At 38.8% G+C, this 105287-nt stretch overlaps 2 protein-coding genes across 9 annotated transcripts; both read right to left on the minus strand.

The window, feature by feature from the left end:
* Window positions 1-2578: 2578 nt before the first annotated feature.
* Window positions 2579-16295, minus strand: rcc1 (regulator of chromosome condensation 1). Of its 3 annotated transcripts, none has more exons than XM_052147294.1 (10): window positions 16155-16295; window positions 15249-15355; window positions 10671-10858; window positions 10266-10445; window positions 9825-9921; window positions 9614-9736; window positions 9320-9466; window positions 4759-4878; window positions 4327-4479; window positions 2579-3271 (listed from the first exon to the last, which is right to left on the minus strand). In XM_052147294.1, exons 2-10 carry the CDS (start codon window positions 15322-15324, stop codon window positions 3096-3098), a joined length of 1260 nt encoding a protein of 419 aa, XP_052003254.1. In that variant the 5' UTR covers window positions 15325-15355; window positions 16155-16295; the 3' UTR covers window positions 2579-3095. The 3 variants fall into 3 exon arrangements, with proteins under 3 accessions (XP_052003254.1, XP_052003258.1, XP_052003255.1); XM_052147298.1 differs by having other exon boundaries at window positions 15249-15331; window positions 16155-16255; XM_052147295.1 differs by having other exon boundaries at window positions 15249-15349; window positions 16155-16225.
* A 5754-nt stretch (window positions 16296-22049) lies between these two features.
* Window positions 22050-88650, minus strand: LOC127658372 (phosphatase and actin regulator 4B-like). 6 transcript variants are annotated; one of them, XM_052147635.1, is made up of 16 exons: window positions 88532-88650; window positions 71675-71788; window positions 71350-71394; window positions 41611-41781; window positions 40910-40990; window positions 37358-37810; window positions 33765-34154; window positions 30002-30139; window positions 28178-28688; window positions 26948-27228; window positions 25951-26131; window positions 24880-24935; window positions 24399-24460; window positions 24064-24201; window positions 23723-23799; window positions 22050-23605 (listed from the first exon to the last, which is right to left on the minus strand). In XM_052147635.1, the coding sequence occupies exons 3-16, from the start codon at window positions 71360-71362 to the stop codon at window positions 23590-23592; spliced, it is 2568 nt and encodes an 855-aa protein (XP_052003595.1). In that variant the 5' UTR covers window positions 71363-71394; window positions 71675-71788; window positions 88532-88650; the 3' UTR covers window positions 22050-23589. The 6 variants fall into 6 exon arrangements, with proteins under 6 accessions (XP_052003595.1, XP_052003594.1, XP_052003596.1 ...); XM_052147634.1 differs by lacking the exon at window positions 88532-88650 and adding an exon at window positions 87363-87813; XM_052147636.1 differs by lacking the exon at window positions 88532-88650 and adding an exon at window positions 84239-84353.
* Between the last annotated feature and the right edge of the window lie 16637 nt (window positions 88651-105287).

The following is a 105287-nucleotide window of genomic DNA, read 5'->3' on the forward strand; positions in this document are numbered from 1 at the left end:
TGACCAGGGTATTGAAAATAACTTTTTAATCTTCATTTCTGTATTCATGTCTCCCTTTTATTTTTTGGAATCAGATTCATGTAGTGTTTATCATAGATAAGTGATGTATTGTAAAAGTTGGCATAGTGTTCATTATAATGGGGCATAGGTTTTGCAACTCTGTACTCAATACACACTTCTCATGAGTACTTTTAGATGAGCTACTCTTACTTTAGTTTTTAGGTCAGCTACTTTTACTCTACTCAAACAAATTTTTTGGGTAACAGTAACTTCTACTTGAGTATGATTTTTCAGTACTCTTTCCACCCCTGGGATTTCATATTTAAAATACAAGTAACTATTCCAGAACACTTACAATTTAAATAATTGGTAATTAGAATGGTTACATTCAAAAAATACTTTGATTACTGAAGAGATTACATTTTATTGTCATTTGTTTCATTTAATATTTAGTCCTTTCAGATGGAAAACATTTATACATATAAATGATGAGAACCAAAGTGCTTTTGAACAGCAGTGAAACGCTTATGATTTGTTAGTCACACGAGCAGACAGAGAAGTTTGGAGCACAAGAAATAGAAATAAACCTTGTGTAAATTGATAGCTTTACGCCAAGCTAAAATGCTATTTTTAGCCATTTTACATGCAGGTACGATCTTATTTTTAATCAAGAAAATTCACATTGGATCATAATTTCCTTTGAGTAAGACCTTTGATATTAGGGCAAAAATCTCATTCTTGATAATTATATTGGTTTCCTGTAAAAATAGACTCAAATTGATCACTTAGATTAATCTTGTTTTAAAAACACTGCATATGATATTTAGGTTAAGAGAATGTATTTTGAACATGTGTATTTTGTCTTGCTGTACTGGCAAAGTTTTGAGTAATCTAATGGAATGTTACAAATTACAGCATGTAAAATGTATTCTCCCAACACTGTTCAGAAGGAACCCTTTTATAGTGCTTCACTGCTTCACCTTTGCTTTAAGAAAAGATTGTTCGCAATGAAATGCCATGCCGGCTTCCACAGGTATTTTTATGGGGGATCCTATATTAATCTCTTTCGAAATATTAAATAAATCTATTTTTGGCTACTCCACACTGATGCAGGGTCATTGGCTGAAAACTTGATTTTCAGCTTATCAGAATAGCTTCTTTTAGCCACTCTGATTTCCTTATTTTACATTTGGCAGACGCTTTTATACAAAGCGACTTACAGTGCACTTATTACAGGGACAATCCCCCCGGTGATGACCTGGAGTTAAGTGCCTTGCTCAAGGATCTGTGGGGATCGAATCAGCGACCTTCTGGGTGATAAACAGTTATGTGCTTTAGACCACTACGCCACCACCACCCCATGTGTGTTCAGTGTGTTCCTGGCCTTATTATACAATACTTTATCACCACCCCTGTAAGTATCGTCTTTTGCTCTGCTTTACAGAAAAGAGCAGTCTGTCTGGACATTCTGCTAAAAGGTCTATTAGGAAATCTAAAAAAAAAAAAATCATACAGGCATTTAACTACCCATTTGGTAAAACTCACTTTTGTCTGGATAGTAAGCACTTATTACCACTCGATGGATGAGCAATACAAATAAATTCTTGCATTGAGGAAACAAAAGGGAAAAACCATGTATTAAACCAAAACATTTCAAGGACCGAAAAAAACAAGACACTTTTTTGCAGAACGCAACTGAAAATGTAACTGACAACTGAAATTCCCTTTGTTTTGATTCTGAAGAAAACTGCTGAAATCACATTTCTTTGGCTTATTGTACATTATAAGTTACATAACGAAGACCTTTTTAAAAACTACAATTACTACATAATGATTATTCAACATGCAAGGAAAAATAGAGGTAAAAGTTGAAGAAAAAGTTTCTCAGATGTTTCCAAGTCTTATTGTTATTTATGAAGCATTAACATATTTAATGCTGCTGGCTTTTGATAAACCAATTTAACAATTATTAAATCTTTTAAATACACTTTTTTTGTCCAAAAGTTCCCATGCAGTGTGTGCACGGGTGAATGCAGGAGGGAGATTTATGCTACCAACTGATTTTAGATGGCCGGATGCACATTTAAGATATTTTGGGTATGTATTTAACAATAAAAAATATATTTATTGTTAAGATGTCATTTTTATATAGGCTACTGTATTGCAATTTCTATGCTGATAATTCCACCACATGGGGTGAAATTTGTTTTGGGTAAGACAGGTCCCTTATTTAGAGCTTGTTTTCCCCAAAACAAGACACGTTTCTCTGGCGAGATCTGGCAACACTGCAAAAGAACATCATTAACCATCCTTTAATTAAACTGTAACTGGTTACCAATTGGAACAAAGGCTGCAGAACACCGAAACAGGAAGAGAAAAAAAAAATGAAAAGAAAAACATTTTGTTTTTAGTCCCGGATTAGAAACTGTAACAAAGCCACCAAAAAAATAATAATTTCAATTTAACCATACACGAGTTAAGATTCAAATTTTTATTAATTGTCCACAGGCCCAGCGAAGCATGAATACAATAGTGCCATTTAAGATTTTAGGAAAACAGACCCCCCAAAGATTGTGATTATACCTGCTCTTGTAACCTTTTATTGCTCAGACCAAAGTGTGGAATCAAGAAAAAAAGAAAAAAAAAAAACTCTGGGACTTTTCTAAAATACTTTAAATTGTTTTTAGTTCATACATGCATACAAATCACTCACAACAGGCAGTCTCCAAGGAAGTGTTCTAAAGATTTGTTAAAAAAAAAAAAAAAGAAAAGAAAATAAAAGCAAAGGGAAAAATATAAAGTCCATTAAAAAAAAAAAAAAAAGAAAAGTCTCTTTTGATCATGATCTGCCAGACCATATCCAGTGAATGTTTGCATTTCCCATAAAGTGGGATAAAAGGTTTAATTAGATTATATTTATACTACACTCTCCAAAACCGATCATCTCCCCTGAATAGCTGGCTTAGCTCAGCACAGGAAGTATTACCAACTTGTTCTGAACTGGTTTGACTCCACTGTTCTTGATCAAGCTATAGGTTAAAAATACCACTGATACAGTAGTTTGGCTCAGCTTTCTTTAGTCAAGGAGATAAAGATCAGCTCTCCTGCTTGTCTTTGACCAGCAGGACTGTGTGCTGCCCTCCACTGGACACTGAAAGAACTACACGATTCTCCAGCTGCTTGCCGTTCATCTCCACAGGGCTCCATTCATCGTCCTCCTCTCCTGTACCCAGCTGCAGGTTGGTGCCCATGCCCCAGGCGTACACAGAGCCTGACAGACAGATACCAATGTTAGAATGGACTCCGTTATTGCTGACAAGTAACTATTAAATATTCGCTGTCCACATGTAAAATTTCCTCAAAGGCTTCAGTAAATAATTTCTGGAATATCCTGGCTGCACTTTTCCAAAAAGGCTCGTTTTCAAACACGTTTCCCCAAACACACCATCTGCCATGGTCAGCAAGCAGATAGTCCTGCCCCAAATGCTATTTGTTGATACCTGGATGCTTAAACAGAACAATATTTGAATAGCCACAGAGGAATAAACAGCCTACAAATGGCTTACTTAACATTGCCACTGCATATGAAGTCGGGATAAGAGAAACAATTAACCACAAAAAATAAAAATGATTTCAGAAATCCACGGAACAAAGTCCCATTGCCATTTCTTTCCAAAATAAAGCATTTGCCTGGACAAGTTACTCAAAATAACTGTTAATTGTTAGTTACATTCAAGCAGAACCCTATAAATACACTGGTCCTCTTGTAATATTTTGCAATTAAATGTAATTAGTGGGTCAAGATGAATGTGATTTTAAACATTAAACAGACTGCATGTTGCATTTGCTATTAAAAACCAATATGACAAATCAAACAAGCCGAAAGTATCAGAAAACATCAACACACTGTTTAAAAAGAACAAAACTCAAAACTTCCAGCCTGACCACACAGTCACTGGCCTTGAGAAGGACTCCAATACCTTTTAATAATATATTAAACTGAATCTAAGAATTTAAGAGGGAAGTGGCCATAAGCCTGACATCTCATGTCAGATTAAACATCAACTTGAAAATGGACACGGATCTCATTTTTTGGAACACTTAAATTTAGATTAGTTATTTTCCCCATTCACGTTGTTTTTGTGGAAGACCAGTAGAATATTAATTCTAAGTAATAAGAAAAATTATAACCGAATAAAAATATTGGAATTGTCATAACCCCAATGATATATAAACTTGATGTACTAGCAAACTTTTCATGTCGACGTATAAAAAATTTAAAAAAAGCACTGGTGACTCCTGGACAGGTCGTATATGCTTTTGTACCTTGTTTGGTGACAGCGAAGCTTACAGAGGCACCACAGGCGACCACTTGAGCGTCACCGATACCAGGGACTAGTGAGGGCTCACTCTTCTCTACAGCATCTTTCCCCAGGCCCAATCGACCGTACTCGGCCCGTCCAAGACTGTATACTTGTCCTTTGGATAGAAGATCTCATTTGATTGTTCTGAACTGGTTTGACAATTTATTTTTTCTCCAGAGCGATTAGCCAATGAATCATTTAGACAGATTTGTGAACCGTTGAGTACCTCATTGACTAGAATGGATTTGAAAGATGCACTGACAAATCTGACAACACCATGGCTGAGAGCATGAGCTAGATATTGCTCTTGTGTAGAGTAGAGAAAAACAGATTCACAATATAAATTGATTTAACTTATGCCAACTGCGCAGTGTTTCTTATTCAATTTCATTACCTTCAGAATTCAGACACAGGGTGTGGTGCTGACCCCCAGAGAAACCCACCCAGGAGGTGGTGGAGTTCTTGAAAGAGGTGAGCTTGACAGGAATAAAGCAGATGTTTGTGCTTTGGGTACCTGCAATAAAGAGAAAGAACAGATTATGAAAAAGATGACAAGATGGGAACCATCTCAAGGAATAGTTAGCAATGTTTAAGCAAAAAGCACATTCATTCTCATCAGAAAAAAACTAACAACAAATGCACAGTTCAAATAATAAGAACTTGCCATTTACCTTTCACTACAAGATCACAAACAAATTAACCTTTAAAAAGTAGTTGGCTACATTTGTGCTGATCAGGTGCAGGGAATAATATATAAGAGCAGAATGTCTTGAAAAATATGACGGTTGCAATAAAAACTCTATAACGGGCAAGGTAAGCTGTACTTATTTCTATCCCTAGCCTAGCTCAGGGACATATAGCAAGGATAATATCAAACATGTTTAGTGTATAATATAATAAAATAAGCATGCATAAAAAATAAAAAAAAATTACTTCAACTGCAAAAAGAGAGAAAATTGTGTCATCAGAATTTTCCTCTAGCTAATCATTCGAAGAGGGGAGGTGACGTCACTCCAATGCGATTCTGACGGCTGCGGCTCAGGTGGTAGAGCGGATCGGCGAATCGCAGGGTTGGTGGTTCGATTCCTGGCCCACACGACTCCACATGCCAAAGTGTCTTTGGGCAAGACACTGAACCCCAAGTTGCTCCCAATGGCAGGCTAGCGCCTTGAATGGCAGCTCTGCCGTCATTGGTGTGTGAATGGTCACCATGTAAAGCACTTTGAATACAGTTAAGGTTAAAAAGGTGCTATATATATATATATATATATATATATATATATATATATATATATATATACACACATAGACCGTTTACAAATCACAGGTAATTGAACATAACTATTATTTTTGGTTGATACTTTGCTTGAGTATTTTCTGCCAGCTCTAGGAAACAATGTGTTGTCAAGCTGACTCGATACATGTATTAACGGACAACGATAATGGCTATCATTGTCCGTTAACACATGTATCGAGTCAGCTGAATCTAGTCAAATCAAATCACTTTGTCACACTACCATGTACACAAGTGCAACAGTAGGTGAAATTCTTGTGTGCAGTTCCGAGCAACATAGCAGTCATGACAGTGACATACCAATTACAGTAAACAACATACTTGCACAACACAATTTAGTCTTTAGTTTAGGCGTTATTTAAGACTTCCTTGTTTGTAGGTTATTGGGTGCATATACTAAAAAACAAAAAGCAAGGCTGGGTTGGTGTGGATGTTTGATGCATGTTGTTACTAGCTGTACCAATGTAGTTGCGAGTTCAGAACACAACTTGATCCTCTTTACCATGTTGCTGAATCTGCAGTTATGTACCGATCCTACATTGGCATCGTTGGCACTGCAACATGTAGTTTCTTTTTCCACAATACTGTAGCAAAATCAGAAACAAGTGACCAAACACCATTTAGATTTTTGACATAATAAAAAAAATGTCCAATTGTATCAAATCTAAAAGGTGTGCATTATTGCTGACACCTACATGCACACTTTGGAGTTGGGTGTATGACTGAAGTCATTTGCTTCAAATGTTATTGAAGTTGTATACTCTATGTCAGGGGTCGGCAACCTTTTTGACATGGAGTGCCATCATTTTTTCCCCCACTAGTTAATGGCTGTGCACTCCGCATGCCAATGCAGTCACATGAACCATAGGTTGCCGACCCCTTCTCTGTTATGGAAATGTATGCTCCAATTTTACCTGTATCTTTAGAGACGGTCCCTAAATTTGCGACTGTGAATAAATAAGGTTCAACATCAAGCCAACTTTATTGCATTATTTATTGAGGTGGGGACGCATGGTAACTTGATTCTGATATCGCTGCAGTATCGTGGAAAAAGAAACTACATGTTGCAGTGCCAACAATGCCAATGTAGGATCGGTACATAACTGCAGATTCAGCAACATGGTAAAGAGGATCAAGTTGTGTTCTGAACTCGCAACTACATTGGTACAGCTTGTAAAAACATGCAAACATCCACACCACACCAACCTAGCCTTGTTTTTGTTTTTTTAGATATGCAGCCAATAACCTATAAACAACTTGATACATGAGTTAACTGACAATGATAATGGCCTTCTTGGACAACACATTGTTTCCTAGAGCTGGCAGAAAATACTCAAAACAGAGACAAGCAGCGTATTAACCACAAATAGTTATATTCAATTACCTGTGATTGTCCAGGATTTGACAGCTGATGGTTTTCCATCATCTACCATCGTGCGATTGAGCAGCAGCTGTCGGAGCTGCATTGGAGTGTCGTCACCTCCCCTCTTCGAATGATTGGCTAGAGGAGCTGCTGATCAAGAACTAGTGGACCAATGGTGACAAAATGCCCCCTGATTACATGAAACTCCACTCAAAAGTTTTGGAAACCCAAGCACATAACATGGAAACAAAAGCAAAGAAAAATACAGCGCAAGCGCACAAATAATTTAAATGAGCGAAATTGTCAGCAGAGTTCTTTATTTTTTTTTTAAATCTGCGCTTTTTTGATACGTGACTGCAATACTTTTGATGGGATTTTGATCCTATACATGATCACGATACAACTGCGATTCTTTATTTTCGTTGTATTGCGACTCAAATGTGATATCTTGCAATACTATACACCGTTTTTCCCCCATTCTTATATTTCTTCAGAGAACTGTTTACCAAATGCATTGTTAAATTAATATTAAAGTGACCAAATTAATTTGAATGTGAACCATTTATTTATAAACTGGAAATATAAGACATGAGGGTCAGTATTGTTACAGTGTTGACCTGGAATGGATTCTTTCTCTTGTTAATTTTAGTTGTGATAGGATAACAAAACTATTTAAATGCTGTAATTGGAATATATTATTGTTAAATGTAATAATAGTTTTATTCCACTTTAAGGCTTTTATTTTTGCGGAACACTGCAGGAAGAACTTCGAGTTTCTGTCTGTAGGCTAGTTCAGTATTTTTATGCTTCTCAAAAGGTGAAATGCGCAAAGCAAACTATCAAGCATCTACAGTACTGTGCAAAAGTTATTATTAAATTATTTGTCATTATGTTTGCATTTATCACTTAATGTCATAAGTTCGGTAAACATAAAAAAACGAAATCAAAATTTGTTGTGGCCACCTTTGCCTTAAACCGCACCAATTCCCCAAGGTACACCTGGACAGTTTTTCTTGGTTGTTAGCAGACAGGACGTTCCAAGCATCTTGGATAATTCGCCACAGTTTTTCTATCCATTTAGGCTGTCTGAATTGCTTGACTCTTTGTGGAGGCCATGACATCAGTTGCAGCGCTCCCTGTTCTTCTATTCTTTTCCATTTGCAAACGTAATGTTTGGGAGTCCAACTTTAATATGTCAATAGGAAATATAAATGTTAAAGATATAAATAACCATCTTAAGACAAATGCTTTTTTGAACATCTTATGTGCCTTTGCACAGAACTATACATCTGAGATGGAGTTCAGTGGAGCACTCACATATTGTGAATCAGGACCCATGTGCGCGCCATAATGTGTGTGCATCTCAACAGAGCAGCTAAAGTGCACTGCACTTGCAGACTGCATTTACTCAAACGCATCCTCCAGCGATTCACAAAATTATTGTATAGCTTCAAGAGACTTTCACCATGATGCACGAGTCATATGGACTACTTTAATGTCATATTGGAGCTTGACAGAAACAACTATGACACGAAATAAAACAATATTGGAGCCCAGAAAAACACTACTAATGCTCTAATATCCAAGAGAGCAATCACTTCACTTATGGATGTGAACTTTAATATTCCACAAAACACCTTTTCTGGATCTTTGAGACATATTTACACATGAAAATGACACCCCCAAATTTTGCCAAACTGTCGATTTTGAACAGTTTGAAATTTTCCATGTTGTGGGAGAGGTCAAAGGAGTCCAGTTCTCCAAGCGGTGAAGCATAATAACTGTGCCATCTAATGGACGTGTGCAATTGTGAATATAGATTTTGGTGTGTGAATATTGTGAGGAAAAATTTTGCAATACTTTAAACATAATTCCCACCCCAACTTTATATTTGATGCACTCATTCAAATAAATTATATTTTAGCCTTGTAAAAATTATAAATTCTATCAATAGTCATGAAATTGCATAGACAATAATGATATGAACACTGGCAGTTCAACAAGTGTCTCAGAAGTATTTTGGTAAAGTGCAGTTAAACAAGGGAGTCACTGCAAGGTTTCTTTACAGCATCAGTGACATGTAATAATTAAACAACTGACTGTAAAGACCAGAAAGGATATTCATTCATGATATTTCCAAATTCTATACATTGTCCAATACCTAGTAAACTCCCAATATTTACTCTTAAAACCATGAACGTTTCTATTTGCATTCCAAGAAAGTCAAACCGGTCTTGAATACATAAATGACAACTTTCATATACAATTCCTTCAATATTCAGGAGCAAGTGACCTTACCAAGTTGATGGTAATTGGACAGGCCAAAGCCATAAACGTGACCCTCTTTTGACACAGCAAATGTGAAGTATGCTCCACAAAAGACATCAGTGAAGACTACCTTCCCCCGTGGCTTCATGATAACCACCTGCGGCTCCAGTAGCCTCCCTGGAGGGGGAGAGGTGAAAAATGACCACTTAGAGAAAATTAATAAATCTGGTGACTGGAAAAGGAGAGGCTCAGATTCAAAGTTACGTACAGTGCATTTATTCTCTAAAGCTTAAGTAGTGACACTTCAAATCAACAAATACATACTCAATCCTTTCCTGCCTCCACGGTTAGCAAAGTGCTCAGCCACCCTTCCCAGCTGCCCTTGTTCTCCACATCCGGAAGTGTAAAGCTCTCCATTCACAGTCAGCATCACCAAGTGATCATTTCCTTTAGAATGAATCCATAATATTCTAGTAAATATAATTACACATCTACTTCCAAAACCGCATGCACAGTGTGAATTCCTTTGACCCACCTGATGCTATTTTAATCACGGGCTTGTCTAAGGGAACTTTGACAGGCAACGTGCATTTTTTCATGGGCTCCAGGAGTCCTATGACACCATTATTATCCTGGAATAGATCAGAGGTACAATCAAACAGGCACAACATTTCTGCTCCACTACAAGCAACACAGATCCTTCAAACAGTCATGTGATCCGCAAAAAAAAAAAAAAAAAAAAAAAAAATTGGGGGATAGCGAATTTATCTTTTTTAATCCAAATAAACATGTCTTACTTGAATGAAGTACTGACAGTGAGAATCAGGAGACTTCGTCTTGTGCGTTCAACAAGTTTATGAGTGAAGTTGTTCCAATGGTTTTACACTAATTCACTGGGTTCATATTTTTTGGTCGGAAAAACCCCACCGGATAAACCCAGAAGAATCACATCCCTGTTCAAAGTTAGCACACTCACTCTAAAAGAGCCACAGATGTAGACAGTTCCATCCTCTGTGAGGGCAGCAGTGTGGCTGTCTCCTGCAGAAACCTGAACCACCTTCTCTCCAAGGTCTACCTTGGCCGGAACCATCTCTGTGCCCTCTTCTGATGTGTCGCGACCCAAAGCGCCCTCATCATTACAGCCAAATGTATATACCTACATAGGGATGAAAATATTTAGCACATATTTCACAACACTAATAATGGGGCTATGGAGGTAACTAAGTCCAAAAAAAAAATGAGAACACTGCACAATAATTTCGGTTCTTTGATGTTAAACCAAATATGGATATGACACTATAACATTGAGGAATTTCACTTTTGATTCTCATCTTCAGAATGATAGTATTATTATTGTTATTATTGTTTGTACTAAACTTACATTCCCTGTATCACTGAGGCAGACTGTGTGCATGCCCCCTGCCACAGCCTGCACAATGCCATCAGGAAGAGTCACCAGGGCCGGTTTCTTCCTCTCAAGCACATCCTCTCCCAGGCCGAGCTGTCCAACGTCACCCTGCCCGAGAACAAGCACCAGGCCCTTCTCCTGGCCATGACTACTGTGGGAAACTAAACAACAAAAACCACATGCACAAATGGGTTCCAAGATATACATAAACCATATTTACACTGCAAAGGTGGTACAGAAGCAGCATCTAAAGTGGCATTTAGGTGCATTTATACAGACCATTTAATGCTGTTCAGAGCAGGCATAAATATATTTACACAGCAATAACAACGTTGAGATTAATGTTTTAAATAAAACTATAAAAACAGAATCATGAAACTAATACAGATATGAAGATATACTTTTAATTATTGAACTAAATTATTAAATGAGCTTTATCATAACAACAACATCTGCTCTGATGCTGAATTTCATTTACACAATTTAAGCAGCATCAAAACTGCCTTTCATACTTGACTGAGATGGGTCAAAGCAGGCTTAATTTAGATTGGCTTTTGTGTCTTTACACAGAACTTTGAACAGGCTTTGTTCAGACATGATAGGTTTGGGTGAGAAACAGATCAATATTTAAGTAATTTATCAAATTCTCCCTGCCCGATATACACAAATAATGTGAATCACCAAAAACCGTAGAAATTATGAAAAAGGACATAATCTGATTCTGTTTCTCACCCACACCAATCATGTCGCTTTAGAAGACATGGATTTAACCACCAGACATCGGAGTACTTATGTTGCCCATGTGTGGATTTTGGAGCTTCAATTTTGGCACCCATTCACTTGCATTGAATAGATCTACAGGGCTGAGATATTCTTCTAAAAATCTTTGTGTTCAGCAGATGAAAAAAAGGCATACACATCTGGGATGGAATGAGGGCGAGTAAATGAGAATTTTCATTTGAGCAAACTAACAATTTAACAACTATAGAAAGAAATTTGCAAAAACAAATTCTGCATTGTTTGACAAGTTCTTATTTGTTTGCAGAAGATCCTTAATACAAAGAAGAAAATTGTTATTCACACTCACAATATAAACGTGCAGGACTTCTTCGGAACACAAAAGATGTTAGGCAGAATGTTAGCCTCAAGCATCATTTACTTGTATTACATAGAAATGCAATGGCAGTGAATGGTGACTGAGACCAACATCTGCTATTGTGTTCCACAGAAGAAAGCCATAGATATTTGGAATAAGATGGAGGGATGTAAATGACAGAAGTTCTAAAATACTTGGAGACAAGCCCCGTTTTTTAAATTTCCACAATTGAGGTTACGTTCTGAATTACCCTTCTCTTTTTGAATGCAACAACTTGCAGATTTTGTGCCATAATAGAATATCCTACACCATGTTCTCACTTCTGTTTGGTAAACAGATGTAAAACTTTTGTAATTATTTTGTGCCTGTGTTTGCAAGGAATAGTCTTCTGTATTGTCATAAAATGTGAGGTCTTGTAATTCAAAATAAAAAGTTAATACCTTTTAATGTTTGTGTCCTTTTTAATTTTAACATTTGCTGTCTAATGTACAAAATTCTTAACCTTGCTCCACCACCCTTGAAAGAATTTGTGTCATTGCGCTTAGAAAACCAAAGACAAACTAGAGTCTCTTTAGGAGGAGATTGTGAAGTGCAATACAGAGCCACAGACTTTGGTCATTCAGCTTTCTCTATAAGAGCAGTCAATATTTGGAATACGTTACCAACTAACATAAGACAATGCCCTACTCTTGCTAAATTTAGGTTACATCTGGAAAAGACTGCAAGATCATGCAGATTTACACTCTACAATATCAGGAAAATAAGACCTTTCCTCTCTGAACATGCCACACAAATGCTTGTTCAGTCACTTGTCATAACTAGACTGGACTACTGTAACTCATTGCAGGCCTCCCTGCATGTGCAATTAGACCTCTGCAAATGATCCTGAATGCAGCAGCACGTCTGGTCTTTAATGAACCCAAGAGAGCACGTTACACCACTCTTTGTCTCTCTCTCCACTGGCTGCCGGTTGATGCACGTATTAAATTCAAGGCTCTGATGCTGGCATACAAAACAGTCTCTGGGTCTGCTCCAGCATACCTAAAATCAATTATGCAGATCTACACTCCCGCCAGAAGCCTGCGGTAGGCTAAGGAACGTCGCCATGTTGTACCAACACAAAGAGGCACCAAAAGACTTTCCCGGACTCGGTTTCATCATACCACGTTGGTGGAATTACCTTCCCAACTCCATCTGTGAAGCTGACTCCATGAGCACTTAACCGGTCACTTAACTTTAAGTTGCACTTAAATCTGTTTTGATTACTATTCTGATGCTAGTGAAACTGTGTAGTTTGGCACTTTTCGTACAAATGTCTCCTTATGTTTTCCTCTTTTGTAAGTCGCTTTGGATAAAAGTGTCTGCCAAATCAATAAATGTAAATATGGTTAAAGACAAGCCAAATTTATGAACATTGAATAATTTGTAATCATAATTTAGCAATTTTAATTTAGTAGCTCATGTATTTAACCATGTAATGCTATGTATTATTTAGAGATGCACCGATTGCAATTGTCTTGGCCAATTTCGATTTCTTGCAAGTGTGACTTGCCGATACCGATTTTTTCCGATTCTCTTTCCAAGAACTATTATTGACCACATATACAAACAAAATCTACCTTTCTTCAATGCTAAATTTTATTTTCATAATAAATGATTAAACATTACAATTTCCCCCAAACTGCACTAAGTTACAGGATCTTCTCTCACTTAAACTCCTCTCAAAATAAAGTGCTCTGTGACTAGAAAGAGGTAGAAATAACAATTAACTGCAAATGAGTTGCTTTATATAACAGATGTCACTATTTTTATAAATGGACCTTTTTCTCTTTATTACTCGTCTAACAAAACAATTCCAAAGATCTGAAAAACTGAAGTGTCCAATTCGCTCAACTTACGTTAGATGTACAAATCTCAGTTGTAAAACTGAGCACTGCTTCGGGAACGGCTTGCATACCCGTCAACACTCCCGTTTTTCCCGGGAGTCTCCCGTTTTGTTATTTCTCCCAAAAAAAATCCCGTAATTTGTATGGCCCAAACCATGTTATATGAATAATCAAATCAATATATTATTCCAAGGTGATCCAGTTGCCAGATCTTGAATGAAACGCATCCTACTCACAATCGACACAAACACATTACAAACCATTTATGACCACAATCTGGCAACCTACAACCCATTTGCACTGTTGATATCTGCGCAGGCAGTAGACGCGGGATGTTAAATCAAGCATCACTGGTAGAGGGGAGAAGACTCAGCTGGTGCTCCGGTGAAAAAAACAATATACATGTACATTTAACAACAGCTGGATGGAAGAATTGAATTTCATATCCCAAAGCCATATCGTCAATGCCCATGCATTTTGCAATGTGTTGCACTGATTTTAATATCGGACACGGTGGGAAAAATTACGTTAAATCACAACGGCACAATTTGTATGCATTTAGCCTGCCTCTGCCATCCAGCACCCCCCTTCCCCTCTCACAGATTTGTGTACCCAAATGTTGACAGATAACAGGCTGCATGTGTTACATGACACGAGATTAAACAACTCGGGCAACACGACGTCGGAAAGTACCTCTTACTCTGTATCGAGGAAATTTATCAGATTTCTGATACCTCTGTCCTCAACTATGGAGAACAGCTGGTCATCCAGAGCCATGAATTCCATAATTTTCCTCGTAATTGCTTTGGTATTTTCGTTGCTCATACAAAGGAATGATAGGAGAGGCTGCCGACTTGTGACTGTCTCTGAGCTCTGGCTAGCTTTAGCCACTTTCACTTTTTAGCTTCTTTTTTCAAATGGACATTTTCAGCTGGGTGATGGTGCTTTAAATGTCTAATTAGGTTTGTTGATCTGAAAGTTATTGTGGTGGTTCCCCCACATTTCGAACTTTATGTATTAGATCTCCCACGCCAATGACATGTTTACATGCGGCTGTGACGTTATTGCCTGCGCCACTGGCAACAAAACGGACCGGCTTGGAATCGGTAAGACGTGAGGCTGACCGGCCGGTTACCGGTCCGGGCAGAGCATGCGGAAAATAGGCTAATTCCGGTCCCTGGCCGGTCAATCGGTGCATCTCTATTATTATTGTTATTAGTAATGCATTTTTAATTTGGGGTGTTATGGTTTTGTCTGTTGTCTATTGACTAATGTTTTAATGATGCCATTTGTAATTTATCTTTCTGCCAAGAGACTACAAATGAAATTTAGCTCTGTAACTAATTCTGGGGCAGTCATCGACTGTCCATTGTCCCGGTCAAATAAACTTACTGCCAAACATACTAAAGCACATAATACATGTATAAGAATTTACTTTGGGGTGATCTAACCCTAAAGCTGTAAAGCTCACTTTAATTGCTTCAATACCAGACATATTAAATAGGCCAAAAATACATTTCATAAGCTAAATACATCAGGATATGCAAGTTTGACACCACAATGGCTTACCTTTTAGTTTTTTCACAACCGTTGAGTCCTCAATTGCTGTAATGGTTTGTCTCTTTACAGCTTTTTTCGCTGGCATGGTGACGCTAAATTATTGGAAAAACCTAAATCTGATAAGAATGAGATGAATGAAGCTTCTTGTTCACAATTGCACATTAATCTTGTCTATATACACACACACACACACTTGCAAGGACGTTCAGGCCTTTACTATAAAATTTGAACTAAAATAATTTATAGAATAAAATTATTCAAACCTCTATGAAACAAACAAAAAAAAAAACGTTAGGCCCAGTGGGAAAAAAAAATATTTCCAATGCATTTTCACACTTTTAAAATTGAGGACGAGGAGAATGTTTTGGATAGCTGAATCGTTTCAAAACCTATTGAGCTTATTACGCCGACAGAATATTTGGGCATTGTGCAGTTAGAACGCGCCTGTTTATGTAGGCCACACACTTGGCTTTGACACAGCCGCTGTTTTCTAGTGCGGACTTTTTCAATCTTTGACTGACAGCAGCAAATGTTTGATGGCGGTTTATCGCCCAAGCATGGCATTAAAACGAACATATGTATTGCACACCTTTGGACGTCTTTTAAAAGCACGGAATGAATGAAAGCATGGCCGCCGACTCCAAGCTCAAAGTGAGAAACCGCTAAAAAGTTTAAACAGATGTCGACATGGAGATAAAGGCTACATCCTTTTACCCCATAGCATTTACGACGTATTATTTCAGAAACAACAGATATCGGGTCGCATATTATCAACGACACTCTTAATGAAATATCAAAGCAAACAGTTGAATGAAGAAAACAAGCAATTCACGCTTGGTCTGCGATAGCAAAATGTTCTATGTTTGCATAACATTCATTCGTGTGCTTTTTAAATAATTATATTTAATTTCTTACCGTCAGTAAGAGCGTGACTATTGCCCAGTTTCAAAGCTTCTGAGAGGTTTGTGAACGTCAGTGAGTTGTCCTGAAGGAAGTGTAACGCACGCGCGTGTCGCCACTGCTGCTCTACTTCATGCGTTCTTCTTCTGTTGTTTATTAACCAGCTTATGGTGCATTACCGCCACCTACTGAACTGAGGTATATATAATTAAATGCAGATATACAGGTGAAACTCGAAAAATTAGAATATCGTGCAAAAGTTCATTAATTTCAGTAATTCAACTTAAAAGGTGAAACTAATATATTATATAGACTCATTACAAGCAAAGTAAGATATTTCAAGCCTTTATTTGATATAATTTTGATGATTATGGCTTACAGCTTATGAAAACCCCAAATTCAGAATCTCAGAAAATTAGAATATTACATGAAATCAATAAAAAATAAGGATTTTAAATACAGAAATGTCGGCCCTCTGAAAAGTATAATCATGCATATGTACTCAGTACTTGGTTTGGGCCCCTTCTGCATTAATTACTGCCTCAATGCGGTGTGGCATGGATGCTATCAGCCTGTGGCACTGCTGAGGTGTTATGGAAGACCAAGATGCTTCAATAGCGGCCTTCAGCTCTTCTGCATTGTTTGGTCTCATGTCTCTCATCTTTCTCTTTGCAATGCCCCATAGATTCTCTATGGGGTTCAGGTCAGGCGAGTTTGCTGGCCAATCAAGCACAGTAATACCATGGTCATTGAACCAGGTTTTGGTACTTTTGGCAGTGTGGGCAGGTGCCAAGTCCTGCTGGAAAATGAAGTCAGCATCTCCATAAAGCTTGTCTGCTGAAGGAAGCATGAAGTGCTCTAAAATGTCCCGGTAGACGGCTGCGTTGACTCTGGACTTAATAAAGCACAGTGGACCAACACCAGCCGATGACATGGCTCCCCAAACCAACACAGACTGTGGAAACTTCACACTGGACTTCAAGCATCTTGGATTGTGTGGCTCTCCATTCTTCCTCCAGACTCTGGGACCTTGGTTTCCAAATGAGATGCAAAATTTGCTCTCATCAGAAAAGAGGACTTTGGACCACTGAGCAACAGACCAGTTCTTTTTTTCTTTAGCCCAGGTAAGACGTTTGACATTTGAAGCCCATGTCCAGGACCCGTCTGTGTGTGGTGGCTCTTGATGCAGTAACTCCAGCCTCAGTCCACTCCTTGTGAAGCTCCCCAACACATTTGAATGGCCTTTTCCTGACAATCCTCTCCAGGCTACGGTCATCCCTGCTGCTTGTGCACCTTTTTCTTCCACACTTTTCCCTTCCACTTAACTTTCTATTAATGTGCTTTGATACAGCACTTTGAGAACATCCAACTTCTTTTGCAATTACCTTTTGAGGCTTTCCCTCCTTGTGGAGGGTGTCAATGATGGTTTTCTGCACAACTGTCAGGTCAGCAGTCTTCCCCATGATTGTGAATTCATTTCAAATTATTGTTATTACTGATTCTTCCCGCTTTCCAAATCCAGTTTAATTGCTATTGATTCCTACATACATTTCTTTGTATTCTGTATAGTAAATGACTCCCTCCTCCTTGTCCCACAGGTTTTGCCATGATTTAATTAGTGCCTTCCTTATGATTGTCTTTGCCTCTGCTTTACTGATGTTTATATAAATCTCCACAATATTACATTTTAATGAGTTCTTATCTAATACCTCATTCCCATCCATTCCAACATGTGCTGGGACCCAGAGAAATGAGATACTAGTTCCTTGATTTTGCAACTTAGCCATTGCAATATTTCTAGAACAAGATCTTGTCTGCATTCAGATTGTCCAGAAGGTATACTTTTTAAGGCTGCCAGGGAATCTGAGCATATTACTCCTTTCTCAGTTCGTACATCCTCCACACCTGTTGCTCTTATTTAATGACTATCTCATGTTGCGGTTGCAAATATTGCAGCCAGATTTCTCAGATTCTGGATCCTTTGAACCATCTGTATATAGTTGCGTCATATTTGTGTATTTTTGCTTAATGTATAGACTAACACGTTCTTCTATTGAAACACAAATCTGTTTCTTTACCTCCTCTAATAATTGAAAGTCAGTTAATGGCATTACAAACATCCATGGTGGTACTATGGACAGCGGGACTTTATGTTTTATTAACTAGACTCATTGATTGTGCTATTCCCTTTGCTGTCCAATACTCCTGATGTTCCCTCTCTTTTGCTCCCAACATTCTGCAAACACAGACTTAGTTGGGTGTATATCCTTATGTCCTCTAAGGGAGACACTGTGCACCATTTTGAGTTGTTTATGTCTTTCCTCTAAAGGCATTTCTCCCTTATATCAGCTATAGGGGAAGTTCTAAGTGCCCCGCAACATAATCTTAAGGCCTGTGTCTGTATCACCTTTATTTTCTTAAGCATTGATTTGCAGGAACCATATGCCATGCATACATAATCGATCCAATAATGGCAAAATAGATGTTCCTGAGTGAGCTATGACTTGCACCCCATTCACATCCCACCAAGCTTCTCATTACATTCAAAGCCTTCTTGCTCTTAGTCAGCACCTTTTCTATGTGAACACTGAACGTCAATTTTGAATCCAGCCAAACTCCAAGAAATGTTTACCACTGCTAATTGCTCCAGAGGCTGACTGTAAAGTGTTAGGTTAACCTTAATATTAAATTTTTTTGTAAAACACATTACTTTTGTTATAGCTATTGACATATTGAAACCCCATTTCTGAGCGGACTCCTCAACACTATCAATTGCTACCTAATTACCTATGTTTCTTTTGTTCTAATAATTGCTCTTTTAAGTTAAAATAATGAAAAATTCACATCTAGAGAACTTTCATTTGTGTCACATTTCTTCAATATGTCCGGATTTTTTTTTCTTAAATTCTGAATTTTGTTTTTTGCCTCATCAGTCAAATTATTGCTGCTGTGTATTTCAGCAAATGTTTTAACTAACATTTTTGAAAAGGCCATTTCATCTCTATTTCTTAGTACAGTTATTTCAAAAATTATTCTGATCATATACCAAATATCTTAAATCTGTGTTTCCCCTCCAATATTATTACGGAACTCTTTTTTTTTTTTGTGCTTTTGTTGCTTTTCCTATTATCTCTATCACTGTTTTATGAATGACGCTCCTTATTCTTGAGTAATGTTCTTCAACTTCATCCTCCTGATCATCTTACTCAATTAATCTATTGCCACATATATTACTGAATGTTTCTCAATCTACCTCCATCAGTTTCAATCTTCCTATATTCCTTTGTTCTGTTTTTTTAACCTTAATTCCAATTATATACCTTATAATTGGTTGCTACCTATGGTCGTTTGCTTCATGGCTTTCCACACACTCAGACTCGCCATATTTTCTGATATAATTGTAAGATCAATCATTGTTTCTTGACCACTCACAATATTTAGGCTTGTGCCAGTACTATCGTTAATACAAACCAGTCCTTTTCATCCAATATTTCCTCAATTATTTTATCATTATATTCTGTACTGTACTTTCAATCCCCCATAATGTATTAATCATAAAGTAAAATCACCACACCAAACTATTTAATTTTTATTTTATTTTATAGCCGCATATCCATGTAATACTAAATCAAGATGTGGTCTTAACCATGTTTCTTGTACACAAATAACATTTGGCTTTTGTTGTAAAACATCAATTATGTTTTTTTTATTCTTGCCCATTCGCAATGAGACTCCTCGCATTCCACTGTATTATTTCCATCCCTATTACAAAATCTCCCCATTGGTTGCTTGTGTTCCTGTAGGTCCAACATTAAGTGCTTCCTTAATTGATTCTACTGTTACCTCTTTGATTTCCAAGTATTTTCCTGCTACTCTGACAATCATTTTAATTCTTTCAGTTCAGCTTGATGTTTGTGCTGCACAATTGACCACTTCCGCCATAAAGGTTACAAATTTCACTGTTCACCACTAGTGAATCTTTATACACTTTGCACTCATACTTTTCTTTTTTCCTATCCTTACTGTGGTTATATACCGATTTCCTGGACTGGGTTGTTTTTAACTCTCAGCTTCAGCATAAGATATATCTTCCTTCATTTTGATATTCTGTACTTTTATTGCTCTTTTCCTTTCCATACAACCCCCATAGGCAGCGCTATGCTCTTCCCAACAGTTGAAGCACTTCAATTTTGCCACCTCCCCACATTCACCATGTTGATGACTCTCTCCACATTTCCAACACCTTTGCTTACCTGAAAACACTGCAGCTACATGTCCATATCTTAGGTATATACATACAAGCTGTCTTTTTTTTATCCCACTTCTTGCATATTGTAGTCTTTTAATTTTGTCAGCCTTAGCTTCAGTTACATTCTTCTTAAATTCGTCTTCTGATGTTTCTGTTGGTACTCCATATATAACACCTTTCACCCCTTTCCTCTCTTTCCATCCTGAACATTTCACTGATATCCCCGCCAATGTTTCACAATGCCACTTCTTTCTATTATCTTTACAGAAAACCATCATATTTCCATCATACAACATTTTGACATTTCATATTTCCCTTTTTGTTTTTCAGTGCTTCATTTAATTTCAACAAATTCCTTGAAACAGGCACCTCAAATTTTATATATATATATATTGGCGGCCAAAAGTTTGGAATAATGTACAGATTTAGATTTGGCACAAGGACATTGGTACTTTAATTCACCAAAGTGGCATTCAACTGATCATAATTTATAGTAAGGACATTAATAATGTGAAAAATGACTATTACAATTAGATTTTTTTTCCAGAACTTCTTAAACTACTACAAGTGCAGCAATGACAGCTTTGCAGATCCTTGGCATTCTAGCTGTTAGTTTGTCCTGATGCTCAGTGTGACATTTGTGCTGTTTTGGAAACATTTATTATTTGGTCTTCTGGAGAATTGTAGAGACAAGCAGGCAGATTTCTGTAATACATTTTATTGGCAAAATTCCATGTTCAGAAATTAAATTTTTCCAATAAAACCCGTTTTACATCATTCAAGAAAAAATAGAACTTTATATTGACTCAATCCGATTTTCTATTAAGCAAAAAGCAGTTAAAACTTTATGTAAATCTACATTAAGCCCCCCTAGTGGGCATATATTAGTTACATTTATGTTGTATTTTCTTGTGTACTCTAATTATTGTAATATATATAATTATTGTTTTTTTAAACAGCTCAGTGTCCAACTTTCATGTGTTTCACTGGATAAGCGTTAATAAGGGCACAGCGCCACCTATTGTATTGGCGGCTGAAGTAAATATCCCTCCCGGATTATTTTTATTACTAAATAAAATGTCCAACAGACTGCTTTGAAAAGGTATCCTTACAACAGTGTTAAATATTGATTTTACCATCTGATTTCTGGAAATCAACAGCAGTTCGCTAGATATCGAGTCAGTATACAGACGTCCCATTCATCATCTTCATCCTGGCCTATATTATCAGTTGAGCCATAAATGGAGAAAATAGAGTAATTCTAATATATTCTATATGTCTTTCTTTTAAGATTTACTATTTGCATTATTATTTTTACATTAGTTTACATTATTTTTACATTTCTCATATGTGTTACATATGAGAAATCCAGGGGAAATTTCCTCATAATGTGCTGGGAAGACTTTGATTTATTTATAAATTTGTAAAGGAATCTTAATATTTTTACACTTTTTTTTTTTTAAATGATCATTTATGCCTTTTTGCTGGTTAACTGTTGTCAGTGTTGATAAAAGTATTCTGCTCTTCAGAAAAGTTGACAAATCATAACGCTGAACACCTTTATTCCAGTTACCCAACAAATTGTGCACAGATTATTTAATCCCAGAGTTTTATGATCCCATTGATAATGTGAAAACAATGCGAGTGAGACAAGACAGACGTTATTGGTAAGCATTTTAATTTAGATTTAGAGGTGTTTACATCTAAACAAAAAAATAATAATAATAATAATTACTGTCAATTCCTAAATATTCACATATAATTAAAAAGCAAGATACAACACTACATTAAAACAGAACGGGTACATTCTGCCCCCATTTGTGTAGTGTTGAATAATACACAAATAATTTTGTGCTTAAAAAAATAGTAACCTATATAAGTTTCAATATATTTAAAATATTTTTCCAAATAAAAGGAAGACAAGATATACACAAACAGTCAAGTTCATCTGCAGAATGGATCTGTACAGCAGAGCAATAGCTATTCATTATTCTACTGACCAAAAACAATGCATGGTAAAATAAAAGCAAAATCGACGAGTTCCTGCCGCAATATCTCCCTGTCAAAAACACTTCATGAAAACTTGATTTTTAGAGCTGCATCAGTGCGTGCCCTGACTTTCTTCATTCTCCTTGAAAATGGATCATAAATAACCAGAAAATCTTTATTTTATTTAGAAATGATATATTTTGTAAACAAGATTTGGACACTATTTTTCTATCTGAAATATCTGGACCTCACTTTTACTTTAGAGAGAACAAATATCTTGACTTAAAAAAAAAAAAGGCATTAAAAAAATCAGAAAATGCGGTTTTGCTGTAGATCAATAACGTGATAAGAAATGTTTACAACCTATTAAGAAATACAATTAATCCTATCTTCTTTTCTATAATAAATGAATGCTCAAACAGTGAGACCCAATATGTGGGGAAGAATATGATAAAGTTTTGAATTAAAGATGGCCAAAATAACGAGAGAGAGAGAAAAAAAAAAATCTTGAGCCTTACAGTTTCTAACATTTTCAACGTTCCAAAAAATCAGACTAAGTACAGCAGCCTATACAAACATAGACAAACACACAAATGAACCTCCAGGCTCAGGCCTTATCTTGCAGTTCTTCAGTCCACACCTCTGCCCTGCTATACTCAGTAACTAACTCTTACTGTAGAATTACTGTTTTTATTATTGTCACATTATTATTACTATTATTTTTTTAACTTTGCTACACTTCCCTGAAAGGAAATAAAGTTTGTCATATGCAGTAAAAGCAGAAAAAAGGCCATTCAGAGAGAAAAGTGGCATATCTGTGAATGAGATCAGTTTTTGAGGAGTGTCTATAGCGATGCTTGCCACTGGCACAAGTAACACTCCACACATCCTCTATAATAAGTCCTTCATCACCTCTCTGTCTTGGCACATGGGTCCCCTAAAGTCCAGGAGAAATACTGCATCTGTCCCCCAAAGGTCACCTCTCACACACTGAGAGGTTGTCAGTGGGTGGAGGACTGAGGAACGGTCCATATTTTTGTTCGTTTTTTATTTTTAATGCTCCAGGTGTACCTGTGCATTGGAAGAAGTACATTCATTACTATTAAAAGCAGTTTGTAGGGGAGCTCGGACACCCTGAGTCTCCTCAACAGAAAAATTGCTTCTCCATATCCACCGGCCTTTAAGTGCTTCATTTTCAGGTAAAAGATGATGTTAAGGACGATGGAATCTATGAACAATTATAGAAGAAAAGACCACATAAAAACACAAATTAATGGATAGATGCTTTGCAACATAAAAATAAATTTCAGAAAAAGCCGTTCTTTTTTGCTAGTAACAAATATACCTTGTGTAAATTCGGCTCTCCTCATGCACTTCCATCTCAGAGCTCTTAAACTCATTGAGCTCTTTACGAATAGCAGCCTAAATAAACAGTGTATAGTTGTTTAAGGGGATAACCGATGAAATGGAAATCAGAAAGTGATGAGTAAAATATTAAATGCAAGGCAATCAATAGTAAAGTGTGTTTTAAGACAATAATCTCCAGTGATTTAGATACAATATATAAAGATGTCTCTAAACAGAGACAAGCTGCTTTAGCATATTTATCATGTGGCATTTATATTTCTATTCTTTTAAGTAATGCAGATGTTAATAAGATGCATGAGAGAAAGAGCCTTGTTTCACCTTGTCTGCAGGAGTGAGTTTGGTCCATGGCTTGTCAGCACGGCGGTCATAGTCCTGGGCACATGTGACTTCCACATACTCGTGGAAACGTAAAATTTTTCTGGCCTGTAGTTCGGCCACTGTAGGCCGTTCGCTCAACTGAAGAGGGGAAAAAAGCAGATTTTTTTTTTTCTCTGAAAAACTCTTACTCAACATGCCACATTAGGTCTAACCTCAAAAGGCAATTAGAATAAATGCAAGATTGTTACCATTTAATTGTAATTTCTTGTTAAAATGACATGTATATATTATAGTATATTGCAGTTTCATCACAATGTAAGCATACTGAAGCACACCTTTCTGGTAAGTCTGCGCTTGATCTCCCTGACCTCTGCTTGTCTGTCTGCTTCATTTTTGGCTGCAAGGAAATGAGACCCACCATCAACCCAACATTACTACTATTAATTACATTCCACATGGTTTATTCACATAAAAATTAACAGAACAATGAGGACATTATACAGTATACACATTACAATATATTATATCAAAGGCTATAAAACAAATTAATTATATTAATACTAAAGTGAAAGATAAAAATGGGCTACAAAATAATTTTGATTTATTTCCAGTTGATTTACTGTCTAAAGGAAGGGCAGTTTACTTAGTGCAGTTAAGAATACCACAAGCTACACCTTGTTTATTGAAGAGTAAAACAAGAAAATTGTTCACTCAATTTACTAAAAAGTAAATAGAGCACAGTTCAATCTTTCAGTGAACCCTGTAGGAATGAATCAATTAAAAAATTAATACAAATAAAAAAAAGAGGCTATTTACGCTGGAGTATGTTTCTCTGTTTCAATTCCTCAGCAGTAGGTCTCTGGCTCAATCGTCTACAGACAAAAAATAAATAAAATTATCCTCATATTCTTAATATTTTGCACAAAATATAAAATACATTTTTGTAAATAAGTATAACATTGAAATTAAAGGAATATTCCAGATTCAATACAAGCTAAGCTCAATCGACAGCATTTGTGGCATAATGTTGATTACAACAACAAAAAAAAAACTTATCTTGACTTGGTATTCCTCTTTAAAAAAAATAAAAAATCAAGGTTGCATTGAGGCACTTATAATGGAAGTGAATGGGGCCTATTTTTAGAGGGTTTAAAAAAGGCAGAAATGGGAAGCTTATAATTTTATAAAAGCACTTGCATAAAACTCATATATTATTTTAGCTGTAAAGGTGTTAAAATCCTAATTTTTACAGTCATTTTAGGGTTTGTTGACATTACATCATCATGGTAACAGTTGTAAAATTGCCTATAACTTTACACAGAAAAGGTTTATAAATGATTTTATCATACTAATACTGTATACATATACTGTTTGTCTTGTGGCTATACTTTTGAAAGAGTATTTTAACGTTAAAAATTTGGCCCCTCATTCACTTCCATTTTAAGTGCCTCATTGTAACTCAGATTTGTGACTTTTTTTTTTTTTTACAGAAAAGGAGGAACGAGTCAAAATTCATATTTGTGGTAATCAACATTATGCCACAAATGCTGTCGACTTTTATGCCACAATTGTATTGAACCCTGAATGCTAATTTTCATATTTAACATATTTATATTCAGAGTTTTCCCAATGTACTATTCTATTACTTTTTATATTTTGTACAATATATAAAATACATTTATGTAAAGAAGTATAAAACATAAATTTAGACATTTAAAATGTTTAACCATAATTTAAAGTTTTTACAGTGTACTTATTTCTCATATTTTCTATATTTTCACAATATATAAAACACACTGATACAGTATAAACAAGCATACAACTCAAATTCCGTGTTAGTGTAATAACAACATGCATCTATGAGGGACTGTGTTAGAGGGCCATTACCGCGTGAGTGCGGTACCAATCTGTGCGCGGATGGCCTCCCACTGCTCCTTGCTCTGCCACGACAGACCCGTGTGCTCCACTTTGGCCTGCCTCTCGGGAGCCTGTCTGTCTGGGGCAGAGGGCCGACTGCTTAGTTTCAGCGCCAATGTGTCCTTCCTCTTCACCCTGCTGGCCAGAGCATCTGCAGCAAGCGAGCGAGCGAGCACACACACACACACACACACACACACACACACACACACACACACACACACACACACACACACACACACACACGCAATCAGAAACTCTGGCTCTCTTTTATATAGACAGATGTCCTACTAAAATATGATGAAATTAACACAGGCAGCAGAAGGCCAATTCTAAGCATACAGTACATACAGTACATATCCAACATAAAAATGAAATATATTATGCTAACTGAGAATGTTAGTAACAGTTGAAGGGGCCGTTCACTTCTGTTCTGTGTTATAAATTGTTTATGTACAGTAAAGATGCACTAAACAGAGACAGCTTTGTTCATTGCAACCCGTCCCGCCAATATTTCAACATCTTGAGGAATGAGAGCTCTGTTTGAGCCGAGACAAGCTAACAACAGTTTAACTTTTTAAAATAGAGTATACTTTATAAAGCTAGCATGCTTGAGTGTTGTAGACCTAACAATTCGAGATGCATCAAACAATTAATCCATTTACAAAAAAAGACAAAATCCTGGTCAAAGTGAAACAATCACAACAAATCAGAAATGTTTTTATTTTATCAATAGCAAAATATGAACATACAGCTATGTGTAGGATGTCACTGTTGACAGGCCTAGCCAGAGCAATGCGACAGAAATATTAACCAAGCAACTGACCAAATGTCGTGTAGCTCATTGAGGGCACAGCTGGTTACGACACATGAACATGGAAGAGGTAGATTTTACCATTCAAGAAACGGTGTAAAATAGTTTATTGTTTTGTATGGACTTTTAGAGCAGAAACAGCAATTCACATACTTGGTGGACTGTCATCTTCATCGTCTTCATCCGATTCATCATCTTTGTAGAGCACAGGCCCATCTGAGTCACTCTCCTCTGGCTGATGATCTTCCTCATCCTCCTCTTCCTCACTGCTGTCATTTCCTTCAGGTATGACGCTGACGCTCAGATCCCCCACAAGGCACCTGCGGCTACGAGGCTCGAGCTCTGGCTGGGAATATGGGAATGGGAGGTGATCAGGAGGTGGCTCTTCTTCATCGTCATCCTCCTCGTCTTCATCAGAGTAGTCATCCTCATCCCTGAGCAGATAAAGATTTTAAAGAATTGTGAATAAGAACATTTTTAGAAAAGTCGAAAGGGTTAATATATATGTACAGGGCTTGTGTCACACCTGAAACCCCAATGTACATTTGAACTATACTAGTGTTCTCACTTTTTATTAACGTTTGGTGAAAGTGTCCAATAACAGGGGGGTTACTGAGATAAAGTGAGCTCTATTCAGCCGGACATGTGATCTCAAAACGGTGGTCCATATTAAAGGAATATTCCGGCATAGCTCTGGTCTCCGTGAATACAATCACAGGTAACTTAGCTGCATTAGCCATGGAATCAGCTAACATTCAGAAAGGCAATTTGCAAACATTCACAAAATATAAAGTGCGATACTTAAATCTTCAGGATGTGATTTGTGCCCTCATGTTTTGGGGCACATTTCCTTCAAAAACAAAACTTGTATACTGCGTCTTCAATGGCTCTGATGCCGGGAGTACATGAAGACTCTTATGTTCACTTTTACAGCCAACAACAAAACACTTATGACACTTACGAAGCTGAGACATTATTCTTCTCACTGTATCTGCTCCAGCATGGAAAAACATGGCGGACTGTGGGATCACTCAGGGGAGGATCTATGATAATAGGGTGGAGTCCATCACCAGTCGTGGGTGAGGCCTGCTCTATCGTGACGTCACGCTTTTTTTTAAAGAAACGGTGGGACAAGTCTAAAGTAATTTTTGTGGTAATCAATATTATGCCATAAAAGCTGTCAATTAAGCTTCACTTGTATTGAACCTGGAATATTCCTTTAAGGCAGCCTAGCTCCATGTGAAATATAAAGTACATAATTTTAAATACATTTTTCAAAAGTACTCTTCACTTCTTTGTGTAAAACTTTTTAATCAGGAAAAATTATTGTGTTCATCTTTAATAAGTAAAGAGAGCAGGACACTGTGCCCAGATTACACTCACAGTTTGAGAGGCTGGATGGTGACTGGCAGTGGGCGGCCACCTTGGTATTCGGGCGGTGTCTCGAACAGCAGCGAGTGGGCGCGCTGGGAGCTGTCGGGGTGTGGGAGGGGGGGTCCAGGGCTACTCAGAGCCCTCTGGATCATGATGTGTAAGGGAACGGGTGCTTGACGGGCAGACGGTTCCTTTGGCGGGCTTGGAGGGTCAAAGTGGACAGGCAGTGGCTGGGGCAGGGGGTAAGGGTAGGAGTGTTGGTGGAGGAGATGATGGGTGTGGGCCCGTGGAGGGGATGAGGGGATATGAGTTGGGAGAGGTGGGGATGGGGGAGGCGGGGGCAGCTGGTAGCCCCCGGGAATGTTGGCCCTCATATCCTCCGACAGCATGGAGGGAAGAGAGGATATGGTTAGTGGGGAGTCCTCCATGTTGCGTTTGGTGACGGGTGTGGTCCTCTTTGGGGGCATGGGTGGTGATGGCTTGGCCGGTACTAGACTGGTGCCTCCTTGTGTGAGTTCAGCTGTAGATGATGACACAAAAATGACACAAATATAATCTGATATACCGGACCACCATAATATAAGGTGAATACCAGTATAAACTCTGAACAAATTTCATGCTCAGAATTAATACAGCCCTCAAAGTTCATAATTTTTTATCAGTAATATTATTAAAATCAAAAGATTTTGAATCTCACAAATTCTTATAGAACCATACACACTCTAAGCAAGCATGAAGTGACATGTTTCTTGACAAAAAGCCAAGTGATCAATGAAATACATTTCTAAATCAATGCATTCATAAACTCATGTCACATGACGTCAAATGATTTATTGCACAGAAAACGGCCATAACCATATTGCAAGTATAATCAAGTTCAGCGGCAAAACATTATTAATGCAAAAGAAGCACAAATTAAAGGGATAGTTTTCTGGACATAGTCATACAAGATTAGAACGACACAAGGGTGACTAAATGGTAACTCTTGTGTTCCACAAACGAAAGTCTTACATGTTTAGAATGAGAAAATGACAGAATTTTCATTTTTGGGTGAACTATTTTTTAAGATAAACACTCTTCATGCACATTCCCTATTGTGCCATCTTTGGATAAAACCGTACTGGCAGTGACACTTCAAAACAAATGCATGAATTTTGCCCTAATACCAAGCAACGCTAGAGGCTTTCCGCATGAGGTGAAGTAGATTGGATTCATTCCCTCTTCTCTAATCTAACAGCTGCTTGTGGAGCAACTTATGCCTGGAGTAGCTTTCACAGAACATCTGGTAGTTTTGCTACACCTGCTTTGGTATGATGAGGCATTTCCTGCAGTGGTGGCTCAGACCAGCTAAACGCCATAGTGGATACGCTAGCTGTTTAAACACTTGTTAAAGGGACAGTTGACCTAAAAATTTAAACTCAGAATTCTGCTCATTTACTCACCCTCTAGTTATATTACAGTAAACCCGTATGACTTTCTTCCATCCGTGGGAAGCACATGGTAACTCTTGTGTTCCATAAACAAAAGTCTTACAGGTTTAGAATGAGAAAATGACAGATTTTTCATTTTTAAGGGAACTATCTCTTTGTGTGAGTCAATGTGCTGTGCATTCAAGGCAACTTCAATGCCAGAAAAATGCAGTTTAGAAAGAGCGCACCTGTGAGAAAGAAAGTGTTAAAAAGCAAAGTTAGGGGGCACTCAGGGTGCTGGATGTTAGTTCCAATCTCATGCTGTGCTGGGGGTGTGAAAGATGAGGCTAGCACACACAAACAGCAGACGAAGGACGCAAAAGACTGCTGCAGCTTTGGTGACAGGCATGGCCTCGATGTTTACCTGTGTGCATGCCTCCTGCCCATCGGCAGAGGTAGACAGGCAGGGACAGGTAGACGTCATAGTCACCCTCACCCTCACGCTTCCAGCAGGACCAGTAGAGAGGGAAATCACTGCCGTCACCCCCGTGAAGGGTGGAGGCTGGCAGTGGACAGAAACACACAGTCCCAGTGTGTGAACCAACAACACCAATGCCTTTACAAAAGCAGGGATGACTACACGACTGTAAATGTTTCACAGGTATGCACAAATAATGGATTCATAAATTGATATGTGAGATTAAAGGAATGCTTCACCCAAAAATGAAAATTCTTATACCTTTCCAGATGTATGACTTCTGCAGAACAAAAAGATATTTAGAAGAATAGGTCCATACAATGGAAGTGAAAGGTGACCAAAACTTTAAAGCTCCAAGAAGCACACAAAGGCAGCATAAAAGTAATCCATAGGACTCCAGTGGTTTAATCCATGTCTTCTGAAGCGTTCCAATCGGTCTTGGGTGAGAACAGACCAAACTCCTTTTTCACTATAAATCTTAATATCAGCAGTCTCTTTGGTGATCATGTTTTCAAGCTCGATTACACTTCCTAGCGCCTTTTAGTGCTCTGTGCATGCAAAAAGCACTAGGAATAATCTAGGATTGTAATCAAGCTTAAAATCACAATTGTGCCTAAAGAGTGCAATAGCAAGATGTACTGTGAAAAAGGAGTTATAATTTGGTCTGTTCTAACCCAAAATCGATTAGATCGCTTCAGGTGAAATGGATTAAACCACTGGAGTGGATTACATTTATGCTGCCTATATGTAATTTTTGGTTGTCGTTTACTTAAATTGTATATGGATCTAGAGAGTGGAGATATTCTTCTAAAAATCAACATTTGTGTTCTGCAGAAGAAAGAAAGTCATACCCATCTGGGATGGCATGAGGGTGAGTAAATGATGAGAGAATTTTCATTTATGGAAGAACATTTCCAAGAAATAAGTAGCCAAAGCCTTAAGGCTTGTTTGAAGCCAAATGCCTTGCCTTGAATGTAGACAAGAGTAGGCCGCTGCAGTCAGGGGAGGAGTAAAAAAAATAAAAATAAAAGAGCAGCTAATTCCCACTTCTTGTAACAGACCTACATGAGGAAAGGCATTTATTGCATTCTATGTTGCCAATGAAATGGATGCATTTGAAATACTGCTATATGTATATAATGAACAAGTAATGCCATGATAATATACTTTTTAATAATATATTATTCAATTATCAATTTATAAATCCTACTATTCAATCAGATTTTATCATAATCCATCAGTACATCATTCTTATTTCCACTGCAAAGCAATCCTGTCTCTAATACATTAACATGGACTCTTGACTAGAGAAATAACATTTGTAACAACTTAAAGGGATAGTTCACCCAAAGAAGGAAATTCACTCATCATTCACTCACCTTCATGTAGTTCCAACATTTGTTCTTCTGTGGATCACAAGAGGAGACATAAGGCAGAATGCAAAGTGCCTTATATCTCCTTTTGTGTTCCACAGAAGAACAAGTCACATGGATTTGGAACTAAATGAGGGAGATTAAATGATGACTGTTCAACTATCCCTTTAATTAGGTTGTTTGGAGTTGGTAAGGGGGCTTTAAGATCATTAAACCTTAAAGAACGTTAATCTATGAATGTCATAGACCATAAAGACAAACCCATTTTAAAATGCTGTAGTTATGTAAACACTAATAACAACTCAGTCACCAAGAAATGGTTTTCTACAATATCACCTCCTATAATGCAACAGAGCTATGGGTGGCTTCTCAACATCAGGATCAAAATCCAATTTTGAAAGAGCATACTTTACAGAGGCCCAACATCCAATACAACAACACACAAATGAGATGCACAGCTCTGCCTTTCAGAAGCAGTGACTGACATGCTCACTGACTGCTTTCCAAATAAACAGCAGGGGGCAGTGTAGGTAATCAATGCTTGCCTCAGTGAATGGAGAAATGTTGTCGTTTAAGACACAATGATGACACGCTACTTAATATAGCATAAACTGAAAAAGCAACATTGAAAGCATATATTTAATTCAAAATATATTAAACAGGTCATGATATTCCATAACTCAGGTCAAGCACAGATAAAACTATTTGTTCATAACGGATATTGTCTTGAGTGGAAAGGAGCACTTCTCAAATAAATAAACAAGTAAAAGCTCCAAAAGCACATAAAGACAGCATTAAAGTAATCCATATGTCTCCAGTGGTTAAATATGTGTCTTCAGAAGTGATATGATAGGTGTGGTTGAGAAACAGATCAATTTTTAAGTTATTTTGCACTAATCTCAACTTTCACATTCTTCTTCTTTTGTTTTATTTGATTCACAGCCTTTATGCATATCGCCACCTACTGGGTAGGGAGGAGAATTTATAAATAAAGATGCAAATATTGATCTGTTTCTCACCCACACCTATCATATCACTTCTGAAGATATAGATTTAACAACTGGAGTCATTTGGATTTCTTTCATGCTGCTTTTGGTGCTTTTGGTCACCATTCACTTGCATTGTGAAGACCTACAGAGCGGAGATATTCTTCTAAAAATCTTTGTTTGTGTTCAGCAAAAGAAAGAAGGTCATACACATCTGGAATGGCATGAAGGTGAGTAAACTATGGAGAGAATTAAAATTTTTAGGTGAACTATCCCTTTAAGAAGAAAGTTAGCCTCAGTCAACATTCACTTTTATTGTATGTAAGAAAAAAAAGACGCAATGAAAATGAATGGTGACTGAGGCTAACATGTCCTTTTGTGTTCCACAGAAAAAAGGTATACAGGTTTGGAACAACATAAGAGTGAGAAAATGATGATGGCATTTACATTTTTAAGTGAACTAACCCTTTAAAGTAAAACGATAAATGTGGCTTTTATTTCCTAGTATTAATCTGTAACAAATGTAAAATCACAGCACCTGTAAGCAGAGAAAAGCATGTATTATCTTTCACAAATCTAATAAACACACTCGAGTTCTTATGAAGTATGACAACCATGTTAATTTCATTACTTTCATCAGACTGTGTCCTCTAACAACCGTGTGATTAGTAGAGTCAGAAAATGAGTATGTATTTGTAATCAAACACCAAATCTAATTTCTTCTTAGACACCGAATTTCGAAACATGTCACACATTAGATAAAAAAAAAAAAACGACAGTGGGGTTTTTTTTTATGGGTTGTTAACTCTTAAAATGTAATTGAGCCTTTTTTTAAACATCAAGGTTTTAATTTACAATTTATATGAATATGTTCGAGAAAGGGACAATTTCAGGTGATGTCACCATCTCATTTTGTTTTTTTTAAATTAGATTTTAAATCAACTTTTGCCTTTTTTAAATAGTTCTGCGATGTGACAAATACATTTTTAAATGCACAAATGACATTACAAATTACAAAACTACATTCCATGTAGACTCTCAATGAATGAGGACATAAAATTCATGCATAATTACTATAAAATGATTAGGAAAATTAGGCTTAAAATAGTTTTAGATGGAGTATGGCATCTCGCACCGTAGGACATCTTCCCAAAAATATTTCAAGTAAATGACCCATATGTATATGAGATGCTCTTGTGTGAATGCCTGAGACCTTTAAAGAAGAGTTATTAATCATGAAGACTCTATTTAGGAGCTTGCATAAGGAGGAGGATGAATTGCTTCTAGTAATTCTAGTGACTTTAATAGGGGTCATATTGTATAGTGTCTGACATGTTTGTGACCACTCACCCAACAAGGCAGGGTTACTGCTACGGTTGATTGGCTTGGGTGGAGGGAGTGGGGGCTGTTTAGTTGGGCCAGTGCCCATAGAGGATGGTCCTGAGTAAGTGGTGAGGGGCCCGCCGCTGGACACCTGCGTGTTGGCGCCAGCTGAGGACACACTTCGTAGGGTTTTTCCGGCCGTGCAGACAGCTGAGGAGGAGTTGGAGGCAGCAGAGGAAGAGGAGAAAGCAGCTGCAGGGTTGTGAACAGGGGTGCGCGGCAAACTGTCAGCACCGGGTTCTGGGGTAGAGGTCATTAGCCATTTTGGAGGCATGATGGACTGTTTGGGAGGCAGAGGCTCTCGAAGAGTGTCTCTCAGAACCTCTGAGTTGGGAACGTATTGATTGCTGTCAGACTCTGTAAGGGGGAAAAACTCAGTTAACTGAAAAATTAATTCAAATATCCATTTTATTTGTTCTCCATATTGACTCAAGCTGATGTGAAAATTGGCTCATTCACACCAAGCACAACACATTTTGTCAACCTCTGAGAACATTTGCATTCCTAAAGACCTAAACAAAAGCAAATTGCACTCCAGTCAAACACTCAATCTAATGCAATATATAACCCATCTGACAATTTTAGGTTAGTTGATCCAAAAATACAAATTCTCTCATCATTTACTCACACTCATGCCATCCCAGATGTTTATGACTTTCTTTCTTCAACAGATCACAAATTAAGATTTTTAGAAAAATATCTCAACTGTGTTCATACAATGCAAGTGAATAGTGATCAGACCTTTGTTGCTCAAAAATCACTTAGCGGAAACGTAAAAATAATCCATAAGTTTTTTAATCAATATCTTCAAAAGCAATATAATAGGTGTGTCCGAGAAACAGAACAATATTTGAGTCCTTTTTTTACTCTAAATCTCCACTTTAACTCTCACTTTTAGATGTGCAAGTGAAACTAAACAGGCATCACATGTGACTTTCAGATGTAAAAGTAAAAAAAAGGACTTCAATTTTGATATTTTTCCTCACACACCCCTATTAGACACTTCTGAAGAAATGATTTAAACACTGGAGTTATATGGACTACATCTATGTTCATTTGATTTTTGGAGCTTGGATTTCTGATCACCATTCACTTTCATTATATGGACCTACAGAGCAGAGATTTACATTTATTCATTTGGCAGACGCTTTTATCCAAGGCGAATTACAAAAGAGGAAAACATAAGCGAATCATCTTAAGGAGTGAGTGGTACGAAAAGTGCCATATTACAAAGTTTCACTATCATCAGAATAGTATACAAAACAGATTTAAGTGCAACAAGAAATGTAAATAAATTTTTTTTTTTTTAGTGACAGGTTAAGTGCTTTTGGAAAAGATGTGTTTTTAGCCGTTTTTTTAAGATAGAGAGTGAGTTAGCTTCCTGGATTGAGTTGGGAAGGTCATTCCACCAACGTGGTATGATGAAACTGAAAGTCCGGGAAAGTGTTTTGGTGCCTCTTTGTTTTGGTACGACAAGGCGACGTTCATTAGCCGACCGCAGGCTTCTGGTGGGAACGTAGCTCTGCATAAATGTTTTTAGGTATGCTGGAGCAGACCCAGTGACTGTTTTGTATGCCAGCATTAGGGCCTTGAATTTAGTACGTAGAGATATACTTATAAAAATCTTTGTTTGTGTTCTGTTGAAGAAAGAAAGTCATACACATCTGGGTGAGTAAATGAGAGAATTTTCATTTTTGGGTGAACTATTCCTTTTAGTCTCACACATCTGCAGGTTTTTCTTTATCTGATCCTCAGCTGGACTGAGAAAAGAAAACAGTGACACGGATGCCATAATTACCTCGCCCCCCTCCCCCCCATTGCTTTCATCTCCCATGATTCCTCAAAGCTGATGTTTCAAGTTGTAGGTTTAGGAGATATTCTAATCAAAGAGCAGATAGAAAAGAGGATCTAAGAAATATAGTCTCTAAATACATGTTGGCTTTACCTTGACTTTGAACATTTCAGGGCAAAAATGTTATGGCGTCTGAAAAATCTAAATAAACCCGTCTTATGAGTCCTAAAATAAGAGGCACAGATTTGTCTTTAAAGGAAGTTTTTGGGACTAAATTATAATTTGTTCACTTTGAGAAGGACTGAGGTGACAGTGCTTTATTAATTAGGAAAGAACAGGAGAATTCAGCTTAACAGTACTCCTTTCCTAAATAAGAATCTTAGCTGGAGCAAGACCAGAGGGAACACAGACACTTCTCCAGCTGGCCCGACATAAGAGGAAGAGGTGGCGGAAGAATGGAGAACAGAAGAGAGGAAGTAAGAGAGGGAACAAGAGAAATGGCATTCCGCTACTAAAAAGCACTTCAATACAAAAACCCCCCAAATGATATCATAATTTTACAAATTTCAGTATCTGACCTAGACAACAATGTGCTGATGTTCAGCACAGTTCTACAGTTCAGGTAAGGCAGTGTGACATGAAGCATAAATGTTAACGTGTTGATCCACGTGATTCATATAATACGAGTTTTAGCATTTTAGAAATTTTGCATTGTAACAGCGACATTCTGAAATGTATCTATAAATCAAATCCAGATAGGATTTTTAACAACAGTCATTTGACTATGTATAGTGGAAATTAGTTATCACTGAAGCTTAACATATATAAAATATCATACTGTTGTACAAACATTAATAATAAGACCATCAGACGACAGCAAAAAGATCTATTACGTAAGTAAGTGTGGGGAAAACTCTGGGTTCAATACAATTTAAGCTTAATCAACAGCATTTGCGGCATAATGTCAAATACCACATACAAATATTATTTGAGGGTTTGAAGGCAGAAACGTGAAGCTTAGAATTTTATAAAAGCTCTTACATTTCTAACAGTATTTGAGCTGTAAAGTTGTTTAAATCGTCGTTTAATGGGATTACAGGTTTTACATCATGGCAACAAAGTTGTAAAATTGGATTTAGCTTTAAACAAAAAAAAAGGTTAGCAAGCGTTTTTATCACACTAAAATCATGTTTATATTGCACATTGTTTACTTCTTGTGGCTATACTTAAAAAAACAAAAAACTGTATTTTAACGTTAACACATTGGCCCCTATTCACTTCCATTATAAGTGCCTCACTGTACCCCAGATTTTTGGTAAAAAAAAGAAAATAAAAAAAAAAGAATCAATTCGAAATTGATTTATGTGGTAATCAGCATTATGCCACAAATGCTGTCAATTGCGCTTAACTTGTACTGAACCCGGGACACTCTTTAATTTTTGCAGTTTTGATGAAGGTTGAAAAATATTAAATGTGCGTCTTAAATATAACACATTCCACACATGTTGGGGCCATTTACACCGAACATGTTTTTTGTCTGCGTCGTTTTTCTATGTAAACATGCAATAGACGGACATCTTCGACTGTTGCGCAGTCTTGAACTGTCAGCATCTCCTGCAGGAGCGCTGTGTTTTTTTCAATGCCATGCCAAATTGAAAAGATCTTTAATTTAAAAAATGTGTCTTGAGAAACGTACGTTCTGTTATTTCGTTGCAAAGGTACCATACCAAACCTAATATTTTTGTATAACTCCAACCCAAAAACACACCTCGTCTTCCCCTTTCCACCTCGACGGATGAGTGGCGGGGGAGCGTGGGCTTCCAGTCTGGCTCAGGGCGAGTCCTACGCCCATCCTCAGATGGTGCTTTATTGAGCCCAGGCCTCTTGTCCACATCAACATGTGGTCTTCCTCCACGTCTGCCATCATCGCCTTGCCAGGCCATATTCGATTTCCAGTCCTCTGTCCCAGGAGCCCAGCCACTTCTCCTGCCTTCATCCTGGCTGGGGGCCCGGAGGCCCAGTGCCCCGTGCTGATCCCCATTGGAGGGGACATGAACTCTGCGGTCGTCGAGCTGTGGTAGCCAGACAGGGTTGACCCTGAATTCTGATTCGGAGGGTGAGTAAACCTGCTCCAGCCCCAGACCAACTCCACTGCCTCCTACAGGTAGTGTATGACCATTCTTCACATAATGTGTCTTATGACCATGGGCCTCTCCTGCTTCTGGAGAAAAAAATAATCATAACTAAAAGACATAAGTAAGCCATTTCTACATTGATTTCTATAAGAGGTGTAAATATTCGGGGACATTCAAAACGTTGCTCTGTTTGTTTGAGTAGCCGGATATAGCAACCCAGGCTAAACCAATAGCATGAGAGTAGCGCGAGACTACCTTTTTTGAACAATGGAAAATGGGTGGAGTGTTTGAGGAAACCTTTTTGAAAACATTATTCATTATTATTTTAAACTAATTATATTTTATTTACACACACTTCACATTTGAGTACATTTTCAATTGTACCAATATTTGTTTTTCTGACAGACAAAGCCTGGCAAAATTCAAAATGATAAGCATTTTTATTACTAACAGAGATATGGTTTGCAGATTAATTTTAAATCAGATCAGAAGGAGAAACATGGTTTGCTTCAAAAGTTCCTCATGAGCCTGTATCTTTGATAAAGCACAGGCTGTCTCTACTGTCATCTCTCAGAGGTTACAGGAACAGCTCCTAAATAAATAGGCCTCCAAAGCAGCCAGATCACAGCGCATGACTTTCAAAGCTTTTTGCTACAGGCTACAATTTGCTCCACTTTCCTTGTCTCAAAAAAACTGCAAGTCATTTCCCTCCCAAAATATGAGTCAAAAAAGGGCAACAAATTTAAATTTCCACTCTTCATCTGCCTCCGAATTTGTCTCAGTACCACAGACTGTGGTTACATTAAAGGGAGCGGTGATGAAATACAGGCATGCTGAGGTGTCTGTCTTTCTCTGTCGTGAGATCTAATGTGCAGCTGAAACTACCATATAGAACATGTTTCAAAATAGCTCTGAGGTGCAGAACAATCACGATTCAGTAGTAATGGATGCCTTACATATGTAAAAGGAGGATATTATAGCAAATATTTATTTTTCCAACAGAGGCCCCAAATATACTCCATTGGCACATCCAGTACCATCAAAGACAATGAGAGGAATGTAAGAAATACAGTGGGACTAGTGATGGGTGATATGAAAATATATTTAAATCAATTTCAGACTATTGGCAACATTATATCACTCTATAGTCATGTATCGAGTGGCCAAAACGAGTCATTTATTTTTCAAAAGCATTTGCACATATTTAAATCAAATTGTATCATTTTTGCAGCTTAACAAGGACATTTCACTATTTTGATTTGATATTGATTGTCTGGTCCTACAAGGAAGGATTACAAAATTAGTGTAATGCTTTGGAACTTAAAGGGATTGTTCACCCAAAACTGAAAATTCTCTCATCATTTACTTACCCTCATGCCATTCCAGATGTGTATGACTTTCTTTCTTCAGCAGAACACAAACTAAGATTTTTAGAGGAAGATCTCAGCTCTGTAGGTCCATACAATGCAAGTGAATGGTGATCAGACCTTTGTAGCTCCAAAAATAACAAAGGAAACATAGAAGTAATCCATAAGACTCTTGAGGTTAAATATATATCTTCAGGAGAAATATAATAGGTATGGGTGAGAAACAGATACAAATTTAATATATTCAGGTTCAGTACAATTTAAGCTCAATCGACAGAATTTGTTGTATAATGTTGAATACCAAAAAAAATATTTTTTAGACTTGTCCCTCCTTTTCTTAAAAAAAAGAAGAAGAAGAAGAAAAAAAAAAGGGTTACAATGAGGCACTTACAATGGAAGTGAAAGGGGGCCAATTTTTGGGAGAGTTTGTGAGAAAAATGTGAAGCTTATAATTTTATAAAAGCTCTTACATTAATTATTCTGTTAAAACAGCTTAACTTTGAAGTTTTTTTAAATAATATTTTTTTTGTCATTTTAACATTTTAGGGATTGTTGATATTAAATCATCATGGCAACAAAGTTGTAAAATTGGCTACAACTTTACAAAGAAAACATTTTTTTGAGTTTATCACACTAAAATCATGTTTACACACATATTGTTTATGTCTTGTGGCTATACTTTTAAAAAAGTGAGTATTTTAATATTCAAAAATTGGCCCCTCATTCACTTCCATTGTGACCCAGACCCTTTTTTTTTAAAGCCCCAAATGCTGTTAAGCGTAACTTGTATTGAACCCAGAATAAGTCCTTTTTTACTCTAAATCTCCACTTATACATCTGAAAGTCACAAGTGGAGACCTAGGGTAAAAAAGGACTTAAATATTATTCCGTTTCTCACCCACACCTATTCTATTGATTCCGAAGATGTGGATTTAAAGTAATTTGGATTACTTTTATGCCTCAGTTATGTGATTTTTTAAGCTATTTCAAAAATCACATAACTGTGACTGCATAACTGTATATAGAACAGAGCTATTTTTTTCCTCCCATTTTCTCCATTAATTTGGAATGCCCAATTCCCAATGCACTCTAAATCCTCCTGATGGCATAGTGACAATCAGGGTGATGGAGGACGAATCTCAGTTGCCTCCGCGTCTGAGACAGTCAATCCACGCATGTTATCATGTGGCTTGTTGAGCGCGTTACTGCAGAGACATAGCATATGTGGAGGCTTCACGCCATCCATCCACGCACAACTCGCGACGTGCCCCACAGAGAGCGAACCACATTATAGTGGCCATGAGGAGATTACCCCATGTGACTCTACCCTCCCTAGCAACTGGGCCAATTTGGTTGCTTAGGAGACCTGGCTGGAGTCACTCAGCACACCCTGGGATTCGAATTTGCGAACTCCACGGGTGGTAGTCATCGTCTTTACTCCCTGAGCTACCAGGCCCCCAGAGCAGCGATATTTTCATAAAAATCTTTGTTTGTGTTCTGCTGATGAAAGAAAGTCAGACACATCTGGGATGCTTGAGGGTGATTAAATGATAAGAGAATTTTCATTTTTGGGTGAACTATTCCCTTAATGTCAAAAAAAGAGTGCAATCAAATCATGATGTTATTCTAAATGTTGCTTCATTTTATATTGCCAGAAATTCATTGTTATTATATTGTGTTTATTCACTATATCGCATAGCCCTGTGGGACCACTCTGAAATTAGAGGAGCAAATCCCAGCCTGACACACATATATTTATACGTACACATGTTCTTTTCAGAAATTAGCACGCACACCCCCCCACACACACTCTCCTACCATTCTCAGGAAGCTCCTTGAGCACTCCCTGCTCAATCAGTTCCTGCCTGGGTCTTCTCATCGACATCTTTCTTTCCAAAACTGTGGAAGAAACAAAAACACAGTTTATAAAAGAGAAACTCAAGACTACACACTGGTACCTACGACATACTGATTTTGAAGCAAAAAATGTAAAGGAATAGTTCACCCAAAAATGTAAATTCTGTCAATTGTATGCTGTTATTTTACATTAAAGCAGAAAAGGAAAATTTGGAACCATTTACCACAAAAGTTTATGATCATATATGTCATCCTCATGATATATTCAAGTCTTTTGAAGTCATACAACAAGTTTTGTGTGAATAAAAGACCAAAATTTAAGTTGTTATCCTTCACAATTCTCCCTTTTGTGTTTCACAGAAAAAATAACAGTGTATAGGTTTGGAACAACATGAGGGGGAGTAAATTTATGACAGAACTTGTCTGAACTATCCCTTCAATACATCTTCTGCAAAGGACTTAGATGATGAATGCCTTCAGAGTTTATGGATTTAGGGTACTGGATATTGTTTATATACCACTAACAAATATCAAGCAACCCTAAATCAACATTCCCATGAGCAAAGGAAAGTCAACAAACATTAACAAACATGAAAAATTGTGAAGGAAAGGCTACAACAAGACTAATATTTTCCTTCACACAAGAGAATAGAACAAAGAACCTTCTGAAGTTTCCTTAAACTTCTCGCTGCTTTTCTTCTTCCTCCACTTCCAGGGTTTGAAGATTTTCCCCAGGGTAGAGAACTTGCCCTTACGCTTGGGGGGAGGGGTGCCATCCCCTGCCATGCCCCCTTCACTCCCTGTGGTGCTCTGCTGATTGTCCCCTTCATCATCTGGAGGAGAGACAGACAATTAGACTCCTGGCTGTCCAGTCAATAGAAAGATATACAGCAGGGCAGATCAATGGCTCAGACAAGCCTGGGGTCAGATGATTTACATCAGTGTTTCTTAAGTGGTGGGTTGCGACCCAAGTCTGTTCTGATAGGGTCACGAACACAAGAAAAAAAAAAAAAAAAGAATCTAAAAGCAAATAATACAATTCAGCTGGAAATAAATGCATGCATAGACAGGATAGCAAAGTAAATAAGTTTATCAAAGTTTAAAGGGAGTATAACAGGCTTCCCATATCTTGACGTTGAAGTTGACGTCAAAGAACAATTATCCAATCAAACTATACAGCATTTTGCAGATGCCATGCTAGGACAGGTTGCATGACTTGTAAAAGTACACCGATAGTTGCTTTTTGTAACTATTGGTTATCTGCAAAAATCTAGGTTGATTGTTGCAGATAGTTGTTCCTCTGCCTCGATCACTTCAGTGTCAGTGTATGACTTTAAAAAGATATGTGTGTTCACTTTGTACAATGTATAATTTCAGTACTCTGTTGGGTCACATCTTAATGTCCAATGTAAAAAAGTCCTGGAGCAAGCTGAGAACCACAGGTTTACATAATTCTAATTTTATGTTTTGTGTAGAGAGTTTACATAAGCACATTATATAAAATGTGTCAGAATAGGGAACATTATAATATTGTGCCATCATATGTTAATGAAATGTGCACAATAATACAACATACTGTCGCAGATATGTTCAAAGAGCAGCTGTGTACTTCTGGCATGTGCACTGGCATGGATCCATGGGCGCCATCACGCAAAAACTATTTGACACCACAACCCTTCTCCAACCACAATATCAAAACATAGTAAACTGCTGAGCCTCATAAGATTCAGTGTTGTTTTAAACCCCAACTCAGAGTGTTCTCTGGCAGCTTTCGTGAGAAGGCCAGCGGATCCCCAGAATGGACCTCAATCAGATCTCAGCATGCTGAGCTGGCTTGAGGCCACTGCTGCCCCATGTGACACACTCACATTCCACTGAGGTTAAGCACTGCCAAGAGACTCACAATCTCACATCTTTGGCCCACTCAAGTGGGTGCTGAACGTGGCTTTGAACTTTCTAGTTGACTAAGCCGGGCCTCACTGATGATGAAGCTGGGTGTCCTATTTGATACTTGGTTCAGTTAGCAAAAGGAAAAGTAATGAACCTGTAATGATGGATATTGATTCCACAATAAAGGATTGTGACTAGTAATAGATAGATATCTCACGAAGGTTGATTAAGCGGCTGATATTTAGCCATTATTTATCAGTTATAAAACTGTTGACAACCTTGACAATGGATAATATAATATTTTTTGGTGAATTCTGTGTAAGTAGTGTACAGAATAAGTGCCTTTAATGGAAATATTTTGGGTTGAATATGCTAACATGTATAATGTTTAAGAGATATGGCTTTTAACATGGAAACTGTGAGATTGTAATATTAACATTATTTCCAGTTCTGCATGATTTCCTAGTAGGATTCCAAGTCCATTACTGATAATCGTATTTTCTTTGGCAACCGACAGAATTTTGTTTTGTATTTGCTGGTCTCATTTACTATCATTAAATTGTATAACATATACAATTTAAAGACAGAAAATGACATTAGGGTGTACTCACACATCATAGGGTTGCACGATTGTAAGAAAAATCATATTTGTCAATTATACCAACTGCTATCGTAGCTGAAATTAATTTTGAGTAAAATCATTTTATATTAAAATACTTCTTATGTATGGTGTATCTGCATGCCACACATCCAAAACAATCTGAGAACAGTGTTCAGAATAACTTGTTTTTTTTTTTTCTGTTTTATGCATTGGTAAATGAAGACTAATGAATGAAGGCCTAAACGGTCAAATTCACATTGGTCCTTTTAGTAGCATGAAAAACAAAACTGCTCTTCAAATTTTGAATAAATTAGGCAATGAAATCTGTGATGCTCAATCTCTGCTAAAGATAAAGCTTTAAATAGAATATAATGTTTTGGCATAATGGGAGTATACCTACAAAGAATTCCTTAATTGACACTTTTCAAGATTAGTTAATTGTGGCAATTATAATTGGAATCTTTATTATTTTTTTCAATGAATTGTGCTAGGGCTGCACGATATGAAGTAAAAATGTGATATGCGATAAGTGGTTGGATAATGCAATATTCGATACGATGGATGTGTGGAACATCGGAATCCCCACCACTCAAACAAACAAATAAATAAAAGTTTATTGGAACAAAAAAAATTACAGTCTATCCCAGTGATCATAAACATAGTTGTCTTTTGTTCCAAATTGCATATAGACTCACAGCGTACAGTATACAGTTTTACAATTAGCTATGTAGCAGATATTAAAATAAATATTTTATAATTTGTATTTTTTCTGTAAAAAGCATATGAATATAAAGTAAATTTCACCATATTGTGTGACATCCTAAAATAGTCGGTGTTGTGAAAAATTTTATTTTATTTTTAACCTGTAATTCATGTTCGTATTTATTTCCTAATTAGTTAATTCAATGTGGGTCTTCTATTTTGAAAAATGTTGGACAGAAGTGTTTGCTGTAGATATTCACATTGATTTAGCATACCTGCTCTCAGTCTTCTGAGAGGAATGATTAACGGTAGCTGCCCATTCAAACAGAGCGGGGCACCGCGCATGCTCTCTCTCTGAAGCCCTGGAGCACACATGGGATTGGCGCATATGCACACTGCATGCACACACACCAAGTGACAATCGCGCATCCAGGTCTATTCTCTGCCATCTGTGTCACCTTGAACGTTACCTTTTAACATATAAAAATCACTCCATTATCGCAAACCCTTGCTTTGTAAGCCCTTGTGATTTGTAATATTTTGATAAATTCGATATATCGTGCGGCCCAAAATTGTCCAGCCCAAACAGATCATCATTATATTAGCTGTTAGAAATCACCATTGGACATTGAAAAACCCATTTCAGATGACTGCTAGTTATGACCCTGAAACTTACTGTATATGTGGGCCAAGTCTACTCACAAACCATCTTTTCCAAATCAGTAGCTTTCAAACACCTCTACAACACATAAGATGCCATATGATGGTCGGCCCCTAGAGATGAAAGTAAAGCAAAAGGCTATCTTCATAATGTCAAATTTAGCTTTTAAACAGTGACTTATTTGACATCAAGTTTTAGTGCAGCTCTGTCTTTTTCTTGGTGAAACACTAATGCTAGGTTTACTTTATCCCACCCAGTTTTGCTGATTTACATGAACAGTGGCAGGCATATAACATAGTCAAGTAAACACAGGATGTCCTGTGAGACCTGCGCTGGTGGCAAATGATAACAAAAAACAGTGATGTGCAAAATCAAATGGGCAACACCTAAAACAAATGTATGTCAGTGGCAGAGCACTCACACACTCAGCAGAGGGGGGACAAAACAGGCAAGAAAAAAGATTTAGTATTGACAAAGTTCAGAAGATGAAAGACACTAAGGTCCAGTGTATGGATTGATTAGTCTACCTGGACTCCAGCTGACATGGCAACTTGTGTGGAAGCAACAAGCCATAGAAGTGTTCACTTGCTGTCTTGCTTTGTGTCCCCAGTCAAGGAGAGAATAAGTGAACCTGGACGGAAAACAAAGCCCGATTCCCACAGTGCAAAATTACTGAACACCCAACCATATAACCGACAGATCTTGAGTCTGAGGGACAGGCTGTATCACAACTCAAAGCTGTGAAAACTCCGAGTTCCTTGAGCACTTGGTAAGTGTCTCCTAGTGACACATTTAGAGTCCATCAGGAAAAATAACGCTCACATAGAGAGCTGAGAAACACCAGCAGTCGACTAGACATCCATGACCCTGAAAGTACTCTTTAGAGAAGTCCTAGATTCTCACTCATTGACACGTCCACTGCCACAAACAAGATATTGCACAGATATTGTCCAGCTGTCTTAAACTTGAGCATGAGCGTGAGTCATGATATTAGCCCTTCATGGATTAGGCATCACTAACAGCTCAGAGATAAGTGAAGTAGAAGGAAACAGATCCAGAAGACAGCGATCCAAATGATACGATGTGAAGCTAAAGATGTCACTTAGAGTGCAGGGAGGGAGTTGTATCTGAAGAGCAATCCATGTTGAGGCTGTGAATTAATGGCAGGGAGAGAATCTGATTGCTTCGGAAAACAGAGTGGGGGCGAGGCCTGGGAAACAGAAGGAGGAAATGGCACTCCACCCTTATCCTGAAACAGGGAGGGAGTGGGGGGAAGAGAGTAAGAGGTAAAGAGAACAGAGAGGACCCCCTCCCGTTGTCTATTGAAGTCAGTAGGTTTACATGCAGTTATTGTCATGCTAAAGTCTTCTGTCTGTCTAAGTATGCATGACACAATGCGCAAGTATTTGGAGATAGGACATCAGCTGAGGAAATGTTATAGACTTGTTGCATGACATATCGCTGGCCAATGTGGTAAATACATGGTGGACGAAGTTAGGCTAAAATTACATTATCTAGGTCTGTTCCGCCTTCTGGTAAAATCTGGTATGATTTCAGTCAGCCTAAACTGACAAATATTTTCAGATGTTTGACTGAAACTGAACATTAAAGTGCATGTAAATGTACTGAATAAGTGTAAAGAGGAAACCGGACTATAGAAGACATCAGTAAAACACGCAATTACCGATATGTCGTCTGATCCGAGTCAGTTTAGCTAGACAGATAAACAGATACGAATGCTAATAGACCAAATAAAGCTAAAGCTGGACCTATTCTTTCTATAGAAAGATCTCAATGCTTTAAAAAGCCACTCAACTCTTCCTCGAAAGGATGTGGCAACAACTACTTACACCATAATGAGTTCGGCCTACCCTGTATTCAGCAAGTGATTTGAAGGGCCCTCTCAGCTACATTACCTAACCAGACTGAAACTATCAAGCTCCTAAGCAAAATGTTGAGAACTCAAAACCATTTTATAAAGCCTCCCCACATCACATACTTCTAAACAGAATCCAATTGTCTTCCAAAGAGAGATGAATTCAACAATTTCCTCTGTGGGATAGGCAACCACAGTAATTTCAAAGCATTTTTACCACACACAGTAAAGGAGAAAGTCATCATCTGTGAAACAGACGGAGGTGGCTTATAGTACCATATTAATGTGTCATATGGCTTTAAAGAAGCGTACATGACAGATCCCTTCTTTGGCACACGTAGAACCACATATGTACATGTGAACAGAGTATTCTGCATATGTATGCATGAATCTTTGCTCATGCTATAGTGAATACATTTGCAGTATATGGATGCATGTATATGCAACAACAGAGCCAGTGGGGTAGGATGTACTATATCCATTGCAGATGAGAGGGTAGCCAGTTGTGTTGTAGGAAATAAGGCAGGCTGCAGCCTGGAGCAGCTTGTTCCATTATGTAACAGTCTGTCTCCACTGGGAGAATCCTTTAGGAGCCTAAATCAATGCTCTGCCAATACACAACACCACCTCATGCATTGCTGGATAGGTACAAATAACTACAGGCTCTCATCCAAGATGACCTTGTTTGGCAGGCTTCTTTACGCTGCACTCAAAAAATCCAAGAAAAAATCCTATTAAGTAAAAAAACATTAGGACTGCAGTTGTTTGAGGTTGACCTCGAATTGGGCGCATTGTTGAAAGGGTTTAAAGTTTCCGATGCTTCCAGCGAATTTACATTTTGCCTCCAGGAGAATCCACTGTAAACGAATACAGGATCTGCAGAGGCAACAGTGAGCAGGGCCCATTGAGGGAACAAAGAAGCCTGTATTGTGACATGAACCCTAGCCATGCCATTTGGCTGAGGATCTGTACAAACTTGATTGCTTCCTCTGTGCAGTAACTGAATGTCAGCTGTGCTTCGTCTCCTTGTCTTCAATCACTGTCTGTGGTGTCTCACACCCTGTATTTGAGGGAATCAGTGCAGAGATCATGGTGATTCAGACTTGAGGCGTTTCTTCATAATAATAATAATGTTCGAAGGTTGTTGATATTGGGGAAGAATCACAGTATGGTGGGGCAGCTGGAAATGTACAGCAAGATCAATGTCTTTTGACACAAGGTCAACAGGGCAGCTTTAATCTAATCCTTTTCTGGATGTAGAAGCATGTCTTAGAGGATCAATCTAAACTACGTGGAGGAAGAGTTTGGGTTTAAACCTTGTTTCCAAAGTCGATGTTTATATTCTGAAATACAAAAACTCCACAAGCACAAATCATATATAATAAAGGATTTCTGTCCTTATCTGACTTCTGTTTGTTGTCCTCGGTGTTGCTATACAGCAAGTCAGCCAGATGATACAGGCCTATCAGCTGAGCAATGATTCAACAACCCAAAAAAGGCCATATTTGGAAAGTTACTGGTTTAAGTAATTCCTTATTCAAAGAGGTTTACAGTACACGTGTGCCGAACAGGCCAGATTTTGTTGCATGTGTGTAAACAGCAAAAACATTATCTTTTTATCTTTTTTCTCTAATGAGATCATATTTTTTCACAGCTGTTTTGAGCCACTTATTAAATACGGTTTTAAATAAGATATACTGTGTATCCAATATCTGGACTTCTGTCCAAACTCGTATCCGATTCTCCTAGTAATTCTGACATTAAAATCGGCTGAAACAGATTTGTATTTTAATCTGTGCATGTATAACAATTAGGGAGTGTAACGGTTTATCGTGGCACGATTGATCATGGTTCAGAAATGTGACTACTCAGTGTGCATTGTGGAGATGGGACAGGTTTTAAAAATTATATATATTTTTTTATTATTTCAGCGTCTGATCCATCCAATACGCGCAACGTCCTAACGCCCGTTTCACACATACTCTGTTTGCAGTGCGTATTTTTTTTCCGTACCCATGTTAACAGGTTAGAGCTTTTACACTGCACGCGGATGCAGTCCGTCGATCCGTTCCAGTTGCGGAGCGTATACAGCAGTGCAGCGATGGTTTACGGACGAGTCTATTTTTGCTGTGCTGCACCGCACTGAATTAAAGTGGCAGCACATTGTTCACATTAAAATAGACATAGATTGTCAAGAAACTGTAATAATTTCATCATATAAGCATAATTACAGTTAATGTGTTCTACAGTTACTAAATTACAGGGTCAAGAAAGTATGATTATAGTCCCAAAAGTTGCAAAATGCCATCATATATGATTTTTTTATCCTAAAAAAAAAAGAGAGTGTGAACGCAAATGCGTCTCCTTCTTCTTCTTAGCAACAGATATAGCATGATAGCTTTTCTTCAACTCGAACTACATGTAAAACAAAGAATCACAATGATTCAAATTAATTTTCATACTGTTTCAATGCCTTAAACAATGTCAAAGTTAACGTTTGGAATTAAAATCAAACTTCCTTACACATTATTGATTTTGTGGCACACAGAAACTGCAGATCAGTAGCGCACTGCAAACGCAGCATATGTGAAAGCACTATAGCGCGTGCTGCTCCTGTACCGTATATGCACCGCAAACGCACTGCACACGGAGTATGTGTGAAACGGGCGTAAGCCTACGTAACGTGGGCATACAAATGGAAATAACTTCAATGCACAGAAGTAGCTTTAAAATATGCACACTACATTGAAATATAAAATTGCACACTCGCAGCCACAAGTGTTGTACGATGATACTGCTGAAACTGTGGAAACTGAAACCAGGAGCGGGAGCGAGATGCACCTTTTCAGCTTCGAGGGATCGAATGTCCATTTGAATTTCAAGAGTCATCTGCTCTAACTGTGCGAGAGAAAATTACAAGTTTACAGAGGATTAATGAAAGTGCCATATTTCTATTATATAATGCTGAATAATATGTATAATAATTAGGGCTGTCGATTTAACGCATTAATTCAGTGCAATTAATTTGACAAGAAATAATGCGTTAAAATAATTAATGCAATTAATCGCATGCCCCCGGACCATAATAGGGAAAATTTCTGAGAAATGCAAGCTTGTGGTATCACCTATTTACTCCAGAGGGCAGTAAGTTAAATTTCAGCTATATGAGCAACAGACAGTTTATACAGTGAAGAAAACAACATTCAGCTGACGCACAACACAAACATGCGTTACGTTCTTGCGTTCAAAACACTTGAAGGTGCGCAAATGCGAACTAAGGGTTCTCAAGATGTCTTTAAAGACTGAGTATTAAACTATATTTAACTTGACACAGTGAACAAAACATTTTATGTTTATGACGCAACACACCCGAGACGTCTGATGTAGGTGTAAATTGAAGGGCCTTTAAACAAGCCCTCATAATAAATCTACAACTGATTGACAAATTCACTTGTGAAATGGATTGCTGTGAACTGTGTGCCAATGACTGGCTTATGATCAGTAATATGGTAGTAAACAATACATTGTATTCTAAAGCCACTTTTTGTATTGTCTTATCAATGATTAACTCTTCTTCTACAGGAATGTAATGCATTGTAATTATCTGAATATTTTTATTTATATATATATATATATATATATATATATATATATATATATATATATATATATATATATATATATATATATATATATATATATATATATATATATATAATTTGTAAATATTTAAAGATGACTCTGTATAATTATATATTGATATTAATATGTATAATCTTTATATATTTAATTATTGTTATATGAGGGGCTTTCTCATTAAATATTGTATATGCGATTAATTCAATTAAAAATTGTAATCGATTGACAGCCCTAATAATAATGCTATGAGGGAATATAATCCTAATGTCAAATGTCATGTCTGATTTGATTTCATCAGTAAATTATGTATTTAACTAGATAAGCATGCAATTCTATTAAATATGTTTTTTATATACTTAGATGCAATCAGAGACATGAGAAAAATGCTATTTTAAATATATGTAGTCAGTTGCAGTGTGTCAGCAGCATATTATGTATCAAAACATACAGTAATTACTTATTTTTAGCAAGCATCATTATCAAGATTTCCATTTGGTGCCACCACTGGCCTATTTTTTGTCTTCTGTACATCTCTGAAGGATAATTTTGCACTTTTAAGAACAGTACTTTTCCTTTCCTTTAAAATGAAGCTAACTGTTTTGCATATGTCTCAAGTAAAAATAATAATAAAACATTTCAATCTTAACTTTACTTGACTCAGGCTTAGTTTAAAGAATTGTGAACCGAACAGAATTGTGAGATGAGTGAATCTTTACACCCCTAATAACAATGTTATTCTGGAGATATAAGTGATTCAAGCAACTGTGAAATGTCAAGCATGCATTTGCAGCGAGACATTTCAAACTTCAAAAAGGAATTAGCATAAATCAATATACAAATAGGTGAAAGCCTTGTAAGTCTATCAGACAGTTTTATGATACGCTCAAGGCACATATTTTACCATAATGAGGAGGATATCATCAGTAATTATTAATTTAAATGTAGTGTAGGGCAGAATTGTAGTAAAAGAACGAGCATACAAGGCAAGAGCGAGCCTCTAGTATTTTCAGAAGAGAATAGCAGTAAAAGAGTCTGTTTTAGGTAATCCTAGGGCTGGGGAAATTAACATGTTAATTTCTGCGATTATATTTAGATTAACGTGAAAAAATGTAAATTAATGCATTGTGTGTTTTTTTACTTCCTGAAACTTCACGCAAAAGGAGAATGGTGTCTCGTGTTGTTCATGGCAGGCTACTCAGCCTTACAGGCTCTCATTGGGGGGGTGGTGGGGGGGTTTGAGAATCTGCTGCCTGCCAGGAACAACCCAGGCACATTTGTACAATGGGAGAAATTTCACTACTGTTTTCCCCCACATTCTGTTGCTAACATTGCTATATATAAATTTTCAAGAGGCACACGCTCGACTCAACTGCACATCCTATCACAAAAAATTATTGTGTGGAGCAGTTCATGCTTATTTATTATGCCCAATGCATGTCCCAGCATAATAAACACGAGCGGATTTACTGTATGGAGACTTCACCCGCATGTGGTGAACCAGGAGTATGAGAGAAACGGCAAGCTGCCGTATCTCTTCGCATCACCCAAAAACGCTCACTCACTTTGATCTGTACCAGTGTCAAAAGCAAAACCGCGTGAGTGAAACCCGTGCGTGCGTGATAGAGACTGAGAAGGAAATTAGTTTTGAGATTTTAAACTTTTGCAAATTAAATTTCAGCATTCAATGTGTTTTATATGTGTTTTTTATATGAAACTTATGTACACTTTAGTTTCTCTTGCCAATACATTTTGAATTTAATCTGCCCATTTGATCCTATTATAAAAAAAAAAGTCCACTGGAAAACGGCACAAGATTTTGCCCATATTGTACCGTAATTAAAACATGTCCACTGATTTTATGCCATATACTTGTATCAATGACTAAAACCTGAAAAAAATTGTCTAATTAACTCTAATTCTAAATCAGTGTTTAAATAAGTAAAACAAAAGATTTCTAACCAATTTCTTGCAAGTTCTTTGAGAAAAAGTAAATCCATATATTTATAATATTTATTATTTTTTAATGTTTGTTGTAATGTACTGTATCATGGACCAAAATTTACGATTAATCAAAGGAAACAGTATGACTAATTAGTTATTTTCTTATAATCGATTCACAGCCCTAGTTTATTCATAACCACGTGTAATGGAATATTCTGAATAGATTTAAACTCTATGGAGCATTTAAACTTCTTTTTGGAATAAAGATAATTAATTACCATTATCAGTGATGACAGACAGTTGGCACAGTTGTAAAATCATCAATTAATAGTGCTCAGGTTTGTGAATGAATGCTTGAATGGTAATTCTTCATGGGAAGTCGTCTTCTCTTTTGAGGAATTCATTCTAGGCAATTTCTGTGATATTTTGAGGTTGAAACTTCTAAGAACAGTCGCATGTAAAATAATGGCATGTTTGTTGCCTCTCACAATAGTGACTTATTAGGACTACTACTAGAACAACTCAGTAAATACAGTCGGTTATGTCTTTAGTGAATGTAAACATGCGGGACAAATAAAAATGGATTATGGTCAAAAGATGGGATCTGTGCATTAAGCCTTGCAGTGTAAACTTATTTCAAGGACAACCACTATTTTTAGTTCCTCTTCATTATTTTGCTCTAAAAATCTTGTGAGGAGGATATGTTCTTAAGTTGAGGGACCAACCTACTCATACTACTGCTTTTGTGCTTTTGGTTAATGGTACATAATGGATGAAAAAGTAAAATGGAATCGGACCCACTATTGCGTGGAGTATTTAATCTGCAATTTGATGAAGACTTGATTCATGACTTTCCTTTAAAAAAAAATAGGATTACAGACTGCTAAAACTGAAAGGCTAGACTACTTGATTTGTTTAGAATTAATTGGTTTTAGCACTAGAGGAGACAGATGGACATGATTTCATTTTTCTAAACCATTAATTTCGATATTTCACCATACACTGCCTGAACAACTAGACGTATGAGCACTATTAATTGATGATTTTACAACTGTGAATCAAGCCTTCTCAAGATGGCGCCGAGTATGGCTGCTGCGTTGCGAGCTCCGTTACAACACTGCGGTTTATTGTTTGTTTTGTTTACAGTTCTTTGTTTTTTTGTCTTGGATGTTGTCTGCCTTATTGTTTACGACAGACAAACGCTTTTGGACATTAGTTCTACAATCACACATCGAAAACCGGACTTCAAATTCCTTAATGCCGACCCGCTGTTTACAAACACGCCGGCGGAGCCCTTTGTCTGTGCTGCTCGGCCGCTGAAACGCAGAAGGAAAAGAGGAAAACGAGCCGGCGTTCTCATCAGAGTAAGGCGTCGTGCAAATCGACCCCGCTACCCAGTATACTACTGGCAAATGTTCAGTCTCTGGACAACAAACTCTGCGAGCTGAGAGCGGATCTCTTTCCAACGAGAGCGAGGGACTGCTGCGTTATGTGCCTTACAGAAACCTGGCTGTCTCACGGAGATTCCAGACTCGGCCATCGAAATCACAGGCTTTTCCGTGCACCGAGTGGACAGAGCTGAAAGACCTCTCTGGTAAAAGCAGAGGTGGTGGTGTATGTTTTATGATCAACAAATCATGGTGTGATCAGAGGAACGTACATTTCATCAAGTCTTTTGCTCTCCTGATCTGGAATATCTCATGCTTCTGTGTCGACCATTCTGGCTGTCGAGGGAATTCACAGCGGTTATCATCACAGCTGTGTACATCCCCCGCAAGCCGACACAGACCGGGCACTCAGGGAACTGTATGGGTGTATAAGTGAGCAGGAAACCGCAGCACCCTGAGGCTGCGTTCATTGTTGCCGGGGACTTTAACAAAGCCAACTTCAAAGCAATCGCCCCAAAATACCACCAACACATAAAGTTCAACACACGAGGGGACCGGGTTTTGGATCATTGTTACTCTCCCTTCCGGAAGGCTACAAATCCTCCCCGCCCCCATTTGGCAAATCGGACCATTCTTCCGTTCTGCTTCTGCCCGCTTACAGGCAGAAACTGAAACAGGAAGCACCCACCCTCAGAACGATCCAGTGCTGGTCGGACCAATCAGACTCTGTGCTACAAGACTGTTTTGATCACGCGGACTGGGAGATGTTCGGTCCGCCTCTGATGATGACATCGAGGTTTACGCTGACAGCGTAACGTGTTTCATCAGGAAGTGCGTAGAGGACGTTGTTCCGACCAAAACTATACGGATATACCCCAACCAGAAACCATGGGTTAACGGCGATGTTACGCGGCACTCACTGCGCGGACCTCCGCTTTAATTCTCCTAACACGGAGGAGCGTAAACAAGCCAGTTATGCCCTCCGTAACACTATCAGTGCAGCTAAGCGCCAGTACAGGCACAAACTTGAAAGTCAGTTCAACACCACTGACTCCAGAAGTATGTGGCAGGGAATTAACACAATCACGGACTACAAGCGGAATAAAGTCTCCGCCATGAACACCGCTGCATCTCTCCGGACGAACTTAATACATTTTATGCTCGTTTTGAGGACAGTAACACCGCCCTCGCGGAGAGTGCACTCGCGACTGACGCTACAGAGGTTGATTCACTCTCCGTCTCTGTTGTGGATGTAACCCGATCATTCCGACGGGTGAACATCCGTAAAGCCGCGGGTCCAGACGGCATTCCGGGCCGCGTCATCAGAGCGTGCGCGAATCAACTGGCTGGTGTTTTTACGGACATTTTCAATCTGTCCCTCTCCCTGTCTGTAGTCCCCACATGCTTCAAAACATCAACCATTGTGCCTGTACCGAAGCAAGCTATAATCACATGCTTAAATGACTGGCGTCCTGTTGCTCTGACCCCCATCATCAGCAAATGCTTCGAGAGGTTAATCAGAGATCACATCTGCTCTGTTCTGCCCCCTCTTTGGACCCATTGCAGTTTGCCTACCGCAACAACCGCTCCACTGATGATGCCATTGCATCTACAATACACACTGCTCTCTCCCACCTGGAAAAAAGGAACACATATGTGAGAATGCTGTTTGTAGACTACAGCTCAGCATTCAACACCATAGTGCCCTCCAAGCTTGATGAGAAACTCCGGGCTCTGGGCTTAAACAGCTCGCTGTGCAGCTGGATCCTGGATTTCCTGTCAGGCAGACGTCAGGTGGTTAGAATGGGCAGCAACACCTCCTCATCACTGACCCTCAACACTGGAGCCCCGCAGGGCTGTGTTCTCAGCCCACTCCTGTATTCCCTGTACACACATGACTGTGTGGCAACACATAGCTCCAATGCCATCATTAAGTTTGCTGACGATACGACGGTGGTAGGTCTGATCACTGACAATGATGAAAGAGCCTACAGAGAGGAGGTGCACACTCTGACACGCTGGTGTCAGGAGCACAACCTCTCCCTCAACGTCAGTAAAACCAAGGAGCTTGTTGTGGACTTCAGGAAGAAAGATGGAGAACACAGCCCCATCACCATCAATGGAGCACCGGTGGAGAGAGTCAGCAGCTTCAAGTTCCTCGGTGTCCACATTACTGAGGAACTCACATGGTCCGTCCACACTGAGGCCGTTGTGAAGAAGGCTCACCAGCGCCTCTTCTTCCTGAGACGGCTGAGGAAGTTTGGAATGAACCACCACATCCTCACACGGTTCTACACCAGCACTGTAGAGAGCATCCTGACTGGCTGCATCACCGCCTGGTATGGCAATAGCACCGCGCACAACTGCAAAGCCCTGCAAAGGGTGGTGCGAACTGCCAGGAACATCATCGAGGTGAGCTTCCCTCCCTCCAGGACATATACACCAGGCGGTGTGTGAAAAAAGCTCGGAGGATCATCAGAGACTCCAGTCACCCAAGTCATGGGCTGTTCTCACTGCTACCATCAGGCAGGCGGTATCGCAGCATCAGGACCCGCACCAGCCGACTACATGATAGCTTTTTCCCCAAGCAATCAGACTGTTGAACTCTTGATCTATCAGGATCAATAATTAGCACTGCACTTTATTCAGCTATAATCTCACACTGGACTGTCAACATATTCTCCTCAATACAACTGCTATATATATATATATATACACATATATATTTCATATACTCCCACTTATTGTATTGTATATTCTGTTCTATATTCTGCATTGTATATAATTATTGTGTTGTGTAAGTATGTGTACATCTGATTTGTAAATTGTTTTGTGTAAGTATGTGTACATTTGATATGTAAATTGTTTTGTGTAAGTATGTTGTTTATTGTAATTGGTATATGTCTCGTCACTGTCATGACTGCTATGTTGCTCGGAACTGCACACAAGAATTTCACCTACTGTTGCACTTGTGTACATGGTAGTGTGACAATAAAGTGATTTGATTTGATTTGATTTGTATGGAATAGCACTAGATTTTTCCATGGTCATGGTGGAACCACCTCAAGGACAAGAAGACACTTCAGAATTCTCATCTTCTCACTGTAACATTCCATTCATTCCTAAGTAAAAGCTAGGACAAATTTTTTTGAGAATGCTGAAAAATGTGGGTATAGATCTCAATTCAAAGATTTTGCCCTTCTCGATGTCTGTTTCCCATCCACTCACAGTTAATACCCACTGCTGAGTCATAACCAGTTCCTGCTGCGTTTGAAGTCAAGCCAAGGCAATGCTTGCAAAGCTTGTGTGCTCGACTCACCCAAGTGTGAGCAGGCGTTTTGAGGTGCAGTCTCTAAAGGAAAGGTCTGTCCCATGCTCCAGCCCCCTAAGGGCCTCAAAGTCAGCAGCTCTGCCCAGGTGCACCCCAACAACAGCTCAGCTTGCTCAACTCAGGCCTTCTCTGGTCTGCACCCCTTTCTTGTCACCCAGCATCGACAACATGCTTCCTTCTCACCTTCCTAACAAATGTTCTTCACTCTTCCGTTTCTTCCTTGAGTGGATCTCATGCCAACTGCCCTTCTTTCCTTCCAGTGTCCTCTACTCCTCCTTCTGCAACTCTCCAACCCCCTCTCACTCCCACACGGGACCCTCCCCTCCATCCCACCTTCGCTCACTTCGCTTAATAAATGAGCTTGCAAAGCAGATCAGTGCAGACACTGACAAATGCCTATCATTCCTTAAAGAAGGGGTCTAAGTGCAAAGTGTGTGCGTGCTTGCGTATTTGTTCAAATGAAGTGCAAAGAAAAAAGGCTAGGGATTAAAGGGAAGTTCTTCCAAGGGAGAGATGGTATCAACTGGATAGGCATTTGACTTTGTAGTTATGGAGAATTCAAAAGGAAGTGAAACTGACATCTGACTGATCATCAGAAAACATGATGATGGTGCATATTTCTTCTAAGATATGTGAAGCCTTCCTGACATTACAAAGAGCACATAACATAACTAACTTCAACTATATTTCACTCTTTTAGATTTGTACTCTCGATTAAAGAGGTAAATATATAGTTGACAGTAAAAACATTTTTTTCCATGTATTTCCACTCTCTTTAACTTGGAGATTGAATCCGATAAAATATGCACAACCCTCAATTGATCTAGACTTCTGCCCTCTGCAGGGAGCAGAGAGTACTTACAAATCTTCATCCACAGGAATTTCAAGAATGCAATTTTATCCAACAGAGTACATTAGCAGAGAACTGGAATGTGAAAGTGTGTAGCAATGTAACTTGACTTCAGCCGACCACATTCAATCCCATTTTCTAATGTCCAAGACCACTTTTCATTCAGCTGTAAATGTATATAATAGAGCAATCATATCCCAAACCCCAGAATTTTAGACACAGGGCACGTCTATGTGGTTCAGGTGGCAAACAGTATACACAAAAGTAACACTAGAGTAAATAATCTGTCCTTTGATAATGATTTGGGGCGAAATATAAAGGAAAATGTGCAAGTTGCACTCCGTGGCATGGCAGAAATTTGAGCAGCCTCCGGAGTCATAGCTGAGTGCTGCTGATAGATGCCGAGCGTCGGCTGCAGTGTCCGTAACTTCATTGAAAACAGTTGCTTCGGATTTTAAAATGTGCCATGTCATCAGCAAGATGCGTCCGGTGTACGACCCCCTTAAAGCCAACGCCACATTAGCAGACTCCGAACAACTCGATTTTGGCCGAGAGTCTCCCACTTGCCGACTGTGATCTCGCTCTCTTCAGTCAGAGGTAATACACACATGCCATTACAAAAAGGTGAAGAGGTGACAAACATACCAGCTCTCTGATTCCCTGTCATGTGGAGCTCGCCAAAATAACAATAAGGAGTACTGCGTGAGCATAAATAATTGTAATTGAGTGTAAGAGTGATTTAGGGTGTTTTTAGAAATGTAGTGTGCATGACTTGTTCTGGAACAGGGGCCAAAATAGTTACAATGTTGGATTTTCTTCATGGTTTGGTTCGTTTTCACAAGGCTGTCAAATTAAAATTCGAATTTCGAATATTCGTCGAATTTTTAAACAAAAAAAATGCACATTCGAATGCAAAAACCATGCATTCGAATTTTAGGTGTGTCAGGATGCATGTGAGATATGATGATGACGTAGCTGACACGGTTTGTTTTTGTTAGCCTATCCAGTTCAACCCAAGATGTGGCACGGCGACGTTGATACACTGAGTTTTTAATATGCTCTATTAAGTTAAAAATCACGTCTAGACAACTGTATACTGTTAAATTTTAGCTCAGTTTAGCTTAGTTGTAGCAAGAATGTATGTAATATGTCTAAATGGCTCCTATGGATGGAATTCCATGGAGCACAGTTGGCAAAGTCCCTTTAAGTAAAGTCAGATCACTCGACAGCCATGTTCACAATGCCACAAAGCAGCTATTTTCTATGGTACAGCTTGAATGAGGAAAGACTGAAATCACCAAAACAGTACGTTTAGATTACAATTAAAAGACAAAGGCTACTTCAAATCAGCAGTAAAATCTGACAATATTATACTGTAAATTGTGTTTCTTTAGCTCAGATCACAGGGGAAAAAAATATATATTTTCAGGCTGGTCCAGCTAATGCTCATGCATGTCCTAGAGTAAACTGACAGGCGATGTATTTATCAAAAGGTGACTGGTTCTTTTAACTGTCATAGAGCCGCCATAGTCAGCATTATGATAGCTCTCATTCAGAAGTGGCTGTGCGTGTTGTCTGCCCATGTGCTGACCATTGACTGTACAAAAAGAGTGTCACAATGCAGTTGTAGCGTGCATGCGTCGAACGATTTCCTATTCGTTCGCGTTCAGAAAAGTATACTATAAGGCAACGCAGTCGACCAGGCACTAGGTAATCCGGAAAATGCAAAAACTAAGTATACCAGGACCTTAAGAAGTCTTTACAAACCTGCTGGTAATGCATTCATAAGCCCTAAAGCCCAAAGTATAGTTTGGTCAGACGCGAAACACTGTACAGGTCGCATGACGCAAATCTCGCCATCAGCAAAGTGCTGAACATGTGCACTGAACGCGTGCAGCCCCATTTTCCGGAACGCATGTCTATGAACGCACAGAATGCACACGTGGTTGGAATTATTTGCACGAATTAGTAGATCCACAAGGTTGCAAAACTCACATTTGACCTGTTGCTGTCACAAAGAAATGCTAGAAGACAGCGTAATCGGCAGTAAATAACACAGATATGCACGTCAAGAGCGTATAACTCAAGTCTCAAGCCATATTTATGGGTCTAAAAACTCCTTAAGAGAATATGTCTGCCATCTCATAGCAGTTGTAGCATGCATGCACCAACCGCCTGTTTATGCATGCACCGTCAAATGGAGTATTCTTTGACAGGCTTGCGTTCAACTGTACACAGACAGTATACTTTGGGTTTAACCCAATACATATTCCCGAACTTCATTTTGGCTACACATATGACCATAAAACAAAGTCTCCCAAGCTGATTCACCTTTAATTCAATGTCTGTTCACAGTTCTTGCCACACCTTGGGAAGAGATTCAAGTCAAGAGATGTCAAGTATGCATTATGGCACAACAATTGTAAGCTGCTAATATATATTTTTTAATCAATGTTAGACTCATTAAAGTCTGCTCCACTTTTATAAGACCCACAAACATTTTAGGAAAATTCATATCAGCCTCAATGCTCTCTCATCCAACATTCATCAGAAGATTATTCAGTTGTTCTCATGCCAAGCACATTCAATAATTAACAGACTGTAAGTATTAGTCTTCAGGAAGAAAAATCAAAACAACCATCACTTAAACTGTCATTTAAACAGAAACACAAGCACAAAACATGTCCAGCCTGATTTGAGGTTTAGAGATAGGAACGCTATGTAAATTAGGGGATTAAAATAGAATTTGCTTATGCTGCAGTAACCTTAGGCTTTGAACTATTTAGAATAAAAAACAGTGAAAGGTTTGAGGCTTCGATGAAGCAACGCAAAGCCAAAGACAAACAGTCCTTTCTTTCTGTGGCTATGAAATCCCCAAACCATGCAATACTAATGTTGTATTAGGGGCCCCAGATACAGAGAGTGAGAGAGAGGGAGGGAGAGAGGGAGTGAGAGAGAGAGAGAGACTGGAACGAACGATGACATATAAAACATTGCTTTTCATTTCTCTTGAATCTTTGCCACATCTTATTTATGGAGACAGTGAAGAGATTAGGCATAGAGAGATAATGAGAGGAAACCATGGGGAAAGAGGGCGAATAGATTGGAACATGATAAGGGGCAGACTCAATGCCATGTTTTCCAAATGAATATGATACGTATAGCCAAGTATATCGGAGCACATGCGCTAACCGCTAGACCATGGTTCAGATGTGTTACATGCTTAAAAAAAAATATTTAAATTATAAGGTCAAAATTGGTATCGAGAAGCATTACATTTGACTAGTACAGGCACTGACTACTGAAATTTTGGTATCGTAACAACCCTATTACATACATAAATGTTTTAAGCAATGCGTAAGAAACATCACAATTGTATTTAAGGAAATAGAGATACACCGATACCAACTTTTAAAGACCACTACAAGTACCAACTACCTAGTTTTAGGTATCAGCCAATACCAAGCACCGATACAATTAGTTTTGTGTTTGTACACGTTTGCCATTCTATTTGTATTTGATATCTTGATAAGGTATGTTAAAGGGGGTCATGATATGAGGAATTACATTTTTCTTACTCTTTTGACATTTAAGAGGTCATTGTACTATTAGAACATTTCAGAACTGAAAACTTCTTCCTGAATAGAAAAATAGCCTTTACTTAAACCAGGCTGTTGAAACAGTTCGTTTGATATTTGTGAAACATGTACTGTCATAAGGACCAAAAACATCAGCATATGACTGCCGCTTCAGCACGACATCAATGCCTATTTTTCGTCATTGAACCCTTGGCCTTGCCCACTAGTGCTCAGACAGTCACACTCACACAGGTGAAGAGGAGAAAGGGCCTGTCATGGGAGATTCATCCAAACGGGACTTACATGTGACACCTTCATCTGGATTTGAATATTTTCTACATAAACCTGCATTAGATGAACAGCTTTGACCTTTATCATTAATCTCGCACCACTTTTAAAAGATGCGATGTCAAGTTAGACTGTAAAATGGAGACCCACATCCTGTTTCATCTTGCTGTTGTGCTGTTTTGAAGGCATCATGGACCGTTTTTGCACCCATCTGTGCTATTTGTAGTCGTTAGTCTTTTGTAGACATACACTACATGGGTCTTTAATTGTTTCAATACATTTCCGGTGATGTGTGCCATATTTTAAGAGCAATACAAGCACAAATTTTAAAAACACATCTCATTCTGCTGCTGCCAATGACTGTGCAAACAAACACAGAAGATATGAGATGTGAAGACCAGCGTCTCTACTTTGACCTGTTGAAGCATCAAATGTCACCATGGACTGTATTACGTTTGCATATTCAGAACATTTCAGCGTGCATTGTTTGTGTTCACGGCTTATATCAGCATGGATTCCTTGTGAACCAGTCCCGATATGATTCAAGCTTTGCAACTGTTATTGAAGGATGGGGCAGTCACCATTACTCACCAAAACCCTGAGTAATCAAAAGTAATCATGACTGTTTCATAGTTGCTGTGATTTAGGGAACATTTTTATACATTCAAAATAAAATGTGTTGTGTGTACGTTATGTGTTAACCCTGAAATGTAGTTCTCTTACGAGAAGTTCTCTCGTATTGCGTAAGCTAGCTTACGCTATGGGAAAGATTCATCTTTTCTGAGATATTGAAGCCAAAAAATTATCCTTAATTTTGTATCATTTGTCAACGCAGTGCAGCAACTGCAGACCTTGAGCGGGCTAGCTAGCGAGCTCATTGGTTGCTCTGCGGCAACTGCTGCAGCCTATAGACGAACTTGGGCGAACTCGCGTCCAATGAGAGGCGTCCGTGCTTACTGCATCAAAGCCCGCCAAAATGGACGTGGCTAGAGCGCATATAAGCGTAGTTCGTAGGCTGGAACCCTGATTTTCATCTCTTCAGCGAAGCTCTTCGCATCTTTGAACTGGAAGCCGCGTCGCCGTTCGAGGGGCATCTAGCAAGCGTGGACAGCGCTCGAAGAAGCCGGCCATCTCCGCCACCTTCAGCCATCCTGCGAGCTACGCCATCCGGCGACGTATCCTTTTTTAGAGCAAGCTAGTTCTTAACGAACTTCACAAAAGAGTAACGAGCGTCTTTTTTAAGATGCCTCACACCACTTGCGCTTCATGCCGCGCCCCTCTCAGCGCCGGAGACCGCCACATCATCTGCACGGAGAAACGCGCCTTTCTCGGCCAGGATCCGTTCCCACGTCTCCACCCCTCTCGCTTCGGTGGACGGCGCCACCGAGAAGGGCTACTCCTCCATCCCCCCGGTCGAGGATTTGGTAGCAGCACACCTTTGCCCGCCCTCCGCGAGATGCCGGTCTAAGCCAGTGCTCCCGTCTAAGGCCTGCAGAGCGACTTCCGCCTATGTTGGCCGCGCCTATTCCGCCGCCGGCCAAGCCGCATCTGCTCTGCACTCCATGGCCGTCTTACAGATCCTCCAAGTGGACCTTCTTCGGGAGTGGGATGAGAAAGGCAGGCACCCAGAGGCTGTTACAGATCTAAGAAGCGCGACGGACCTCGCCCTTCGTGCCACCAAAGCTGCAGCCCAAGCTCTAGGGAAGTGCATGGCCTTGCTGACTGTGACCGAGAGACACCTGTGGCTAACGCTAGCCGACATGGGAGAAGCAGAGCGCTCCACGTTCCTCAACGCACCGCTCTCTCCGACCGGTCTCTTCGGCTCCGCGGTGAGTGGCATTGTTGACCGCTTTTCAGAAGTCCAGAAAGCCACCCAAGCCATGAACCTCTTCCTGCCGCGTCGCGCTAGCTCCTCTGCAGGCTGCCCACGTGACCAGCCTCCTGCACAAGCCTCTTCACAGCGCCCAGCTCAACAAAGTCAGACTTCTCAGCGTCGACAGGGCGGCGGTTGCGCTGAAACCTGAGCAACCGAAGTCCTCCTAGCCTTGTTGAAAAAACGACGTCTCAGTCCCGCCGCGGCCGGACCACCGTCAAAGCTTCGCCCCCTGTCAGTCCCCCTCTCTCAGGCTACTACAGTGGTGGATTCAGCAGCCAACAAGCCGGTGATACTGCCCGCTTGCCTGCACTCAAACGCCGTTTTCACGGCGACCCAAAGAAATCTTGTAAAGAGCAAACATGCCTTATGTGTAGAAAATGTGCCCACAATCCAGTGTTCACCCCTACACACAAGCATTACACTTCCCGTGTCCCTATCAGAGCCCACTCACATAAAGCGGACACAGCCCGCTCGAGTGTTAGAGTCAATAAACGCGCTCACGAATCCGTGCGTGCGCCCATTCTCTGGCCGCTCTGTCACACGGCCAGCAAACACTTCTCTGTATGTAAGTCCCGTGCCCGTGACTATGCTCGCGCATCACTTAACAGATGTGACTCTTTCCCCATTCACCTCAATCGGGAAGTCACTCACAGAACAGCCTGTCCCTGCTGTCTGCGAGCAGTCATGCATAAGCACAGTAAGCGCCACACATTCTGTTCAGCGGCTGTGTGTAGCAATCAGGGCGATTTGGCCATTCACCCTCTAGCGCTACGCTTCAAAGCGTGGGAAGCTATCCCAGGGATATCCAAATGGGTGTTAAGCTCAATAAAACAGGGCTATTTGCTACAGTTCGATCGCCGCCCTCCCGCTTCAGAGCTGCTCGAAACTATTGTGAACACGGAAGCAGCCTGCATGCTTCGCTCAGAAATAGCAAACCTTCTGTGCAAAAGGGCCATAGAGAAAGTGCCGCCTTGAGCTGAGCGAGTCTGGGTTTTACAGCCGTAATTTTCTTGTTCCCAAGAAAGACGGCGGCCTCACACCAATATTAGATCTCAAGGGTTTGAACAAGGTGCTTGCAAAAGACCGCTCAAAATGCTTACAATCAGGAAACTCCTCGCGCATACGCGCCAGGGGACTGGTTTATCTCTCTCGATCTGAAAGATGCCTACTTTCAGATTCAGATAAATCCCGTCACAGGCCATTCTTGAGATTCGCCTCGACTGCCAGGTTTATCAATACACCGTCCTTCCGTTCGGCCTGTCTTTAGCACCCGTACTTTCACGAGCGCATGGATGCGGTGCTCGCACCCCTGCGGAGTCAGGGCTTGCGAATTCTGAACTATTTGGACGACTGGCTGATTATGGCACAGTCACATACGGAGCTTCTGTCTCACAGAACAGTTCTCCTCAGCCATCTGAACAGTTTGGGTCTTGCAGTCAATTGGACCAAGAGCTCACTACAGCCCAGTCAGGCAATTTCCTTCCTTGGAACAGAACTAGACTCCGTGGCAATGACGGCTCAGCTTATCTACACAGCGCGCCGTGTTCAGCGACTAGCCGCGTCCTTTCAGATGAACAGCCTCACGCCTCTGAAAAAATTTCAGAGAGTGCTAGGTTACATGGCCTCAGCCGCAGCAGTACTTCAGCTAGGTTTACTGCGCATGCGCCGCTTCAGCATTGGCTAAACACCCGCGTCTCGCCGGGCTTGGGCCACAGGCCGCCAGCCGATCAAGGTGACTCAGACCTGTATTTCAGCTCTGCAGCCCTGGACAGTGGCCGAATGGTATCAGCGGGGAGTGACGATGGGAGCTGTATCTCGCCGAAAAGTCATCTCGACAGACACGTCCAACACGGGTTGGGGCGCGGTCTGCGAGGGCTCTCCGGTTTTTGGCCTATGGTCAGTTCAGGAAAAGCTCCTTCACATAAATTGTCTGGAAATGATAGCGGTCGAGTGCAGCGCCATGCGCTTCTCCCGGTCATTCAGGGTCACCACGTCCTGGTCCATTCGGACAACAGATCTGTGGTATCCTACCTAAACCGTCAGGGCGGTGTCAGATCCAGGAACCTCTTCCATCTGACGAAACGCATACTGAGTTGGTCCCAGTGCCACCTGCGCTCGCTGAGGGCGATGCACGTGCCAGGCCACCTGAACGACGGCCCAGACAGACGCGTCAAGGAAACGCGTCACTCGGTGCTCCTCATAGCCCCGCGTTGGGAGAATCAGACATGGTTCCCGGAGCTTACGCAGCTGTCACTGACAGCGCCGTGGCCCATCCCAGTGAGAGCAGATCTCCTCTCTCAAGCTCGCGGCACGATCTGGCATCCCCACCCAGAGCGCTGGGCGCTGCATGCGTGGGTGATCAACGACTACCCGTCGCTCTGCCAGAAGGGGTAATAAACACCATCATACACGCTAGAGCCCCTTCCACGAGAAGACTATGCGTCAAAATGGTCTGTGTTTTCAAAATGGTGCACCGACAGAGACCTGGACCCACGGACATGTGGGGTGTCGTCGCTGCTCGTGTTTTTACAAGAGCTGCTGGATAAGGGCAGATCCCTATCCACGCTCAAAGTGTATGTAGCGGCCATCGCGGCGTTCGCTGAACCCCTGCACGGCCAGTCACTGGGAAAAAATGAGCTGGTCATCCGCTTCCTCAAGGGAGCTAGAAGGATGAACCCCCTGCGCCCCCCATCAGTTCCTATCTGGGATCTTTCTATAGTTCTCGAAACTATGAAAGCCCCCCCTTTCGAACCGCTTCAATCCGTGGATTTGAAATACCTTTCACTCAAAACCGTTTTTCTGACTGCCCTGTCATCAGTCAAACGCGTGGGAGACCTTCACGCGCTGTCTGTCAGCGCTGCGTGTCTTGAGTTCGGACCAAGTGACTCCAAGGTCATTTTAAAGCCTAGACACGGCTATGTTCCCAAGGTGATCGGTACTCCTTTCAGAGCACAGGTCATTTCCCTATCGGCGCTGCCAGCATCCGATAGCGAACGCGACGCCAATCTCCTTTGCCCAGTCAGAGCACTGAGATTGATGCTGCACGCCTCTTTCAGACGCTCTGAGCAGCATTTCGCTTCGTTCGGAGGGCGCACCAAAGGTCTCGCTGCCTCGAAACAGACACTGTCTAGATGGATAGTGGACGCTATTGCTGCCGCATACGCGTCAAAAGACCTGCCATGCCCGTTGGGCATTAGGGCTCACTCAACTAGAGGCATGGCCTCATCGTGGGCATGGTCCAGTGGGATTTCCATTCACGACATATGTGTGGCAGCGGGCTGGGCTTCCCCCTCCACCTTTGTCAGATTTTACAACACACACTTGCCCGCACTCTTGCCGGCCAAATATTATTTCCCCTCTCACAAGGGCTCCCCCGGGTCCCCCCACCCCCGGGGCTCATGCAGTGGATGCTTGGCGCGCACGGCGTTGACAATGGGTTCCCGTAGCATAAGCTAGCTTACGCAATACGAGAGAACCTCTCGTAAGAGAACGAATCGGTTACCTAACGTAACCTCGGTTCTCTCTAGATGAGGGAACGAGTATTGCGTAGCCGGCCGTGCTCACGCCACGCGGCGACTTTCGCTTCATTCAATGAAAACCAGGGTTCCAGCCTCACGAACTACGCTTATATGCACTCTAGCCACGCCCGTTTTGGCGGGCTTTGATGCAGTAGCGGACGCTTCTCATTGGACGCGAGTTCGCCAAGTTCGTCTATAGGCTGCAGCAGTTGCCGCAGAGCAACCAATGAGCTCGCTAGCTAGCCCGCTCAAGGTCTGCAGTTGCTGCACTGCGTTGACAAATGATACAAAATTAAGGATAATTTTTTGGCTTCAATATCTCAGAAAATATGAATCTTTCCCATAAGCTAGTTAAGCTAGTAAGCTAGTTTACGCAATACTCGTTCCCTCATCTAGAGAGAACCGAGGTTACGTTAGGTAACCGATTCTTTTTACAAATAATAATGTGAAGCTTGTTCATTTTCTTCCGATTGAGTTTCAAATATTGCTGTTTTTGAGAGACAGCACGAAATTAGCCAATCAGAACAGTGGGCGTTCACATTGAAGTCTTAAAGGGCCAGATGGCTTTAAACCAAGGGCCAGAGGGGGGGGGATATATTATCATATATTATTACATTATGACTGTTTTGGTGCAAAAAAAAAAACATTTACTGATATTATAAGTGAACATCTGTTGTAAAAATGAAGTGCGCTTAATGTAATCAGTGTTGGAGCATTTCTCTATAAGTGATCAACGAAAATAATGATGTTTACTGCATACACCATGATAGTGTGTTAAAGCACAACATGACAACAAGCACTGCAGATGCGCTGGTCTTCTGGTTTAATCCCAACCAACATTACGTCAGTGATTGTAGGGGAGCACTCATCATCACCACAGAAGCGGTAATGTACTGTGCTCTCGTAGTGTTATGATTTTAATTCATTTCAAATAAAAACAAAAAACAAGTCCAAAGGTCTAAAATATCACACAATCCACAACATAGTTTTAATGAACTCTAAATATGCATCTTCTAGTTATTAATTTTCTATTAACAGTAGGGTTGCAACAAATAATTATTTTGATAATTGGCTAAATTAACAATTTTTAGAATGAGTATTCGACTATTCGTTTGATTATTGCAATGATTAATCATTAGCTCTTAACCGACTATTCAAGCTTGTGCCTAGACTTGGTTGTATTAAACATGCTTACTAACAATAAATAGGACAAAATAATCTTTAAAAAATATCTCTAAATGACATTCACTGAATTCCAAGGGAAACAAATATTTTTTTATTAAGTTTAATTCAGTAAAAATTCACTGCAAAAAAAGCTATTGTAATCAAGAGTTTTTGTCTTGTTTTACACATATTCTCTAAAAGCAAGTCTAAATATCTTATATGTTGCTTTTCAGGTAAATGTATCTTGTTTTAAGTAGGCTGTTTTAGATATTTTAAAATATTAAATATTGTATTCAACATTCTCCAATAAATTTTTTTTCTATTGCAGTATAGCTACTAATGTAAATGTACGTTGTTTTAAAGGAGTTCTAGATATTATTTTTTGGAAAACAAGCCAAAAAAGACTTATCAAAAACTTTGTTGCATGTATAATGGACTAAAACTACACTCTCACACCTTTATTTTCACTTCGATCCATCTTTAACTCACAAAAACAAACTATCTTCTTAAAAGAGCTGCGTATTGCAGATTTACTTTACAATAAGATCCACCACAATAATAATCACCGGTGTAGTGGTCTAAGCACATAACTGGTTATCTGGTAATCAGAAGGACACTGGTTCAAACCCCACAGCCACCACCAGTGTGTCCTTGAGCAAGGCACTTAACTCCAGGTTGCTCCAGGGGGATTGTCCCTGTAATAAGGGCTCTGTAAGTCGCTTTGGATAAAAGCGTCTGCCAATATATATAATAATAATATATAATAATCAATAAGATACACACGTGACACACAGGCTACAGTATATTATGATTCAATATGCTGCAATCCATCACGTTATTAATCTATCTAAAGCAAACGCGCATGAGGGAAGGGTGTCCCCGCGCCAGAGGGTGCCTCAGTCGGGTGCAGTTTCAGTTTCTCCCCCTTCACGTGACTCATAGAAGTGGTGCTGATCGTACAGATTGTAGTTTGTTTATGATGCACTTACTTATTATTTGAACTTTAATAAAGGATGCATTAAAAGATATAATGCCAGGTTGTTTGCATTTTAGATGCTCTGACATGCAGGTTTTAATTAAGTGGAATGCCAGATCCGGCTCTGCTTTATTTCACAACAGTGCTTCTTTATTTCCTTATTTTGCATTTTTCCACTATATTTTGTGATCTACATCACCTGAAGCTGTTTGGAAAGTTTAGCGTGCATCTGGACATGTGTTTTTTTCCTCTCCTCAGTCAGGCGCGAGCTGCTGTGCTCCTCTATCGCATCATCATTAGAGTTTCAAATGATCTCATGTTACGTTAAATGAGATCAAACGACTATTTGACAATGTTTTATTATCAACTTTGTCGATAACATCGACTAATCATTTCAGACCAAATTAACTATTCACAAATCCGTTTTAAACATACCCTTAATGTATTAAATACACTGAACTAATAATATTTTAAGAGGAAAATGTCAATACTTACATTTCTTAAGTGTATTTAAATTATATTTAAACAGTAGATTACAAGAAAATGTTTTGGAGTCCTCTATGTTTGTTTTGCAGTATTTACATTAACGATTAATCGATTAGGAAAATGACTGTCTTGATTACAACAAATATTAGCGTTTTCCGTAATTAAAAATTACAATTCAGGACTGTTTTATCAGGGTGTTGCTTACCTTTAAAAGTAACCCAGCTAACAGGTATGATACAATATTCATGCTTTAACAACAATATTTTATGAATATTGTTCATGGTGTGGGCAATACAGCCTTAGTATTAATAGATTGTTCTGGGTTTGTAGTGTTCAGTTTGACGTTCGTTTGATTGCTTTATCCTGTGTTGTTGTTGTTGGGCTAAATAAAAGTGACAGAAAACAACTCCCATCTATTTTTCCAGCGTCTTTACACGCAACACATATGATTTTTGGAGTTGCAGTGTTAAGGACAACAACTGTTGTCTGCCTCGAGTCTGAGGAAAGTGATCTTTTGCTCTTCCTCAAACACAAGCTTTTGGAGAGAGAGGGAAGCCGCATATATTACGTGAAGATTAAAAGAAATAAAACTCATGTGCTAGTTGCAAATGGTAGATTGTTTCTATGAACATTGAGTGCAAGCTTTTTCTTTCCTTGTGATCAAACTTGGAAATATGAAACGATGACACTGATACAAAGAACGAGTATTTAACCCCCAGCATCGACACGATACGAGTACAACAGGGAAGTATCGGTGCATCTCTATTAGGAACCTATATATCCAGCACTACTATTAATTCCAAAATCTGATACCTTTGCAACCATTTTCAGCCCAGTACACAGTAAACATACAACTGCATGTACACTGGAGTAAAATGACTGAGGAGATGAGCTGTAGCCCTGCTTCTCTCTGTCCCAGTTACAAGCACCTACACTGGGTGCCATTCCAAAGACAGAGAACAGTGAGAGTGAAAGAGAGATTATGCACATTGGTTCTGCCTAGGCCCAACCTGTCACTGTTATGACCTAAAAAACAAGTTCCATGGATCTGCTTAAGGTAGGATCCACACAAGGTACATCATGACCTTCCTTAGGAAGCAATAGAGAGCTTTTTTCAGCAAGTGTATTAACTGTTTGTTGACCAACAGGAAGCTTAACACAATCACTTCCCCAATAATCCAAATGTAACTAATAGTAATCAAATTAGCCTATCAGCAAATAGTCGTTCCTCATTATACTGCTTCCAAAAACAAATAACCAATGAATGGTTTCAACAAAAGACAGCGATACAGTCTTCTCAATGTGTTGTACTGTTGTGTAACTGGTTACTGAACATTCACCAAAAAAACAAACAAATATGGAAAACACCTTTACATCTTTTGAAAAATTTCCAAATAGACAAAAAACTAATTTGAATCAAATTAAAAATGGAGTCTACCCTGGTCTCTGACTTCGGTCTATTATAGTAGTGTGGTATTTGGATTTGATGACACTGTACATTGTAAACAACTCATTTGTCATGTTAAATTAAGATCATCTGAAGGTTTCTGGACCTTAACCAACATCCTCAAGCATCAACTACAATTTATTCTCAGTTGCATCATCATAAAGTCAAGAAGAGGCAATAAATACTCACCTTGATTTTCCATCACAGAATCTGAGACACAACAATAAATGGATTCTGTAATTAAAGCAAAACAAACAGGTAATTACTTCAAAAGCCCATTCATTTAGAGCACAACTCATTTATCAATTATTTCAGACAGATACAAAGACATTAAATTGTTTTTACAGACATTTAATGGTGAAGCTAATCTTACTGTCATTTAAAATCCCATAAATTCCAAAGTAGTAAAACAAAACAAATATTTTGTATCCATAAATTGATGCAAAATCTCCTGAATTATCAAGGGGATCTTCGAAACAGTATCTGCTGTTTTTAGCATAAGAGGAAAACGTACACTGTTGAAGGTCATTGGCCTTGTAAGTGGTAGTCATCTGTGGTGCCTCTGTTTTTCTATGTTAATGGGCTCAGACCAGTAGACAGGTTATATTCTCGCATCTCCAGGGATTGCCTGTAACACAGAAAGCACACGTAAACTCACTTGATCAGAAGTCAGCTGAGGCCAGACATCTCATTATCCTCACTTGCAGTCCTATATAAGTACCCTGAAGTACCCTCTTTAAGAAGTTGCCTTTGAAATTAAAACTCCCCAACTGAGCGATCCTTGTTAAGTTATAGTGTGCGGTAATCTTTGCCATTCCATAAAAAAGCCGACTTGGTGGTTCCTGCACTGATTAATCACGCATCTCGCCCCATTAAGTTGGCAACAACTTCATCCCAATAGTTTAAAAGCAGGTATCACAGTTCCAGGTTGCACAGCTGCTGGGAAAATCACAGTAGCAGTTTGTTTAAAATAGCACAGCTGAGCTTTAGAAGAGAGAAGCAAAATGACATGAGGAGGAACATAAGAAATTACTGCAAATGATAGACAGGCAATTAACTGAAAGTCGCTGATGGACAGGATAGGTAACGCTCACAAATAAAATGAGCAAAGACAGAGTAAATCAGGCTGTAATGGGCTGTCAGGAGAAGTGGACGATGGATGGACAGATGAATGGAGGACAGAGAGCGAGAAATGCTAATGAATTTCTCCAGAGGCATTAATCGATTGGACAGAGCACAGAAAGACAGCACTCTTACTGCACTCCGACGATGACTTCTTCGCAGCAACAGATAAGAACAGCGGAAGACTGTAATGTTTTGTCATTTGTGTGATATAACTTATTTAAAAACAGAAACAAGACAACATTAAATGCAATCAGTGGCATGCAAATGTCAACTAAAAACAGCCACAGGAACAGCATGTGTAATTTTTTCAATGTGTTGTGTGTTATTTAAGGGATTTTTATGTAGCATCAGTTCCTTTTTAGTAATTTTCAAAGCAGAAAGGGATGATAAGAAGTGTAACTGTGTGTGTGTGTGTGTGTGTGTGTGTGTGTGTGTTTGTGCGCGTTTATTATCTTTGAATTAATAATTAAGGTAGGGCTACATCAAACAAATACTTTGCTAATTTATTAATCTGTCAATGATTTGTTCAATTCACTGGATATTTCACATCTTGCCCCTCAATAATTTGCTAAATCAAGTTTATGTAAAGTTTGCCATATATTGTGTGCATAAAATGGTTTACAATTAAAATTCTCAGAGCTACATTTTAAGTCAGAAGTTTAAATAAACTAAGGTTGAAGTCATTAAAACTAATTTTTAACCACTGCACAGATTTCATATTAGAAAATATTCCATGTTTTAGGTCAGTTAGGATCACTACTTTAGTTTAAGAATGTGAAAAGTCAGAATAATAGTAGAGAGAATGATTTTTCATCTTTTATTTCTTTCATCACATTCTCAGTGGGTCAGAAGTTTACATACACTTTGTTAGTTTTTTGTAGCATTGCCTTTAAATCGTTTCAATTGGATCAAATGTTTTGGGTAGCCTTCCACGAGCTTCTCACAATAAGTTGCTGGAATGTTGGCCCATTCCTCCATACAGAACTGGTGTAAATGAGTCAGGTTTGTAGGCCTCCTTGCTCGCATATGCTTTTCACGCACAGTTCTGTCCACAAATTTCAGATTGAGGTCAGGGCTTTGTGATGGCATCTCAAATACCTTGACTTTGTTGTCCTGAAGCCTTTTTGCCATAACTTTGGAGGTATGTTTTGGGTCATTGTCCATTTGGAAGACCCATTTGCGACCAAACTTTAACTTCCAGGCTGATGTCTTGAGATGTTGCATCAATATATCCACATAATTTTACTTCCTCATGATTTCATCTATTTTGTGAAGTGCACCAGTCCCTCCTGCAGCAAAGTACCCCCACAACATTATGCTGCACAGTTGGGATGGTGTTCTTCGGCTCACCGTTTTTCCTCTAAACATAACAATGGTCATTATGGCCAAACAGTTCAATTTTTGTTTCATTAGACCAGAGGACATTTTTCCAAAATGATCTTAGTCCCCATGTGCACTTGCAAACTGTAGTCTGGCTTTTTTATGGCGGTTTTGCAGCATTGGCTTCTTCCTTAATGTGCAGCTTTCAGGTTAAGTCAATATAGGACTTGTTTTTACTATGGATATAGATACTTGTCGACCTGTTTCCTCCAGCATATTCACAAGGTCCTTTGTTGTTGTTCTGGAATTGATTTGCACTTATCGTACCAAACTACGTTTATCTCTTGGCGACAGAATGCGTCTCCTTCCTGAGCGGTGTGATGGCGGTGTGGTCCCATGGTGTTTATACTTGCATACTATTGTTTGTACAGATGAACGTGGTACCTTCAGGCATTAGGATGAGCCAGGCTTGTGGAGGTCCACAATTTTTTTTCTCAGCAAATCATCCATCAGTGTGTTCACAAATGGGTGCTCAGACATTTCAAAATAGGAGCCCCATGTGTATTTTGGGCTACTTTATAATTAAAGGTCCCGAACCACTATATATAGACTGTGAGATCCAGCTTTTGACATTTCGGATAATTGAGGGACTCATACAAATATTACACAAGGTGAAAACATTTATTGATGGTCAAGAAGACAACACACTACTATATGCATACTCTACTTTATGTAAATATCTGCTTATGTAGATTTTGAAGAGCAGTACTAAATAAAAACTATTTAATCTCTTATATTTATATAAAATATGATAGGGATGAGATAAAAGGGGAATGCAAATATACATTATTATAGTCCTGTATTGACTAAAATAGCAATTTGGCTCCTTAATGTTTCAGTTAAGGGGCCAATGGCTCCCAAGTCATTTTTGTAATCTGTAGCCCTGTGTATGTAAATTTATGACTTCAACTGTGTCTTATAAAAACTATAATAAAATTAGTTGTTGACTATTTTCATCAGGTTTCCTTAATTTCTTAAAATAAAATACACACCTTTGCATCCCAAACATAAGTGTTACAATTTCAGAGCTGCAACTAACAATTATTTTGTGAATAGACTAATCTAACAATTATCCGAACGATTAATCGACTATTTGGGCGATTATTGCAACAATTAATCAACAGCTTTTAACCGACCATTCAGCTTGTGCCTTGAGTTAAATGGTTGTATTAAACATATGCTTAGTATTATTAAATAAATGAGGATAAATGTTTCTTAAAAAAAAAAAAGAAAATCCAAAATAAAACATTGAAATAAGTTATGCACCAAACTGAAAATTCTTGGCAGGACAGAAAATTCTGGACACACTGGGCCAAAACCAGAAATCAAAAATGGTTATTTTAAATGAGACTTTGTTTGGAATAATTGACTGTCACATTAAAATACAGCCTTAAATTGGCATGTATATTTTTTTACTCAAATTAGACCTACCTATAGGAAACATGCCAGTAAGCTGAGGTCTACAGAAAGTGCAGCCTTCCATTAAACATGCAGGAATGCAGTAAGCAAGCCAGGCAAGTTAAGCAGTATGAGGTTATAATAATTTCAGCGAGATCCCTGCCTCCTCAAATTTTTGAGGTTTCATAAACCAAAATAATCCTAAAACTGTGGTCATCAGTGTATGTGACTTCCTCAAGAAGCAAATTATCTACCCAAAAACATGCGCTAGACTCAAAAGCAAAGAAAGCAAGCACAAAAAAAAAGGTCAGCTATTTTATAAAAACAGCCATCTTAAAATTCAACATTTAAATCTTTCGCGAGTCTTCAAAATGTAATGACATGTTTTGGTAAGTGTTAACAGTTTTACATGTACACAGTAGATATAAAAAGGCAATAATGATTTTAATTCACCCCTGCTGGTGCTTAGAAAAATAAAGCTAGACTCCCTCATGTTCTCTTTTCAGGCTGTTCTTGGATGAATAGCGAAATTTTGCCAATATATTCCATCCACAATGACCCTTACAAAGGTGTAATAGTACTATTCTGTTGCAGACATGGACCCTATAAAAAGCTTGTCTGCGGGGAGCCCATGCTGGTCCTTATGCAAATCTCATTTAGAACAACAGGGTGTACCTCTGCAGCAATGCAGTGACCAGGCAGCCAGAATACTAATACTGTCCAATATGCAGGAGTTCTTCAACTCATTCATGTGTAAGAAGAATCACACAGCGTTTTCACAAATTCAAAAATTGACCTTCATAATCATGATCTATTGTTCTTGGGGTTTTCATTTGTGCTTGTTCTGAATGCATTCTGTGCTGACTTTGAGCACATCACAATAAGAATCTGACAGCTTAATATTAGCTTGTATAGGAATGCTTGATTGGTTTTGTTACTGGTTGGTCAATTAAGCCTTAGATTCTTGTTTGGGCAAAGTGGCTAGCATGTTGTGACTGTGGTACCTTCACAGCATAGACCAAAGCCATACAATCAAATCATCAATCCTCTAATGTGGTCACAGTCTAGCCATTGCAACAAAGCTGTGACATCACTAAAACTACCAATGGTTTAGTTAAAGGGATAATTCACCACAAAATTAAAATATAGTAAATGTTTACTCACCCCAGTATTTTTATAACCCATTTGACTTTCTTTATTTTCTTAATACAGAGGGAGAAATTTTGAAAACAAATTCATGATCAGTGTTTTCATACAATGGCAGTTTATGGTGACCACTTCTTCAAGATTCAAAAGCACGCAAAAGTTAAATTTTTCCATGCGACTTCCATGAGATTCATGACTGTTATGAAAGCATACAATAAGGTTGATTATGAAATAAATTGTGGAATTATACAAAAATACCAAATAAGTAAATACAGAAGCACTCTCGCTGTGGAATAAGTGGAGTCGGAGCTCTTTAAAAGAAACACCCCGGTGTTACATCTTAAATGCAGTTATATTTAATGCTTTATTAAAGTTAAAATAATATGGAAGCAGACTCAGAACTACAAACTCAGAAACTGGCATTTCTTTGTGCGGTCAGCGCCTCTTCTATGAGTTGCGCGAATGGCCCGATCTAAGGGGGAGAGATTGAAACTGCACCCGGCTTCGCGGGGACGCTCATCCCTCGAGCACCCACGCTTGCTGCAGCTAGATTATTAATATTGAATTATAATAAATGTCACTGTGCATTTCTTATCGTGAAGAAAATTCTCAATTCGTAGCTTTATTAATAAGAGTTTGTTTTTTAGTAAGTTAAAGATGGATTGAGAAAGGTGAGAGAGGGTAGTCTAGTTTGTTTTGGCTTGTTTTCCAATAAAAATATCTAAAACTAATTTAAAACAAAGTACATTTACTTTAGCAACTATACTGCAGAAGAAAAAAATTGTTATCTGAGAATGTTGAATATAATCTTAAAAATACAAATATTTTAAAATATCTAAAAATCCTTAAAAAAAAAAAAAAAAAAGAAGATGCATTCACCTGAGAAGCAGCATATAAGATATTTAGACTTGCTTTTAGGGAATAGATCTTGAATATAAGTATATTTTGTCTTTACTGCACTTGCAGAAGTATAACCAAGTGAAAAAAATTAACATATACAAAATACATTTACTGTATATTTAAGATACATTCTTTTAAAGCAAGTCTAAATAGCTTATATGTCGCTCAAGTAAATTTATCTTGTTTTAAGGATTTTTTGACAATTTAAAAATGGAAAACAAGACAAAAACACTTGATAATAACAATAGGTTTTTTTTGCAGTGAATTTCTTTACTGAATTAAACTTAATAAAATTATTTTTTCCCCATTTAATTCAGTGCATGTCATTTAAAGGTATTTTTAAAAGATGTTTTTGTCCTCTTTATTATTAGTAAACATGTTTAATGCAACCTTTTAAGTCCGGGCACAAGCTGAATAATTGGTTAAGAGCTAATGATTAATCGGTGCAATAATCACAGAATAATCATTTTACTAAATGTTAGATTAATCGATTACCAAAATAATCGTTAGTTGCAGCACTACTCAGTAACAAGCGCCAATAAGTTTAAATACATACGATTTGAAGCTTTCAAACCGGCCATGAACTACTATACCACTGTGTAAGGCAAAAGGCATTGTGTGTGTTTATATCCAATTGTACAGTGATTTACAAGTGAGAAATACAACAACACAAGCGATTCATGTAAACACCAGAAGATGAAGTCTGGGATAGTTCGTTGCTCATCTGAGATTTTAGTGCCATCCGCCGGGCGACCAAACATAACTGAGAACACGCACTGATTTTTTGTAGATTATTTAAATTTCCCCCTAATCAAAGCATTAAATTACACATGAGTAAAACACCATATTCTTCTAGTCTTACAGATTTACAGATTACAATAATCTGTAATGTCACACCAATATTCATAAATAACAGTAATGATACAATAACAACAAATCTATATTTATTGGGTCAAATCATTACGTCATTGCTAACTGTCCCCTTTTGCATTTTTTACAAATAAAAGAAAAAAAGGAGAATAAAAGGGTAATTTTAAGTAGGGTCGACGATATATTGCCGAGGCAGATAAATCTGCCGAAATTCAGACTTTAAAGTATCGGCATCAGGCAATTAATTTTCCCTTTTGGCCAATTTGTTTCTTGAGGGTGCTGAGAATCACCTGCTTGCATGTTAAGTGACTGAGACATGTAAACAACCAGTCACGGTTGGTTTTTTTTGTTACTTGCCATCGTGTTGCTACAATAATAGACCGGTGTGCACACAATAACCCAACTTCAGCAGATCCAGCGTCCTGTGGAGTGCTAATTTATTTATATCTAAAGCACGTATTCTAACAGTTACTCCTCTACAGTTCCCTGTCATCTTTAACTTACTTTTCTAATGATAAAAGGCAAATATCAATAAAACTTCTATTATATACTGTTTGCAAATATCTCGTTTAAACAAATATAATTCACGAACCTCACAAATATCCAGCATTTTCTTCCCATCGAGTGCTTATCTAATATCTTCCTCTAAAGTGCGTATTTCATCAGTCAGAATCAAAAACTTCAGGATCAGGATCAAAAGTTTCTAATTCACAAGTCATGACGCAACGGTCACTCCATGTTTCTCCAAGCAGGCGATCCAGGCCGTTTAAACGGTCAGTCCATTCATTCAAAACAGCTGTCAGTTAAGCCATTAACTGATTAGACAGCAAGGTAGCAAGTCAGCTGCCTATGTTTTCGGATGCAGCCCAAGGTAAAAGTGCGTCACATGTGCTATAAATACATTTCTTATTCTCTATGCAATGCATGTACAATTGGTTTGATTAGGTATTTTTTTTAGAAAATGCGATTGCTAATGTGGACATGCCATCCATTGTTGTTGGACTACTGCATGTACTGTTATTTTCTTTTTTCTAATATATTAACAATTTCTTCATGTGCAAATAAATTACAAAAATTTGATGACTAAACTGAAATCTGAAGTAACTTCTAGATACTATTTAAAATACAATTTATTTTAATTTTTTTTGTGAAATTGTGTAAATATAGTGCTAAATAAGAGTTTATATATAGATTTTTAGCAATGTTATGTTTGTTATTTACCATTTTAAATTGCGTGATATATCAGCATTGTTTTGACCTATTGGCAACCCTGCTTTCTGGATATCAGCCATTAAAAAACCCATATCGGTTGACCACTAATTTTAAGCATTCCTCCATAATCAGGGCTCTCTCTCTTCAGTTCAAATCTCTAATACTGGCCACTATTTGACAGTTGGTATGGTTTAAGTAAATTTATATACTACATTTGCCGTGAAGCTGGAGTATCGTCAATTGTCATATTATATTAACTATAATATCACAAGGGTACAATAAACAAAGTAATTACATTATTAATACAGTCGGAAACAGAGAATCTCACACAACCTTCCATTTCGAGAGAGGTATATTTGAATAAAATAGGCAGTAAGTATAAAGTACAATACTGTGGGGCAATATATCGAATATTTGCAAAATTTTTACTGCTGATGTAAAATTAAGCAATGTCATGAGATGACAATGATTATAATGCACTTTTTATTTAGCCTTTAGGTTTCCTTAAGTCCATGTTTTCAACTAATTTAACAATCCCTTTTCTTGCAACATGCAAGTTTAAGATTTGTTTTACCATCTCTGATTTAAAACTAGCATTTTAGATAATGAGTCTGATTCATATGATTGGGAATGGCAGAGAAACTGGAGACAGTTTGGTGTCCATACTGTCCTAACAGAGAGCTCAGAGCAGGTGTCTGTGTTTCAGATAAATCCACTCTCACACCCCTTGACCAGAAGCATCAACAGTGATGAGTTGCACTGTAAACTGGAACAATTTACAGCGTACTTTCTTAAAGGGCAATTATCTGTATGCATTGCTGCAAGCTACATTCACAGGTTGTGTGTTTTTACAAGACATAAACTGAACACGCGTGTCACTATAATATTATCAAGAGAATAGAGGGTGTGTTTTGTCTTTTTGCCAGATGCAAAGAGTATCAACTCACAAAACCTTTACACTCTGTGATACCTAACACATGTTAATATGCACCCTGACACACACATCCTCACAGCCTCCCTCAGGACCTGAAGTGTGATAAAAAGGATGTTACCAGCCTGTTTCTTCTTTGAGAGTTTAACTCCTCAGACTCTGTCATGCACCACTTAGAATGCAGTTTGAAAAAGCACGCCCTCAGGGAACTAAAATCCTTCATATACTGTACATTACACAATGCAAAGAGACAGGTAAAAAAAGTATGGAACCAAGCTGTTTGGGTACTGACACATGAATGACATATACTGTATAATGTCTCTCTCTCTCTCTCTCTCTCTCTCTCTCTCTCTCTCTCTCTCATACAGGTGAAACTCGAAAAATTAGAATATCGTGCAAAAGTTCATTAATTTCAGTAATTCAACTTAAAAGGTGAAACTAATATAATATATAGACTCATTACAAGCAAAGTAAGATATTTCAAGCCTTTATTTGATATAATTTTGATGATTATGGCTTACAGCTTATGAAAACTCCAAATTCAGAATCTCAGAAAATTAGAATATTACATGAAATCAATAAAAAAGGATTTTAAATACAGAAATGTCGGCCCTCTGAAAAGTATAATCATGCATATGTACTCAGTACTTGGTTTGGGCCCCTTTGCATTAATTACTGCCTCAATGCGGCGTGGCATGGATGCTATCAGCCTGTGGCACTGCTGAGGTGTTATGGAAGACCAAGATGCTTCAATAGTGGCCTTCAGCTCTTCTGCATTGTTTGGTCTCATGTCTCTCATCTTTCTCTTGGCAATGCCCCATAGATTCTCTATGGGGTTCAGGTCAGGCGAGTTTGCTGGCCAATCAAGCACAGTAATACCATGGTCATTGAACCAGGTTTTGGTACTTTTGGCAGTGTTGGCAGGTGCCAAGTCCTGCTGGAAAATGAAGTCAGCATCTCCATAAAGCTTGTCTGCTGAAGGAAGCATGAAGTGCTCTAAAATGTCCCGGTAGACGGCTGCGTTGACTCTGGACTTAATAAAGCACAGTGGACCAACACCAGCCGATGACATGGCTCCCCAAACCAACACAGACTGTGGAAACTTCACACTGGACTTCAAGCATCTTGGATTGTCTGCATCTCCATTCTTCCTCCAGACTCTGGGACCTTGGTTTCCAAATGAGATGCAAAACTGAACCAGACTGAGAGACCATTTAAAGGCTCAGGAACCCTTTGCAGGTGTTTAGCTGATTAGAGTGTGACACTTTGAGCCTACAATACTGAACCTTTTCACAATATTCTAATTTTCTGAGATTCTGAATTTGGGGTTTTCATAAGCTGTAAGCCATAATCATCAAAATTATATCAAATAAAGGCTTGAAATATCTTACTTTGCTTGTAATGAGTCTATATAATATATTAGTTTCACCTTGAATTACTGAAATTAATGAACTTTTGCACGATATTCAAATTTTTCGAGTTTCACCTGTATATATACACTCACCTAAAGGATTATTAGGAACACCTGTTCAATTTCTCATTAATGCAATTAACCAATCACATGGCAGTTGCTTCAATGCATTTAGGGGTGTGGTCCTGGTCAAGACAATCTCCTGAACTCCAAACTGAATGTCAGAATGGGAAAGAAAGGTGATTTAAGCAATTTTGAGTGTGGCATGGTTGTTGGTGCCAGACGGGCCGGTCTGAGTATTTCACAATCTGCTCAGTTACTGGGATTTTCACGCACAACCATTTCTAGGGTTTACAAAGAATGGAGTGAAAAGGGAAAAACATCCAGTATGCGGCAGTCCTGTGGGCGAAAATGCCTTGTTGATGCTAAAGGTCAGAGGAGAATGGGCCGACTGATTCAAGCTGATAGAAGAGCAACTTTGCCTGAAATAACCACTCGTTACAACCGAGGTATGCAGCAAAGCATTTGTGAAGCCACAACACGCACAACCTTGAGGCGGATGGGCTACAACAGCAGAAGACCCCACCGGGTACCACTCATCTCCACTACAAATAGGAAAAAGAGGCTACAATTTGCAAGAGCTCACCAAAATTGGACAGTTGAAGACTGGAAAAATGTTGCATGGTCTGATGAGTCTCGATTCCTGTTGAGACATTCAGATGGTAGAGTCAGAATTTGGCGTAAACAGAATGAGAACATGGATCCATCATGCCTTGTTACCACTGTGCAGGCTGGTGGTGGTGGTGTAATGGTGTGGGGGATGTTTTCTTGGCACACTTTAGGCCCCTTAGTGCCAATTGGGCATCGTTTAAATGCCACGGCCTACCTGAGCATTGTTTCTGACCATGTCCATCCCTTTATGGCCACCATGTACCCATCCCTCTGATGTCTACTTCCAGCAGGATAATGCACCATGTCACAAAGCTCGAATCATTTTAAATTGGTTGCTTGAACATGACAATGAGTTCACTGTACTAAAATGGCCCCCACAGTCACCAGATCTCAACCCAATAGAGCATCTTTGGGATGTGGTGGAATGGGAGCTTCGTGCCCTGGATGTGCATCCCACAAATCTCCATCAACTGCAAGATGCTATCCTATCAATATGGGCCAACATTTCTAAAGAATGCTTTCAGCACCTTGTTAAATCAATGCCACGTAGAATTAAGGCAGTTCTGAAGGCGAAAGGGGGTCAAACACAGTATTAGTATGGTGTTCCTAATAATCCTTTAGGTGAGTGTATACATATATATATATTTATTAAAATTCTGAAACTTGAAATATGCATGATTTGCAAAATTACCTTGTAAGATCTTTTCATTTAAATCCCTTTTTCTGCATGTGACTGTCATGCTCAGCATCAAAAGATTCTAATCTGCAACAGGATATAAAACTCATATTTATAGGAAAAAAAAGCTATGCTTCTATGCTCAGAGAAGGTGAACATGTACCTCTTTTGTTAACACTATGTTTGTGGCTATTTTTCTTTATTTTCATTTACAGTTCAGTAATTTAAACTGCCTGCTGCTCTCAAACTGTGGACAACTAACTGTTGTTTTAATTTAATTTTTAACTGTAAACTTGATATTTTTGCACAATTTATAGCATAGTCTAAATTCATACATTTCGTTTAGTTTTTATAGGCATTTTTTTTGCACTTTTTGGAGAAGAATATTGGGCTGCACAAGGAATAACATGTGTATTCAATCAAATATAGAGAACAGAAATTGGCTTTTTATCCAATTAATCAAAATAAATAAATCAAAAGATTAATCGATTACCAAATATAATAGTTGCAGTTGCAACATTCGCTGCATAACCTTGAACTTTTCCTTTATTTTGCTTAATTTTTTTCACACATTGACGGTAAACATGATAACAAAATTCTGTCCCCAGGCAGGAAAAAAACTGGGAGACATTTAACAGATGTGCACTCTATTATTACATCTACTGCGTGTCTCTGACACCCCATTCTCCTTCAAAACGCCATACATGAACACCAGGCCATTCCATGCTATAACACTCTGAACAGAAATACTTTTGAGCCTGAAACAAGCTCTCCATTTGGTCCAATGCTCTGATGTCACTAAATGATTGAAACACTTGATTGAAATAATATCTTAACAGATGGAACGTTCAAAGCAACCCCAAACCTTGAGACTCTACAGCACCACCCTCTCATGTATAAACTAGGCCTACAACTTTACTGCCTAAGAATAGCTTAACACACATAAAAGTTGGTGTCCTACATCAAGCAGCCTAGAGTACCACATGGCTTCATTCTCCAAACACAACTGACAAAGTATAAAGTGAGAAAAAAGGAAAAAAGGAAGACAAAAGGTCCTTTTCTATAAACAGACTTTCAAATTTAAGGACAAGATATTCCACTGGATGCGGTGATTCAATTATGTAGAGAGGAAATGGGAGCAGTTGGTTCGCCTGTGTGATCTTTAAATAGCATCCCACCTCTCCGCGTCGAGGCTTACTTGCGAGTTGCCAATGGCAGAGAGAGAAAAAAAAACATTACGTACATGCACCGGAGATTCAATATCACAAACATATGCCAATTGTGAAAGATAGCATCAATGTTGAAATTTCAACGTGAAACCCAATTTACTCAAAAATTGTTCAAGATGTTGGCCTACCTCTCTAGCTGAGACCTCAACCACAACAGAGTCACTCCATTGTGGGAACTATGAAGTGACACCTGTCGTCTACTCTACTTCTTATAACCAGTTTGTAGATCATACCTCTGGCCCCCTTCAAAACGACTGGAAGGTGCCACACGTTCGCATTCAGGACCGCCTGCACGTCATTCCCACGCCTGCCCCAGAAAAGCTCTGCTCACCCCAGGGACCTGTGGCCCACTTTCCAAGGAGCCCAAAACACCAGTCAGAACCAAACTTCAGCCCTCTCCTCATTCCACCTTTTACATCACATGGGACACTAACAACACAGGAAACCTTGACATTTGACCAAATCATGTAATTTTTGTTAATGTCATCTCGGACTTGGACACTAACTACTAAGGCATGGATGCAACATCATGCAATTGTTTTCAGTTACCAGTGTCATTTTAAAAATTCAATATTCACAGTAAGCCATGACTAGTTCATGTGTGAATGTGTCCAATAACAGGGCAGTTAGTTAAGCTAGTAATTGACATGGGAAGACTCTCCATGTAAAATAAAACAACTTTTATGAGGTTACTGCTGATATGAGGGGAGTGACATCTCATGCAAGTAGTGTTGTCATGGTACCAAAATTTCAGTAGTCGGTACCAATACCAGTGAAATTTCACGGTACTCGATACCATTTTCGGTACCAAAGCAAAACACAAAAATAGGTTACTGAACAACACTCAGCAGCAGAACTAAGAACAAAAATATGCCATTGAGCAACACTTTAATTTAAATATATGATTTTTTAATTAATTATAACAAAACTGAACAATGTATGCTTAAAGTATTTTTGAACACTTATATAAGATTTGCTTCAACTTTTGCAACTCTTACTTTAAGTTTTTACCAAGTACTAAAAAACAAAACCTAAATAAACAAGCATACAATAGAATGAATAAAAAACAATTTCCAAACTAATGTGCAAAGTGACTCTTATTACTAAAGCTGCATATTGACAATTTTTCTTCATGATAAGAAATGCATGTGAACATATATATAGATATTATGATTAAATAAGTTCTAATTGAGCTGCATTAAGCATCCGCGCTCGAGGGATGAGCGTCCCGTGACAGAGTCTCTCTCAGACGGTGCAGTTTCAATCTCTTCCCCTTAGATCGGGACATTCACACGACTCACAGAAGAGGCACTGACCACACAGAGAAATTACCGTTTCTGAGTTTATAGTTATTAACATGATCTGCTTCTGTAGTATTTGAACTTTAATAAAGCTGTAACACATTAAATATAACTGCATTTAAGATGTAACGCCAGGATGTTTCCTTTAAAGAGCTCCGGCTCCGCTTATTCCACAACGAGAGTGCTTCTGAATGTACTTTTATAATTCCCTAATACTTTGGGATCTACATAATATAAACTGTGAAAGTTTCGAGTGCATCTGTGTAATTCTTCCCCCATCAGGCGTGAACTGCTGCTCGCACACGTCATCGTTATAGTTTATTGTGAATTCATGTTACGTTAAATGAGATCAAACGACTATTCATCAACGAACATTTTTCTCATCAATTTTGTATTTGACGATGTCGATAATGTCGACTAAACGTTTCAGCCCTAATGCAAATGATAATATGCTTTTAAACTCACCTGCTTTAGTTGCTTGAATTAATCCGGGTGTCTGTATTTATTAAGTTTGATGCGTTTCCTCCTTTCATCAGAAAATTGCAAAAGCAGCGTTTACGAATAGGTTTTTGCTGATCTATGATGTTTCCCTTTTCATCAGCCTCAAATACAAAGAATTTCCAAACCTGGCTTTTTCCACTTTTCTTTTCGACATGATTCAGTTGAGACTCCGCAGCAGCAGCTTTGCTTGTCGTCATCTTTTGCTTGTTGTGAGCATTCGAAAGTTCCCGACTCTGCATGGGTACCGGGTAGACTCGGTACTCCGGTACCTTCAGAAATTCTGGTATTGTAAATAATTTTTTGTTTGATTCCGACTTGGTACCGGAGTACAGGTATTTTTGACAACACTACATGCGAATGCTCATTTTAAAACATGTTTCAAAATGTATGTTTCACAATGAAAAGGTATAAGGGTTGACATGACCTACAAAAAAAAAGTAATTTGTAATGTTTGGAATGGCTTGAAGGTGAGTAAATTATGACAGATTTTCATTATTAGGGAAACAATTCCTCAACTTCTCATTAAAACAGTAGGATATTAAATAAACAGCGAAAATAAATGTTTTATATATCTTCTCAACAGACTCTTTGCTGTACCTTCACGGACCCCTGGTTGATCAGTCTTAAGATATAGGTAGATCTGCTGTACTGTACTCTCTGCAATCAATTTTCATTTTGTAATGAAATTATATTTTAAAGAGTTAGATAAAAAAGCACTGCATTTCCTGCCAGTGAAGTAAGATCTTAAAACTGAATCCTGATATCTTGCAAAGTGCATTTAGTGGTATGAGCAAGATCTCTTGAACAAAAGCTAACTCAATCAGAATTGGATGTTGTTTAAATGCTAGTGTGGCTCACAGAGAACCACGATCACAAATGTTACACTAACCACAGTCAGTTTAACTGGTGGCACCAATGCAGGCGATCTTGAAGTTTGTACACTAAGGAAAAATTAATAGAAGACAAAATGAAGCGATCAAAGCTCAGAACTAACAAAAATCCTCTCACATCATAGAAAGACAATACCTATTTTCATAAACCACCAATATATGAAAGCCAAAATGATAGCACATAGCACTTAAGAATATATGAATTGGTCCAATCTGCCTACCCCTCAACATATTAGCACTTTAGATTTACAATGAGAAGCTCCTAAAGAGCCTTTTGTTTAAACAGTCTAAACAGACAGCTATGAATTTGACACATGCAAACTGCATAGCATAAAATAGATTAAGGCTATAACTATAGAAAGAAAAAACTACAGCAATATTTAATCTGGTCAATTAGAAGATGTCAATAAAACACCTTATCCAGCATTGCTATGTGTCCTTCTTGATATAGGGTACCGTTTTGCACGAAATAAATTGTTGGATGAAAAAAAACCAAGAAGATCTGCATCACCAGACAATATTTGTGAATTAAATAGGCAGATTGATGTCCTTCACCCTACCTTGAAACGAGCAATCCATCTCAATCCTTTCCACTCGAGCAATAAATGAGCGATGGTCTATGATGGACCTGTGATCTTCTCACGGCGTGTACGAGACAAGCTGATCAAGACCTCAAAAACCGACTCGTGCACAATAAAGAATAAATAACCGCACATCCTCAACGAATGAGATTTTCCTCTCAATTTACCCCAACCTGCTGACCGGAGAGATCAATCGTTGCATGTGATCAGAACAGCTCCGTTAGGTTTTGCCAAACAATAGAGGAAAAAATCAAGGCGGTAGATGTGAAATACTAGATGAGAAGGCAGTGTGAATGGACGATGGTTTCAACAACGCGCGTGTTGCGATGCTCATCACTCGTCCATTGTCAATTGGAACTGAAAATGGCAAACTAGCCACATTCTCAAAGCACATGGTATATTCGTCCGATTAATATTTGGGGCTTCTGTCTGCGTAGATTTTTAACAAACCCCACAGCAAACGCAAAACGTTCCCCGAGTGTTAGTGAATGCTTCTCATTTGGGGGAAACAGTTCCTAACATTTAAGGGGTTAAATTTAGTAGATTACCACAAAAAACCCTCCCCAGAACGTCATGGGAACAAAAATATGCATAGACAAATACCAGCATTCCAATGTAAGTAACATGGATTCGTAAAGCCGCAAGTCTCGTGCATTTCTCAGATGATGTGCACACATTATCAGATTTGTTTTACAAGACCAAAGATCTCTTTGGTAATTCCAATGCAAAACTAGATGGAAAATGCACAGTTTGAAGTTGTAATTGAACAATTAATGCATGCAAATAGGCGACAAACGGAACGCAAAACTTGCGGAAATAATGGGAGCGTCAGCGCTCTCTTTGTATCGGCGCAGAGCCGTTAAAACTTAGCCTACATCCAAATATTCACGCAAAGTGTGATTTTATATTTTATCAGACTGGATAATAAAAACACAAGTTTGCTGTATTTGACAGAAAAGCATAATATGACAAATGTATTGTTAGATGGGAACCAGCACGTTTGTTAAAACAATAAATAAATTAAAATCACAGCAGAAAACTGAGATTTGCATTGCACTCTTCAACAGTGCAGGGCTTATTTCCTCTACGTTGCATAGGAGCTGATTCACCTGCGTGTGTATCAGCTGGTTAATAACTACGTTTCTTACCTTCCCCTTATTACGTGTAAGGCACTGGCCCTCCTCTTCCCCGCTAGTTTCACTTCATGCAGGCAACAAGGATATTTTTTTTCGCTACTCTGTTTTTCCAACCCCCTTTGAAACTTTTTACCCAAAATACCGGATGTTGTAGGGCAAGCTGTATGGTACTTGAAGTTTCCAGTTTCAAGATCAGCGTTCTCTTCTATTGTCTGCGTCAACGTAATTGACTTCATTACCCATGAGGCGTCGCAGGGGAAACGAATCACTCCGAAAGAAAGTCACTCTAGCACGAGATTCGTATTAATGAATATATCGGAATGAAACAGAATTTCCTAACAATTGGAAATCGTCATACAGTTAATGTTTTCGTTTGGGAAGTAGAATAGCCTTTATTATCTTTTATTTATGTTTGTTTACGCGCTGCTTATACCGGTTGCGAAGATGGCTTCTTTACAGTTAGATTGAATGGGAGTTATAAAGAGACTGAATTGAGCGTACTCAAAGCAAAAGTCGTTTTTATGGGCAAATGGAAATGGTGGGACCTTCGTCATAAAACTTCAAGGGAAGAAACTACAAGGCAATAGAGTCAAAATATACCATATTTCTTGGAAAGACTGCCAAGTTAATACTTTGATAATTACAGTGTTTTCTTCGTTTAACAATATATACAATATACAAATTAGACAATAATTAATTAAATATGCGCGTGCATGGTGAATGCATTCTGAAACAAAAATATGTATTTTGGAATAAGTGAGACATATTTTGTAATTGCATTTTATCAACACTCTAAAAATAGCATACATAGGCTAGGAGTCCTATTTTTGGTCTGTTTACTCACACCTTGTGTAATAAACAAGATTTTTTTTTTAATTATATATACATGCATGATTAGTTAAGGTTGATCATGGATGTGCAAAGTTTGTCTCATGTATCAAATTATTTATGTTTAGATTTATGAGGTTTTCTGTTGCAGCTAATACATTTGAGAATACAGCTTTAAAAGATAAACATGTACAGTAGTGTGCTGAAAAATCACAAATATTTTTTTTTTTAACAAATTGGGCATTTTTATTATATCAGAATTTATTATATCAGATGACAGAGACATAAAAATTGATTGCTGAATGAAAAAATAAGTCGCACCTGCATTTATCTCTTCTTTAACATGCCAAAATAATGTCAACATTATGGGCTTGATACCTGAATGTAGGATTGTGTAATATAACCAGCATGGTATTAATCAGATGGCCAAAAGAGGTATTGGCTATTATATACTTCAACTTTGGAACAAATATTAGCAAGAATATGCATTCACCTTTGCGTATGTATGGTGAGATTTAAATGTTAAAATTTTGGCACACTCTGCACTTCTTTCCTGACAGTGGTTTAAAGAAGCAAATGTGACATTTCCAAAAGTAGTAAACATGCAAGTATTTTTGTAGTTTTAAATAAATAAATGAACAACATCAATAATAATCTCTCTGAAATCCATATAGGTTCTCTTTATAATTAATTAAATCTGAAGTACATTTCAGATTTCCAAATTAAAAAATACACTATAGCTTAGAATAATTTATTAGTGATTTCTGTGAGAATACATTGTAACAGAGCACTGCCATCCAGTGGAACTTTAGGAAAAGTAAATGGAGGTTCATTTGCTCTTAAAAGCTTTTTTTATTTGCATATTATTGAGTATGTTTATTTTTTTGCAAGAGTATTTTTTGTACCAGATTTCAATAAAAGAACAATTGTGAAAAGAAACTTTTGTTGCTAAATACAGTGCTATAATTTGTAATCTAAGGGGGAGAACCATGAACTGTATGATTTGACAAATGTTTAGGGATCTTTCCTGTTGACCACCCTACATATCCATTTTGTTACCATTTAGATATTTGGGATAAATCATAATATAATTTACTAAGGGGAAACAATGCATACTGTAGTTTTCATCATCCTACTTGTAAGGACTTGACTGTTGCATATGTATTGATTGTGGATATAAATGTAGATTGTTTTTGTTTACACATTGATTTTTTCCAATGTTTAAATATTCATAATTAATTTTTAATATCTAGATTCCTGGCACTACTGATTCAGTGTAGTGTCAGACATCGTCAGAGCTTTTCTAGAGCCATGTGAATTGTCAAGTGAGGTGGTAAAGCCCTAAGAGACTTTAGTGTTTATTTTTTTGTGCGTAACTTCATCTGGTTATCAAGATGCTTCAAGGTGTCATCCTTTTTGCAAAGTCACACATGATAATGTGTTACATAGAATTTGATAATTCATTATTACCCAATGGAACAAAGCAAAGTTCATCTAACTGCTGACAATACCTCGTATGACTGATGCAATAGCAGTACATTTGACCAATAATGATTGGCAAAACAAGTGTCATTAGGTTTCATGCATGTTTTTGAAAATGAACATTTGCATGTATTCTCGAAGGAAAAACATGCTGTTCATTCACTTTGGAAGGCTAAAGCGGTATTTTGGAAGATGAGGAATAGAAGCAATTCAAAGTCATACAATTGACACATAGAACCCAAACTTACTCAAACCAGCCAAAGCAAGATGTCTGCCAATGAACCACTAAAACAGGAAGTGCCAGAGATTTGGCTTCGGATGCTCATCCTCAATCTTAGAGGGAGGATGAAAAATCAAATTCATAAAATGTAAAATTTGCCTTTACAAATGTGAACATCTGCATGTTGATCCTTACAAACTAGAACAATGGGTGTTATTGTAGTTAATGTTACATTTTATGCATTAATAAGTCAGCCATGAAAATTACCACATGATGCTTTCACTAGCTGATGCCTGTGGAACATTCTTTTGATATGGGTATTGTAAAATCATTCAGGCTATACTGGTACTGTTCAGATAAAAGTGTATGCCCTTTGCTCAGATCTTTGCAGCTTTTATCACATGTATATTTGCATAATGAAAAATTATAAATGCTGTCATTTGATTCCCAATAGTACATATATTTATTTACTTATTTATTGCAGAATTATTTTCCCAAAGTGCAACCAAGCAAGTGTAAATAATTTGCTTTCCATTACAATAATTGAATTTTAATTTGGCAGAACAAATATGGAGTCAATATTATTTTTATTTTATTTCTTTATCTGTATCTATCTATCTATCTATCTATCTATCTATCTATCTATCTATCTATCTATCTATCTATCTATCTATCTATCTATCTATCTGTCTGTCTGTCTGTCTGTCTGTCTGTCTGTCTGTCTGTCTGTCTGTCTGTCTGTCTGTCTATCTATCTATCTATCTATCTATCTATATATATATATATATATATATATATATATATATATATATATATATATATATATATATATTTAAAAAAACATATATATATATTTTAATTATTTTTACCAAAATAAATGCAAGGATATTTCATGTGTGTTTATGAATTCCAATAAAGAGTCTTAAAGTACTAAAGCACAATTCTATGTTTAGTGGAATCATCACAATAAAATTTTGAATAAAGGAAGCTTTTTTAGTCTTTGTTAGCGCAAGTAGGAGTAAGCATAAAGGGCATTAGTGCATGTTTTGTTTCCTTGGTCTCATTTTAAATTTGCTGTTGATGTTTTATAAAATCAGGACGCAAGAAAGAATTTCTGCAATTAATGGACTGATGGATTCATAGATACACTTTGTTTATCCCAGAATTGACATTATGTAATATAGCCTACTGTTTTCAGCCACATAAACCCATGATTTAACAGACTGCTGATTTATCAAGGACTGCAAGTGGATACTTGCTGGGGAGCCTCCTCCACAATTCAGCTCTATTAATAGCGCATTAATAAGGCAGTGGGAGAGCGTAGAAAGCGTAATGTGATAGAATGTTCGTGTTAAGTGGACAAATTCTAGAGATCTCTTTGCCCCTCAGTATACTGTATGCTCATTTTACAGGGTAATCTTTGCTGTTGCAGGGTTAAAAGCAACATTAAATGCAATGATATAAGACTGTTGAAAATGGGTATAAAATTCATAGCACAAATTAACCTTTTGAACACTATAGGATAATTATGCTTGGATAAAAGAATACTTTATAAACTCTGAACACATGTGAGAAAAGTGCTCTCTAGGTCAGTTTCAGGCTTAAAATATGATTTGACCCAAAAATTCCTCACCATGAAATGGCTCAATCATTACCAGATGTTGTATCCCTCTGCACCTGCTGCCCCTCATACATCATACCCCAGGGCCCATGCTCCAAATACCACAAAAAACACACAAAGTGACTCATGGGGAAGGGAATTCTTTGCATTCTTATCTGTTTTTGGTAAATTCAGGGCTTCAACATATGGTCTGGTCTTCAAGTTACTCAGGCATCCATCACTGTGAGAAAACACTGATGGGACTAAAGGACATGATTTGCAATACCTGTTCACTAACCATGCTGTTTAACTTAAAGTGATGCTTTTTTCAAGCAATGAAGAAAATGAGACCTAAACAGAGATGCTCAAATGTGTGCATCAAAATAATTGATATTATACAGTACACCAGGGGGCACTGATTTATAATTTGAGTTATTAAAGATATTACCGATCTAACTATTTGATTCTCATACATATTATAGGGCAACATACATCATTGAGTCTTAATTTCCCCAAGGGTCTGACAGTATGTCTCATAAATAATTAATGATCAACCCCTTCAGAACATGTGTCCATTGAAACCAATAAAAAACACATGCTTCTATAATATGAATAATGCCTGGTCACTGATTAGTCACTGTTCAACCAATCACAATGAAAACATGACCCCTTACTTCATCTGAGAGAGCATCAGGCATCATATTAGACTAGACAGGAGGAGTGTGCACCTTTTTTACCTTTAAAAAAATAATTTATATTCATAGCCTCATCAATTTTCACCTGTTATAATATTAATAGTATGAAGAGATGCTATTCAAAGTTAATATAAGATCTTTCAGAGTTTTAGACACAGGATGTTTGTACAGTTTAATGTCCATCCCAATGCACATCATGTCTTGAAAGATAGCAGGAACCTCTTGACTTATCAACGTGCCAGGTGGTGAAATTTGTGCAAGCATGTTAGAGCTAAAAATATGCTACAATTTTACAAATAATTGTTTTTATAATGTCTAAAAATATATCCAAAGCCTAATTTGTGATAATATCTAGAAATTAAGTTTGTTACAACATTGGTTTATAGAAATAAGCCAATGCAAGGGGCACTGAAGCATCTATTGGACATAGCTGTCATTTCACGCTATTGTTATTTTTATTCCAGCAGGTTTGACCAGAAACCACAATGCATGACATATTTTGATGTTTTGACATTCTTTCAATTTACTGAAATGAAGATTTTTATTAAAGTGAAGATAACATAAAATTATTTTATATGAAAATTAATGCTGTAATTTAGAGACATATAAGGTCTAAATACCATAAAATCCCTCCTAAAAATGCATATCTTTAGTGTTTTTTTTTTTATTTATTTACTTTATTGCAGTTAGTATTATTACATTTTTTTCATAAATATATATAAAAAAAAATTACTGAAGAGTACAAGTGTGATTCAAAGAAAAACAAAGAATGCACAGTGTCATGCAAAGTGGTACACTGGATTTCAAAACAGCTGTTTAAGGAGAAATACGAACCCAAGTTGGTCTCGACCTGGCTACGGGAGAGATTGAATTGCCAAGAGTGTCCATGTACTGAATATTGGCATTTTTAAAAACACCATGTCCTGTGGCAGATTCTTCCAGCTCTGGTCACACTTGCATTTGCTCAAAAGTTTAGAGAAGCTGTTACAATGCACACAAGCATATATTTATCAAATCAACCACCAAGTACACATAAACACACCCAAAAACACACACAAACATATACATACACAGACTCTCACACTGCATGCAAGGAACAAAACGAATCAAACAAGTTTTTTGAGACTTCATCTTGCCATACAACAACCTTTTTTACTACATTCTTATTGCATTATTTATTACTGCAGTATGTACTGTATGTTCTTTTCAAAATCTTTAAGACCAGTTCACATACTGTATAAGTTTAAACTTTAGTTTACATGTATGGTTAATACAATAGAAATCAAAAGTGTTGCTTCAGTTGTGGTGTCAATTGTAGTGGACATGAAAACACATCATTTTTGCTCAATGGGGCAATTTTAACTGTTCATGAGATGGATAGTCTGAGGGAAAAAAACAGTTCTTGTGCCTGACGGTTCTGGTGCTCGGTGCTCTGTACTGCCAGCCAGAAGGCAACAGTTCAAAAAGGTAGTGGGCTGGGTGAGTGGGGTCTGGCAGGGGCAACCAATAATCAGCTCATTAGTTCATACTGTCCTTTGTAGTCTTCTGATGTCAGACAGTTATTGAAGTGCAGAGGACAGACTCAATGACTGCTGAGTAGAACTGTATCAGCAGCTCATGTGGCAGGTTGAACTTCCTCAACTGGTGAAGGAAGTACAACCTCTGCTGGGACTTTTTCACAATGGAATCAATGTGGGTCTCCCACTTCAGGTCCTGTGAGATGGTAGTGCCCAGGAACCTGAATGACTCCACTGATGCCACAGTGCTCTTTAGAATGGTGAGGGGGGACAATGTTGGTTTAACAGTACCAGTGAGCCAGCTGTTAAACCTCCCTTATTTCGTTTTTATTAATTATCTTACTGTTTCAAATTAGCTGGAAAGCCTGCAGTATATAGACCATTTCTTGACAGGTTCCGTTAATAACAACACGACCCACTGTTCGGTTCAACGTGTGTTCAATAAACTGTATCTACCAGAGCAATATTAGTGGAAAAGTCAGAGCCTATTTAGCAAAGACAGGCCACTTCTTTTAAAATAATTGGGAGAAATTGGAACGTCCAAGGGATGTAAGGAAGTCCTGCAATACCTGTAAAAGAGCCAATCACCTTTTAGATACAGACATCGCCTGTCAATCATCTTTGAAAACTTGCATTAGCTAGACAAGTCAGGAAATGAGTGTTTTTTTAGCGTGATCTGAACTGAAGAAGCACAATTTATGATGGCAATGTTGCCAGATTTTACTGCTGATTTTGAATATGTTTTTTGATCATAAACTTGACAAACTGTTTTGAAGATTTTGGTATTTTCCCATTCAAGTGGATAGGAGCTGTACTTGTATGCCACTTGTTTACATAGAAAAATAGCTCACCAAACTGACTGAGAGGGGCGTAGCTACATGATGGCCGTGGGTGGCCTATGACGCCGACACAAAGACAGTCTGCGCCAAAGAACTTTTTCATGCAGGCTAGTTCCGTTCTGCACCATTGAGTGTTTGTTGTGTATAGAAACTTCCAGTATAGCTTTATAAAAAGCAGCGACCACAGAATGGAATTATTGTTGCTTTTAATGAATGATTCCTCAGAAACACTTTATCTAAAGAACCCTACCTCAGGTTCCAATTATTTCCCAGGGATGATGAAACAAAGAAGCTATTTTTTCACAAATTCATGCATTCAAACAGTTGTATAACATAAAAATCTGTTTCAGCATCCCTGGGAAGTCATTTGAACGCAAGGTAGATTTTCTCTATGTTGTTTCCGATAAGTTGTCTAATGTTCCTAATTTGTAACATTTTCTCTTTTTGTAATGTTACTTGACAGCTGTATCATAGTATTCTGAAAAGTTAGATTGGCCAAACAACAGAGGAAGACTGTTTCTTTATGTAACACTCTATTTATGTTTGAAAGACTTATTTAAATTTTGTTTAAAGAAAGTCCCACACATTTTCTTTGTTTGCTGGCATTATTAAGCTTTTTGTCGTTTTATTATGAAATTATCAGCCTACAATTTTCAATTCTTTTGTTTGACATTGGAAATAAATTGGTAACTTTATATTTCTTGTATCCATTTGTGATTTAAAAAATATCCATGTAACTTGGGTTCACATCAGATTCTGTTTAATGACCATGTCTGTCTGTAGAATTTGCTTTTGGTACAGCATGTCCCATCATATATCAACATCTTGTAAGATATGTTGCAGAAACAACACACTATTAAACAAAGGCAACATACAGTCACATTGTCACAGCCCTAGATTTTCCATTTGCACAACACACAAAAATGCATAAGTAGATAAAAACAGGACACAATACAACCACCCCACCCAAGTGTGGCATAGACAGTGAGCATTACACCACAGTTTTGCACAGGCCTTTTACAGACAGAGTATATAAAAGCATGACAACACACATGGTAAGGGGGCAAATTTGAGGAGTAGGCAGTATGGGGAAAATGGCTTAAAAATACTAATCTGTAGGATTGCAGAACTGATTTGGTTGTGGGAAAGAACTGGTTAAACCAAAGTTTGTTGAGGTGCAGTTACATGATATCGATTTGTCACAGAAGTGTAACACCATTAAATGTGTGTCTTAAGATATGTGTGGGATACCTTATGTGTAGGCAATACAAGGTCACGGTAAACACATTAAGTAATTTTCTGTAGATTAAAAGTTGGCTGGAATTTAAATAATTTTTTGCAACCCCCCAAAAAAATCAATGGGTCTTACCTGGCCACCCCTGAAAAAAATGTATGCTACGCTCCTGCCAAGAGCTTTAAAAGATGGTCACCGAGTGGACTCACTTACAAAAATTGAGAGTTCTGGCAAACGTGAATCAATTTGGGCACTTATTATTTTCACATGCAACTGAACTTTGTGGCAAGATCTTCACTGTCACCAAAGGTTTGCTGCAGGTTCACTACTACAGGTGAAGAGCTGCAAACTTCTAGCAAATATTGCAGCGAATCCCGAATGAGTGGGAAGTTTCTCAGAACTTAATTTTTTTTTCATTTTGTAGCCAAGACTTTAAAGCATGTGTAGATTCAAAAGTTACTTTCAAAAACACACTTTACATTCACTGGAGTAAAATGTTTTACAGCGAGCCCCTATTTGACTTAATACCTCAAGTGGAGTTTAATCCATTATCTACCAGATGGCAGACAAGAAATGATGGCGAGGCACTAATCAGAAAGGTAACGTAGTGAGGACGGAGAACTGTTTGTTTGTTTGGGTTTAGAAGGAAACAGCCACTTCTTGTTTTGCATACAATCACACATGAGCCAAAAAGTGAAAGGGGTTGATTGAGGCTAGTGCCCCAGCATATAAATATTGACTATGATGAATTTTCCAAATGCTTTGGAAAGACAACTTGGCTCCTATTCCCCAAGAAGGTCTGAGTAATGATATCTGCTGGGCACAATGCACATGTTGGGCATGCAATGGACCACCAACTACTATGCACAATTCATCTTTCACCCCACCAATGGATGGCAAATTGGGTATATATATATATATATATATATATATATATATATACACAGGGTTGGGGAGTAACAGAATACATGTAATGGGAATACGTCTTTATTATACAAATATAAGTAAATGTATTCCACTACAGTTACAATTTAAATCATTGCTAATTAGAATACAGTTACATTCAAAATGTATTTTACATGCACATTTTACCAGGCACGATCATAATTTTTATCAAGAATATTCACGTTGGATCATAATTTCTTTTTTTCAAGTAAGACCTTTGATATTAGGGCAAAAATTGTATTCTTGATAATACATTTTGTATTGTTTTCCTGTAAAAATATATAAAAATCCTTAAAACAAGATCAATTTGAAAAATTTTTTATATATATATTTCAGTAAGATGTTTTTGTCTCTGATTTTGATACTGGTTGTGATTTTATTCCTGATATATTTTTTACTTCAACGCCAGGAATGTGTCACCACGTGGACTTTTGGCTTCTTAGCTAAATTCTGACAGTACATTTTCCACTGTGCTACCAGTTGATAGATGACAGAATGGCCATATGAGTCCTGTTATGATATGAATGCTTCAGTATTTTGAAAGAAGATCTTCTACAGTATGTGACACTGAGTGGATTTGGTTACAATGTTTACACTGTGTTCAATTAATATATGAAATCATATAATTGTTTTTAAGTTTTTAAGCACCGTTTGTGAATTATTGTGACTTAGTTCCAAAAAACCCTAGTAGCCAAATCCAAGAGTACTCTATACAGTATATTGACAGTCAAGGGTGTAAATTAACAGGGTTGGGTGGAAGAAGGATCGACCAGATAGACAGAGGCTTAAGGGCAAGAGTTGTGGGACATTATTCAACAGTTCTCAAGGTGCACAGTCTTCTAGACTTTCAAAGATTCATTAATGTGGTGTGTTTCAACCACACAGACGAATATCAGATGGATGACTGATTATTATGTTGCTATGATGCTATCAGAGGAACATGAAGCTGATTAGAGAGTAAAGATTATATGGGGGGATACTGATGGGATAAAGAGAGATTAAATCTGTATTCATTCAAACATACATTTTATGCAAATTAGTTTAGGACTAATGGAAAATTATGACTTTTCATCATTTGTTGATAATTCATTCTCTATCCTCAGGATGAAAATGTAATCTTAGAAAAGAAAAGAAAAACAAGCTGGTAAAAGCTTGTTGTCTTCATAAGTGTTCTAATTGTATTGCTTACTACATAATATAGCCAGTTATTGAGCTTACATCTATGTACTGTGGGTAGTACCTTCATATGCACTAAACATCAAGAAAATGTATGTATTTTTTCTCTATTTCTTTAGAGTTCATAGAGTGCATGTACTATTAATCAAACAAGTTCACTCTCTGTCACTCTCTGTCACACTGTATGGTGTTGGATATACGGCACATTACAGCAGTTTCTCCCCTTCATGCACGACTAGTGCAGAGTATGCCCCTGGGCACTTCGACAGCTAAGAGAGTATATATTCTGATAAAAGAGTATATTTTGCTCTAAAAGAGTGACACGGAGAGCGTCTTTTTTAAAGATGCCTTTACGTCTGTGTATAGTTTCTGGTTTTTACCTCTCTGCCTCTGATGGCCACGATCGATGCCTCATGTGTCTGGGCCACAGCCATGCTGAGACAGCGTTTGTGGATGGCTCATGCTCTCACTGCGAGAGCATCACCATGGCAACGTTGCGATTGCAGCTTTCCTTCTTCGGGGGGAAAGCCACTCCAGCCACTCCCTACCCCGATCCTTCGACCTATGGGTACGAGGCCATGATGCTTAGCGCTGGCGGTATTTGGGGACCCCAATGGGAGTTTTTTCGCCGGGTAATCCCCCACGGACCTCCCATTCCCCAGTACGCTCGTTTGCCACAGAAGTGTTCTGGGATGAGACAGGTAGCTCGCCACAGTGTGAGTTTGATGTCTCATTCGGGGCTCGAGAGCAGGATGAGCTCTCAATCGCAGCATTGGAAAGCAGGCTGATCCAGTCGGACACGGAGGACTCGTCTGGGCTCCCACTTTCGGGTGTGGTCACCCAGTCTGAGGCCAACAAGGAGCTGGCGGCTATGCTTGCCCGGGCTGCTACGAGCGTCGGGCTTGAGTGGAAACCTCCACCCTGCCCTGAGCCCTCATGGCTTGATAATCGGTTAAATTCTTCCCAGAGGTAAACAAGGAGCTCACAAAATTGTGGCAGGCACCTTTTACCACCCGGAACACACCTCTGAGATTTTCCGCTCTCACTACCCTCAATGGTGGGGTTGCCAGGGTGTACATGGTGATTCCCCAGGTGGACAAGGCAGTTGCGGTGCACCTGTGCCTACAAAACTCCGCTGCTCCTCCAAGTGCACCAGGCCATGGCGCTGAAAGAAGAGCAATTATCTCTCAGGCTGGCCTGTTCTGTGACACCGTCAAAGACTTTTCCCAGCAGTCCTCACTGGTCAAGAAGCAGATTGAGGCTATCCAACACATCCAGCCCCGGCGTGGCCAAGGTCCCACACCCCGTCTGTTAGTGTCAATGGGCATCCCCCTGAGTAGACGACACCGGCTCCGACGTAGAGCCCCAACGTAGAGAACCCCTGCAGGAAGCTGATGCCCCCCTGTCCCATGATCCGGTGGCAAGTACCCTAGCAGGGCTTTGGACCACCCCAGAGATGGGCGACCCAGGGACGAGGAGACCCGCTGTAAGCTTGGAGGTAGAGGATAAACCACTCCATCCCACGGTGGAGGGCTGGGATGAGAATCTTTTGTTTCCTTTGAATTTGATTTCGCTGCACACCTGAAGGTCTGCTGCACCCACATTTTCAAAGAAAGAGCGGTTTCCTAATTTCCTGGGTTGCACAGCCGGTGTTTACGGCCATCGTTATCACGACAGCCGGACACTGAACTTTCAAGGCAGGCACGGTGTGCACCCAGCTGTGGCACACACACACTCACGCTCACGGCGGTTGTGACGAGACACGAGAATGTTCACCCTCCTTCCCATTCGCTGACTGGTCCTATGGTGGGCATGTGGAGCAAGGTAAGTGCTTTGACCTTTCACTCAGCACAGCCACAAGCTCGGGACGTGAGGCTCCTTGACGTGGCAACTCCTGCTCCGCCCGCCACGAGGCCCCACCTGCAGGTACGTCAGACATGATTGACCCCTTCGTGCCTCTCGCTTGGAGTTTGGAGGCGTGGCTAGCACTCTCCAATCCATCGCGCTGGCTGGCCAGGAGGTTCCGACTTGGCTATGCGATTCAGTTTTCCAGGCACCCGCAGTGGTTCAGTGGCATCTGCTTACGGAGGTCGCAATCCTTTTGCCAAAGGACACAATAGAGCCTGTCCCTCCAGCCGAGATGAAGAAGGGGTTTTTACAGCCCCTACTTCATCGTGCCAAATAAAGGCAGTGGGTTGCGTCCAATCTTGGACCCGTGAGTGCTAAACCGGGCCTTGCACAGACTCCTGTTCAAGATGCTGACACAGAAGCGCATACTGTCATACGTCCAGCATCAAGATTGTTTCGCGGCGGTAGACTTGAAGGAATCGTACTTCCACATTTCAGTTTTACCTCGGCACAGAACCTTTCTGCGGTTCACATTCGAGGGCCAGGCATATCAGTGCCGGCTGGGGTTTCGGGTCAACTGGGAAAGGAGCAAGCTCTCCCCGGTTCAGAGTGTCACTTTTCTCAGGATGGAGAGTGTCTATATGATAGCATGCCTCACGAATGAGAGTGTACAGTCAGTGCTGAACTGCCTGAAGTCGTTCAGGTGAGAACGGTGGTCCCACTGAAACAGTCCTCGGTGGCGGCCACTCCGCTCAGGTTGATGCATGTGAGACAACTCCAGCACTCACATCCAGGGTGACCTCAACAGTGCAGAGGATGTGCTGTCATGGCAGGTTAGGCACAGGGGAAAGTGGGGACTCCACCCCCAGGTGGTCCAGCTGATTTGGAGTCAATTCAGCAAAGCACAGGTAGACCTGTTGCTCCCTTGGAATCCTCCCACTGCCCGCTCTGGAACTCCCTGGCCGAGGCTCCCCTTGGCACATATGCGCTGGCACACAGCTGGCCCTGGGGGCTGCACAAGTATGCGTTTCCCCCAGTGAGCCTGCTTGCACAGACTTTGTGCAAGGTCAGAGAGGATGAGGAACAGGTCATCCTGGTGGCGCCCTACTGGCCCACTCAGACTTGGTTCTCAGAGCTCATGCTCCTTGCAACAGACCTGGCAAGTTCCCCTGATGGCGAACCTCCATGTCTGGCCCCTGGATGGGACATGGAAGACCTAAGTGACTTCATCACTCAGGCCAGGGCTCCCTCTATGAGGCCCCTGTGTGCATTGAAATGGTGTTTGTTTGCAAATTGGTGTTCTTCCCGAGGTGAAGACCCCCAGAGGTGTGCAGTCGGGTCAGTGCTTTCCTTCCTGCAGGAGAGGTTGGAGGGGCGGCTGTCCCCGGCGCACCATGATGTGGTGAACGGTAAGTCCCTCGAGAAGCATGACCTGTTCATCAGGTTCCTTAGAGGCACGAGGAGATTGAATCCTCCTAGGCCGAGCCTCATTCCCTTGCGGGATCTCTCCGTGGTCCTGCTGGACCTTCAGTTGAGCTAAAGGCTCTCTCATTGAAAACTGCCCTCCTGACAGCGCTCACATCCATCAAGAGGGTTGGGGACCTTCAAGCATTCTGTGTCAGAGAAATCTGCCTGGAGTTCGGTCTGGCGTACTCTCACGTAATCTCGACCCCAACCGGGCTATGTGCCCAAGGTTCCCATGACCCTATTTAGGGATCAGTTGGTGAGCCTGCAAGTACTGACCCCCTGACGTGGACGCATATGGCACCAGCTGAAAGATTTTCCATTTTTGTGGCAGAAAAAGTAGAGAGGAGGCCACAGCTGGAGCAGCCTGTCCCTAATATGAGTTAGTCTTGTCCCCGGTGTGTGAAGGGGCGTACAACACTCATGGGGCACTGGGGGAGGTTACGTGGGGACCGGGTGCACTTGGTACGAGGCACGTAGTGGTCTGCCTGCACCTGCATCGCCAGTTCATGTAACATAGTTCAGCTGGTTGTGGAGTTTCGTATTGGGATCCCTTGTGTCACTACATTGACACAACGTCAAGTGAATGACAGATAGGGACATGCGTATAGAAGCCTTATGTAACTGGGTATTGTTCCATCACAATACAAATTAAATGATTACCTTTTAGCACATTCTGAAATAACACTGCTATGCAAACAAGTTTATTTAAATTTGCTGATTAGTTAACAACCAGTTAATCAGTATAATCTTTATCAGTATCTCTGTGATGCAAAATCCATTGATAGCTGATGTTGTCTATTACAGATTTACCAGGTCAGGAAAGAAGCTTCTCTGAGATGAAATTGACACTTTTAAAATAAAGGTGAAGTGTGTAATTTTTGTAACACTAGCGGTACCAAATGGAAATGCAAAAATAATGACTTTCTGAATAGTTTTTGAACACTTTCCCAGTCTTCCATTGGCTGGACAAACAAAAAGTTCCACCACATACTCATGTAGTTATTTGAACTATGAGCACATTTATGTGCATGTTCTTACACCGATTATGCTTAATAAACAGTCAATGTGTGTATTCATGTAAATGGCGTAAACGGTTTTCTTTCATCAGGGTAAGGTCGTAAACGGTTTAAGCAAAAATGATCGGCACACATAGATTTTTGCCCATTACTGTAAACAACTGGATTTTCACTGGCTTATCCATTGTGAGCAAGTGCTGTGCGTGTAACTGATTATGTTTTCTCGTCAAAAGCAGAGAATATCCCAATGATTTCAAGTTTCATGTAAATGTGTTTTTCTTGCATTGTCACATTTTATAAATAAGATAATTTTGGTTTTAATAAGCATATTGATACATATGAAAATACACGTAATGTTGCTGTGTGAGTCTGGTCAGAATGGTCAAACAAAGAGAGCAATGTTTTGAAAGTGACACAGACCCACAGTTGTTAGGTAATCTTATGACTGTGCTGTTGCTCAAGCCTGCAGCCATGACTGAGAGGCAAGATAACGTGCCAGTTTTTATCCTCTACATTATCAACCCCAGTGTACTTCATATCACTTCCTCTTATTGACCTCTACTGTGCCTTTCCTGTCATTCTCACTCTGAATGTTGTAGCAATCGGGATGGAATTTGTAGAGCATCCTGTTTTTCAGTATGGGACAAAAATGGCTGTTGGTGGCTGAAGAGACGTTGTGCTCAGGGGAGAGATGAATGCTACAGCAACGGCCATTGTTTTAAATGTGATAACATAAACCTGCTGAACTTGAGAGGCTTAAAGTGATAGTTCTCCCAAAAATGAAAATTCTGTCATTAATTACCCTCATGCCATCCCAGATGTGTATGACTTTTTTTCTTCTACTGAACACAAACAAAGATTTTAAAAAGAATATCTCAACTCCGTAAGACTCCAGTGGTGAAATATATATCTCCAGAAGCTAAATGATAGGTGTGGATGAGACGTCCTTTTTTACTATAACTTTTATGTTAAATACTTGTTCACATGCAACAAGGATAAACATGATTTGTCTCGAACACATGTGTTTTGTGCAGTGAATAAATACCTTTAGATGTTTTTAGGGATATATTTGTTTACTTTTGTACAATCAGAAATTTTGTTACTGTGTTGGGTCACCACAATCTGGGTAAAGAAGTGTGCCCAGTGTTTAAAATGATAAAAAATCTTACAGATTTACCCTAAACCTTGCTCCTAATGTTCGGAAGCACCTCAAATTTCTTCATTGGTTGTTAAATGTTTGATCATGACATGGCAATAATAATTGCCCCGAAGCATTTTATATGGTCATACCAATGTAATGATGTTATGTTGACATATATGCTTTTCTTTGGAATTGTGCAATGAAAGTGAAGGGTGGCTGAGACTTTTCTAAAAAAATTTAATTCTTAAGTCCAGGTTAACGTCCTGGAATTTGGACACTGGCCTTATGTGCACTGCTGGCCTATATAATATATCTTGACAGGAAGATGGAAAACATCAGGACTGTTGTTGTTGTTCATTGCCATTGTCTACACCGTTTCTTTCCCATGAGCCTGCAAGCTTCCTGCCTAATTCACCTGCTCTGCAAGACTCTATCTTTCACATCACAACAACGTGTCAGTGTGCTGAAACAAATTGCTTTACATCCATGTACACACCCTTGAGGTTAAAATTCCATGGTGCTTTGTCAACCAAGAAAAGGACCTCTGAATGAGCTGTAATCCTGGGCAATTATATGAATGTTTGTACATATGAGATAATGCCAAGAATATGTTAATTTAAAGTGTAATTCTGTGCCTTATTTTCAAATGCTGTCTATTAATATCAAAGCCATGGAAAGGACAGAGGGGTCCCAAGACTGTTCCCACCACAATTCCACAGTTATTGTTACTAATGTAAAAGAATAATAAATATGAAAACAC

The sequence above is a fragment of the Xyrauchen texanus genome, chromosome 17 (genome assembly GCF_025860055.1).
Source record: "Xyrauchen texanus isolate HMW12.3.18 chromosome 17, RBS_HiC_50CHRs, whole genome shotgun sequence".
NCBI lineage: Eukaryota > Metazoa > Chordata > Actinopteri > Cypriniformes > Catostomidae > Xyrauchen > Xyrauchen texanus.

What these genes read in the sequence shown, in the direction of transcription:
- LOC127658372 (XM_052147632.1), bottom strand. Translation starts at nt 45,375, where the DNA reads ATGGCTTGTTGCTTCCACACAAGTTGCCATGTCAGCTGGAGTCCAG. An exon ending in ACAGAGAAACATACTCCAGC is followed by an intron (nt 24,461 to 24,879) that starts GTAAATAGCCTC and finishes ATTTCCTTGCAG; the next exon opens with CCAAAAATGAAGCAGACAGA. An exon ending in AGCGCAGACTTACCAGAAAG is followed by an intron (nt 24,202 to 24,398) that starts GTGTGCTTCAGT and finishes TCCCCTCTTCAG; the next exon opens with TTGAGCGAACGGCCTACAGT.
- rcc1 (XM_052147294.1), bottom strand. Translation starts at nt 15,324, where the DNA reads ATGCCAGCGAAAAAAGCTGTAAAGAGACAAACCATTACAGCAATTGAG. An exon ending in GCCTCAGTGATACAGGGAAT is followed by an intron (nt 10,446 to 10,670) that starts GTAAGTTTAGTA and finishes ATCCCTATGTAG; the next exon opens with GTATATACATTTGGCTGTAA. An exon ending in ACATCTGTGGCTCTTTTAGA is followed by an intron (nt 9,922 to 10,265) that starts GTGAGTGTGCTA and finishes GATCTATTCCAG; the next exon opens with GATAATAATGGTGTCATAGG.